Raw genomic sequence first — 144,179 nt, forward strand, 5'->3', positions numbered from 1 at the left:
GCTACCTCCATGTTAAGAAACACCAGCTTTTAATAGAAGACTGAAGAAATAAGGCGCTTTATCAAATTGTTTTCATTTTCATGAGATGTTTAGGGGCATCAGGATCTTCCGCAAACAGCAATAGCAGAAGTCACCACTCACTCTTTTGCCATAGAAGACAATGCAGTATTGAGTTCATAGGCTGCTGCTCGAGTAAGCATTGGAGCAGTCCACTACAAGGAGAAAAAACCCAACCAAAACAGCCTGTGGAGGTCAGTAAAACACCAACACCTTCCCTTTATCTTCACAAAGGGTCAGCATCTCACTTCAAGTGAAAACTTGACGTTTCAGCAAGAACATAACTTCAGCTATTTTACAGCAAATGGTTCCAGGCACAAAGAGCTGGTGAAGTGTTTAGCTCTGCAAAAGCAGAAACTCAGCTCCAAGGACTCATTTACATTTGATTTCTCTCAGGGTAATAGGAGCAGAGCCTTGTTTAGTCAGGAGCTGCAGCTCAGTAGCTGTCTCTCTTGAAAGAGCACGAGTTATTTTGGATCCCTGGGTATAAAGATTCCTGTCAAATTTTGTCATAAACCTTTATTAAATCTAACTTATTTTAATTCCATAATTTTCAAGTACATCTTTAACTGAAAAGAGGAAGCTCCCATTAAGCCCATTCCCTAATTTACTATTTTCAGGAATGTCAACATTTCATCCTTTAATGCTTTCCCAGTGAGGAACCCCAAAAAGAAAACACAGCAAAGCAGCTTTATTTCTGCCCTCGGCTACAATTTCTAAGCATTTTTAAAAGCCAAGTTTGCCAGAGATGTTCTCTTGACTTACAGTGGTAGGGGAAGCCTGAAGACAAGGGTCAATGTACTGCAAAACTCATTGAGGATCTGAGGCTGCACATTTATCATCTTAGTGATATGTGCTTCAACACTAAATACCTTCAGTAATTTCCATTACCAAAGGGGTTTTTCTCCCCATTAAACAAATGTAGTTAACTTGGGCAAAAACTGCTGAGCTTGTGAAAACAGTTCTCAGACCCTTCAGCCAATTAGTCTTTATCATAAACTTAAAGTCAAAGATCCTCTGATTCTTGGTGTGCATTTACTCAGCCACACCAATACTGAGATTTTCGACATTGGTAACCTAGGAATCCTAGTACAAGTTAGGCCTTCTACAACAACTGGGAGCCTGCTGGAAAAATCCATCTATAATATTAAAATAGATAAAAGAGACTGCAAAGTTGTGTGGAGAAATCAAAGCAGAACCACTCGAGCAGATTTGATCCCATCACCAATAATTATATATGTATGTATTTTAAAGTTTAACACTGTATTTTGACCCTTAATCTTCAGTTTTCTTGCCCAGAAGAACAAAGTTCCAACTTGAAATGTATCCTTTGCAACATCATTTAGAAAGATATGTGACCTCAAGTTATTTCATACATTTATTATGTACCTAAATGTGGAGACATCCACATAGCAGGATAAGCAGTATTGGAAAGACTGTGATGTAGCTTGGAAAAATTCGTATGAAATAGCAGGCTCATTGCCTTAAGTACAGGTTTTGAGCAAGGACATGTCATGTAGAACTGGTATCACACAACAGAGCATCAGCACTACACGCACAGTGTAGGTTGAAGTCATCAATGACAGGACAGGCAGGATGCACATATATATATATACACACACACATGGTCTCTTGAAGTGAACGACCAAGTTATTCCAATTGGACCCAAGCTTCACTCAAAACACAATCACAAGAAATAAAAATCTCTACCTAGTGGCAATAAATCCCAGCAGAAATGAAATCCTGATTTCAAAGCATAGGAACAGTCAATCCTCAAAAGCTTTTAGTGAAATAAGCAAAGTACTTGCCTGAGAAACATGTGGAGAGTCTGCAGTCAACCCGCTTTGACTGGACCTTAACACATCCTGTGTTAGCCCACTCAGTAACCAGACAAGATCTCAGGAAAGCTATGAGATTTGCTGGATATTTCAGTGTGACTATAAGTCATACCACCAAAATCCTTAAGTATTGACAGTAAGGATCTCTGTTGTTCATGACTCCAGAGTGGAAGCCTTGATACTTCACTCCTTAAATAGTTCACAGCACTCCTCAAATGAGATTGTGTTGGTAATCCTGGTGTCCAGTCCAAATTACAGCAAGTGAAACTGCATTCTGCTTATCTCAATTCACCCCACAGTATCCAGATACAGTTTTATACTTGGCTAGCACCTAAAGTGTTAGCTGCAGTTCCACACCAGAGGTTCCTGCCTGTCAGCCTAATTATTATACATGTCTTGTACTTGTTCAAAGGTTTTGGATTTTGCTTTTACTTATTTTAATAATTACTGTGGAAAACACTGCAGAAATGCAGTTGAACACAGAGAGACCATGGCAGGGAAAAATCTTCCCAAATTGAGACTGACTTATAAAATGACATTAAATACCTGAAGGCTAAAAATACAGGCTTTTTTACTATTAGAAGCAATTCCTTACTCATGACACTCTGAACAGCACCAGGGTTAACAGCAATCTGCAATAGTCAGTGTATGGTATTAGAAGTTAGGAACATATGTCAAAGAAAAGGTGTAAAGCTATTCAGTGATATTGCTTATTTTCAAGGCAAAATAAACAAGACTGAACCAAACGATGCTTTTCTTGGGATTTTCTTTGAGATTCAGTGAATAAAAACCTCATTTCATGGAAACATCACTGAGAAATCGTTCACTGGTACTTTGCAAGCAGTATTTAGGAAAAAGAACACAAGAAATTAGATTATCAGAATTTTATTTCTGTTACAAATTATCACAATCACTGTTAATATAAAACAGCACTGAGGAAACGTGACCTTTAGATACAAGATTGGTCAGGGTGTAAAAGCCTCATCCAACACTACTACTAGAAAACCTGTGGCTGTGTATTAAAGAAAACATCTCTATGCAAACACCAAGTGAAAGAGAATAATCAGCAGAGTATAACTGACAGAGATTAAAACACCATGTTATGCAAGTTTCTGAAGGAAATGGAAGTTAAGAGTATCATTTCTAGCCAAGAGTCTTGTTTTAAGTAGACCTTTTTACAACTAGCTATTAAGAAAAGCTTCAGCGTAAGATACCGATCTTCGTTTTAACTTATCCATGTTGTTCACCCATTAGACAAGCTACTGCCCAAACCATTTCAATTCTAGTCACGAGACTTCACACGCTGTCTTACCCTTGCTGCGTAAGGCTAAAGAAGTCACTGGAGGAACATGAGGCTGCATTATTGCTTTGTAACAGGAACTTGGATGAAAAGTTTTTATTGAGCTCCAAATAAAACACTGCTGCATCACTCAACAATGAAGATTTTAAATATACAATTCTATTAGAAGTGTACACTTTTATACACTTTAAGGCTTTATACAAGAAATACAGGATTTTCATACTCTGCAGCCCATCTCAGTGTTGTCTGGGCACACAGGTAAGTTCAGTGCTCTAAGCAGTCCATAATTGTCATGGCAGAAGTTCCTGAAAAAGAGGAAAGCATCATTTATTTGTATAAATCCCAAGAACAGCACCTATGGATACTCTTTAAGATTGCCAGATTGTAAGCAGTAGGACCAGACAATTACATATATAATAAATGTTTGTAGATTTAGGGAAAATATTGCAGGAGCTAACACTGAAATTCAATGCAAATGGGATAAAGTGGTTCAATAAAGGCAAATTAATTATATGGTTAATTATAATCATTAACATTACTTGTTTGACCAGTTACATACAGCAATTGACCAGTGTAAGAATACAAAACCCCAGTGAAATGGCAAAACGCTTCAAGGTTAATTTGCCACAAAAGAAAGGCTGCCTTCCACACTGATGCATTTTAAGTCTTGAGACCTTATTATTTTTCCTTCTGTTCAACATCTGATGGGTTTTATTTGAGAACAAAACTCCTCCAACCCCCCAGAAATGCAACAGCAGAACACTACTGCATGTTGTTACAGGTACTGCCAAGAGAAGTTCTGTACTGCAAATACATAGTTTCTATCTAACACTGGTAGTTTGAACTGATGTAGTTTATTGTACACACACATATAGAACATAAGAATTGATACAACTGTTATTTTTTTAGGAGAAACAGAATGTGGAATGCTGGAAGAAATGATATTTATAGGATCAGAGAGTCATTTGGGTTGGAGAGATCTTAAAGCTCATCCAGTTCCAGCCCCCTGCCATGGGCAGGGACACCTTCTGCTGGAGCAGGTTGCTCCAAGACCTGTCCAACCTGGCCTTGAACACTGCCAGGGATGGGGCACCTAACAGATTTAAAATTAATACCACTATTATGCTCAATACATGGACACTTTTAGATACATCAAATTCAGATCTTGCAACTCATTAAAAGAACAAAATTGGACTCAAACTTTCACACCAACATAGGCCACCGCTACTTAACAGGAGCACCACATGCATAAAGGGATGCACATCTAGCATACAACCAAAACAACCACTTCAACCATAGGATGAGAGTGCTCTTAGGAAGGTGATTTTCATTTACACATGTGACCTGCAACATCCAGTCTTATGCATCCTGTAACACTATGGTGCACTCAAACAGCCTCTGCATGACCTGACAGGCACACACTTTTTCCCTCCAGAAACGGAGCTTGAAGTAATTTAGAGTTTATAGGACTTCAGGGCAGAGTAGCAGAGAAGCAGCGCAAATGCATTATGATACATCCATCCTCCATGTAGTAGACAGTAAGATGGCATATAAAACCCCTAGAGCTGGATAAATATTACAGGTGGTCAAATTCACACCTGATTCACTTATTTGCCTACTAGCCATCCTTGCTCCTAGGTATTTTAGTTTCAGCCCATGAAGTCTCATTGTATTTGGTTAATATTAAACCTCATATTTGCAAATAAAATCTTGTCATGTCTGAATGTAACTGATCATATGTGATTTAAGATGGGAGGTATTTACATACTCAGTTTTGTCCCAGCAGTCGGTATCAAATTTTTGCCATCTGAGCCCAAGAGAGCAGAAATCTCCAAGTTCTCCTAACCTCAAAAGGGTCCTATGCTAAAGAACCCATTTTGGATGGACATAAAGCTCCTTTAGTCTATAACAGCAGTCTCTTAAACTTACTGTGGCATGCAGAGGCAGTGCAATGTATGCAATATTTCAAAGTAGAGAACTTTTAAGTGATGTCAACTAAAGGCACTGAGATCATGAGGTTAGCAAGAAAAACTACCATCCCAAATAGGAAATAAAGAAAAAAACCTGTTCTATTTAAAAAACACAATCTGAGCATAAATACAATATTTCTTTATATATTGAATCCACTGGAAAATGTGGAGCTAGCTATTTCTTCAGCTAATGTTTCTCAATGGATTTGCTCTCCTTCCTCTGTGCCAAAAATCAGTCTGCTCCTTGTGCAGAAATGCTTGACTTAGAAACTAATTCTACAAAATGCTTTCTTCAGCTTTGGGAAACCCTATTAGAAGTATTTGCTGACCAGATTAGAGTTTCACATTCCCATCTGAACACTACCAGCACAAAATCACATCCGTTTTCATTCCTCGGTCCAATGAAATACTTATTTGGTTGACATGTTGTCAAAGCTACGTATACCTCTCAATAAACAGCCACAGGACATTGTCCACACACTGGGACAGTTTAATGTCCTATTTAATGATAGCTTTTCACATCGGAACCGAACAGAGCCAATGATTTCTGATGACCTACAACTTAGTACCTGCACTGATTACATAAATTAAAGGCTTGTGTATAAAGACTTAAGGACCTGATCAAATACTCCTTTACTCGTGTGATAATTTCACAGATGAGTGAAAATACCTACCAAAGCATCAGAAGATTCAGTTTTTTGTTCTTTTGGCTGTCCAAGGAGGTGGGTTTCCTGACAAGAGAAGAAAAAAAGATGTTTTTACTAAATTTAAAAGGTTTCCAACTAATAACTAAAGAAAACAATGTAAATAAAACTATAATTAATAGAAACTTAATAAACAAAAAGCTTTAGGTAACATCTGTAATGTTTAAGTTACTAGAATTTATGGGAAAAGAATATATTACAAGCTATTGGTTATGAGGTTTTACAGTTGTTTAATAGGGAATAGTTTGACCAAATTTAACTAGCTAAGCTAAGGCTTTTTAGACTACTGATACAAATTAAACCTTTTAAAAGGAGAATTTAGGGTCCTCATAGTCTTTCCTACATTCTAAAAGGAAACTTGCTAAGTTGCAGCCTCCCTGCTTTTATTGCTTATATTAAAGATAAATTAAGTGAGATTAAAATCTGATTTGATTTATTTACCTTTGCAAATGAAGACCGTTTTAAGGGTTACACATCCTCTGCCTCTGACGAAAGCGACCTCAATTAGTCAAGTCAGAAAGTCTTTAAAAGCTTTGTGTTTATTGCTTCCAGCACGGAACGAGGTGGTCATTAAGGTACCAAAATGCTCTTAAAAATTCCAAAGTTGCACTAGTGAAAAAATGCTCAACAAGATGAAAAACTAATCACAGCTTTCCAGAAAATTCAGCTATTTTAAACCATTTTTAACCAAAAAATAAAGATTTTGATTTAATGTGGCACTCAAGCAGATCCATACCATTTGGATACTTTAACCAGCATTTAATCTACTGTAAGTATATATAGATAACATTTAGGTTTATACCATTGTTTTAAAGAAGTGGTGCAATGTTTAAGATGAGCCTTTTATGGTGATCGCTGTTAAACACTTCTCCCTGTTTACTACTATTTATGGAGTTTTATTATCAGATAAAGCATAAAATTAATCTCACACACACTGATTTTCTTTCAAAAGTTTATTTAGTATCAAGCAAGGGCAAAACTTTGCTTAACACTACAGAACATTTCAAGACTTGAGTTACAAAATACCACATTATTTGCATTTGGAATTGGCTTCCCTTTTTACGCATGTTTGCAAAGAGAGAATCTAGCAAATGACTGAAAAGAAAAGCTAAAAACTAAACTGCTGAAAACCTTTAAAATAAAAGGTTACGCTTCTGTTAAAAGAATGGACTAACAGATTTAGTAAACCTATTTTTCTGTTTAACACTAGTTAATCAAAGGTTATTTTTTTGATCACCTATTTTGTCTCAAATACAGTTTGGAAATAACAAAGTTCCTCGGTTTACATTTCTTTCTGTCCAGGTTGTTCTTTCAACAAAAGATTTTAAGGTTCAGTCCATCCATTCAGGGGTTTTTTATGCGCTTTGAGTTAATAAAAAGGGATTGTTCATAGAAAAAATTACTTTGAACAGTATACAGGACTGGTGGAGATTGGATATTTCACAACATCAGACAGTACAATCAGTATCTGGCATATGGCTGGTCTCTGTAGACTCCTTTTGTTGTCCTTGCAGGAGGTGCCTTGTGTCGTGAGTTGGTCCATTCTTCTTGACCTACAAGAAGGGAAACAATAGTTAGAGCCCTTTCAGTGTTCTCAGGTGATGTATTTATTTTGTCCTTATTGAATTGTGAATTAAGTAGCAATATTTTATTTACAAAGTCTAACAACTGACCCCCAAAAAATCTGTGTACAACACATAAGCTATCCCACAATGCACATAACAGCAGGGAGCGAGACAGGCTAACAGCAAAAACATATAGGGCTCTGGCATTCAGGTGGACCTGCTTGTTGCAGAAACACAGGAATGTCAGCTACAGTAGGAGACCTACAAATAATTATGCTGGGATTAAATGAATGGAGGATATAAATTCCACATAAGCAAATAAGCTACGCTAAGTTCCTTGGCATCAGTACCAACTTAAGCTTAATTCAGATATGCGATCCAATAGAGAAAAGCCTCCAGTATCACCACAAACACATGTAGCTTCCAATAATCTAGGGGTAATGTCCAGCCTCACTATAAGCATACACTTCTCCTCTAAAATGTAAGATATACAAAGGCAGATTATAAAAGTATTGAGAGCAAGGAAAATTGCTTCTTTGAACTGACAATGAAAGAAGTTTTTAAACAAACTATATTTAACACTTCAGTGGTAATAAATATTAACAGAAAGTAGCAAAGTGTTGTCTTAATTTAGGGTCATACTGTGCCAGGTATTCACAGCAAGAGGGAGAGCATAATGAAACAGCACTTGGGTAAACTTCAGTCAAGTAAACACTAGAGTACTAAATCATCCCTGAAAGGCAAAAGCCAAAGCACACACACAATAAAACACCAAAATAACAAGAAAACCCCAATGAAAATAAAAGCCACCCACAAACACCACCCCTCCCCAAATACAAAGCAAATACATCTGAAAACAGTGCTATGTATTTCCTTGTCTACTTTGGGAAAATTGCCCTGCCCTGAGCAGAGAGGTGTGAACCCAATACAATCTGGAAGCTAAGGCTGGAATCCAAATGTACTGTAATCTAACACACAGGCATCATTTTGTCTTTCTAGCCCATTAGAATAAATAAATCAAAGTTAACATTCAAAGAGCCCTGCACTTTGAATGATAACTTGCTTAGATGATAGTTGGCTGAAATTTGGTGACAAGAACCTTGTAAATCAAGGGTCCAATTTCACAATTTCTTCATAGAAATCTCATCCTAACTACTTTAGTTTTTAAACTGTAGGTGTTTGCCTGCACAGCCCAAGTTATACATCATAGCTCTGTGGCCAGAACATTTGCCCAAGAGGTAAAAGTTCAAACTTGGTATAAAAACTGGAGGCTTCTGCGTCAGGCAAGTTGCACAGGAATCTGATAACAGCAACATACTTGAGAAGCAACCTCTTGCGCTGCTTAATCACACAGAAAGCAAGGCTTGTATTAAGCAAGGAGAACCCTAGCCTAGCAATAAAAGCTAGGGGTAAGAATTAAAGATATCCCAGCTTTTAAGCACCACTGCAAGGAACTGTTTAAGCGCAAAGTTGGTTACAGTTTAAGGGGAATGTTTGCTCCTTTTCAAGCAATTGGTCCTATCTCTGTATGATAAAGTCACCTTTTTATCAGCTTTCATTTTGGTGCCGTTCAGGGATCCGAATCCTAAAAATGCTGATATTCATCTCTCTGGACTGGCAAGTGAGCTTCTCAGGAGGAAAACTTTAGGTACTTCCTGGGAATCTGTGTTTCCTCATGGCCAGCACTAGGCAGCTCTCTGCTCACTATGCAGCCTCATGAATTTCTAGCTCGAGGCACCTAATGTTCTTTACGTACTGTAAGGATGGTTGTTAGCATCTAACTCTGCATTTAAGGATGCACTTGAAGGTCAGCTATTTAAATAAAGTGGATAACTATTTGTATTTGCAAGAACATGGCTGTAACCCATAATCATTCTTCAAGGTATTTATAAGTCTTCCTCTCAATTTGAGTAAATACAACACTTAATATTCTGAGTGGCTGTGCTTTGATAAATACAAAAACAACTTTAAATGCAAAAGCAATGAAAAAAATCCATATTTTCAACCTTAAATACCACAGCCCACATAGGCTGATGGGGAAACCATCTACATTAATCAATTTCTTATATTTCCTCCCCATCAAATTTACATTCACAAAATAGTCTTACAAGTCTTACACTTATAATGGAAAACAGTTTAATGCTGAAATAAAGATTTAAGATATATATATATATAAATCAACACCAGTTGAAAGTGCTGGGGGATAGAGGAATTTCAAGTGACCTCTTTTGATGAAGAAACTTTCCCTTTAAAGCAAAATAATTACATTAAGCAGACAACACCGAGTAAACTTCCGTATGAGTTGCATTTATCACAACTTAGTTGAGGTCATTTTAGTTCCCAGCAGGAAGCATTTTAAATGGAGGTCAAGAAATACACCATAGAAGACTAAGTAGAGCTCTAAAATCACTGAGGCATCCATAAACCAGAATCACAGCTCCTTCACACTAGTTCCTAACAGTCCTCCAGTGTTTGAGATTTGAGAGATCTAGATTAGATTTCTCTGATCTCTAGCCAGAGATTTAACATTTATCCCTTAGGCAAAGGTGCCTTTCAACATGCTTTATGCTCCTAATCCATAACAGATTTCGCTTAATTAAGGTGTCACTACCACACTTCTAGGTTTAAAAAATGTGATCTTTAGCACTGGCATATGTTTTTTGCTTCATTATGTATTGTTTTGTCTCCATATGAGTAACCCACTGCCCTCATGTCTATTAGCTACCTAAAGTGCCTCCATAACCTTTACATAATGACTCCCTGCTCGATTTCCCAACACTGATGCATGAAAGTTAACTAATACAAAAAGACCATACGAGTCTAAAATGCACTCAATTAGGCCCTGACTCAACTGAGAACTTCAGCATGTCCTTACCTGGTACTAAGGTTCTTAGCAAGTGTGGCCAGTTGTGCCATACTAGCAGCATTTGCTTTCAGCTGCAAACAGCTCCTGAAAAAAGGTCCTATGCCCCATGTTTTTGCCTTAAATCTCACTGAACATGACAGGAAAAGGATACTTGATTTAGATTCTGATATTCTATTTCCTTGATTTTAGTTTCACACAACTATGTTCGCTGAGAGACCACAGACAATCCCCTTCAGTATTTTTCTCAATAACCACACAAAGATCAATGTGGCGATGCAGGGATCACTGAACAGCTGTTACCCAGGGCAGAGCTGAAGCTTGTCTTATAGGAGTTCTTTGATTATATCTTTCCAAGAGTGTACTACTGTAGTCATTCAGCTTACAAAGCTACTCACCATAAGATTCGTATGTTTCTTCACTCAGTCCATGGCCATAGTCATAGTAATCTGCTCCACTGTATGAGAGGAGGGAAACAGAACAAGAAAAGCAGTTACATTTTAAGCAGTGCTTATCATTACACATTCTACCTTTGAAAAGAAGAAAGCTTAAAGGATTATAGACATGTCTTAAGACAAGACAGGTAAGCATTCATATGACAGTGAGAATGTAGGTGCTGTTTGGTCATTTATTAGAAGAGAAACTACATTTACTTTCATTAGGATATTTTCCATCACTGAGCACCTGATCCACAGTGTTAATGTGGATGTGGGATTTTTATGTTTAAAATCATATCGTTGGGAAGGTTGAAGATCTTACAATTGCCAGCAAAGGAAGAGTAGGAGGTGTAGGTGGCGAACCAATTCATTTGTCAAACTTCTTTTCATAACCTACTGTTGCCACGTGTTTTGCCTTTGCATCTTTGAATTCACTGATAGAAATGCAATAAAGGACATAGCAACTATATAAATCTCTGATCAGCAAGTTACTTAAGTGTCTTCAAGACAAATGTACCTCTATGCAAATGCTATCATTTTAACAGGCAAATAAGTAACAACAGGAACCGAGTTAAAAACAGGAATTTAGGATTGTTAGGATCCAAAAGTATGAATACCATTAACCATAAAAGAAAAGTCTTTAGTTTCATGACAGCATTTGTATGTGTATTAAGACCATTGAATGGAAGCTGAAGAACAAGTCCTGTTACATACTGCCTTCCCATAATGCTTTCATATTTCAGGTAAGTATAGCTATGTGTAATTTTTTTTTACACAGTTGACAGAAGTCTGTTAGACATGTTTGTAGGGCATCAAAAGCAAGTCTGTTTCTTTCCTCTTCTTTCTAACCACAGCCAGACCCAGGGCTGATAATATTTGGAAGACACTCTAAACTGATGATATAAAGTCATTACCTTGTGAGTGAGAAGGAAATAGCTAATATATGATCACTTGCAGGTAATTACTAATATTGACAAAATGTTTCTATCATTAGATTGACTGCTAACAAATTAAAAACCTGAGAGAAAAAGCAATTTACAGCCTGAACAGGAATTAGCAATAGTTTGTTGCATTTGGGTTGTTGGTGTTTTAGTTTCTTTTATTTTAATTACAAGGTTTCAAATCCCACAATATAATCAAGGCCAGAATCATAGGATTGTTTGAGTTGGAAAGGACTTTAAGATCATCCAGGTCCAACACCCCATGCCATGGGCGGGGAAGCCTCACACTAGACCATGTCACGCAAGACTCTGTCCAACCTGGCCTTGAACAGTGCCAGGGATGGAGCATTTACCATATTTCTGGTGTGTATCTAATGTGTGTGCAAATGTATATCTGAAAAGTGTGGCTGAGTATTCATTATTGCTACTATAAGGCTTCCTAAACAAAAACTTAACCAGAATGCCCTATGAAGTGCATATAAAAGGTATCTGTATAAGCCTTTATGTTATCTGTGGTTTGTCAGGCCTGTGCTGGGGACCCCAGAATAACAAGGTCAAAGTTTGAAGTGTTAAGCAATAACAATTTTGCCCTGCAGCAGCTTTATTCTGACCACCAAATTAAAACCGACATTCACTATCCTTCCACACAGCACTTGATTATTTAAGGCTGTCAACAAGTTTAGAAGTCTACAGCAGCTGAGCCCTATCCCTGTATCTGTCAACCCTGTCAGAATGACTTTTGTAGAGTTTCATTCTATAGAAAATGACTACTAAACAACAAAAAAGTGTCATTTTACAGAATATAAACTGCAAAATGAATAAATATTAGAAAGAAAAAACCTCTTTTACACTGGAAGTCTATCATCTCATGACCCATCTCTGTTAACAAACCCTTCAGAATAAATAATCTGTCCAAAAAGCATGTTAAAATGGGAAGACAAGTTGCCTAGTGCAATTCAATACATTGACTGCTTTCATTTGTGCTCTATGAAAAAAGCCAATGTTCTCAGCCCAACTGTATGTTAAACAAATGCAAAAGTTCAGATAAGACAACTTAAAGACTATGACCCAAAGAAAAGGGTGCATGCACATGGGTGTAAGGAGTTCTGGGTAAAAAGGAAACCTTGAAGATCGCTTTATCTCTGACAGTCTGAATAGCTCATGGAGTTCATAACCAAGACCAAAGATAATTGTGCTTTTAGAGGAATTACAGGAAAGTCTGGTATTGTATAGGAAGTTACAGCTTACAAAACTTGTTTCCTCTCCAAAGCAATCACCTGCTAAAGGGAAACCCAGTCAAAGGAACCCGCAATATCAAGCTTGTTCGCAGACTGTACATTTGAACTCATTAACTGAGATAGCCAAGGTCAATTCTGTTGTGAGGAATTAAGTAGTTATATTATTTAATTCTTCCTCTGGACAGAAGGCATGATGTCAATGTGCAAAAGAATCCTTGACTAGGGGTTTTATATAGGTTCTCCGGCAGCTTAGCATTCTGACTGACTATTCAAACTACCTCCCTTTAATTGATTTATTCTGCAAGGAAAGCCCTTTTCTTCCTATTCTTTTCATTTTGGCTCATATAAAAAGAGACCAAAACATTTTCTTTACCTCATGTGCCTCCCTCCTTTCAGAACGGAAAGGAAAAGCATTCCATGGATCCTATCCTTTTTAACTCAGTAAGACTAAACCTGGAGTCTGCTTTGAATTCCTGTGTTTTCTTATGTGAAATGTCTTGAGGCCACTTTCTTCAATTATCTTAATTTTTACTTCTGCAGTTACTTACTTTGTAGATGGATAACTGCGTTACATGCTATAGTCAGTTAAGTTTTCAAGCATCTTCCTAACCATCAAGTAAACAGTACAAGTGCAGTCAACACTGGAGTACTGGCTGCAATTCACATCATTTGTACATAGAGCCCTTGCTTTTATCTGCTCGTATTTAACTTCTTTTGAATCCCCATTCCAGCACAATGTCTTTGGGCTGACACAAGAGAAGACAAGAGATGGCAAAGTAAAACACACTTGGATATTCCATGTCAATATAGAAACTTGGAACCACCTGATGATATAGAATGATTGGCAAACAACAATAAACTTAGGTCTAACTGCTGAGGGCTGGCCATTAATCCTACAGTGTTTAGAGGAAGGTTGAAGTAAGGCTTGAGTAGTTTAAAGCCAGGGGGAAGCACCTCTTCTGTGCTCAGGAAACAGCCTAAGAGCAGCCTCAGATTTTAACACTGCATCACTGATAAAGTAAAGCCTTAGAAGAGCTTTTTTATCTAGTAACACAGAGGACAGGGAAGCTTCCTGCCATTTCTCTAGAACCCCTGTGCTGTGAGAAGTGTCTTAAAATACTTTAATTTAGAAGTATTCAACATAAGCCTTCAAAGGTCTTATGGAATGACCTGAATTTCTCAGGCTTTCCTGCTAAGCTGATTGTTTCTGAAAATATCTTGACAAACCATAATAAAACCCCCCATATCTTCATGAAAAAACAACCCCAATAGCAGTAACTCCTCTTGACATGATGGTTAAGTCTTAGGAACTCTCACCTTTTATACTGTATTAACTATTAGCTTGTTCTTTCTAGACAAGTTAGAATATTCTCTTGGGACAGATAACAATGGTAGAGTTTTGACCTAACACTCACAAAGGTATCAGAATAGGTCACTGGGCTACTTCTGGGACAATTGTAGAACAAGCATGTCAAAAACACAGTGCAAGTGGTCAGTGGTATTTCCAAAGAAAGGATAACGGTAGTCAAAACATAAGGCGATTAATAAATGCAATTGTCATGGCTCTTTAGATCTGATACAGGCATCTTTTAGCATCAGGATTAGGCCATTGCTGTGTTTGAAATAGAAGTTGCAGTCAGGCTCCCTGCCATACTAAGGGGAGACTAAAAGGTCTCTGAAAGCTTTGAGTTTACTGGATAAGCCCAGACTTAAGCACTGACAAGCCTGATTACTGGATTTAAGCACTGAGGGAACTGAAAGTTTCTTCATCTTCAGGAATGAAAAACAGGCTTTGCAACCAAGTTCAGCTTCTTGTGATGATTTGTAGGGAAAACCAGAAAACAACATCTGCTCTCTTTCGCACATGGGCATCACTTTGTGACTGATCCCTCGATACAGAAGCCAGAGCAGTTTCAGAAAGCGATGAAAACCCCCTTCCAAACACCAAGGTTTCCTTTTGTGCTATGAGGAGCTCCACAAGCATCACCTTTGTCTTTCTACACACTGGTCACATAGAACAGGAAAGCAGAAAGTACAAATGAGGATCGCTAGCAAGAGGTAGACCCTGACTGATATGATCAGTTCTGAATAGAACCCTCCCACAAGGACAAGCTTCTTTCTATCAGCGCTTCATGCTCACCTGCTTCTGGTACCACAAAGCATCCATCAACAACAAACCGGAAGAATGTCCCAAATGTTATTGCCAAGACAACAATCACTGTAGTGAAGCTTCTTACAATGCCATAATTGTCTTGAACACAGTTAATTACATTCTCAATGCTTTTGTGGATCACTAGAACAGCTTATTCTATAACCCAGCACATAGCAGGATAGCATAAAACCAGGTTATCAAGAGGAGATCCACATCTTTCATCTTGCAGATAGACTTTTATTTAATGCCCAGTTCTGCTACTTCCTAGCACGAGGTTTTGGTACATACTCTAATCCCTCCATCTCAGCTTACATCTGTAAAAAGAATGATCTCAATGCACCTGACATATATGAAAGCTTTATAAAATAGAGAAAAATGATGCAATCTTCCTTAACTTACATCCCAGTGTACTCATACAGATAATACTCGTAACAAATCTATTACCTATTAAAGATGGCCGGAGTGCCCCCTCAAGGATTTCCTTAGCCATCACTATCTGGAAATTACTTTTTATGGCGTAAGTTGTAATAAAATTCACTTCTAAATAGCGAAATGCCCTCAGGCATCTGCATTCTGGTGCTCCCTACCCAGCACAGAACTGGATCTACACATTTCTAGCAGAACTCTACACAGCTCCTTAGAGCTACCAGCTTTACCATCTGAAATGTCATTACTGCTGTCTAAACTCATTCAGTCTTTTTCCACTACTCCACCCATCTCTCATCACTCAAAACAGGAAAGGTAAATGGCAAGTAGCAGAGGTGACTGAAGCACAAGGCACAAATAAGGCTTTTCAGGAACAGCAGCACCAGGGACATAGAGCTTTACGCTGAAACTGTGAATGGAATCAGACATACAGCAACAATCCATTCCTAGAGATCAGACATGCTAAATGTCAACATTTTGCCATAAAAGCAAAAGGAAAGAAAAGCACCAGCAGAAATGAAAGAAAAAAATAAAGCAAGCACCAGCAGAAAGCCTAAAAATTTCAGGCTGTGTAAACATCAGCATTTTGGTTTGGTCTGTGAATTAGACCTGAACCCCAGCCACCCTACATCACATTTGCCTGGTTTGCAAAGCAGTTGGGGAAGTGAACTACACTGCTATCAGGAAACTAAACTGGAAATGTTAAACTGTCCAGGTGTGTACCAAATGTGTTCCTACCGCTAAACTGAGAACAGAAATGTGAGGCAACATTAACATTAGAAAAAAAACACATTTTCTCTCCTTTCTTTCCATGCATCAACTGTGCCACATGTTCTTCTCCGTAAATAACTTACATTCTAACTTAGATTCATCATAGAATCATAGAATAGTTAGGGTTTGAAAAGACCTTAAGATCATCCAGTTCTAACCCCCTGCCATGGGCAGTTAGTCAAGGAAACTTTAGACAATCCACTGCAATACTGCAAAGAGTTGTGGGTACTGTTCCATTTAATTCTTGGTTATCCCTCGAGTCCTGCCTAAGATGCTGTTAAGAGATCAGAGATGTTCCTTGTCACAGACTGGAATACACAACAACACTGCCTCTAATACCTCATCATCCACAAAAACTGCACAGATGGTAAATCACCATTCTGTCATTAGAAGTACTACTAAGACATACATCAACCTACTTGTCTTTCTAATTTATTGAAGGGACAGCACAACTTTCAGCAGTTTCCCATAAATTTGATACCTTACTCATCAGCCAAAATTGAGGAGCATTTAAGAGAAAAAAGTATCATTCCGTCCCAGTTTTTATCATAACCAAAAATATATGTGCACCATCAAGAAATGTATTTGGTTAAAGAAAAGATTATATTTGATTGTTTCCAGGGCTGTATAAATCAGAAGAATCTGTCAGATCTTAAAAGCAGTGCACTACCACACTGAGATCTTTCCTAAAGCACCTTACGTCAGCATGGTCCAAGCTTTGTCTCTGCAAGTGCAGTAAGTCAGATTTCTCTTGTGTTGAGGACAAATTCAATCCATTTTGACCTGTCTCTTATGTGGGCGCTACTACTTCTACCAGTGGGCTTCCAGTGCATTACATACAATTATCACCTGACAGTTACACCATGATAAACCTCAAATTCTGGCTGTTACTAAACCATGCTTCTCACATCACTTGAACAATACCAAAACTGTGCTTAAAAACACAATTTACAGCTCTTTTTACTACAAAAGGAGGAGAGACAAGACCATTTTAAGACTTCCCTGCAGCCATCTCCCTTTCCTAATGTTGCCCAATTAAATAGATTATTTCCTTACCAAAGAAGCAATACTTTTATTCTCTTGAAAGCAAGCCAAATACCACAGGACAGTTTTAGAGAGAAAACCACAATTTTCATACTGTTAGTAAGCCAACATAGCATGTTAACTGTTTCCTAAACATTTAGGCATAGGTACAATTACATTTAATAGGAAAGCCATGAGGAAAACCATGTATTTTTTTTGTATCTAAAAAGCATTTTACCAGGGCTAATTAGTACAAATGAAAAGGAATACTAGCATTTCTGAAAGGGATATAATCTACTATTGTCAATGTGATGAGGATTCTTAAAGTCTTTTCCAAAACTGAGTACACCGTGGCATACAATACTCGTTATGTTTTTTTCCATCACTCCAATTGCCTTAATCTTATTCCTGCTTACTGAGGTTTCAAACCAGATTTTTGTAAAGAAATTTAAGGAATTTAAACATCTGCACTTGGCACACAATTAAACCTGTATGTGCTATTGAGGCACTTCTAAATCATAGAATGGTTTGGGTGGGAAAGGGCCTTAAGATCATCCAGTTCCAACCCCTGGCCATGGGCGGGACACTCTACACCATTTCACCTGAGGCTCTGTCCAGCCTGGCCTTGAACATTGCCAGGGATGAAGCATTCATCACTTCCCTTGAGTAACCTGTTTCAGTGTCTCACCACCCTCACAGTAAAGAACTTCTTCCTTATATCTAACCTGAACTTCACCTGTTTCAGTTTAAACCCATTATCTTGTCACATTTTAACAGGTAAAAAAAGGAAAAAAGAAAACATTTATCTGAACATGAAGAACTAGTTCTGAAAACACTGCAGAAAATCTCTTCCTACAGTATAAGCTTTAAAATGAAGCAGGAAACCACATGGCAGGGGTTTTCAGAGCAAAGATACATTAGCTTGCTTATGCTAATTTTTTTTAGGTTTTATTGGCACAGAATTATAACCTCCGATAAGCTTGTACACACCAGGTGTGCACAAGCAACAATTACAGAGTACTGGCCATGTGCACTACCTCCAGGAATCAAACTGCTGTGGATTGATTTGATTTACAAGTCAGAGCACAAAATACAGACACAGCTACTAGCAGTAAAATTGAGAGAATTACATCTTGAAAAGCTACAGTAACAGACACTGCTTTGCATATAATGCATATTTATACATCCTGGAAATGCATGATTGCTGACAAACCTAACAATGTAAATTTAAAACACTGAGGATCACAAACAAAGTGTTAGCAATTAGCTTTCGAATACCAATAGTAACATCTCCATATGCCAATTTCAAAACCATACACTCAGCTCTTTATGAAAATACTCCTCCTATAAACAGCAATGTCACCATCTTTTGTACGGCTGCTAAGCAGTTTCAGAACACACCTGAAAATTTGAGTTCCCAATGGAAAATGAAGGTTTTGCAAGAACTAAATACTGGGAATCAACTTCCCTCAAAACTGAAGGGCACAAAACCAGGGATTTAAAGATTTGAAGGATTTTAGCAAACCAATTTAGTTCTATTATTTAGGCATCAGTTGAACAACAGCCACTGCCAGATTTCAAGGTGTTTTAGTTCTCTTTGCAACCTGATACCCAGTTACTTAGTTCTTATGTATCACAAGCTACAAAACTCAACCTTGCAAACCATGGGGTCTTCGTGCATAGTCTTTGAAGAAATTTAATGGCTTAAATCAGTCACTGTTAAACAGTAAAGAATGCAGCCTCACAGCTTGGTGTACACAACACTGAATCTTCAACATGCCTAGGACTTACCATGTAGGCAGTTATCTTTTTATGCTTTTAGATAAATGAGCTGAAATAAAGTCGCAGCATGTACTTCTCACTCCCAGGCATATTAAGCAATAAACAGAATAAATTAGAGGCACCGAATAAACATAGGTATACTAAAGAGAAGTTGCCAATTCCCTCAGCTCAGACTAGCTTGACCAGGTGGCTCTAAGGCTCATAGGCTACTTGCAGTCATTTGGTATGATATGAGATGGTAGCAATTATTGTTAGATATAGAAGAGCAGCAACTGAGAAACAGTGTTAAAGCCAGTGGCACAGTGGTGGTTGCCAAGAGAAATCTATAGCATTAACAGGCAAATGTGGACAACAGAAAACATTGCAGGAAGCTTTAGACAAAGCCAGCAGTTGCCTTGAGTACCCATCTTTCCCCTTTTATATCACTGTTTAGATTAAATTCTGCAACAGAATATAGGTGAGATCGCCCTGACTGAAGAGGTAAAACAGTTTTACAGTTATAATTTAACACAAATGACATTACTATATGAAGGACTTGCCCCTACACAGACCCAGGCATATAGTTGTATGTACTATTCCTCTTACAGTCAGGACTGCTGATGTATGCTGTACGTAAAAAAACAACATAGCTAGACAAAAGCTTTTCGTCTCTCTCTAGGAAAGATAGCAAGTTTTAAATGCTCACAGTCAAGCTTAAAGAAGTTACGTGAAACTTCTCAGTGCTATGAAGCAGCCAGATGGGACCCTCTCCACTTATTTTTTTGTACTACAGTAACTGTGTTAGCCTCTTTTGATAGCAAACTTAAAAGCACACAGTAAACCTTCAGTGCTGTTGGAGAGGTAACAAACCCAGCCCCCTTTCTCAGCAACCTTGTCACATAATCTGAATTTCAGTAACAAACCTCATTCTCTGGCATGTTAACTCTCTGCAGCATCTGTCACTGCTATGAATGGTTGATCATAAGTACCTCTGTAGTCATCTCAATGCTATTAAGCAGATGGCAGCGCTAAATCCGAATGATGTAGTACATCTCCCTGGTGGACTTTGTTTCCATACACTATCATTATTCTACAATTTCTCAGTGATAAATCTTGTGTATTCTAGAGAACATTAAACACTGAACTGACAGTGACGATTTATTAGCATCCATTTCCCTTCGCTGTATTACTGTCTTCGCAAACACTTGTGTGGATCACGTGTGGAGCCAGTAAGGGACAAAACCACTTTTGCTCAATTGGAAACACATATCAGAGACTTAAAATAAATAGATTTTTTTCTTCATGCTGAAAATGCTTAAACTTGTCTATAAATTGAAATGAAGACCCAACCAAATGCTCCTGATTCCTCCACAATACTCATCTTTGAACTTTCATAGTAGAATTGATCTAGCATTAACATCAGGCCATTAACACTACTTTCCTGCAGTAAATCCAAGTAAAGAATTACAGGTCTAGACAGACTTGGGGAAGTCCTTTAATAAGAGTCAGCTAGGTTGTGAAAGGATGCATACATGCTGGTGAGGGACGCTGACAAGTCTACATGCATCTGACACAGGCAGTTATCCCCCCTAGGAATCACAAGTATGGTCTTTCACACTTAGGTTAGACCATGAACTGCAGAATTCCAAGAAAGTCTGTTGTACAACTGCCCATGTTAAAGTATTACATGTGTATATGGAAGAAGTTTTATGAAAGAATTGCTGACTGCATGTGAAATCTGCCCTGTACAACTATAACATTCAGTCTAATCGTGCTGCTCCCCTTAGCTAGGCATTGAGTACCAACCATAAATGATCACAGCTTTTGACAGCTCTATTACAGTAAAACTTCCTCAGCTACTTTAGAATCATAGAATACCAGGTTGAAAGGGAGCTCACGGATCATCTGGTCCAATCTACCTTGGCAAAGCATGACCTACACTAGGTGCCCCAGCACCCTGTCTAGCTCAATCTTCAGTGTCCGACACTGGGGAACCCACCATTTCCCTGGGAAGGTAATTCCAATGGCTGATTGTTCTCATTGTGAGAATTTTCCAGTGCCCAAACCAGAATCTCCGGAGGAGTAACTTGTGCTCATCACCCCTTGTCTTTTCCATGTGACTCCATATGAAAAAGGAGTCTCCATCTCCTCTGTAGCCACCATTTAAATACTGGAACATGGCGATCAGGTCTCCACCAAGTATTTGCTACCCTTGGGTTTTTAGAATTTGAGAATTGTTTTGTTTTGTGCTATTATAACAATTTTGAAAGCCCAGCTGATGAACCATCCTACTGTACACTGGTATAAATATCTAACAATCCTCTGCAAAACACTATACACAATTTAATTACATCTCTTCTAAAAATAAATCAGTTAAGATGTTTAGTCAAGCTTAGTACAGCTCCAAGGGATATTTTGAAGTCTTTTTGTCCATGAAAAATAATTCTGTTAAAAGACATCCTCTCTTTGAGGCTTTGTTCCACAAAAACAACTGCGGACAAGAAAATGTTTTAGAGGAAAAACAATTTTATAGGATTACAGGGCATTAAGATAAATGAGAACTTGGAGAACACTCTGATGTTTCTCTCCCTATTAGTGCTGTGATAAGTTTTATCTGAAGCGTCAGATTGCCACGCTTAAGCAAGAATAATGTCTCGCACAACATCAAATAAAATACCATTAAACTTTTAAGTAAACATTACTTGGTAGCAGCAAGCAGTTGGGTTGTGCAAAGGAAGTTTTTGTAGAGGCATGCGAAGTCCCAGCTACCGCAATGCACACAGAAGTAAGAGTTTGCTGGGTTTTGTATCTGAACGTATCACCCATCCTAGTGAATCAGATTCAGTTGTTTCTGGGAAATATTCTAGAAATGGCAAAATTACAAACAATAAAGGAGGGTCTATTGTACTGAACAGTCAAAGTTGAACGTATTCCCGTATTCCCACAGACAGGTATCATAGATGTACTGTAAAGCAGTCTCATCTTATACATTTAGAAGACTACGAGAGGTATTTCCTGAAATTTCCTTGAAATTTTCCACCTTTAACAGAAGAATCAGTATCAGCAAAAGCTTTTAAACAAAATTGAGTATTTCAACTGTCTTTACTGTATGACACATACTTTGTGCATAATGCACATGTGTGAACATTAACAGATTTGATGAAGTGCAGGAAAAGGGTTCACATACTGAAAAGCTATTGCAAATTTGATGAGCAAACCCTCTTTTCAGTTTACTAGTTCTCAAATTTCCTCTTTAATACACAATATCAATATCTTCTCGATTAATAGTATTTCTAGTATGTCTTGATATTAATTTCTTAGGATTACTACTTTCAACTTACAAATAAAATAAGTTATTTTTCGCACGCTAGTCACACAAATGATGTATTTTAAACATGTGAATGCCCTCTATGTGCAAATGCCTTTTCCTTCCATGCCTTATGAGGCAAAATATTCTGAAAGATGTAAAGCTAAATGATAAAAAAGCTTTTCCCTAATTTCCTTCATAGTAGTAAGGGCATTGCAATGCACCTACATGATAAATCTTAGTGGTTACAGAACGGCATTTTGCAATATGGGCTATTTCCTATTCAGATTCAAGACAGGAATGCTGTTCTAGGTAGCTCAGATGGCTGTTTATAGTTATTACTTTCTTCCTGCCAATACAATCCCAAAAATTTTTGCCAAGCCAGAAATTATGCCAGAAAAATCAATGTCAATACCCCATGAGAAACATACAAGTGAATCATTTCTTGTTTTGTTTTAACATGCAACACTCTGTAAAGTTGGGGGAATGGAAGGATGAAGTAATTGTTCAGAAGCTCATGAATTCAACACAATCTAACAGTATATGTATTGTGGTACAATACATATATAGGGAATTATACAGGTAAAACACAAACAGAGATAACTTTATGAAGCATCTCCTTCCAGATGGCTAAGTATGTGTACATAGTATATCTAAGATTACACATATCCTTATGTACTAGTCCTTCACAAGAGCAATTTCAATTTTCAGGAGATGTACTTTTTGCCAATTTCAGTTCAAAGGAAAATTAGTGAAAACCTTAACATGGAAAAAAATCAGATCCAAGTAATGTTTAGTTTTGGCTCAGACAAATGACTTTGTAATGAAGTCCAAATGTTTGTGTGCAATAAACCCATTTACCAACACTAGAAGCAGTAAAACAGAACAGAATTGCCAACATAAAAGTTGAGGACTATTCTGGTAATTTTCTTTCTGGAAAAAGTCCATTGCCAACATCTGCTCTCTAAATGTAACATTCTACAGAGCCTCATGTTTTGCAGGTCCTACACTGCTGCTTTCTTAAGTCACATTACTCTTATTTGGTAGCTTGCACGACTGTTAGGAGCCAAATATCAGACACAAAGGTATTTTCATTCTGTTAGTTCTCAGCAATAATGACACTTGAACTTTCCACTAAGCTTTTTCACATTACATTATTGTATACAGGAAAATACTCATTTATAGAGCAAAATTTAAGCTGGTATATCAACACTATAGCAAAGCAGATGTCAGGTGTAAACAGCTTTGTTCTCAACTTTGCTGTGAACAGTTCTGCACCATTTCAGATAAAAGTACACTGTAGAAGTCTTAAATAATTAGCAGAAGGTAAAACACTAAGTATCTATTTATCAATATCACAATAGCCACCAGTATCGCAGAACCATAGAATGGTTTGGGTTGGAAAGGACCTTAAGATCATCCAGTTCCAACCCCTCTGCCGTGGGCAAGGACACCTCACACTAAACCATGTCACCCAAGGCTCTGTCCAACCTGGCCTCGAACACTGCCAGGGATGGAGCATTCACAGCTTCCTTGGGCAACCCATTCCAGTGCCTCACCACCCTCACAGTAAAGAGCTTCCTCCTTGTATCTAACCTGAACTTCATTTCCCATTTCAGTTTAAACCCATTCTCCCTTGTCCTATCACCTTTTCCTACTCTCATTTTCCCAGTGGGCAAGGTTTGAAGCTCCAATCACCCCAAACCACCAAAGCAGTAATGCAGAGCTGTAGCATTTCAACCATTTGCCATACAAGTTTCAAGAAGTTCTCAAAGAATCTGCTACTGATCAAACTAGGAATGCTGGGTCTAAGCAAAAAAGAGTGAGGCTAAATTATAACTCAGTAATAGGTGCACAAAGTTCCCTTTCCAGACATGCACATTATAAGGACCCAACAGTGGGGAAGCCAAGCTTCTAAATGTGTCATGTGATATTTCCCATTATGTTCAAACTATCACCTAACACAAGTAATTTGTGCTACACAGCATTTCCCCATAACTGGAACACAGTGCTCTTTGTAATCCACAGAGTTTCCAAATAGCAACTCTCTTTAAGGAAATAAAATGTGAAGAAAATAAATCATAAGTGCTTAAAAACACTGCTGAGAATGAAATGGGAGAAGGAACACACAGAGAAAGATTCAGATCTGTCACAAAGACAACTCCACAGCGGAGAAAAACAAAAGGATGCACTTTGTTTTTTACCACCAAGTAAAGGCAAAATACTAGAATACAGCCATGTTTAAGCAGCAAGAAAAATGCAATCAGCTCTTGTGTTTCAGATTTATGATTTAGCATCACTAAAGCTGATTCAAGTTCTCATTTCTGTTTCTTTCTGATCACTCAGTAACTTGACTGATACGTGATACTAGAGAGAAATCTTATAAAAAGGGTTGTTAAAAGATAACATCTAGTGATTTTTTGCCAGTAAAGATGAAATTGAAAGTAAAACTTCCCAACTGTAGAATATTTCAAACGTAGATAAAGCAGATTAAGACTTACCTTTGTGCTTGAGTGCTATAGCTGTTATCATAGGAATCATAGGTTTGTTCGTCGTAAGCAGTTCCATAGCCATCATCATACTCCTGAAATGATATAAAAGAAAGGTAGTATTAACCATAAGCACAGTCCCAAAGCATAGTAACCTAGATCTAAATAGGAATACTCTTCTGAAATGTATGAGACACATACACCATGAAGTGGCAAAATGTTGGTAACAGAAACTACTCCCATTTAGGAGGTCACACACATCTAAGACTAAAGGTTTTAATTACTGGCAGTGTGCTTTGAAAAGATTTTGTTTTAACACTACCTTGTGCAGAGACTGCAAAATTACTTCACATCTCCATATACTTGAATTTAAGCTGTGTGAGCCACCAACCTTCAAGAAAGCTCAGGGGAGCATCTCAAGAATCAAAACATCTGAATAGATATTGTGCAACTGACATTTCTGGTCAATAAATGCAAAGCTCTTTATAGATAACAGATGGGAAAGAAATTCCTTAGAGGTAACACTAGTAAGAACGATTGTTTTACTTCTCTGAATGCCCTCTATATATTTTTCAACCTGTGGGAGTTTAGTATGCATTAACAAAATAAAAGCAAGCATTTCTTACTCCTCCCACATTATCCACAGTATTTAAGTATCCCCTGTAGTAACACTCATCCCAGAATAGCACTGGATTTAAATGAAGTTGAACAAGCCACTAACGCCAGCTACAAGCTGCACAAGTTTCAGATAAAAAACAAGTGACAATGATACCAGGTTTTTCCCAGAGAAAGATGTACTATGGAAACCCAGAAACTGTCAGCAGTATGTTCCATCCAGTAACAGAGATAAACATACAGAAAGTAGAAACAATGCTTCCTTTGTACTAATTCCTAGGAAATCCTAATATCCAAATCCTATCCAAATATACCAAAGACCCCTAAATATCCAGTAAATGGTCTTGTCTGGTTTTGCCTGATGAGGAGATACTTTGAAGATATAAGGACCAAGAAAAATTAAAATCAGGTATTATCATAAATCAGGTGTTTTGAAAATAAGTGTATGCCAAATCCTAACAAAGTAGATAGTCTCAGGAAAGAAAAAGCTCTTTACCAGGAAAGGGAAGCTTCAAGAACCTTTCAGTGATGACAGAAAACAAAAGGTGACTAGCAGCATCAATTAGGTAGGGATGACAAATGATGCATTGTTTGACCCCAGCAAAACACAGCTCCAACATCTGTAATTGAAGGCTTTCTAAACATTGGAAGGAAAGCCTCCTAGAGCAGAAGCCAATGACATCCTCAAAACAACTGACAGGAAACTGAATTTGCAAAGAGTTTTTAGCATTTTTTTCCAGGAAAACCAGGCCATCTGCCCATCAGCACTGTTCCACCACCGCTAGATCAGTGAGCATTATTGTTTCCAGGCAGTGCTTAGTAGATGGGTGTCTATGAATGTTTGCCAGTACAAATGAGTGACAGCGTGTTCACAGAGCTGGAAGAAGAAATGAGGATCCTTTCAATTGTCTGTTGTAAACTGATCCATGGATAAACAGTCCCACTTCAAAAGGAAATGCATTATCTTTCAGTAATTCACTGTCCTGAAACTAAAAATTAAAACACAGTCCTAGTATTATCTTTGACCATCTGATATATATATTTTTATTGATAAGCCATACACTGAACCCACAAAACTATTGCCTCCTGGCAATTATTACAAGCAAGCACTTTATTACTTACTGATGCAATGCACAGACATCTGTTAACAATACAGACACTGATTAACAGCAGAAGCTGTCTGAGCCAACTTACTTCCTCTGCTCCAGAACATTTACATGACATTTTCTCTCCTTTCATAGACTCTCCCAGCTGTGAACCAGCCATCCCTAAGAGGAGCTCCCAAACTTCAAACCATGCACACCCAGCAGTGGCAACAAATCATGGAATCATAGAACAGTTAGGGTTGGAAAGAACTTAAGATCATCCAGTTCCAACCCCCTTGTCATGGGCAGGGACACCTCACACTAAACCATGTCACCCAAGGCTTCCTCCAACCTACCCTTGAACACTGCCAGGGATGGAGCATTCACAACCTCCCTGGGCAACCCATTCCAGTGCCTCACGACCCTAACAGGAAAGAACTTCCTCCTTATATCCAATCCAAACTTCCCCTGTTTAAGTTTTAACCCATTACCCCTTGTCCTATCACTACAGTCCCTAATGAAGAGTCCCTCCCCAGCATCCCTATAGGCCCCCTTCAGATACTGGGAGGCTGCTATGAGGTCTCCACGCAGCCTTCTCTTCTCCAGGCTGAACAGCCCCAACTTTCTCAGCCTATCTTCACACAGGAGGTGCTCCAGTCCCCTGATCATCCTCATGGCCCTTCTCTGCACTTGTTCCAACAGTTCCATGTCCTTTTTATGTTGAGGACACCAGAACTGCACACAATACTCCAAGTGAGGTCTCACAAGAGCAGAGTAGAGGGGCAGGATCACCTCCTTCAACCTGCTGGTCACACTCCTTTTGATGCAGCCCAGGATACAGTTGGCTTTCTGGGCTGCAAGCGCACACTGAAGCCGGCTCATGTTCATTTTCTAATCAACCAACACCCCCAAGTCCTTCTGCACAGGGCTGCTCTGAATCTCTTCTCTGCCCAACCTGTAGCTGTGCCTGGGATTGCTCCCACCCAGGTGTAGGGCCTTGCACTTGGCATGGTTAAACTTCATGAGGTTGGCATCAGCCCACCTCACAAGCATGTTGAGGTCCCTCTGGATGGCATTCCTTCCCTCCAGGGTATCAACCGAACCACACAGCTTGGTGTCATCGGCAAACTTGCTGTGGGCGCACTCAATCCCACTGTCCATGTCAGCAACGAAGATGTTGAACAAGATTGGTCCCAACACCGATCCCTGAGGGACACCACTCGTTACTGGTCTCCAGCTGGACATTGAGCCATTGACCACAACTCTTTGCGTGCAGCCATCCAGCTAGTTCTTTATCCACCGAGTGGTCCATCCATCAAAAAAGGCCACCAAATTGGTCAGGCAGGATTTCCCCCTAGTGAAGCCATGCTGGCTGTCACCAAGCACCTTGTTGTTTTTCATGTGCCTTAGCATGCCTTCCAGGAGAATCTGCTCCAAGATTTTGCCAGGCACAGAGGTGAGACTGACTGGTCTGTAATTCCCTGGGTCATCCATTTTCCCCTTCTTGAAAATGGGGGTTATATTTCCCTTTTTCCAGTAAGGGAAGCAGAGAACTGAAATTAACCTTTTCACATGGTAGAAGAGCTTTGCCATGAAAGAATCATTGCTTAAGCAATCAGTTCTATTCACATTTACTAAGAACTGATCATGAAAGAAAAGGGGAAGACACTATTCTGAAGTTACAGTGTATCTATAACTTCTTGAAGACAAATGAACAAAGTAAATGTGAAATAGGAAGACCCTTAATAAGACAACCAGCAGAATAAAATAGGTTTTCATGAGGTCCATGCTGTATCAGACTTGAGTGTTTCTAGTATCAGCATTTCTCTTCCAAAGAGATGTTGCCCAGAACTCATTACTGTTTGCCATTTGGTGTTAATAAATTGACTACTGCAAAAATTAAGCCCTGCATTATTACATTGTTGAAGGTGGCTTTGATTGCCTTGAAGGATAAGATGTCTGGTTTGTAGTTTATACGTGGGACTCCTGTCACTTGGCATTAAAAAGATCAACTTCTGCTGTTGCAATTACTATAATCTGCTTAAACAGATCAACTCTTCCTTTTTATTGCTGTATTTACATTTATAAAACCAAAAAAATGCATTAAAGCCACAATAAATATGGGGAACATGCTGCAAAAAATCAAACAGGCTTAAAGTGCTGCTCTCAATGGCTTGTTCTATTAAGAGATAAGAGATTTTAATTCCAAAACACTTGTTTATTGTGCACTGTTCCCTCGAAGTAGCAATTAGGGAGGGACAGCTGAAGTATGTTTCAGAGCTTTCCTTGTATTATATCTGACACTGTTTTCTTAGGGTATTTGAAACCTCTCTTTCAGGTTACAAATAAGGGTGGTCAAGGCAGAATGTTTTACATTTTAGATTAAGTCCACACCACCTGAGTATTTTCTTTCTGAAACAGGCCTCTTGTGACTTCAATAAATGATTTAGTACCTGCGTGAAATATCCTTGGCCATCTTGCCTGCTTCTGTACTGTAAGACATCATGCTAACTTAAAAATACCATGTTTACACATATATAATGAAAATGGACAAGCCAGAGCCTAAATATGGATATCCTGTACTAAAGTACATCACAGCTTCACTGACAAGTGTTGTTACACAGACTTCAGGGTATAATACAAGAATGACATCTTAAGAGTATTTTAACTGCATCTTTTCTGCTGATTTTTTAGGATGTTTCAGGTATTTATAAAGGAATTCATTTTTGTATTTAAAGCTGTAGTCTTTTATCTGGATGACATCATTTGTGTTCCTACTACCACAAAATGCGTATGATGGACTTCCCTCTCTATTCCAATTACAGATGTCTACAAATAGCTCTTCTTAAAAGTACTTCATACACAAAGTTTACTTGTGAAGCTGTATTTCCTCTCCTGCTCAAAAAAAAAACCACCCCAAAGCCCAAGCAAGATCATGTTCTCATCCCATGAATGGGAGCATTTTTTTATTCATTATTCTACTTTTCAGACTAACCTATAAAACTAAGTCTCATTAGATTTAGTCTGATCAAGAGCCAAGTGTGCTGTAGTTTGTGCTTACAACAACAACACAGAAAAAAGTGAGCTGAAAATGCTGAAGTCCTCTTAAACTACAGATATGTTCCACACAACATATAAAACATCAGCAAGGAAGATAAAGAGCCATTGTCCTGACCTTTTCATTTCAGTCTTAGAATCTTCCTCCAAAGTAACAGAAGAGGTAGAATTACAAGACATCCTCTGAAAATATTAAACTATTCTGTAAAACCTCAAACCTTATTAACACTGATATTAAGCCAGCTTGTAAGCCAGAATTCTACATTTCCTCTTAAAGAGAGCTTCTGCCTGCAGTGGTATCATTGATAATGCTTGCAGTTGATATAAATCCACAGAGCAGCACTGGTAACAGCAATTGTTCAGTGGGAAGTGCAGAAATTTTTCATGAACAGAACCAAAGGCAATGTGTAAATATGCACCCTTCAAATATATTAAATACTAAGTTACTAGCACTGGTCAGAAGGTGATAAAAGCAAGCAATCTTTGCTAAAACCTCTGCAACAGCCAAACCATTATAAATCATGCTAAGCCTTGCTCATCAATGTTTCTTTCCAATTATTAAGTACTCTAAACATAGCCTTGTTCATGGGGAATAGGAAGTAGTGGCTTTAAATTATAATCTCCTGACAGTGACAATGACAGATTGGTGTTCGGGCCCTCTTTAGGGGAAATTAGCAATGTTCTAAAGAGAACAAGCTAGAATCAGAAAGAAAGAAGAGGGTAAAAAGTTCATTTTAACAAAAAGGCCATTTGTAGTGCTGGAAAACAAATCCTGAAAGCTATAAGAAATCAATTTTCCAGCTCTCCCCAACTAAACAAATCCATCCAAGGGAAAAAAAAAGGCTGTTATCACTACAACTAAAAGGTTGTTTCTTTTCCTCATCATTCTCTGAAATTAATACTTACACCAGTACTTTATCACAAAATACTAGACAAATGACTTCTTTTTAGACAGACTACTACAGTCAAAATGCTTGTGTAGAGATTAGCTTGGAGAAAGAACATGAGATGACATCAAAGCAGTGCAATGAAGTGGGCTTTTTTTTGGTAAATTACAATTGTAAAGGGAACAGCCATTTTGTTGTGTAGGAATAACATCCCCTATCATTTAATCAACGGGGAATATGGGGCAATCAAAACAAATATGGGCAGCTAAATGAGTGATAACATTAAGGACATTAGCAGGAAACACGCACAGACTGTAAGCTCTCATTTTGTACATTTTCATCTGTTTTCATCTAGAAGGAGCCTACTGCATATTGAAGCAGAACAAATAAGGTGCTCCTGGAATGAGAGATGTACTTTTACATCTTTCATGTACCTCAAAAAACAACCCAAAAGAGCTGCTAATGAACACAGGCAACAACATTTAAACCAAGTTACAAGCAAGCCAAAACAATTCTGTCTTTCAATATACAGCAGAGAGCAGTGCCAGTATCAGGAGGACAAATCATGCTCATTCAAAAATAAAGTCAGAATGTGGTCAACTTAGATGAGCAGCTTAAACTAAGATTTAATATGCACATTTTAAATGCACATTGTAGGTGAACTTTCAACTCTGAGACAGCCAGCTGGAAAAGCTTTTCAGCCTTCCCTCCAAAGTATTCTACTGTTTCCACAGCCAAAGTCACCCGACCTCGCACAAAAATGTAAGTTTTCCATGTTTCTTTCCACCTCATCTTGAAAACTCAGGAGAAAGCCAACGTAAAAGACTCAAAATAAACACCCCAAATTAAGGACCTAAAGCTTTTCTACATTTTCTTCTTGCTTGTCCTATTCAGCAGGAAAAACAACATTGGAATTGGCAAATAAGCCAAGAAATAATGGCTTGATAATAGCTTGCTTTCCAGAAGTCTTACCTGAATTCACCCTGACTTTAGGAATAGTCTTCACAGTCCTGAAAAGCTAGAACACAGTAACTACATTGTTTAAAAGGGGTAATACCTAAGTGGAAACCACAACATTATCTACAAATGGGAACAGAGACAGAATAAACAGAAGACTATCTCTTGTTCTTAGAGAATGAAGCTACCTTAAACCCTTTTCCAAACCCTCAGTTATTGTGAGTCACATTCGAAATAACTAAGCAAATAAAAGCATTTGAAATCAGTGTTGCCTGTTATGAGGGATCCATCAATATTCAGAAGACCAAGGCAAATTAAAACATGGTGTGACTCCTGCACAGTGAATTACAATTATACTTGAGCTTTATGCAGGGAGAACTCAGATTATTTTCAAAGCCTTTTGTCATCTGGACTGGCATTGCTTAATATTCTGCCACTTCAAGAAGCATTAGGGGTTTTCTATTAAGAAGTTCGGGCATATTTTATATAGTATACAAGGATTTTTGCTCTTTTTCCCCAACAGATCATTCCTTCAACATGAACAGCAAGTAAGCAAATGAACATTGAGAAAAATGTCTGCTTTAAAACCAGTTCACCATGTCAAATGAGCATTGTATTAACAGCTCCAAGCAATTGCTTTCACAGAATCCTGATTTTCAGTTTTTCAAAATCTAAACTAAATATGATTTCAACAAGGGGACAGAGGATTCAAACTCAGTGCTGTCAATCAAATCAGAGCACTAGCTTTCTAAGAAGGTACACTAAGTAATAGGCTATAGGTTATTCAGCTGAATTGGCTCTCACCTCTAACTAGTAAGACTCTTGTCCTGGGTTCAGCAGTAGCTGAACCCAGGACAACTCTACATTCATTCCTTTCACTAATGGATACATACAAGCATCTTTTATAATGACTGCACCATGTAGTTTTGTTTTTAGCCATCCAGCCAAAAGTTACAGGTGAACAAAATTCCCTAAAGTCTACACACAGATTTGTAAGGATTTCTTGCAAAATCGAAAGGAGAGAAACCACTGCCCCTGCCCCTGTATCCTAGGATAGTCAGTGTGCTGGTTGTCAGCACACCAGATCCAGAGAAAACCAAGGGAACGTCAATACCTGTGATAAGTATTTGGACCAAGGGCCTTCCACTATACAGGAAAAATACTCAGCTTTCAGTTACAAAGATGACAGCATGTTATGGTAATGTCCTTTGGGTCTTCCCCATTTCTCACGGGAAATGGTACGAGCATGGTCTCATACTGTTGTAATACCTATAACATATGTATCCTACAGTATACATAGCAAAGTATAATCTTATACAGACATAACATGAGAACTACAAACAATCTGAATTAAGTACTGCTTTGTCCATCAGTGAAACAATATATTTCAGGAAATATCCAGAAGTATATGCTTCAGGAACTATAAATCTTAGTAAGTTAGCAATCCCTAAGCTTTAGGATCTTCCAGAATCAGTCAATAATTAAAGCTAGATATTAAAGAGTAGAGTTTCAGTGTATTTTTTGCATCCCAATGTTCTGTATGACTTTCTGTATCTTTAAGTTAACACATTCCTGGCTTGTCATTCTAAATGTTTCATAATGTTCTTATTCAAGTTACAATTTACTTAACATTAGAAAGGCTCCGTAAATCTCTTACTGGTAGACATTCCATCTGAATTCAATTTATTACACAAAACAATCTCACTGAAGCATTAATTGCTAGAAATTTATACACGTGGTCACTGCTTTAGAAAACTCTAGCACTGAGGTAACCCTTGTCTGAATACAAGAAAATGTAAATGAAACCACCAGAAACAGAACTAAAGCTCTGCCACAACTACCCCCCCCCATGGAGGAACATTTAGATCACAATGCTTTCTCCAAAGCAGTGTTGAAGGAAGTCTTGGCCATAACTTACTAGATTGACAAGCTTTGTTTTTCAGTGCAGACATTCCATGATGCCACAACAATGGTTACAAACCCATGTTTTAAGTCCAATTCTTAATACCTAAACACCTGATTATGAGCTCACATAAACCTCACTTCACATTTAACACTTCTGAGCAGCCAAAACAAGACTTGACATGGCATCATCACAAGTATATTTACAGAATATTTACAAAAAGTTTTCCTTTGTAAAACAAAAATAGCAGCAAATGAAAATCTAACCTAAAAAAGCTTCAGTCCCATTGCTGGGTTACCGATTTGGAAAAAGCTGCAAGTGTTTGAAGCTGATAAGAGAAGGACAACAGGAAGAGGCAGAGAACAGCAAACTAGACAGCAACCAAGACTGAACAGTTGTGAACCAAGCAAACTAGACAGCAACCAAGACTGAACAGTGACGGAACATTCCTTAAGTAATTGATGCTACTGAAGAGTACTGAATTGCTACCATACTGTTAATAAGCAGGAAAATATGTGAACGCTTAAACTCTCCAGCTAGCAGCTTAATACAATTCCTATTTCTTATCTTAATGGACTAAGCTGTCAACCTACAAGTTCTCTACTTAGAATAATAAGTAGAGAAAAACTCTCAATTAAGAGAATGATGTCCCTGAAACTATCTGGAAGTGCTTCCATAAATCTAGCAAGACTAGCATGATCTCCCTTATCCAAGCATTGTAAAAATAATCCTGGCCATGCTTCACATGTCACTCTAGGCTTTCTCCTGACGTGACTGGTTGAGGAGATAAAAACGGGAGATGTGTTAGCCTTCAGACAAAGTTTATCACACCAAATAGCAGTGATGTTAGAACTGTGATTATAAAGCTGGCTGGTTGTAGAGACCGGAATTTTTCCTATCATCTAAGCTGATGCTACAGCTATTAAAGGGGCAATGATCAGAGAAAATAAGGAACTGTCATTTCCTGGGTTTAAAAACATCATGGTACTAAGAATATGGTGAGGTCCCAGGAGGAGTGGGTCTTAGGGCTGAGATACACGAGTGAGATCGACAACAGTGAAGTGGGAAAACTAGTTATACTGAACTGGAAAAAGGTCACAACATATCAGAGTAGCAGGAAAATCCTCACTTCTGCAGTGAAGGGCAAATCAAGCATCCAGAGTCAGCAGTACAAGTATCCCAGAAAGATGTACCTCTGTGTACAGCCTTCTGCAACAGTAAGTTCCTGATAGCCTCCCTATGGGATTCAAGCACAGGACAGCAATGGTCACCTTGTTCTGTTGATCACAAGCCCAACTTAAGTTGAAATTAATGATTTCTAGCCTGTGACATGATTTTCCCTATGTGAGATACTGCCTACAGAATTAACCCTTCCAAATTTTCAGAATGATATGTTTTCCATTCTGATATATTTTAGAAAACAGCTTAATCCAGAAGAGGAAAGAGAGAGATTATTATAGGCATGAGGCAGAATTAAGTTCCTCATAGATGTTAAAGAGTTACTGGTCCCAAAGATTATAGAAAAAAGCAAAGGGAGTGAAGGAAAAAAGAGGCTGTTTGTGAGTCATCTGCTGTCACAAATACAGTACACTACAGAGGAAGCGGGCAAGAAGTTTATGTATTGAAAGCCCTGCATCATCTTTGAGATATTTAAAGCATTACAGAAGCAAATGGTTGAAGACTTCCATCCAGAATGTATTTTGCTTCTTTCTCAACTTGCATGGTTTCACATTATTTCAATGAGTACAAAGCAGAGCAGAGGCTTGTAAGCCCAAGAGCATGAAAAGGTTGACCCTGGCCATACACAGGTGCCCACCAAAGCTACTCTATCACTCCTATCCTCAGCTTCCCATGGCTGCAGTTCTTTATGAACTGCTCCAGCATGGGTTCCTTCCCTGGAGTGCATCCATCAGGAAGAGACTGCTCCAGCATGGGTCCCTTCCATGGGGTTTATCCTTCAGGAACAGACTGCTCCACCATGGGTCCCCCATGGGGTCACAAATCCTGCAGCAAGCCTGCTCCAGTGCAGGTTCCTCTCTCCATGGGACCACAGGTCCTGCCAGGAGCCTGGTCCAGTACAGGTTTCCCACAGGGTCCCAGTGTCCTTTTGGCATCCTCTTGCTCCAGCATGGGGTCCTCCATGGGCTGCAGGTGGAACCTGCTCCACCATGGAGCTCCATGGGCTGCAGGGCACAGTCTGCCTCACCATGGGCTGCAGAGGAATCTCTGCTCCAGTGCCTGGAGCATCTCCAGCTCTTTCTGCACTGACCTTGGGGTCTGCAAAGATGTTTCTCTCAGATTTTCATTCCCCTTTCTGGTTGCTATTGCACAGGTTCTTTCCCCTACTCCTTCAATCTGTTATCCCAGAGGTGTACCACCATCACAGATGGGCTCAGCCTTGGCCATCAGTGTGTCCATCTTGGAGCCAGCTGGCATTGGCCACAGGGAAGACTTCTGGAAGCTTCTCACAAAAAACACCCCTGTGGCCCCCAAAACTTGGCCCACACAAACCCAATACAGTTCTAAAGGCTGCTCTGTAACCTCTGTGGAGGCTCAAAAACTTTATGCTGCTTAAAATATCCACAATCTCACTCATGTCCTCATTCTTTAGACACTTATCAGCAAAGAGTGAAACCCGCTCAGATATTCAGGTTGGCAAACCAGCACTTTACACCAGATATGGCTAAACAGCAGTTAGGAAGTAAAGGACAGAAACAGTACTGACTCCTACCATATTACCTTAACCCATAATAGATACAGTTAAATCACTGATAATGTACTACAAGCAGGCAGTTAAAATACAATGGATTAAATTTAGCCTTTAACATACAATCACAGAATCAACTAGGTTGGAAAAGACCTTTCAGATCATCAAGTCCAACCGTTACTAATGGTTCCTAGTGATTCCTAATGGTTCCTACTAATTCCAGTGAATCTCAATTATGGTAATTTTAAACCAGACCAGCTTTATCAATTTCACCTCTAAGTGTGTCTTTATCTGTTAGCATATCTTGTTTTGAAGATAAGTGATTCAGTTCTACAGAACATTTTTAGAAGTTATTTAGCACAGCACCATGTTTCCTTACAGAGCTATTTTCTAATTACTCTCTCTCAGAAGTAAAACCTACATCAGGATACTGATCCAACAGCTGTCATCTTCACACCACTTTGACATACACATGCTATAAACAGCAGATATATCTATAAATACGAAGTTACTCAAATGTTTTTTCCTACCATATCACCATGTGTTCGACAGTGTATGCCCTAGAAACAGACTCTTTAATGAAGACTAAAGCCTTGTGAAATAATCACTTTCTCGCAACACCCACCTTAACCAGCCAAATCAGGCATATCCAGGGGACATTCACATACACTGGTCAAGTACTAGTTCTCAAATATTTAGTTTCTTCTGAACTGTTCAAGTATGTGTATAAACATTTGTACAAGCATTAAACTTCTTTCTGCATAAACTTTTAAGTGTTGTATAGAAAATCAGGTTTCTGATCGAAAGGACAAAGGTTGAGATTTCGAGGATGGGCTTTTTTTTTGGTGGGGGAGCAGTGAAAGAGGAGGGGAAGACAGTAAGTAGAAGGTTGAAAGTAGAACACCTAAATAGCAAAACCATTTTCTGGAAGTCAGGAACTCCTTTTTCACTAGTCTGAAAAACAGAGACAAAGTCCAGACAGAGCTGGCTGTAAAGAGGGCACACTAAAACCTTTAAGATGTATAAAACATTAAAAGCATTGTCCTTGAAAGTGTTACTTTTCTGTACAAGTGAATCCATTTTTATGATGCTGGTTTTGATTTAACGAGCTTTTCCTTTATCTCACTGCTCTGCAACTTAAGGTAAGTTTACCTTAACAATTCAGAACTGTCTATAATTTTCAGTCATGTAAAACAAAGTATTTTGATACTGTTTTAATTTTTAATACAATAAACATGTATGGCTTACTGAGATACACTCTACACTTAAAACTTGAGGATCAGCTCTAAAACGTTCATAAAAATAGTTTCATTGTCTATCCATTGAACAGTTCCATGACCACAAAGATAGGCTGGGAAGAAGAGTAGGATATTATTCTGAGAATTAAAAAAATCCATTGACATGATTTTTCAGATTTCTGTAAAGCAGAAACTAACATATGTTTAAGAGGTACATAAATACTTTGCCAAATGCACTGTAAATACCTTTATGATAGTATATATAAACTGAAGTTGCATTAATATAAAGCAGATAGAGTCTGAAAGCGTACCGAGAGACGACCACATTTGCCATAGATTAATTAGGTGCTAATTAAAGAGATTCTACTAGTTGTAAAGTGACAGTTTGGATCATCCCAGCAGAGTTATACACTTTATGCACAACAGCATCTCAACTTACATATTCACCATAGGTCTCCTGTGCTGGAGGCGGCGGAAGGGGCCGGTAGCCTGCAGGTGGAGGTACTCCTCTTGCTCTGGGTGCTAGAAGCCCACGGCTCCGACTGACTGGTCCTCTACTGGGAGGCACTCCTCTGGGTGCTGGTGCCCCTCTCGGTACTCCTGCTGGTGGTGGAGGCACTCCTCCACGGCCCCTGTGAATACATGGACCACTCACCATTAACTACTTCACCCTTGGCCTTCCCTTCAACAGATCCCTCCCCCACTTCACAATAATTCTGCTTTGCTACAGCCAGAAAATGTTTAAAAGATTTACAGTTTGTCATTCTTTCTGTATGCTTTAATCCAATTACACACATTATGCAAAAAAAATGATAAAAGACACAAACTAGACATGATTCAGTGATGAGCCTCTCACTAGCTTGAGCCATCCTGGCATACACAGAAATACCCAAACCAATTCACTGGAGCAGTCAACTTCCCTAGAATTTGACTTTTAGTATGTAGAATCACAGTCACAGAGTAACAGGTTAATTTGAAGCTGTCAGGCTACATCATACTCAAACCCTGCACAGCGGAATCAGCTGCAACTGCCTTCTGATCATCCTGTGTAAGCTTCTAAATGCAATCCAAAGATCATGCTGCATGCAAGAGACTGGGTCAGAAAACACTGAATTTTCCTCTGGTTCTAAAGCACAGAGTTCCAGCTGTTGCAGGAAACATTCAAACCTGTAACAAGTGTGCAGGGTGATTATACAATATAACCTGATGCTTTAGATATCTTTAGGAACAAGAAGTAACAGTATTTTTGGTCTTAAAGCTCTGACAGAATAAGCATTAAAATGCATTCCACTGATTTGGACACTTAACATGAAAAAAACCCAAGGCCTAAACCAAAACACTTTTGATCTTTAAGGTCTCTTCTAACCCAAGCCATTCTATGATTTAGAGGTGGTGTTTCCCCCCTCCTCCCTGTAGTAAAGGGAGAGACTTAGAGGTACAACCTGTGAAAAATTTGCACCATTTATTGTCTCTTAAGCAGAATGTTTAAAGCATTGCTAATAGGCACCTCCTTTTTAAAGGAGATCATTTCACCCCATGGACTATAATTGAGTTTAAATGACTGCTCTGTAGGCATACAGACACGTTCCAAGGAAATCACACCCTTACTGAATATTGTAACAGATACAAAGAAGAAAACAAGCACAAGCTCTACACCACCTTTCTACCTATGAAGCCATCTAATTAATCTGAAGAGTAGTAACTGAGTAGAAATACACAGATTTCAGTAGAAATGTCCAATTTATAATAAACTAAGATCCAGATTTGGCCTTAAGACTTCCTACCCCATTTCAAATAAATCCTGTAATCTCATTGGTAAACTGAGAAAAATATAATCATTTAATCACAATTAGTATCTGAAAAACTGCATCACTAAATGATGAATGCAGAGATGCAAACACTTGATACAATCAGGATAGATTTTATTAATTCTAATTACTGATAAAACACAGTCACAAAGTATTTTACACAAGCCTAGAGAGTAAGTGATTTAAAACTGTGTTTATTACTTGGTTTTGGCTAATCTGTAGAATGCCTCCTCAGGACAGGGTACCAGCTGCTTATTTGACTTCATTGCAGTGGGGGCAGGGGTGAGCAGTGAAGTTCCCAGACACAGCCTGCTGAAGTAATATAAAGAAATAGCAAATGTGACACTTTCCAAGTGAAGCCAAAGAAAGGGAAATGAACCTGTTGGCATAGACAATAGTCAATACCAAGTAAAATAGTAAAAAGATTCAAGAATCACTAGCTATAATCTTCACAGCATCCTTCAGACAGGGTGCAAGTGAAAGCAGCAGGAAATGGGACATAATGAAAACCATGGAAAAACATTTGGGGGGAAGGAAAGAAATAGTACAGTTTTTACAACCAGCATAGATTTATTCTTGAAGAGTAATCGGAGCACCAGATCCACATAAGGTTTTTTCTGCACTTCAAAACCAGTTAATAGGGCTGAAGTGGTGATGGGTGGAAAGTAACTTCTCCCATATTAGGGGGCCATTTAAAGAGTTACTGTAAGAAGAGTAAATCTGTGATATATTGCTCTGTATTAGCCATTATGGTTAATTATTAACCATTATTAACTATTCATGGTTACTGCACCAGGCTGGAGGAGACTAGGAAGGTCCAGATATAGGAAACCCAGTAACAAGACAGTTCAAGTACCACCATGCAGATTTGAGTCATAGCAGAGTATGATGCTAGACCAAAGTTTTAGAAACTGTAAATTATTATTTCATTAAGTTACCAGGGAGCTAAAGATGCTCAATTGACATGAACAATGAACAGAAGCCGACTCAAAATGTCAGGGAACCACTTGAACAGGCACCTTCGCATACCTTCACAGAAACAGATCAGTTCTGGTATTGCTTAATTTGGAACAGGGCAGTTATATAAATTGAGTTTGAAAAGATTTAAAAGTAAAATGGATATACACAATATGGAAAGCCATTTAGAGAAATACTATGGGAAGTCAGAGCAAATAAAGAGCAATACCAAGAAAACAAAAAGCTTGAGAAAGGGCAAAAGGACCTCAGAGTAAGGCCAGAACAGCAGGGTAACAAAGTATTAAAGGAGATACCACTTGAAAAGCTGAACCCATCTCTAACCTCAAAGGAGAAATGCTAATAAAACAAGTGTAAAATACTCAGAAAAGCAGGTCAGGGGTAATCTAAAGAATCTGTGAAAAGCCTAAACCAAAAAAAAACAAATACTTCAAACATTCTGGAATCAGGAAACCTGACAGAGCGAGGCCAAATCACCAGTGAAAGAACAGCAAGATATGCATATATGCATATTTATATGCATATATTACAGGTTTTGATACGTAATCAAGACACACTGGCTAAAGTTCTCATGGCAGAACCTTTCCTGATAGGGAATGCATTGGATGGTGCTGCCAACCATCTTTGACTAAAATGATAGAGTAAAAGGATCTTCCAGTTCATAGTCCCCTGCAAACTTGTCAATGGAACACTCAGCCGCATCTCCCAGATTACTAATGAAGTTAAACAGGACTGGGCCCAGTACTGACCCCTGGGGTACACTGCTTGTCAGTGACCTGCAGCTGACTTTGTACCACTCAGCTGCACTCTCTGGGACTAGAGATTTGGCCCAATTTCAATGCACTTAGCTCCTTATCCAGCCCACACATCAACAGCTTCTCTATGAGGATCTTAGGGAGACAGCCTCCCTTGAAGGCACAGCAGACAGTACTCACTACTCTCCCCTACCTACCACACCAGTCACTTCATTACAGAACACTGTCATATTGATCAAGTATGACTACATCTTTGTGAATCCATAGTTATTCCTCCTGATGACCTTTATGTACCTGGAAATGGTGTCTAGGATTACTCGCTCCATCACCTTCCCAGAGATCATACAATACCAGGTTGGAAGGGACCTCAAGGATCATCTGGCCCAACCTTTCTTGGCAAAGATCAAGGTGAGGCTGAGCAGCCTATATACTCAACAGGTCCTCCCTGCCATTTCTGAAGGTAGGTGTGACATTTACTTTTCCTTAGATCCTGACCTGGCTTTGCCAAACTTTTCATGCTACACAATCTTTTGCAGTACACTACCTACATGTTCTCAACAGTAAGTTAATTCAAAAAGAAACCAGTTGATTCCATACGTATGACAGGAGAATATCCGGAAGTTGTGAACACACTGCAGCACTGATCTACATGGCCTTGTGTTACTTCTGACACACCAGACAGCATATTCTAACCTAAAACTCCTTTAAGTTTAATTTTTCCATAGCTGGCCTGACAGTCATTCAACCATTATGGTCCCATCCATGCACACACTGAAGTATGAATTAAAAATAAATGGCAAAAATCAAAGACCTACACTCTTTACAAGCATTCTGCTGTTTCTTCAATTAGACTACTCCTACATGTTGGCTTTGAGAAATTACTTTTGCCTCCCCTCATCTTAGTGAAATCAAAATACCTGCTTTCAAACAGTCAACCCAACCAGCTCTCCCTTACTGCAGCCTTTCAATACTTAAAGGGGGTGGGGTGGGGTGTGTGCTTATAAGATAGATGATTTTAAACTGTATCTTCTAGTCAAAGAACAAAGGGCAACAGTTTTAAACTGGAAGAGCATAGATTTAGACTTGATACAAGAAACTCTTTAATGAGACTGTGCTGAGGCACTGGCACAAGGTGCCTGGAGAAGCTGTGGCTGCCCCATCCCTGGCAGTGTTCAAAGGCCAGGTTGGACAGGGCTTGGAGCAACCCGGTCTAATGGAAGGTGGCCCTACCTGTCACATGGGGCTGGAACTGGATGAGCTTTAAGGTCCCTTCCAACACAAACCATTCTGATTCTAACAATGACACAAATTGGTTTCCCCTACCCCACGCCTTATCATCATCCTCTAAAATTTCACTTTTCCAATATATCTTAGTTTGAGTCAGAATTCAGTGATCCTTAAAGCTTATTCCTAAAATAGGAATGTGACATTTTAGAGAAGAAACTACTCAGGTGTATATTAACATATATGTTAACATGTTTATTTGCAGACTTTAATCAGTAACTGGTATGATTCTTTATTTTATAAAGTCACCTCTCAAACATTTAATAAGTGATGAGAAAAGAGCAGTCCTAAAGGTAAAGCTGAAACCAGCAAATTCCATCTGCTCATCCCCCAAAAATCTTACTTGGCTCTAGACTCAAAAATTTAGTCAAGTCTGGAACAAGCCAGAAACATGAGGATAGGAAATTACCAAGCCACAATCATTAGGAAATTACTTACCATGTACAGATATACCTGTGCACAAGCTAAAACTGTGTATGCAAGCACAACAAATGTATTGTTTTCTACAAAGTAAAATTTTAGTATGGAGCTACACATGTAACAAGTCTTAAAAGAGGACTTGAAAAGATGCATTATCTTCAGTGTTAACATGTCTAATAAGGAGTAAACAAAGGTATAAATTAGTACTTTTAAGTCCAACTATTTAGGAATAAAGGCTTAAAAACTGGGAATTTAAACACTCAGATATTGCATCCTCAACAGGATGTTTCCTGTTATCAAGACTGATCTTGAAAATATTTCGATAGATTATAAAGGGATGTTAGGATTGAGGTTCAACTTCATTTTACAAGTTCTCAGGCTTTGCTTCAACCTCTACTGGATCTCTCAGGGATGCTTGGTATAAGAACTGTTTCATTTAACACTAAAACAAAGCCTTTAACAAAGCTCTCCTTCAATGAAAGTATTACTGAAATCAATTTCTGCTGAAAAAGAATCAGAGCATTACAACTGAGATATTTAACTCAATGGCTGTGGTATCTCAGCAGTAATAGCACTGAATTGCACTTACAGAATATGCAAACAGGGGAAATTCAGTTTGAGGGGAAGTTGTCTTGGAGTTGAAGACAAGTCAAACCAAGAACTTTTCAGCTTTCTTTAGAACATATTAGAAATGGAGATGACAAAACAGCTTTTAGCTGTCATCTCCAAATCAAATATTAACATTTAAGTTTAACCTAAAGACACTTCAATAGCTGCAGGCCAACTACAAAGGATTCTGAGCTATGTAACAGTATAAGTGTTGCATAAAATAAAACAAAATACCAAAATCCAGAGGATGGAGCTATTCATGTTAGAAATTCAGTACTAAAAATTGATTATGGATGCACTAGCTAATAGTAGGTATCAAGTTCTGGCAGTAAGATCAGAACAATGATTCCTGTATTGCAGAAGCATTAGCTTGACATGAAAAATGAAGAAAATACACAACTGCATCTGTACTGAGCATCTGTAGCAGAGCTGTTATAGGTATCTATGGTGAAGTTAAAACAGGTATTTAAGAACTGAAGTAAAATTAGCAAATAAAGTTTCAAAAATGGAGATCTCCAATTTGTAAGGACTTTTGTATGGCTGATTTCAGTGCTAAAGAAGTGACCCTCAGTATACATTTATCACTACTCTGAACAATATTAAAATCACAGAACAGATATTACACAATATAAGAACAAAAAACTGCTGATTTAGAGAAAATTACATTGTTACAGGACACAACTGGAAGTGCAAATTCTCCAAGATTCATTTTGCATTTCATTTGCAGCTGTTACCAGGATACACTTTACTGTACAACTGCAGACCTGTATAAATGCATTAATTCCTCAGTACTTTTTCTTCTAACACCTGAGTTAAAACACTTCAAAATATTATTCTGAAGTTTTAAAAGCTGATATGTAAGTTTCAAGCTTGCATTAATAAGAACTATAACCACAACTAAAGGAAAATTATTTACCACAGGAAACAGTTAAACTTGGCTGCTGCAGCCACAATTTCTCTGTACTGTAACAAACAGTTAAACACTTTATTTAGGTTTTGTTTTCACACTTCAGGACTCAAAGGAGCTGAAGCTGTCATCTCAGTATTGCAAGGAAGATGGGGGCTGCTAGGGTAAAAATAAAACATCTCCTGCACCAAAGAAAAATAGAGCAAAAGCAATAGACTTGCCTATTCCTGCAAACACAAGCTGCTTTTTGATGAAGTAATGCCACTCAGATAAGACTAAAACCATATTCTACCTCCAAAGCACTTCCGTAACATTTCATTATGACTGTGAAACTTAAGACAGTAAAAAAAGAATATGCATTTTCTGTGCATCTGAGAAACTGCTCTGAAATGCCTATGTCACTCAAGGCAAGACAGATTTATCAGTTTTCAAAGCTGTGAGCTCCAGAGGGCCCATACACAGACCCTGCATGCACCTAAGGGACAACTTTAAAATTCAAGGCAAGCAGTTGCTCACAGTAAGATTAAACACCTTGCCTGATGTACATTGTTTAACACAGGTATCATTTAAGTTTCATTAAAAAAAAATCAGTACCATTGCTAATTCACTCTAAATTATTCTATCTTCAATGAATGAAGATCGGTCCTGTTGTACTCTGAGGGGTGAGGTGGGAGGGGGTGTTGAAGGAAGAAGCTTAAAATGTACCTCCAAGTGAAATTCCACTACAGCTGACATACTTACCTGGACAAAGCAGGAACTGGTACTCCTCTTGCTCGAAGTGATGCTTTTCCACGGACCACTGGAACTTCTGCATTTTCTGAGCCACCATTTAAATATGTTAATTCCTGAAGCTGTGCCTGTCTGATTTCATCATTGTAGTCCTAAAACAGGGGAGCCAGAGAGGAAAAGTATCAGGCATGTTCTTTCCCACTGCATTTTGCCCCCCCCCATAGCTTTACCAATTAAAATGTGAATGTTAAAATGCTGTAGATAGAGGTAACAAAGAATAAAGGTCCCATATTCTAAGTGGAGATCTAGTTTGTAGTTCCAACTGTACAATGACAGTGTGTTAAAAGCAGCAAAAATACCATTGCCTGGTGTTGCAAAGCAGTAAAAAATATGCTCATGAGGACAGTGCCTCATGAAGGAACAGGTGATAGGATCTACACTTAGAATCAAGAGTTAAAGTATAAACAAGTGAACTCATTCAATAAGCACATGCACTATTATCTCATAAAAAGAGCTAAACCAATCAGTTCTAGAATATACAGCAGTAAAGAGACTGAGGACACATGGCTTGTTTCTTACTCTGCACAAACCTTCTCAAGGTCTATCAAAAAGAAAGCTGAAGTGATTTACATGGAATTTACACAGTAATTCTCAAATGCACAAGAGTTTTCAGGGACCTTGAACCAAACTCCAAAACAAGCACATCACAGGAATAAGAGGCATGCAATGAACTCTTGAGCTACATGTTTTTCTATCATTTTTCCTACATTTAAAGTGAGCCAAAGAATGCACCTGTAAAGCTGAATCAAGAAGTATTCTATGCAACATGTATACATACAGAGAATCAAAATATTACTAGGTCCTCTAATAAGAACGAAGTGATGCTTCTGACACAGCAGCTCTGATCTTCTGTAAATCCCCTCATTTCAAAGAGCGGAGATTTTTTAAAATACCACCCATTTTACAATTCAATTACAAATTAAAACATCTGCATCTCTCACAGGAAATCTGTGCTTATTATGTTTATGTACTAGACAGATACCAAACGATCATCAGGTAGCCTTGCAGACAACTGAATAACTGCATAGAAAGAAGTTTAAAACTTCTGTGAGTTCAAAGATCTCAATTATCCTTGAAACTAGACTTGTAAGAACAGAACAAAGCAATTTTTCCATTACATCACATTACTAAAAATAGTTACTACTATTAGGAAGAAATGTCACTATACAAGTATTTTGTCTGATCTACCTTGACTATGCTTTGAAATTTAACTCAAAACTGCCCATCTGAGATCATCCTCTATTTAGCAGCAGAAATCAACCAGCAAACAAAGTGAAGGAGAGTCTTCAAGACCAAATTAACTGCTTTAAACTCCATAATTGAAGCTTTTGAGAAAGAGTTTACATTACAGAACAGCTTAGACCCAATACACAACCGAGCCATCCTAGGGAGAGTAGAAACAGGCAACTGAACACTACTCTGGCCAGCAACACAGAGGAGTATAGCAACACAGAGGAGTATAGCAACACAGAGGAGTATAGCAACACAGAGGAGTCAACACAGATATCAACATACAGAGGAGTATAGCAACACAGAGGAGTATAGCAACACAGAGGAGTATAGCAACACAGAGGAGTATAGCAACACAGAGGAGTATAGCAACACAGAGGAGTATAGCAACACAGAGGAGTATAGCAACACAGAGGAGTATAGCAACACAGAGGAGTATAGCAACACAGAGGAGTATAGCAACACAGAGGAGTATAGCAACACAGAGGAGTATAGCAACACAGAGGAGTATAGCAACACAGAGGAGTATAGCAACATAGAGGAGTATAGCAACATAGAGGAGTATAGCAACATAGAGGAGTATAGCAACATAGAGGAGTATAGCAACATAGAGGAGTATAGCAACATAGAGCTTAAAATATACATTAATAATATACAGTACAAATACTTTGTATTTGTAAATTGTTGCTGGACCAGAACTGGCTACAAACAAATTTCTATACAATATATGAAATAAAACTTCACTCTTTAAACAAAATGCTAAGGAACTGTACCACAAACACACAGGTCCCAGTTCTGACATGGTATTTATCAAATGTCCTTTGTAACTTCTCTACAAGACATTCTCCTCAAAAGGGCTTCTGAAAAATACCTATATAATCTAATACTAATTTAATTTCTTCAAAGACGTGCTTAGGTTGCTACTGTTCATGTTGGATCCTTTTTTTCCTCCCTGATGCTTTCTCATTTTCCTGTAGCAAACTATTAGACATACCAGCAGTCTTAGGTCACAGACAAGGACTCCACTGTGCAAAGGCAAAGAACAGAAATAGGGTCCTTATCACATGCACCAGAGGCAGGAGGAGGATACAGAGTGAAGGAGCAGTACAAGGAAGCCACGATAAGCAGCAGTGTTAATTGAAGAATCCATTTCAGAGTCTAATGGATTAACAGATGGTCAATTTATGAATACCCACTGCTAGAAAGCAGCACACTTCAAGTCAAATTGAGGAAACAATCTCTTCCTCACCTAGAACAGAAGATGGACACAGAAACCCTTTAGATTATGCTCTTCCCCTGTACAGTTTCAGCAGAGGTGGCACTTATTTCAGTCAAACACTGCTGCTGAATTCCAAGGGAACAGATGTACTTTCATTTTAGGAGTACTGCCCATCCTGACTACTCTTCTCAGAGCAGAGAGGATGTTTTCTACTCTAAGAATGACTACACCATGAAGATACATTCAAGGTAGTTTCTCCCTACACAGAATTGCTTACATGATCCAACTAAGCAACAGTTTATTTGCAATTTTCACCCAGCCCTGATCAATACACTTAAGACCTTATTTTGATTTATTAAACTATTAGTAAAAAGTTAACATTCACACAGACCCATGCAAGACCCTATGCAGTTCTGCAAAACCTCCAAGCAGATCTTTATCCTGGCAGTGTGCAACAGCTATCAGCTTTCCAGCACCCTTTTGGCACACACACCCACCCCTTAGATTTATTTTCCTTAAGTAAGCTGCAAACCAAATGAGTTTCCAAAGCCTATCAAGCTCTTTCAAATGCCATTAAACACTTTCATCACCACAGCTTACAAACTGAGCAAGCAGGAGGCAAGGCAGACTATGGGAAAAACTCAATTTTGCTCACGCTGCAAACTGTCTGCTACAGATTCTCTCTAATATTTCTATACCTGTCTTTAAAGCAAAGGAAAACAAGTAACTGGTACCCAACAGCAAAGCATAATTAATGCTGCAGCTGTCAGAAGAATGATTGTCACTACTCAAAAATTAAGCAGAATGAAGTCCTATTGGCCAAAACTGCAGTAATCATGGTATAATACAGGAGCCAGGGGGAGGTGATGGTCTTTTCATCCTAACTGGCAGAAGTAATACTAACATAATATTGGATTGCTGACCAGAAGCTCTGGCCAAACAAGAGGGACTGGCTAATTTAAAGGATAATAAATTACACTCTAATTCTGAAGCCACAATTCTACCCACAGAAAACAGGTGAGAGTTAAAGCAACATAAGGACAGCCAAAAACCCTCAAGTCAAGGTTCTGTGTCTTGGTTTGAGTTATATCAATAGCTTAAAGGGAAGTACACTACTGCAGCTGACTGAGGCTGAACTTAAAGGTGCACATTATGGATCTATAAAGATAGGAGAAGAGAGACTAAGGCATTTTTGGTATAGTCAGCAACTACAAGAATATTTTGTACCCTACATTCTAGGACCAATTGTTATGCTCTGCAAACTGCACCAGGACCATATTCATAAATCATCTTAAGCAAAGGTTGTTGGAAGGCATGGTTAGTTTACATTGTAAGGAGAACAAATTATGACCATAATCTTGCATACTGATAGCAGGACTTATTTCTTAAAATAGTGATAATTTTAAGAAAGTCACAACAGATATTATAGAAAGTTAACCTACCAGTAGTTCTATGGGAAGTGGGGGCAGAAGAGATAAAGGCATTGAGAACAAATCTCATAAAATTACATTTGAGAAGCCACAGGAAAATTAAGACGGCACTGGCTTGATCCCATAGCTCAGAAAAATTTATATAGTGTCAGTTCTGCTCAGTACAAAATGCAATGATCAAAAATTGAGATGAAAAGTGCACAACCAATGAATGGAATTGCTCATTATAAGTCTGTAATTCTACTGACTTGGCAGTAGAGTCATGGCTAGGTTTTGATATACTTCATTTATTATGGTATTAGGTGAATCAAGCTCAATGAAGAAAAATAAAACCTCTGATGAAGGGGCAGCAGGATCAGATTTATCCTCGCTTCCAGTGCTTGCAAAAAACATTTATCAAAAATGAGCATATTTCCATCTCAAAAGAGAGCAGCTGTTTGCTCACTAGAATACTGAAGTTAATTCTCCCTTATCTCTTCACACACTCAAACTATAAGTCATGTAAATAACAGTAACCTTTGACATTATGACAGCCCAGCATTCCTACAGATATTCTCTGGAGTATCCCAGCATTACTACAAATACGCTCTAGAGTATCACCAACCTAATCAGTTAGGATGTGCAAGCAGTAGTATATTTATTTGCCTCTTCTTATGCATTTGGAACCTGCAAAGTTATAACGTGATGCTTGCTTCTTTATAACACACAAAGTGTTATTTCACATCATCATGTATTCCTAAATGAGCTTCTTAGTGATCATTACTTATCAGGCTTTGGTTCCTGTCAGGGGGTAGTGTTAGAGCATATGAAATAACTTTCAGACAAAAACATCAGATTAAACACTAAGGAGCACACAATCAATTTTAGACACTTGGGGACTTAATTTCATGGATCTAGGCTAGGTTTAGAATAAACTAAAATCCTCAAAATGCATACAGCAGCACTGCCACCTAATCTGTACCAACTGATTCACCCCGGAGTACAGCCAGCAGCGCTACCCACAACAAACTATAGCAGCGTACAACAGACATCCCTGACTGGTCCTGAATACAGCCACACTGACTATACTCTCAAACACTTACATGATGCTATCAGACATACACCTTAGCAAAGTCTCCTCAGCTTGGTCTCCCACATTTCCACTATCTGACATGAATCAAAACTAACACTTGGATAACCTTTTCAGCAGTAAAGATAAACAGAAGTCAGGGTACCTTCAGAATGCTTTGCTTTTTCCATTCATTTCATATCCAATAAAAATAGAATACCTACTGAAAACTTAATAGAGATAGGAGCTTCACACACAATAACACCTTCTCAAATGCCCCATCATGAGTTTACTATCACAAAACAATCAAGTCTCATCCTTACATGAGACGCAAATAAGAATCTTCTCTAGAAAGACACTGGAAACCCTGCAACACCATTGTCTGTGCATATCCCAAAGCTGGAGTACAAGCTTACACTGGAAATCACATCTCATTTTATATATCCATACATTGCAAGTTGAAGTATACATAAAACAAGTATAACCCATGTGTCACTAGCTACATGATAAAATTGTATTGATTCTCAGCACTGAATGCCAAACCAGGATTATGGGTGGGAGCAATACTACAACACCAAATTTATTCTTAGTGAAACAGAACCCTATGCTGATGCTTCAGATTTAGCAAAAACACAGAAAAGCTCTACCTTAAGCAAAGTTATTTTTCCATATTTAAGATGTTCATTATTTGTACAGTTATCATAAGCATATGTGGACAGTTATCCATTCACCCGATCGCTGCCTATATCAAGAAGTATTTGTAAGCATCACTTCTTTCACAGGTGAAGGAAATTATGTAACATGACCTGACCAATATTGTTCACTAAGTCAGTTTTAGAGACAGTTTCTCAGTCAAGACTACCAGAATTCCCATAAAAAAGTTACAATACTAACAGGGATGAGGAACTTCTTGATTTCTTCCAATGCATGTCCCATTCTGGCATATGCTTCTGCAGGCGGAGCAAATACTTCAATTAAAACATGCAGGTCATCATTCAGGTGGAAGTACTTTGCCTCTCCACTTTTTCTCAATTCTTCCTCCTAAGAGATAAGAAAAATGTTGGGGTTTTTACCACCTTCTTTAAGCATATTATAGTCCAAGTATTAAAGTTGCTTCAGAGGCATTTGCACATACTTTTTACTCATGTTCTGATGTCAACTAAAGAGGATAAAAATCACATACTTCCGATACACTTAAAACCAATCTTGTTGCTAAAATAGAGTAGTATCAGTTTGCTTATCAACCATAAGCAATAACCCAACACAAAATAGGACCCATCGACTTCTGCTGACATACAGAAACTGTAGCACAAGGGAGAACGTGCATCTGTTTCATCTAGAAGACACAGAAGTAAGTGAATTTGAAGCCTCTCCTCTCAAAATTCAAGTCTTCAGAAACAGGTCTGTTCTAATATTCCATAACAAGATTCTTTTACTGATATTATTTCAACCATAGTCTTATTGCACTACTCCTAGTTTAAATTTTCTGTTCTCACTGGTATTTCTACCCCATGAGTACATCCTTCACAGAACTGTGCTACTTGAATATGAAGCTAACAGCATTATGAGAAGGGAATAGGATAGTAGAGTAAAAGAGTTCACTAGCTATTTCAGAAGAGTTTATTTCTTTTATTCTGCTTCACCCAACCCATTTCAATACAACTGAAAAACTATTTCCAGGTAGTGGAGCTGAGCTCACTTCCCAAATACTTGCATTCACATGTGAACTGTTCACACACTTAACAGCCATATGTTACTCTCAGGCTGCTTCTCATCCCCAGTCTGAAGGGTGCTTTCCAAGAAGCTAAGCCATCATTTAATTTCACTGCATTATCAAATAACAGAACTACTAAGAATTTGATACAATGCTGTCTTTAAAAGAAAGCCCTAAGAAATCTCTCCCATGGCTTAACACATATGGGATGCACTGGTAAGTATTTAATTCTATAGATACCTAAACTTATTGGTTCAAAGATAGTGGAAATCTCCTCCCATGCACACTCCTTAATTATGGGTTAAGGTGTGCAAGTGACAAACCATTTCTGCTTCTCATAAATATCATTCATGTCATTATACTTGATGTTTGACTATGGGGATGTTTTAAGCCTGACAGAATATAGTTAGCTGTTAGAGCATCCACAACAGGAATATGAAAAGGTCAGTCAGCAAGATTAGACTTTGCCATCAAAACTGTTTTCTTTTCAATACAAACAACAAATAACAGAATAAGAAGCAGCAGTAAACTAATAAAAGCTACTACAGATCCTAATTATTTAGTTTTAATTGGCAGTTTCTCACTTAAATATATAATTAAACCACAGTTATTGAAGATACATGAACCAACATCTAGCACCAGAAGCTATATGCTTTCATTAGTGAAGCTCTCCATATACTTTGTGGTTTAGTATATATGCTACCAACCATTCCCTACCCTTAGAAGAATCACTGTACAGTTGGATGTGCAGAGAATTGAGAATTCAGAAAGTTTCTGTGGTTATCACTCAGCTTGCCAGCTAACAGCAACACGCAACAAAAAAGTCACCATTTCATGTGCAGTGCTTGGTGGAAAAGGATTTCAATCAGCAATTTCTACAAAAAGGAATTTCAGTGCAGGTTGTTCCAAAAATCATCCCCATGAAAGCTTTTAAGGTAACAATCTTCTTTTGCTTCACTTGCAAAGTTCACTTTGATTCCCCCAACAGTTCTGTAACATGGCTTGGCAACCCACTACTCTCCGCAGCAAACCACCATACAAAAGAGAATGAGTTCACCCACTGGCCTACATCTCCCAACCTTGGGCATACATTTAGTATTTCAGGATCTTTTTATTCCCCACAGTGACCAACAGAAAAGCCACAGCTTATTCCCATTCCAGCTTCCTTCACTGACACTATTTTTAACTCCCACAAAATACTCTGCCTTCCATTATTTGACAGTACATACACCAGCTAGGCTGCGCCATGTGCATGCGGATGCTACTTGGCTGGCTAAAACACACTACTTTGGTTTTTTTTCCTCACTGCAATGGAGATTTGAGGCTGCTGAAAGGATGAAAGCAAACCAGATGTGGAACAAGGGAGCTAAGGGACAGCAAGGTCACCACTTTTAAGACAATCTGTCCTTTAAATCTTCATTTTCTCATGTAACATTTAGCACACCAAATGGTCATGGTTTGGGCAATCTGGTTTAACTTCGTGTTTTCAATAGACATCCCTCCAGTACTGCACACCATAAGCTTTATGAGAAAGCTTACCCTATTTGCTTTGTACCTTGGTCCTGTATTTCATCCCCTCGTGGTCCAGAACAAAGCAGAGTACTAGCACAGCTTATGATGCATAGCAGCACAAGGCATCTGGCAATATGCCTAAAGACAGTAAATATACTTCACCTTGTAGTAGTTTATTGTTCCTATACAGCCTTTTGCTTTTCATCCTACTTGTCAAGCTATCAAGAAGCAGCTACCAACCCCTGAAGTCTACTGCTTTAAATCAGAAGCTGAGCAGCAGTATTTATCAGAACCTGCTCATAGCGCCATCCATTTCCATCTTTACTACATCACCAAAGAGCTGTGAAGTTTCTTCTCATTGTATTTTACCTCCTTCCATCAGCTCTTTTCCTTTGCCTAGAAATGTTATTACATGTTAAGTTTAAATGTTATGTGAACATGTCTGGAGGAATTTAGAAGTGGGGTTCCTTCAAAAATGGTAATTATTTGGGCATTACTCATTATAAGCTATACAAGACCAATCTAGAATGAGCCACTGGTAATGCCCCACTTAAATGCCCAAGGACTGTATTTTGGGATCCTACATACAACTCATGGTAGCTTCAAAAATACTCAGTGAGAACAGACTCAAAAGAAAGCAGCATCCATCTGAATCTAACCAACATGAGGGGTATGGCTTTTTCTTTGCTCCCATTTTTGGCAAGATGTTTGTTCACCTCTGCAAAAGTTTTAGGTAAGCTATAAAATTCAGGTATCAAACACTAACATACTCAGGTCTTACCTTTGTCTTGTCCCTCATAGAACCTTTGCCCAAAATAGACATTTTTGTCAGTGTTTCTTCCTGTAAACGCTTTAGAGAATTGCCACGTGGACCCAAAAGCTTCCCCACAAAGTTGAACTGTAAGAAAACAAAGCACCATTAAGCTCATTGCATTTTTAAGTCTAAATGAATTAGCATAATGGAATATTTTGCTGAAATAACTTTTTTAGGTGCAAAAAAGTATTAGATCATAAATTACAGTCATTAACTACAACTCTGTAGGACATTTAACATCATGAAAGTGACTCCACCAGGTGTCAAGAGGAATATCAAAGCACCTGAATTCAAAGAAATCAGGTACTTGAAAAGAGAGCTTTGTGTTTACCCCACTCAAGACTGAGAACAGATGTGCTCAAACTGCAATTCAGTTTTTCCAACAATTGTTACCAGGTACATAACCATAAAAACAAGGCTGGCAGCAATCTTACAGATATAATACCAAAGCTCTCAAGAAAAAGAATACTTTGATTGCCTTATCCTCCCTTGAAGATTTATGAAGTAATCCATATAACATACCCTGCTCTAAAACCCAGGAACAATCAAGGGGCTAAAGCCACAGAACATAAGCATATAAATTCAGTCCCAAACCAGAATCAACACTTACCTTCTCAACTGCCACTCAACCCCCCATTATGACTGAAGTTTACCAAAGCTAATTGGGATTCATAACCATGGCATTACATCACTAAGATAACTAGGGAGAAGGGAGTGGCGAGCCTCAAAAACCAAGGAAGACAAAGAAAACAAGGAAAGCATAACCCTTGGCATTGATAGAAAGTACCAAAACATACAGGTGGTGCCCTTTCAGCCCAGAAGATGCTTCAAAAGGAAAGCTGGCTAAAGAAAACAGGTATCAAATCCGTTTTTTGAAAACAAAGGGAGAATTTGTCTATTGCCATTTCAAGGATGCTTAGGAAAGCCAGGAAATGTGAAAGTTCTCATAAGCACTGCTCCATACAGCATGTATTCCCAGTCACACATGGTTGGAGGGGGGAAAGCTGTGTGGTCAGCAGTCTCCTTCTGTATATCACTGCACTGTGGTCTGGAATGTATATGAAATTTGAAGGATTGTTACAGAGAACTTGAGGATTCCATTTAACTATTCAGAGAACAAAAAACATCTGTGTGGTACTTCGTTGATGGTTGGGCTTAAACCACAGCAGTCTGTGACCCTCTGGGGGATCCACACTGGAGCAGTTCCAACTGTATCCTGCAGGAGGGATCCCAGGCTGAAGCAGAAGATCATGAGGAGGATGGAACTGAGGTGCTGAGCCAACAACCCCCCACATTCCCTATCCCCCTGTGCCACTTGAGGGACTTGCGTAAAAAAATCAGAGTGAAGTTGAGCCTGTGAAAGGGGGGGGGGGGGGTGTAGGGAAGTTATTTTTAGTTTAATTTTATTTCACTCTATCCTTCTGTTACAATTAATTAGCAATAAATTAATCTCCAAGTCAAGTCTGTTTTGTCTGTGACTAATAGGTTAGTGATCTCCCACAAGCTTTTTATCTTTCTCCCCATCACCCTGCTGAGGAAGGGAAGTGATAGAACAGCTTGGTAGGCACCTGGCAGCCAGCAAAAATCAACCCACCACAGCTCCTGTCCAAATAATAAGGCAATAGAGATTATTTATCAACAAAGTACTGTTCAGAAATATTTATTACCCCCAATGAAACTGGAAAACCAGAGTATTCATACTATGGAATCTAAACTGACACAATCATGTTAAAAAGATAGTTAAGGCACAAGTAAAACAGTGATGCTAAAGAACAAACAGACTTAAGCTACTTCTTTGTGGCCTCGCATTTATGAATCAGTTTGTAAGTTTTGACTGTTGCTCTACTACTGTGTCACTGAAGGGCCTACATGGGCTTCTCCTATAAGGATCTCCCTATTCCCCTGAAGGGATTTCAAAACACTCGGCAATGGGATAGTGCAGCTCAAAATCCTTTGCTGCAACATCAGAAGTGCTGATGGAAAAAATGCCCAGCTACAACACAGTCTACAGCTCCAGTTCACCTAAGTCAGCTTTAGACAGAAAAATAAATGCAAGCATTAAAAGCCTGCCAAGTATGAAAACAAGACTTTTACCTCCCTTAGTACCTCCAAGTTCAATCACCAATGTATACCAGAGTTGGAACCAAGATATCATTGACCAAATTACTTATGCATCACTAGTCATAGAATCATAGAAGAATCACAGAACAGTTAGGGTTGGAAAGGACCTTAAGATCATGCAGTTCCAAGCCCCCTGCCATGCCCAGGGACACCTCACACTAAACCATGTCACCCAAGGCTCTGTCCAGCCTGGCCTTTAACACTGCCAGGGACGGAGCATCCACAGCTTCCTTGGGCAACCCATTCCAGTGCCTCACCACCCTCACAGTAAAGAACTTCCTCCTTATATCTAACCTGAACTTGGCCTGTTTAAGTTTTAACCCATTACCCCTTGTCCTATCACTACAGTCCCTAATGAAGATTCCCTCCCCAGCATCCCTATAGGCCCCCTTCAGATACTGGAAGGCTGCTACGAGGTCTCCACACAGCCTTCTATCAAATTGATGTCTCTCCAATGTAGAGACAAGGATGTCATAAGGGACAGTGTCGAATGCTTTGCACGAGTCCAGGTAGATGACATCAACTGCTCTACCCCTGTCCATCAGCTCTACCCCAATCATAGAAGGCCACCAAATTGGTGAGGCAGGATTTTCCCTTAGTTGAAGCCATGCTGGCTGTCACCAAGCACCTCATTTTTCATGTGTCTTAGCATGCCTTCATGAAGTCCACAGAAGCCACTAAATTTAAGGCCTTGGTGTTCTGAAGTTAACAGGCAAATTCTTATTAAATCTGTAGGTAATTCTAAGTTCGTTTTATTGGGTATATTTTTTTCCTTATAGGTCCTAAGATACAGCCAAGGAAAATATTCACCAGAACCAGGCTCCCCAGAAAAATGTTAGAAATGTCCCTCGCTGAGAACATTCACTCAGCAATTGACAGGGCATTGTGTAACCTAATTTACAACCATAATCTCAACAGAAGGTTGGACCAGATATTCCCTAGAGGTCCCTTACACCTTGGACTTGTGATTTTATTATTTCTGGAGGTATAACTGCAAGGAAAGCAAACAAATTGGAACAATACATAACAAGACTGAGCTTCTAAAAGTCAGTAACTCCTTGTCAACAGTTTCCTTAAATAAAGGATCATAAGTATGAACTCCTTTCATAAGCAAAGCTCAAATGAAAGCTTTCATATAGTGGAATATCATATCATTTTCCCATGCATTACTCAAGATTACTTATGTTTACTTTAAAATAGCCTTGTTAAGTTCTTAGGAACAAAACCCAAACACTGCATACATTTAAAATGAGAGATTTTTCCATTTACAGTGAAGTATACTGAAATTACTTCAGAATGTTGAATACCTGCAGTGTGATACAGTCTAAATTTCCAGTGGTAATCTTAAAAGAAAGGTAAAATTTTCATGTTTTGACCGTAATTTAATAGCAGGCAAGCATATATTTAACTACACAATGCATAGCTTTAAATCCTTCCTAACTGGAACAAAAACTACCTGACAATTAAAATATGAACTATAAATCATGACAAATGGAAATGCATACCTGCAACAAAAGTGAAATCCACTCTGAATGTAATCAAAGTTACTAAACGGCTTCAGTGCTCAGAAGACAGCTTGGGCGTTCCAAAACATTTGTTTACTCCAGCTCTAGTGTTTCAATTAAAGCCAAATGTTTAATGTGTTGTGCATATCTAAAATATGACCTATAAAACTAATAGCACCAAGAGCTGTCGTCTCAAAACCAACACAATATTTAGCATTGAAGCTGGATGTTGTGGTAGCTACACAAGTACACAAGTAGATACACAAGCCACACAGATGTGGTCTAGAAAACATATAATGAACATGATTAGCTGTATTCTGAGATCCACTGAATTACTCCGTGCATTGAGGCTCCAAATATTAGATCTGATAGATCCAAAGTCTGAGAAACCTGGTTTTCAGTTGCAAGTCAAATTCTGCTGATTTGAAAACACAGTAACTCCAGGGGTAGCTTAAGAACGCAATGAACTTAGGGGTTACTACCGAACAGCTTACAGCGCAGTTCCAAAGCCTTTTTGCTCCAACATAAGAAAGCGAAAAAGCTCTGGAACATTTCACTTGATTATTCCATAAACAAAGCTCATTTATGATATTGAATGAATCATTTCAGTAGAAATCATTTACTTTTACCAGGTATTGTTTTAGTTCAAACTATTGGGTTTTCCCCCTTCTACATAAAACTGGAAACATCTGATCAAAAGGATAATTTTGAAATATTTCATAAACACTCAAAAGGTATCAGCCACTAAGTTACTATCATTACTGATACACTTTACCCCAACAATCAAGGAGTAGGAGTCATCCCTAAAGGTATAAGGTCACCATAAAGACAAGTTTTCATTATCAACAAATCCAGCCTACCTACTGGTGAAACGAGCAAATAAGCCTGGTAGAACCAGGTTAGCTCTTACACAAGATAGCTAATATACACATTCCATGGGTTCCATTTAGAGTTTGTTTGCCAAAAAAAAAACTTCCATTTGTCATGATTTATAGTTTATATTTTAATTGTCAGGTAGTTTTTGTCCCAGTTAGGAAGTGATGTTCAAAACTATGCATTGTAGAGTTAAACATATAGCTTGCCTTCTCCTAAATTACAGTAAAAGCATGAATAAAATTTTACCTTTCTTTTCTGCTGGAAATTCAGAGTTTATTTGCCCAAAAGCACCAAAAAAAAATTCAGGTGCAGTATTTAACTCAAGCTTGTAAATTGTCTGAATTAGATGCACTGGATCCTACTAACATGATGACATCTAAGCAGTTCTGTACAAGCCTGATCAGTCACATTCATTAGGTCTGGCTCAGAATCAGACATGCCAGAACCCCCACTGCACTCACCCTTCTCCCTAGTACAGCACAATCATATCCAAACTGCTGTAAATACCTAAAACTGTCCTCAAGTTCACCAGCATCACCTTAGTTTTATAACAGTATCAAAGCAGTCACACTGCTTTCCAGCATAAGCTAGTCTGGAAGGTGCTGCAATATTCACAGTTCTACAGGATAGCTGAACTCTGAAGAGCCAGCCATGAATGTTATTCTACACTGGATGAATCACCTATGTTAAATCCAAGATTGTTTCTACATTAAGACAGATTCTGATATCTTAAGAATCAGTATGTTATAGATAATGATATATAAAACAGAAGATGAAAGTCCACAACACAGAGTTGCTTCTAGACCAGCTCTGAAGCATATGCCATATCCAGTACATTAAGTGAATCACATAATTTTGGGGGGTTGAAGAGACCTTAAAGCTCATCCAGTTCCAACCCCCTGCCATGGGCAGGGACACCTTTGACTCGACCAGGTTGTTCCAAGACCCATCCAACCTGGCCTTGAACACTGCAACGGATGGGGCAGCCACAGCTTCTCTGGGCAACCTGTTCCAGGGCCTCACTATCCTCACAGTAAGGATTTTTTTTCCTAATATGTTAATAATGAATGCTAAAACATCTAAATTATCAGAATCCTTGCAAAAGGAGCATCAAGATTCAGATTAACAGACCCGGGAGGAGACAAGTGAAGATTGGAAAAACTGCTACCTCAGCTGAAGCTCAAGCCAAGTAACACTGCAGCAGTGATAAACTGTTCCCTCTATAGTCTTATTATAAAGTATCACCAAATTTGCATTAGCTTGAGCAAAAGAATGCAAGATTTTAGGATGGGTAATTCCCCAAACCCTCTGATCACTGAAAGCACATACTCCTGCATCTATCTACATCTCTGGCTTTGGAGGTAAAAATACACCATGAAGTGCTACAGCTCCTTATTAAAATCCTCAAATATGAGATTATATCCCTTGGCCATGGAATCTGTCTTGCCCACAAATATTAGTTAACTATACAGAAAGCATGCATTGGTTTCCTTTTTTAGAGTGCTGTATAACTAGAAAACATCCAATTTAAGGTATATTTTAAAGGAAAAAATCTATCCCAATAGAAACAAAAATAAATCAATATATTTTACTTGAAAATTGTTTCCCCCAGATATTCATAAATCCTCATTTTAAGAAGCAATTTTGCAGATATAGTATAATGGAGATTATGGACATCACTGCTTAACACCCATTTCTTCAGAATCCCCACATCAAAACATAATTAATACTTATCTAGAGATTTATGTCCTTACCAGATCACTGTCTGAACCTATTCCCTGAAAACAGTTTGGAGAAAACACAGCTAAAAAAGTACACAAGCAAGCACAAGCATTTGATCTACAGTACGAATTTCAGCAAAAAAGGAATTAATGCCAATGCTACAGCATTTTTAAATGTATATATAGCAGAAAGGAGGATATAATAGAAGTAATCCTCCTTTATCCCCACCAGGGCAACTCTGCTGAGAATGGTTCATCCAGCTTAAAATACTTAGTGAAAGTATAAATGCTTGACCAAACGCTTCCTTGTAACACTCTTAAACAAGCCATTGTCATTAAAGTCACAGAAAGCTTTCTTGGCATTATTACTTTTCTGCAAGGATTCCTCTGTGATAGGGTCACAGGAAAAAACAGTTACCTTAAGATTCGGAGCACTTTCTTACGATGAAAGGGAAAACCAGGAAACTTTTTCAGGGAAAACAGGAAAACAAACATTTTTCATACTTTAAGAAAATACAGTTTCTATAGAAAGCTAAGTACTCCAAGCATCTACATTCTACCATTTCAAACTACTCCCCTTCACAAACAGGAACAGAATCATAGAATGGTTAGGGTTGGAAAGGACCTTAAGATCATCTAGTTCCAGCCCCCCTGCCATGGGCAGGGACACCTCACACTAAACCATGTCACCCAAGGCTCTGCCCAACCCACCCTTGAACACTACCAGGGATGGAGCATTCACAGCTTCCTTGGGCAACCCATTCCAGTGCCTCACCACTCTCACAATAAAGAGCTTCCTTATATCTAATCTAAATTTCCTCTGTTTAAGTTTGAGCCCGTTACTCTTTTTTTTTGCTTTAAACATTTATGCACAACAAATCTTGGTCAATAAATTTGCTCAAAAGTTATCCCTGGTATTACATTCCATGCCTGTTGTTCCATGTAACTAATGGTTATACAACCATTCTTATTTTTACTTGAAGAAATTCCACAGAGCTAAGCTATGATGACAAATTCTTTCCTAGCTACTCACGTGATTAAAATAGTAGTCTTTCAATGACTTTACATAACAACTGCAGATCTATTATATATACCAATGACATTTTGAAATAGGTCTTTTCTCTTTAAATGTTGAGCTAAAAGGCTTATATTGATACCAGCTCCTTAAAAGTCGGCAACTTTTGAGAGCATGTATCTCAAGTATTACTTCAGGGAACACTATACAGACCATTTCTCACTGATTTCTGAGATTTATCCAGTATTTAAGTGTAGATCCAGAGCAAATTATAAATGGTAGGCTGTCACAAAACATAGTTTTGATCCATCTCATGGAAAACCATCATCATTCCATTTATCATCCATGGAAGCTATTTCCCTCCAGAACTGGAACATCTGAGCTCCCTAAACTGTCAAAGCAAAATCAGATCTGAGACAAAAACACTTCGCAAAGCATTAGATGTGTTGTACGGGAATAACACCCTCCTTACTCACTCGTATGTAACTAAGCTATGAAACACCTTTTTACACAGGCTGACACTTCATAGCAGTGTCAGGACTGATGCAGAGTCCCTTCAAGACAACCACATCATGACCTTCCATGGTCAGCTCACTTTCTGCCTTCAAGTCTGTGCGAGTTTGAAGATTTTCAAGCATGAAATACAACAGAAGCATGGGTTTAAGGGTCACATTTTCACACCTGACAGAGTCAGTTGAGGTATTCAGCTGATCAAATAGCAAGGTACATTAAATCACCCTGAACTCCATTGCCTGAACAGACAAGATCTCATTCCACTAACCACAATTTAGACATCCAACATCCACATGAATTCCTACCTATAGAAAGTTTGATTTTGAACTGAATCATGCCTCAGAAAGTTGGCCCTTTTCCTATAAGCTTACCTAAAAGCCCTAACCTCTCTAATCCTTGCTTGTAGCACATGTCCCAGTTACAGTAAGACTGCAGCATTACCAAAGCATGTTCAAACCTCACCTAAATACCTCAGATTAATTTCCATATCGCAGCAATCCAGACTTCTGAGGTATGTGTAGAGCCGACCAACCTGAAAAATTCATGATTGGATACAACTGGATTTTGTAGGCTTGATTAGACCTGCAATGCACAGAGCAGCTTGCACAAGATTTAGTCTTAACAAGGAAAACTGTCACCATATCAAGACAAACTTAGGGTTTTTAATGTACAGGAGTCTAAAGAACACAAATGAAATTAATTCAAATGCATAACCAGTCTCAAAGAGAAACTGAACAAAACTCCTGGGACTATCAAATTATTTCATTAAGCAGACAAAATTCAGGCTGTCTTGGTTATTCTGTCAAGGTCCAGACACAAAAGTAGATGTAGGCAAACTGCCTCTAGCATGAGCTATTAGGCCTCTGAACACTGCTAAGGTTTGAGCAAGACAAAAGGTCCCAGCTGAAGGATATTATATATACAGCACCATAGTAGCAATCAAGAGCTGTTAGGTACAAGGTGAGTTAAGCACATCACCACACATTCACCTGTTTCCACATTAAGCAGAAAACCAGAAACTCAGTTTATTTCAGGGAAAGCAAAGACACCCAGAAAAGTGAAATCCCTGCTTCTGAATGAGGTCTGCCAGGTTCTTTTCCAGTAAGAAACCCAGCTGCTCTGAACTCCACTTTGAAAACTTTCTGCTGCAGTTAACCTGTCACCTTCCAGGGCTGTCAGAGGTAATGAAGCTGAATCTGCACAGGGCTCAGCTATGAGCCCATGAGAATGTATCTGACAGGACATGTAATGTGAGCAGGCATTACAATGCCTGCTGATCAGATCAGAGCTAGGACCGCCTGACCCTTCTTGATACTGTTATGATTTATTCAAGGAGTCAGAATCAGACAGAAGTTTTAAACAGAGAAAGGACAATGCAATACTTAAAGGAAACTTGATTAACCCTGTGTCAGATCTTGTAAACTGTCTGAATGGGAGTAGTGCTCTTGTGGTCTATTTTGGTCCAGAAACATTTATCACAAAAAATTGGTTGATATTTCATTAATCCTATCTATACACCTAAACAGGAGAGGCATCTCTGCTTGCCAGTTATCACTGGCAACTATAAAGGAAGGAATAGTTTCTGCTAGCAAAGTCACCTATATTCATAGCTAGATTTATTTTCAGATAAAGTTGTCTTTAACAGGGTTTAATAATTTACTTTCTTGATCCTGTTTAAAAGCAGAATTATGGATATGAATAGAATAGTGCTTCCCAAAAAAGGGAAACAAACTTTTTCCTCATTACTTTATGGAAACCCAAGTTTGCCAGATTCAACCCAAACTGGCACTAGTTTGCCCAATTAATTACTGTAGTGACTTGGTCAGCTTCACATAGCTGATTCTCAGTTTGTTAACACAAAATAGACTATCTCCTGAAACACTGGAGGTATCTTTTTGTTCAAGATCTTGCACAATAGCTAGCAGCATTAGTGTGGACTGCAGGCACACAGAAACAGATGTCAGCTTGCTAGGTGAGCTTCTCTAAATTCACTATTCACATGCAGAAGGGCGTTTTGCAGAGATTTCATCCATATTTAAGTCTTAAATTACATTCCTCTGAAGCATCTGTCACCAATCAGTGATCAGCAGGAAGGAGAAAATTGCTCATAAATCAGAACCAAATCTTTTAACTATTTTTTCTGAGGAAGTATCACTTGGCACCTTCTACAGAAGACACATTCACACTAATACTAACACCTCTTACAGGCAAAATGGTCTAGGAAACCACACATTCACAGGAAAGAGCTGCACAGAAGCATAAAGCATTTACATAAAGCATCATTTCAGGTTTTATAAGCACCACATAATACTTTCTCCTTAAGTTCCACAAAATCTGAATAGACAATGCATGCATTCTAAATACAGCTCAGTGAAACCAAGATGACTGGAATAATTCTGTATCTACCCCAAAAGACTTGACAAAGCATCTCTAATTTCTAAGCCCACACCTAAACACACCTAAAAGGAAGGAGATTAGCCTTTAGCACAAACATTAGGATGCAAAAGACTTGTTCCCTTGTGCACAGGCTTTCAAAATTCATGTCACCCACTGCAGACTACAGTATGCCAGGATAAAGCTCTGCTTGTCATGCTGAAGCAATGTCACTTCATACAATGCATTTAAATTTATTACATTTAGGAAGTACAAGCCTGGTCTAGTAAACAAGTGATGCTAAACTGCAGTGACTGCTGATGGCTTAGGGTAGGTGTTTCAAAGATCTAGAGTACCTGTCATAAGTCTGACTTCATACTCCCAGACCACTCTTCAATTCCTTTGGACTATATCAAATCTTTAAGAAGCTTTACACATACATACACATATTTACATTACATCTATGTGTAATAAAAGGGAAATTTCTAAGAAAATTGAGCCCTGTTATATTGAGGTAAAAAATATTCTTAGATAATCCCTAGGATTTTTGTTCACCCTGGCAGAAGGGAGATACATGAGTAGAGATACCAGTATTCTGCTCCCCATGGAAAAAGTCCTAGACACAGAAACTGACACATCAGTTGTATTCTGTGCCCCCTGGATCCTGGTGGTCTAAACAGAGGCATACTGGATTATACCAAAGCTCTATCTGGATATAAGATCAGGTTTCTTTCCATAGCACACACCAGGCTTTATTCTAACTCAAAGACTTCTCCATGGACCAGAACTACTGAGCACACAGCAGAGCACTCATGCCCATTCAAAAGACAGCAAGGACTTTTCTACTTGTTATCCTCAAGAATAATTTCACTGTTTCATTCCATGAAGTTGAAACAAGCTTCTTTCAAAAGGCACCACTTGGCTTTAGCACCTGTTTTGCCCTTCTTCCCACTGAATGCAAGTACCTACATTTCAGTACCTGTAAGAAGCATCCTGATTATAAACACTGACCATGTAAGCTTCCCTTACCTTTTACCATCTCATCATTACATTTCTATAATGTTTTTCTATAGCTCTTCCTAGTCAAAAATGACTTTTAAGCCAGAGTTCCAAAGAAGTGCCTGCATGTAAGCAATATGCAGTCTTGAATTCACTGAAGCAGTCTTTCATGAAACTTCAAACAGCAATAAAGCAATCCTTGCAAATTACCCAGCACAGTCTTGTGAGGAAAAACACTGATAGTGTAGGTGGGGGGAAAAACTGAGAAAAAGTATTCCTAAACAAATGGAGAAATTAAAGAATTCCTTTCCTCCACGAGCAGAAATAGAAGCAGTCTTGAACTCAGTAATAGGAAAAAGCCATTTCAAGCAAATAAAAAATGTTAATCTTATTTTCATAGAACTGATTTTAAATTAAAGAGGGACCAAAAGAATGCAGTTCCACAGCTTACTGGATATTAAATAAATGCTTCCAGGTAGCAATATTTTAGTGCAAGAAAATACTTGGCAGTAAAAGTTAAGAATTCATGGTGGTCAAATATTAACAGAACAGTCCCTACCCCTCCAGAATAGATTGCATCATTTACTAGTGTAGATCCAACTAATTCAAGCCTAACAAGGGCTGAATTCTAAGATGATGAAAATTAAAAGTTTACACAGCAAGTTCCATAATGGTGCATTTCAAGCTCCACTGCTACCTACAATAAGAAAGCTTCAAAGCCTTTCACTGGAGTCAATTGAAATATATCTTATTCCTTTTAATATTCTGAAGAGAATGATTTTGCTATCCTGAAAACAGGATTCATTTATCAATAGTTCTCAGCATAGTATTTCATGTGACCGGCACAACTTTCCTGTGTTTTTATTAGGAAAAGAACCATTCTTATCTTAGAACTCTCATAGAACAGACTGTAGGATAGCAACTATAGAGGAATTTTAAATCACAGAATCATTTAGGTTGGAAAAGACCTTTAAGATCACCGAGTCCAACCATAAACCCAAAACTGCCAAGTCCAGCACTAAATCTTGTCCTTAAATGTCCATACATGGCCTTAAATTACCCTCAGAATAGCTTAAAGGAATTCATTACTTTCATATTTCACTATTCATTAACAGTATTCATTCACCATGATAATCACTTAAGCATTAGACCAAGGCAATTTAAAGTTGACACAGCTTCAGCTTCATATCACTCCTGAATATTAATAGTTGTCAGATGTCAAAATGTTTTAAAAAGTTATATCCAAATATAGTTTCATCAAGTCTTTACTTAACCCTATACACTGAAAGTAAACCACACTAACTGCACCTCTGGATAAACCTATATTACACCTTAAGGCTTCAATCTAGAAATAAAATCACAGCCATAACAACCAGCAAGGCATCAGAAGACAAAGGATTAGAGTACTATAATGCAAAACTGTAACATTTAAAATAGTTAAAATAGTGCAATAACTTTTACAAGCACTTAGATTCGGCAAGTATGAAAATGGGGCTTACCTTTGGGAACTGTTTTACTGGAATCAAAACTTTTTGTCCCAGCTTCATATTCTTATTAATGACTACATCAATATACTTTTCTTCTTCCTTTCCTTCCCCTTTCTGGTATTTTTCAATTTCTGTTAAAGGGAAAAAGTTAGTTATTTTCTCAGTTTAATGCAACAATATAAGAACTGAGGATCTTCAAAGTCTGTATAAATTGAAAACTTTAAAGCCTAACACTATGGCATAATAAAATGTCCTGGGTTCAGCAGTAGCAGTCATTTTTCTCCTTCTTAGTAGAAGGTGCAGTGCTGTGGTTTTGACTTTCAGCTTGGGAACAGTGCTGATAACACCGATGGTTTTAGTTGCTGCTCAGTAATGCTTACTCTAACCAAGGACTTTCTGAGTCTCATGCTCTGCCAGGGAGGAGGGGAAACCAGGAGGAAGCAGAGACAGGACACCTGACCCAAACTATACCATACCACAGCACGTCATGCCCAGCATATAAACTGGGGGCAGTTACCCAGAAGGGCTAGATCACTGCTCGGTCAGGCTGGGTATCAGTCAGTGGGTTGTGAACAGTTGTATTCTCTTCCCTTGTTATTTCCCTTATCATTATTATTATTGGTGGTAGCAGCAGTGATTTGTGTTATACCTTGGTTACCGGACTGCTCTTATCTCAACCCATGGGAGTTACATTCCTTCGAGTCTCCTCCCCATCCCTCCAGGAGTGGGGGGAAGGGAAGGGGGTGTGTGAGAGAGCAGGCTACATAGGTTTTTCTGGGTTGCCAACTGGGCTTAAATCATGACATACACATCACAAATTATGTAATTAATGCATATAACTGGTTAGGTAGGTCAATGGGCTGGATTGTGTTTCACTTTTTCAAACTTTTATATTCATGTTCATATCAACACCTCTCAAATCATAATTCCAAGCATTTTAAACATTAACTTTTAACTTAAAACTTATGATATATTAATATTTTATATGGCTCAAGCAGTAAAAACTCAGATACCTCTGTTCACTTTTGAGTTCAAAACCTTACAACTAGGTTAGTACTTAACTATTATTTCCTCTATATGGTAAACTGAGTCTAGAGTTTTAATGAGCAAATGTCTATCTTTTGACATTTCAGGGACCTAGTCAAGACATAGATCATACCCAAAAATCTGATGAGTTATACAAATGACAAAATAATTAGCAATGAGATTTAGAAGCTCAAACCCAGGCTTCATGACCAGGTTTGTCAATCCAGAGATACATACAAAACTGATTCTTGATTATAATTCTGTCCAAATACTGAGTCTCCAATGTGCTAAATGAAAAATTGCAGGTTACAGTTCATTAGTGGGAAAACATGACAAGCATACAAGGAAACTAAAAATGAAGTACTGCCTGAAGCCTTTGCTGGATCACATCCAGCATGCTGTGGGTTAAGCATGTTAGCCCAAGATATACCAAAATCCAGTCAATTTCAGAAGTGGAACAGAAGTTACTCTAACTAGTTAACATTTGTCCTCAACAATCATTTTCAAATCTCAGTTTTTCACAAGAAACATGCTTCTACTCTACCATTGGAAGTTAATGTCATTTATCCTTGACTTTTTTCAGTAGGAATGCAAACTTGCAACAACAGGAGACAGTAACAAGAACCTGTGTTCAAAGGAAGCCAATCAAAAATATAGGAGAAAGCATCCTTTAGGTATACTTTAAAAGACAACTTAGTTTCAAATAATTTCCAGTGACAAACAGAAGTAGTAAACCAGCACATTTCTTACTACTGGAAAATCCACTCAGCTTTAAAGAGCACCACTCCATTCCCATTTACCACAACAGAAGTGAAGATAACATCTTTCCCTATAACAAACTCCAGCCTTCCATGCAAGCTTTCACCTCCCTAGCACAGAACAGGAAATAAATACCATGGCATTTATTCAAGTTAGTGCTAAGTAACTGAAGATCCAAAAGCCAAACTAGCCTCACACTAACCTGAGGGCTTCCCCAGCTATACTGCCATATCTTGGCAAGTCCCTAGGATGTTTTTGATTCATACACATTCTAGTAATGTAAGCATTTTGGAGAAGCCCTGTCAAAGCAAACTTCCTGTAAGCACCCTTCACATTGCAGCATGCTCAGAGAAAACTCCAAACCCCTCAGCCCACAGGCTGACAACTACCAACAAACATACTAACAGCTGAATCCAGGTAAAAACAGAATTTACATGGGTTTTGTAGATGCCACTTTATAGACTAGATAACTATGGCAATAAAACAGATTTAAAATAACACTGAAGTCTATTTCCAGATGAAATTAAGACTGAAGCTTTACAGGGCATGATGTTCCCACCCAGAAAGCAGGTGACTGGTATTTTTTAGACATCCAAGTTCTGAATGTCCTGTTCAAAATGTAAGTGTAGTACTATCACAGCACTCAAACAAATAAACTACTTTTAATGTCCTTGTTTCCTGATATAACAAGAGCAGTTATAGAATCATAGAATCGTTAGGGTTGGAAAGGACCTTAAGATCATCTAGTTCCAACCCCCCTGCTGTGGGCAGAGACACCTTACACTAAATCGTATCACCCAAGGCCTCCTCCAACCTGGCCTTGAACACTGCCAGGGATGGAGCATTCACAACCTCCCTGGGCAACCTATTCCAGTGCCTCACCAACCTTACAGGAAAGCATTTCCTTCTTATATCCAATCTAAACTTCCCCTGTTTAAGTTTGAACCCGTTACCCCTTGTCCTATCACTACAGTCCCTAATGAAGAGTCCCTCCCCAGCATCCCTACAGGACCCCTTCAGACACTGGAAGGCTGCTATGAGGTCTCCACACAGCCTTTTCTCCAGGCTGAACAGCCCCAACCTCAGCCTATCTTCATACGGGAGGTGCTCCAGTCCCCTGATCATCCTCGTGGCCCTCCTCTGGACTTGTTCCAACAGTTCCATGTCCTTTTTATGTTGAGGACACCAAAACTGCACACAATACTCCAGGGGAGGTCTCACAAGAGCAGAGTAGAGGGGCAGGATCACCTTCAACCTGCTGGTCATGATCCTCTTGATGCAGCCCAGGATACGGTTGGCTTTCTGGGCTCTGAGTGCACACTGAAGCCGGCTCATGTTCATTTTCTCAACGACCAACACCCCCAAGTCCTTCTCCACAGGGCTGCTCTGAATCTCTTCTCTGCCCAACCTGTAGCTGTGCCTGGGACTGCCCCAACCCAGGTGTAGGGCCCTGCCCTTGGCATGGTTAAACTTCATGAGGTTGTGATGAACCTCTCTGATTCTCTTGGAGACCAAGACACTGAAAGGTTTCTGTGTTTTTCAACACTGCTGTTGGTTTACACTATTGACAGTATAAGCGCTCAAAGCTCAAAACTGATCATAAATATGATGTTCTTCAGAAATGTTTTACACCAAGAAATACCACATGTTAAAACTGTAATACATACATTATTATGACTAAAGCAAATGCAGTTACAATAAACTGTAATATAACATAATTTAGTACTGACTTTAAATGTTAAGACTAGAATTTGTTTGGAAAATTAATGCACTGTGCTATTATTCTGGGAGAGATCAGTGCACCAAAGACTCCTGGTGGGCAGACTGATGCAAAAGCCTTAGTTTGTAGCAGCTGTAATTACTGTTACAGTGAAGGACCCTTTTCCTGAAGTAATCTAACCTTATGAAATAAAAGTACCTTTAACAGGAAAGCCCACCATGGTTTTCTCAGCTGGTGAAGTTAATCAGTTTTATACACATGCACAGCAACCGCCCTGCCCACCTGCAAATTTATTACCATAAAAATCTTACCTCCAGAAGTAGTAAGGAATTTTGAACTCAAACCACAAGCTTATGAATGAACAGTGGTTTAGGGACCTTCCTCAATACTACCAAGAAATTACATCTAAAAGTGATGTTTGCTTCAGGAATATTCAGATGTCTGACTTGTCAAGGTTAAAATGTGTCTGAAGAGTTAAGAGCCAGCCATAGAAGCCTTATAACATCAATCGGCCATTACTTGTATTTCCTAAATATTTTAGCTTACAGAATGTATTCAAGTACAGTTTTTGAAGGACTCAACTGCAACAACTTTATTAATGCTGGATACACTCAATTCTATAGTATTTTGAATAAATTAAAAAAGTTGTAGAAAGAACATTCCCTTCTTGTCCTAAAAAATATTAAAAGAACTCCATTCATTATTCTGAAGAATGGTTTCCCTACCCCAAACAGCTATATAATTTTTATTGACCATTTTAAGAATAATCATTTCTTTATTCTTTAATTGACTTTCTACTGCCTGAAGCTACTGAGACCCATAGGAAGCCACCAGTAAATGCTCAGTAAGATGGATTGCAATTTTCCCCATTGAAGTCAGATGACTTTTTTCTTACCAGCTCATTGTCAAAACACTACAGAATAAGATAAAAGATTTTTCCTATCATGATCTAAAGTTAATTACATTGACTTTAGGCATATTCACTATCACTATGACTTCAATTTTGAATTAAAGTCAAGGACACTGAATTACTGAAAGTTTACCCCATATTGAGACCACTTTTTGTCTCCGATTTTTGGGTGGGCTTTTTGTCATTTCTTTGCACTCAAATCTAAGATGAAATAAAGTTAAGCAACAGAATGTTATCCTACCTGTGCAGCTCATTCAATACCTATCATTCATATCTAGCTTTAGATAATTAGAGAAAAAACATGCCAGATTACAAAGGAAATCCAATCAGATTTTCAAGGTCAGATGAATAGGGAGATTTGCCTTTTCCTAATCCTTAGATTACATTCTGTACTGCTTAGCTACGTGAAGCAATGACATTTCCTAGATCACAAATAGAAAAACATGTGATTAAAGCTTTTCATAATGCTAAAGATTAAAATCCCATTTTCTGAGACCAAGGATGCAGCTAATGCAATAGTCCAGGAATTTAACTGGATGAAGTAATAACTGCATGACTTTTGTCTTTACATTTAATCATAGCAGAGAGCTCTAAGAAATGATTACTCCTCAGTTCACCAAATAATGTTGCTAGATACGTCAGATAATGACAAAGTAGAATTGTTCCATGTTAATCTGTAGGTAGAATTAATCTTCCTGTGGCAGAACTACAAGCCAGGATTCCAGCTCCCTCTCCTAAGACAATATAAATACTTGCATTTAATGTAAAACAAAGAGATGCTCTATTTGTCTGTGGTAAATCAATATAATCAACATAAGATCAAATGTCAAACTCAAACACAAATGTTTACTGCATTTGCCCTTAATAGAGTGTTCCCAGAAGAAAAAAAAAAGAATCAGGTAAATTTGTCTGCAAATCCTTAAATACTCTATTTTTCTTTAGGTTCAGAACTCTTATCAGACACCACAGAAAATCCAAGTCATGGAATGGTTTGGGTTGGAAAGGACCTTAAGATCATCTAGCTCCAAACACTGCCATGGGCAGGGACACATCACACTCAACCACTACAGATTCCATCCAACCTGGCATTGAACACACTGCCAGGAATGGAGCATTCACAACTTCCTTGGGCAACCCGTTCCAGTGCCTCAGCGCCCTCACAGTGAAGAACTTCCTCCTTATATCTAACCTGAACTTCCCCTGTTTTAGTTTGACTCCAAATATCATTTCATACCATTTTTTTTACTTCAGATGGAAGAAAAAGTGAAGAACCCAAGGGTCAAATTCTAAGACATCCAAATTACGTCCATCCAAACTGCCTTGCCATTCACTAGAAATAATTTCTACTTTAATTTTGAAACCTAAAGTACTTGAAGAACAACATTATGCTTTTTGAATACTCTTAACACTTGAAACACTATAGTGGCTTTGGAAGCTGCTAACACTATACAATAGCAACAATATGTTTAGCTCAATTTGGACAACTTCAATTTTGGCAGCTCGTAACTAAGAGAAAGATATCAAAAGTTAGACCAAGTCAACCAAACAAGTTTGAGCTACTGAACCATGTCCCAATAACAATAGTATTTCTCAGTAAATTCTCAAGACTTCATAGTTTACTTGGAAAAACACACCATGTTCAATTCAAAAAGCTCCTAAGTGAAGGCTGTGGAAGTATCTTTATATACTTCCTTGTTCTTTTACTTCTTGGGAAATATCACTGCTATTGGCTGAAAACAGCACTGAGCTAGACTGATACCTGGTCTGATAGCATGATTCCTTTGGGTTCCACATGAAAAAGTGACAGCACTACAAAAACACTTTAGCTAATTAATTATAAAGATCTCCTTTAACAAACACATCTAAGCCTTGATAACAGAAAAGCTTCCAGGAGGGCAGGGACTCCAAGCCAGTTGTAGACTAATTTCAGAGAAGTTTTTCCTTAATGGAAAAAAAAAAGTCAGTGTCAGTTTTTTCAGACTTTGTATAATCCTAATTCAGAGTATCAGAAGGACTTCTGAATCACTCTTCAGGATTAAAGTATTACTTCTCCAGCATTCTATACTGTTTCTTATTTGAAGATTTTCATTGTGGCAAAATCCAAACTCTACCTCAAAGCACAATTTACATTTACCTACTCTGAAAATACTGGCAGTTACCACTTCTCTATGGGTTAGCTTTGTTTACTATGGTAGATATTGATTTAATGCTCACAGTCCTTCCACGACTTGTTCTGGTAAATCCAAAGTGCACCAACATAGGACAATGAGCATAACAATAGTTCTAGTTTTGATGACATTGATGAGAACTTAATCTCATTATAGTCACAGTAAAATGGTCTCAACTGTGCTTCAGATTATACATCTCTTACACCGACTCCTCTAATCACTGACCCACTAATTGAGTGATTAAAATTTATCTGAAATAGCACCTTTCCAACAAATGCCTGTCTTTTCAGATGAAAACAGTACTGCACAATATGAACTAGAATCAACACACTGAGGCTTTAATACATTGCAAAAGGCTTTCTGAAATAAACACCACAGATTTCCTGAAAGCAGCCTCTAAGAGACCTGCTACTCACTACCCCTGCCTTCTTGATTAGCATGAAACCAGACAATATTCAGCATAAAGTTGAGTTCTTAGTGATACAAGGCAATAGGATGCGAGGCAACAGGCATGAAATAAAACACAGGACATTCCACCTGAACATGAGCAAGAACTTTACTGTAAGTGTTGCAACAGGTTGCTCAGAGAGGCTGCGAAGTCTCCTTCCCTGAAGATACATTCAAGAGGCATCTGGACACAATCCTGAGTAATGTGCTCTGCCTGAGCAAGGAGGTTGGACTAGATCCCTCGTGGTCTCCTCCAACCTCAACCATTCTGTGATTGTGACCCTCCTAATTCTGGCCCTGAACAGAAGAGCCAAGTTTAGCCTCCTGCTTTTCAGTATTTTAAAAGATGTTTAGCATGCCTAGTTAGCTTTAAAGCAGTTTTTGTGTATACATTCACAAAACGTAAGCAATCCCTCATTTTGAATTGCATGTAGCATCTCAATGTCCTAGGAAAACAAAACAAAATCCACAACTGAGAGCAGCAACTAAACTTTTTCTGATGTAAGGAAATGCTTGGACAAATATCCCTTTTTCCACCCACAAGATATTTCCAAAGCAAATACTAATTAATTTATCTTCATGAAAGAGACAAATTAAGGAGTTAAATATATGTGGAATGGCTACATCTAGATCCATCCTGAATGGGTCTGAAAGACTGAATCAGAAACACAATGAAATACACTATATTTAATGCATCTGTTCTATTTCTAAATGCATCCCCACTCCTCTGTGAACTTCAGAGAAGTTCACTTAGCCCCCTTAGCCATCACCATGATACCTTAAAAAAATCACCTCCACAGCAGGTCCTAATTCTGAGCTGGCATAAAAAGTGATTATTAAGAACATGAACTGCGCATAAGAAACATAGGAGTGTTTCAACAAATGTACATTATGACAATAATTTAATTCAGAATAACTGTCTTTCATATGCCACCTTAATTTTGTGGAAGCAACTGACAATGACTCTTAATTTGAATTTACAATAAAATGAGTGGTTCATGCTACAATGATGTCTACAACATTCAGCATCCTCAAATTAATAATATCCCTGTTGAAGTACTCAAACCAATCTTTATTTAAATTGCATTCACAGGCATTGTAAGTTCTATTTTACAGTCTAAGTACTACTGTCTGCACTGATCTGAAAATACATTTCAGTCACCAATATGACAAATATTTTGAATAGGCCTTTTCATTTAAGCAATTCAAAACCTATTACCTTCACATCAAAAATTACTCCACTTAAATCTATTTAGACTGATTAATATTAGCAATAAAGTAGGAAGTACCAGAGTAGAAACTGTCAAAAATAACATGTAAGATATTAACAGATGTTCAGTCAGTTTTGCTCAGGAAAAACCCAGGATGTCAACATAGGCTTCAGTCCCATTTATCCACCCTGCTTTACTGGAAATTACTATTTATCTCATTGTGAGGGGAGTTTCTGAACTTATAACAAAGTGCTAAAGTTTCCTATATGGTTTACCTACTCCTAAGGTCAGGAATCCATTAACTGCAAATAATGTCAACTCATCAGGAATTCAACAAATCCAAATGCAATTTAAGCATATACGTGGAAAACCAGCACCAAATAGCCTACACTCAGTTACTAACTTGACTGCTACACCCTGTCAGGACTAACACACTTGACTGCCATGTTCCTCCCTCTTCAGGGACACCTAATGCTGCTGCTTAAATGGGAAGAGCATAGGAGCATTGACTTTTCCCCTGCATTGAGCAGGGGACTGAACCTTCAGGGGTTTCTTAAAGCCTCAGACACCTTATGATCCTTTCCATAAGCAGAAGGTGTCTGGAAAGGGATCCTTACTGTCTTCATTTTACCTACCACATGTACTGTGCAATAGCCTGTAGATAGATTCCCTTTCTGCAAATCCTTTTTATGTGCTTCTATATGACAACACAAGTAGCCCAACAAGCTCCAACGGCAAAGCTCTAAAGCCCTCTGAACCATTCAAATGGTACGGTAGGAACAAGATAGAGGAGTTGGTGCTAAGTGATCTTTATTTTTAGCAGACATTTCTTACGGAGTTTCAAACATGAGCCTAAAGTAGTTCCCTCAAAAGCAGCATGTGCAAACGTGACAACTGACAGAATAGGTATAAACCTACTTCGGATTCAGATTTCAAAAGTAAATAAAGCCACGACTTCATTTCAGGAGGGGATCCAACATACAGACCATCTTGTACTATTCAGGGCACAGACAAAATGAAGTTATTTTTTTGTGTCAAGAGCCCTTATAAAAAGCTGTGCCATCTTTCACTATAGGAACACAATCAGGTAGCCTTTACACAAGATTTAACTTGTCATCTTGGTGAGTCATCAAGAATGGTCTATATCCATTCTTATTAAGTACATAGTACTACTCAAACTTTGTGAGTCCTTTGACAATTTTCACAAGAAGGAAAAGCATAATTCAGATCCTATTTGAAAAATGATACAACCTGCAGCTCTTAATCTGCATATATCACATTTAAAACTACTGCCAAGATGAAATACTAGCCATAGCACACCCAGCTATTGAACCCTGAAGCATATTTGAGCAATATTAGAGACCACACGTAAAGCATTAGGGCACTACCAGTGTAGCCTAAAAATCTGTCACTAGATTTAAACAAGCCACACTTCATACTGGAAGATACCTGCACTACCAAAGCTCATCTTAATAGGGAATCTTCCATCCCTGTATTTTGTACAATAATTACACAACAGTGTACAACTGCTTACAAAGCATTATGAAAGCTTTATGTAGCTATCAGCTAGACAAAGCTGAGTTATCTTCCACGGCTTATCTAAAAGTCACTTTGAGCAACTCTGGAGCTTTGCCAGTACTCTCCATCCCACATGATGGAGCCAGGGTATATCCTCGCACTGGCAACCCCGTAATTCAGTCATGTGTCACATCCTGTTGATAAATCCTAAAACACAATTCACACCTAAGCCACAATTTACTCGAAATCATCACTAAACCAGAAACTTCAGCAAACACCCACAAGTGCTGAGGGAGCTGGTTGATGTCAATGGCAAGGCCACTGTTTCTGAGGGGTCATGGTGACTGGGGGGAACACTGACTGTAGGAAAGCAACTATCAGTCCTATGTTCAAGATCAAGGAGGGAGATCTGAAGAACAACAGGATGGTAAGACTACCCTTGACTCTTTGGAAGATGAGGCAGCAAGCAGCCCTTGGAAGGCCATTTCCAAGCATAAAGGACAAGGTGATTGTGAATAGTCTGCGTGAATATACAATAGGGAAGTCGACATACGAAACTTAGAGCCTTCAATAACAAAACATGACTGCCTCTCCAGATGAGACAAAAGCAGACAATGCTGTCCTTCTCATCTGTAGTAGGGCTTTTGATACTATTTCCCATAGCATCCTAACAAACTGATGAGGTAAAGGCAGAAGAAATGGACAGTGAGGTGGACTGACAACTGACCTGCCTGGCTCAAAAGGTCATGTTTAGTGGCATCACCACCAGTCCAGCTAGGGACCAGACACTAGTGGTGTGCTTCAAGGGTCAATGCTGTGCAGCATCTCCATTGTTGACATGGATGATGGGTCAGAGCACAGCTTCCACTATTTTACAGGTAGTAGAAACACAAGAGAAGCAATTCAAACACTTGAGGGTTGCACTGGCACTCAAAAGTACCTTCAAGAACTGGGAAAATGGGCAGACAGCAATCTCATGATGTTCAAAGGGAAGTGCAAAGTCCTGTACCTGTGAATGTTCAACCCCATGCATGAGAACAGACTTGCAAACAGCCAGGAGGCAGCTTTGCAGAAAAAGACCTGGGAGTCCCAACAAGCTGAACACTAGCCATAAATACATGCCTGCAAATCCCACCATCATCCTGGGCTACACTAGAACAGCACTGCCAGCAATGTGAAAGTGATCCTTCCTCTCTACTCAGCACTGATTGAGGTGTTACCAAGCCCACTGTTTGATTTCTGCTGTTTTGCAGAAGTCTCAAAAAGATTTTTTTGAGGCAAAGACTTATTCTATATTTATTTTTAAAAACACTAGTTCTGGTGAATCCTGCCTCTACTCCAAGATTTGCTTCTCATGAAATACTGTAGCCCAGAAGAGATTTCTTACCTGAAAGCATGCTAGAAACTCACATTGCAGCATAGGATTTGGCACACTTAAATAATGCAGAGGAACAGATTCAGACAGATGCAATGTACAGCAGTCCATTTTTTCCCCTCTCCATATCACCATCATTATTCTCTGCACAGCTGGAAGTGTATACACATTCTTCCAAAGTTACACATCTCTTCCCACTGCTTCCAGAACACCATGCCCTCAAAAATACATTTTCTGTCCAGTAAAAATCTATCACTGCTCCTGTTTTACAGCATTAGAGAAAGAAACCAACATGAGGCTACCAGAAGTATTTGTCTAAATCCTTATATTGAATTCAGTAAAACTCAAGAGTTAGCACCAGACACTGTTAGGACTTATTAAAACTCATAGCTGCAACATAACCACAACCTCTCTTACTGAAGGAATTAAAGAGTCTGTATGTTCTGTGATACTGCACTGGTCAAATGAACCATGAAAATAACCCCACCACTGCTTTGGAGCCTGTAAAAGATTAACTATTGTAAACAGCTAATTCAACCCACTGTTCATAAAATTATCAGCCTGCTGATTCTAACACAAGTTTTCCAGTATAAATTGCTCAGACTCCCAAGACTTCATGTCTGCAGCTTTGTTTACTAGAGCACATACTATTGATGTGCAAGTAAGCTGTATGGAAAAGTAAACTCATACAGAAAGAACATGAAAGCACAGGCGAACATGAAGCAACATAACACTATTGATGGGCTGTATTTTAATGCCTAAGCCAAAAACATAGCTCTAGAAGTTCGAAAAATGCTTTCAGAATACTTATGAAAAAGGCAGCAGCCCAAAGATCCTAAAGTATTTGTGTATTCTGGTCCAGAGACATACGAAACAAAACCTGCAGAGTTTATCTGGTGCATGCAGAAGGGACTACTTCCAGCACACCATTCTGGATTACTTTAACACTCCTCTAACCCTTCAGAAGGCCATCACTCCTACTGCCAGCAGACAGAGGCAAAACACTTTATACAATTACTGTAGGCAGCACTTTTAGTATTTGTCATCCATTACAGTCCTTGGCTGCAGTAACATAGCTTGGCAGGAAAAACACACCAAGGCAGCTTGTACATCTACCACCCCATGGGAAAGTGCAGCCTAAAAAAACTCATGTGGAAATTATGTATGAGCTTCAACAAATTGGATGTTAAACTCTCAGCTTCCAAGTTATTTTTTAATTAGCAGAGGGATAACATTACTATCCCTTCCACATGCTCAATAGCAGGTGAATCCAATCTCTTTACTGTTTATGAAGATACCTATTACCCAGAGTTAAGTAGATTACTTCCACATTGTTGTTCCCAAATATTATTCTATTACACTAGATGGAACTAGATGATCTTAAGGTCTTTTCCAACCCTAACAATTCTATGATTCTATGATTCTACACTTATTCTCAAAGTCAGTTGAATCATTTCATGTAATTTTAACTCTAGATCATGCTTCACTACAACTGTGATAAACCCTGAAAGATCGCCTTATGGACTCATTCCAGATGCAACTCAAGGGAAAGGAACCAACATCTCTTGCCAGCAGACCAGTTTCTGTAGGAAAGGAGTGAGATCAAAGTCTGCAGTAAGCCTGTGTCTTCTGCAGGACCTCTGTGCTTTATCGAGGTAGCACCTTCACTGAGGAAAGTAATATTCCAACTTGTGTGGCATCTGTCAAAGAAAGGGTTGGATTTTTTCCTTAAACTAGTATTTCTAGCATTCACCTAGTAGAATATTATTCAAGTTTCCAGCTTTAAGGAAAACAAAACAGACCATGATTTATACCTGCATAAGTATCCGGAATAACTACCCAGTTAACTTTAAGGTACGTTTCAGTAAAAGCTAAAATATACAAGTTTTAGTAGCACTTATAGTATGGTTTTACTTGCCATAGGAAACAGTTACAAATTATATTTTTATCTAAAGGTGTTTTCATGTTTAGCTTAAAACTAAACACTTCCTTCTAAGTCACATATTTCATGTTTGTAAATGCGTTTCCAAGAAGCATCTTCAATAAAAAGTCTTTTAAAAAGCCCAAGGTCATGTTTCTCTCCAACAGACATAGTTGTATTATAGCTGCAAGAAGCGGAACACCTGCATGATGTTCTATGCAACAGCAGTCAAGATATTACAAATTCATTTGTCTTACAGATTTGTTTTGAAGACAGCTTAAAATTGAATGCTTATATGGAAGTGGAAAATGTGACGCCTCTGTTTTCCTGCAGTTTCAGAAGCCACGTCCTCATGTAGTCATGTGATGAATTCATTTTAGACGTGTTACTGGTTTAGTTTTAACATAGCCAATTTCAAACACCCAGCTTTAACTGAAAACTACTATTTTTTCCCCAATGATGCCTGTGTGTGATGAACTTCATGGGAGTAATTCCTATATTTAATAGCTTAAGTAGCAGATTGCAGTACATTTCTATGGATTTTGTACAGAATAGTCAACTACTAGAAAGTACATGCACAAGGCAGTTGGCATACTGCATCTACAAGCACAGAACAATTCATGGCCAGGAAACTACAACTACATTCAAGGTGAAACAGCAAAGACAAATCTGAACTGTTCACTGAGATCAGTAGTGCTGGCAAAATGCAGAAGCTGCTGCTACTACTTATGCCTTCAGAAGCCCATATATTCAAGTTTCTGCTCCATCACTTCTGTCTGCCAAGAAACAGTAAGAAGAGTGCCAACACCAAGAACCCGAGGTGTCATTACTCCTTGGTTCAGTGACATTTGAATTGCTTCTCTATGGGAAAAGAAATTGATGCTCCATTTTCCAAAAGTACTGAATCAAGTTACCTTCTAGATGCAGCAGAGGACAAAAGAGATGCATTTAAAAAAAATGCAGCTGCATAAGAAATTTAGGGTCTGGGTGCCCAAACCAAGGACAGCTGAGTCAGCAATAACGACTTAATATGGTACACTGTTTTTATCACTCCTTGCTACTAGAGAGAAGCAAAGAATAAGTGTATGTGGGAAGAACAAAAGACCGAACCAGTAATAATCGGTACTTATGTTCCCACAAATAAGCCTTCCTATAGGATCACAGAATCATAGACTGGTTAGAGCTGGAAAGGTCTTTAAGATCATCTAGTTTCAATCCCCCTGCCATAGGCAGAGACATCTCACCCTAGACCATGCCACCCAAGGCTCCTGCCCAACCAACATAATGAATGTATATTAGTTTCAATTCTTACTTTCCCTTCTTGATCCATTCATTTTTTAAGTGCAGGAATTAATTACCTAGTTCCAAACAGAGCCCCTCAAAATGCTGGAATGTGATACTTTCACATAAACCCCCAAAATAGAGGCGCTTAACTGACTTGAAAAAGATCTGTCTGTCCATTAATAATAAATCTGTAAAGAACATTTAACAAGGGAAAAGTTAAACTCTTCTTCGAGCCACCAAAAGGACTAATTTAACATATTATATTCCAAATTATTATAGCTGTATTTTAAAAATACAAAGATAATACTAAATTATCACAGAGAGCTGGAAATGAGGAAAAAACCCACCCCCCACCCCCCCCCCAATAAACTCATACAGCTTTTATTTTACCCTTGCATAATAACTATCTATTGGCAGTACCTCTTGACAAGAGGCAAGGGATTAACTATGTAGCTGGCCAGGAGCATCTATTCTTTTTAATCTGTTTTTCTTAAGGGGCCATCTGTTCTTATTTCTTCATTTCATGGCTAACTTAAAAACACATTCACTATTCTGTTAGCATTTCAATTAGTTACCTGTAAAAGTTTCAGGGCAGGATAGCTGCCTTGATAAAGTACAGTAAGGCAAAGAGGGAAAAGAGGTTATTAGCAGAAGCCGATTGACTACAACTGACAGAGCTCAAATAGCTGATTAGTCATCAATAAAATGAAGGGAAAAATAATGCTCTAACATTTTTTTTATTACAACACAGCTTGACATCCATTACTGCAAGCACACACAACCATGTCTTAGGGTGCCAAACCTGGTTTGCTTTCTGCATTCCCTGCACTCAGCTTTTTCAGATGACTCTGCAGAAAAGCTTCAAATCTCAGCTTCGATAACAGTACTAAAACCTTCCAAATGAGGCAGCCAAAAATACCTCATGCAAATGACAAGACATGAGTAGCATCATTTGCAGACTTACAAATAATGAGTAGTTAGTGCTGAAAAATTTACTACAAACTACAGGTTTGAGCTGTACCCAGCTATTACTCCAATACAACTAGGCAAAGGATTCTGAAAGAACTGTACAGAATGAAACCGACAGCTTTACATCCTACTTCAACCAAATGGGAAGGAAAAGTATTTCTGATTTAAGTTTTTCCTGTCTATTCCACTGTTTTCTCCAGCAGAAAGACCAAGCAGGAGGCTATCCAGCAAGCTGAGTGTTTTTTTTTTAGTGCCTAGAGTACTCAACTTCCCAGCATCATGCTCATGCAAGCTATCATAATAGGTAGCCTTCTAGGCTAGACAACCAGTCATGGAAAGCTTTGCTCATTGCCATTGACAAACATAAGAGATCAGTGCCTTGAGGACCTACTCAGAGGCAGAAAACACATTATGTTAGCATAATGCACAGCATATCACTGAAGTCTAAAGAAACTGTGATCTACAGGTTAAGCAAATCACATTTTCCTCTATCAGGGTATCAATTTAAAAAGGGTAATTTGTCTAGAGCTCTTCATAGAGCTGATTTCACAGCCAGCTACTTGCCACTTATGTGATAATGAAATACACACTGGCATTTTTAATTAACCTTATATTGAACTATGTGAACTATTACTTTGCGTTCTAAATGAGGCCCATTATTTCTGGAGATTTGTAAATTCTGTAAATGCATCTCTGAACAAATGATTGAGAAATAACACTAAATGGAGAGTACAGGGAAATTACCATAATCAGCTGTACATGATCTTCTAAGAGGTTCAGATGTAAAAGCCTAGCAAAGGAATTGCTTTAAAACTTCACTGAGGACTTCTCAAATTGGACAGACTGACAGCTGTCAAGTTGAGGTATACCTCAAGAATACATCAAGAGAACAGCACAGGCCAAAGCTGTTTCAGGTCCCACCTGCATCCCAGTTGTATCTGGAAATCCTGGGTCCAAACAGTCACAGCAATTCCATCTATATTTGAGCTTGTGGCCAAGGTATGAGCCGTAAAGACAAATACCTTTGAGATGGCCGAGCAGAAAGATGCAACCAATGCTAATTTCAAACTGGACAGTTACCAATTAAAGCCTTCATGCCTTGAGCATCAATTTTACACGCACACAGTGAAACTATGAAAGTAACACTGACAAAATGATTCTCTAAGCTGAAGCCACGGTGATCTGTATATTGGCTTTTGGAAGGGACCTTCATTTTGAGCTGCAGAACACATCTGGCTGCAAGCGAAAACCGCTGGCTGCCCAACAACAGCTTTCCTCAGGGGTCTGGCACCCCTTCCCTAAGACCCCGCTCCCCGGCAGGGCTGGATGGGCTGACCGCCGGCTCCCCCTCCTGCCACAGCGCCCGAACTGCAGCACCGCAACGTGCCGAACGATTCCAAACCATGGTCTGTCTGCAAAGCCCTTCGGAAAAAGCTCAGCCCAGAATGCGTGATACACTAGTGACCCGTCTCTAATACAGAGTTCCCTGAAACATACAGAGCATCCAAAAGCCTTCCTGGGGAAATTATACCTTCAAAAATCTCAGCATCACTGTATTTAAGATACTCTATAGCTACATTACAGGAAGATCCATTGTGCAACACTTCAGCTTTTTCCACAGTGTGCTCATATTAATATTTAATTGCTTGAAATCCCCAAATTCATCAAAAATAAAGCTGGAAGAAATCTTCAAAGGTCCTTAATTCCTTCACAAGCACTTCATAGACTACACTTAGGTTATTCCCAGCATTTTTTTTTCACATGGCTTAACAAGTTTCTGTGAAGACTTCAAGCATCTGCAGAAAAAAATGCCTAAGCAGATACAGTAAGCTTTAAAAGCATGATAAATCTTCGTTGTATGCTTTTATACAGTAGGACGATAAAAACCTAATCATTTTTCCAGACCATGGATGCATGGTGTAATAAAAAGGTCACGGCTGTAAGATAAGTGAAAAGAATCTTTAAGCCCAATTTGTTGCACAAGACAAACTGGACCAAGGTAGTCCTCTCCAGACTGAAGATCTAGTACTAAGGCGCCACATTCCACCCTGCAGACCAGTCAGCCTAGGATATCATTAGAATAGCTCTAGAAAAGCAGCAGTGATTAACTAGAGCTCAAGATAAAGCTGCAACCCATCTGCTGTGAAGCAGGAAAGGAAGCAGATTAGCTCTCCCATGCACATCAGGATTTAAATGGAGAAACTGAGTCAAATCATTAGTAATAAACTTTTACTTTGAGAAACTCTTCCACATGCCATGGAAGCTTGGGGGAAACCCAGTAAGGAAGGTAGAACCTTCAGCAGTGACACTACCTTTCTCACTGGAATTAGGACTTGTTGATCCTGGAAAAAGCAGGCTGGAAGTGGTCATGAAACGAAGTGAAAATCCAAGTTTCTGAACTTCCATGAGTGTACAAATTGACCAAAGCATTGAACTTGAACTGTGTGAAAAGAAGTCTAGAAGAAAAACACTTCCTGCAAACTCAGGAAGGGGTATAGGGTTTAGTTAAGCATAACAAAGCTCCATGAAATAAAATAGATGTGATGGACTTCACGCTTTTCACTTTTGCAAAAGGTAAGTTTACCATGTAGGATTAGTTTGGAGGTGGGCAGAAAAGGGCAATTTCACTTTACTAGTTTAACTCATAGAGCTGTATCACTCTAGTCTACATACAGGGTATCACATCATTTCCTCTTGGTAGCAGGAGAAAAGCAACAGAAAGCTCCTTAGCCCTCAGATACTGAGGATGTGATCTCACGGAGCAGAAACTCTGCTGCTGACCAGAGGCACACCGGGACTGGCTCTTCATCACAGCCTCTAGTTAATTAGGACATTATGAACTAATAATGAAAAACTTTGTCCATTATCAGTAACCAGAAAAGCAGACACATGAAAGGAAAAACAGGTGCATTAAAAGCAGTCCTTCCATTTCTACATCTTTTAAAAACATCATTATCCTAAAGTAGCAGGAAAACATGGCTGAAAATATCTAAAACCTTTTGCTTTCAAACACATGTGCTATCCAGAGTACTGTTACTGGATAATCACAGGCAGTAAGAGACCACAAATGCATTTATGCTCCAAGCACTTAGTAAGTGCAGAAGCAGCATCAGAGCAACAGAAGGAATTTTTACTTCTCACTAGATTTTTTCATCTACAAAAAGGCACTTTCCTCTATTCCTTTTATACAATGCAAATGCATTAATAAAGTTGAAGAAAAATAATCAGCAAATCCTCAAAGGATTTGGAACCTGTCACTACATTATACCAAGATCAGCACAAGCAGTTGTAGCAACTTTTTTTTTTGGATTAAGCACAAAAACAATAGGTTTACTGAAATGATTTCTAATCTTTTCGGTTTCAAATTATTTTGTCAAGAAATTCTTCCTAGGAAATCAAGATCTATAGAAGAACACCTATAAAGGCCAAAAAAAAAGTGAAAGATTTACCAACTACAAGAATTAAACTGACATTTGTTTACTGCCTTGCAGCTTTGTTGTTGTTTGTCTGCTACCTGAAGCCAAAAGCCGGATAAACACATCAAAATAAGAAATGGAAGGCAGCCAGCAAAACAGCAACTGGAAATGGAGACCAGGAAGGAAGGAAAACCATCTTACTTTCTAGTTTCTTATTATAATTTGACAATACAGTAAAATAATGAAAAATGACAACACAAAAGCGATAAATTTCTATTAATAAGTGGAGTTCCAGCAAAGATATATTTTGAAATAGGATAAGCACACGAAGAATAAAGCATGCACTGCTCATCTGTTGAAATACTCAAAAAATACAGCTTGCTTCATTCCACCCCTCCAGTTACTACTCCAATTTATTCCTTGTCATAAATAGCCAGCTTATATCTGTCATGTATCCCAAGTCATTGACAGATCTGTAAAGAGCCTAACAATTTAGCTGAGGTCAAATACCCAGAATTGCATCCTGTTTTGAATCAAAGATGGGAAGAGAAAATCTACCAGCGCTTAGACTGCAGAGTTAATCATCTGTTGCTAAAGCAGCATGCTTTATTTTTCATTTGCATTTTTTTGCCAGACATTTCATCATCAGTTTAAAGGGCCTATTAGCCCCCTTATTGACCTCTGTGACAGTAGTAGGGCACTCAAACCACCGGTTAATGATCATGGTCACAAACCAATCAGACCAGCAAGAGGCACACAGACCTCCAAGTTTGCAAAGCACTGTGTTGTTAATATGATCTTCTCAAAGGTTAAGATACATGGACTTTTATAGCCAGAGGTCAGGAAAATGAAATTCCCTAGTCTGTATGCCCTCACAGCTTTAGCTTAAGGCCACAAAGATATTCATTTTCTACCCGGTGTTGTACCTGGAAGTCACTTACCTAGCAGTACGTGGCTCTAAAGTAACTCCCAGAACTACCATCCCCACCATGCAGCTCCCATTGAGCTCTGGCTTCCCAGGACTCAGGGATAGATAACCCCACTTTATCAAGATATTCCACTTGCCCAGTATGAACGTCCTGTCCTTTACCTCTTCTTTGCCAAACAGTATTAATAATGTAAGCATTAAGCTTGCAAGATTTCTGAAGAGCTCAGCTAAGAACAGTTTGTTAATTCACCAGAAAATATTAGGTGTGTCAGTTACCAGTTAATCCATTTAAACATGCTTTTTACTGACACTGCTAAATACTAATTAAAAAGTCATGCAGTACCACACTGAATACTTTCAGAGGCTACCCTGAATGTTGATATCCAGTTCTTTCAAATCAAAGCACATCTTAAATCCTTTTGTTTTTTAACTATACATGAAGTTGGTGAGGAAACTCAGAGGGCAGAAAGGTCACATACATAGATTTTAAGTACATGTAAGCCAAGCCAAACAAGCCACAGGCTACCAGTGCTGTGACCTTCTGATTTCTCCAGTAAATACGTACTCAGAAGGTTACAATTTTAATTTGCACAGCTGGTGTCGAAAAGGATTGAAAGTGACAAACCATGCCAGTCTAAATTTGAAACCTTTAAATTCGATCTCTCTCATTGACTGCCAAAGTAAGTGTGCAAGTGAATTAGAAGTCAGCTTCCGACTAAATGTGATCATCAGTGAGTGGCTGCAGGCTAGAGTCATGCTTCAGAGCAGATGAGCCTAGGGTGAAGTATGTATGATTATCTTCAGCTGCATTTCACAGCAGCCCTGTTAACATGACCAGAATATCTGATAAATCACTTCCCCAGCCTTTTAAGAGAGCAAGACTGGAATCTAATTGTTAATAAATCTCATGACTCTCCCAATGCAGTTTCACTGCAGTAAAAGCAAAGCACAACCATCACAAAAACATGAACTTCTGAAGCATTACTGAACAAGGAAAGCTGAGACATCAGGAACAATCTCTGAAATACTCCATTTTCACTCCAAGTCTTATTACTTCTCATGCTCTTTCAAGAAAAGAGCAATAGAACCAAAGTCAGCCTTCCCTGTTTTTATGGTGCTGCCACACCATACCATTCCTACCACTGTCACTTCAATTTCGCATCACACTGAGCCTGATGAATGACCAACTGCACCCACACATTTTCACAGACTTCTGTTTTGAAGTCTGATTACTGGAAGACAACAGAAGATTTTTATTCCTTCTAGTTAACCTCTAAAAAAGACAACCTAGTGACCTGCTGTCCAACAAAATCCATCTGAAGAGAACATCACAAAATTCACTATTTTATTCAAATTTATAACCTTAAAAGTAATCTTAAAACTCTGTAAGTTTTCTTCGGCTATATTTGCTTTACAAAATACCTGTGACCTTCATAAAGCATTTTGCCAGCCTCCAAGAGCAGGACACTTGGAGCAAGCACTGCTCACATGGCTGAGACTACAATGAGAAGGAGAGTTTGAGGTGACACAGCAAGGGAGTACACATTACACCATTAGAGACTTGAAATACATGGCATCACACATCTGTTTCATGTCACAAAGCACCTGTCCTCGGAGGAAAGTGGACGATTCAGTAACAAACTGATTAATATCATAGCATATGCATGTCACTTTACTACATATAATCAAATACATCTTTTAGATTTGTGAAAAACTAGAATTCCATTTGTGACAAATTAAAGGAAATCCTTCCTCAGTGCCCAGGTGTGCTTGCATACCAAGAGAGATTTATTAAAAATTAATAACATCTATGGAGCCATAATTCACTAAGCTCCTACTTCAAGCATTTTCACTAAGCTATCCCTTAGCTGCTATAAAAAACGCACAGTTAATACCCTACACAATGCAGAAAGTCAGTACACTTTTCCTTAAACACCATTCTCCTTGATATTTAGGGAGGTACTAGGCTATTTTGATTTCTGAGCTACTCAATGTGACAAGAAACAGCAACCTTCTACCAATCACTACTAGACACATAGCTCAGTAAAGTCAGTCAGTATACAGTTAGCGTATACAGCCATCTACTGATAAGAAGGCTTCCTATTCCTGTACATCTTGTTGACAATTTAAAGGACACCTCACCAATTTAAGATATTACCTCAAATCTCCAAGTAGCTAAAATGATCCTGTAAGGAAGAATTCCACAGGTACAGTCCACACAAGTAAGAACTGTCATTCAGCAGTGGCACCAGGACTCATTGTCTTCTGACTTGAGGACTTTAGCTGTGCTAACACTGATTACAGGGCTCTCCTCACCCATGTATTTAACATTACACAAACCAAACGAGTGCCAGGCATCCGCTTTAATGTCTCCCCTGTATCAACATGTTTTATTTACAGTTAGCTTCTTCAATCTGCAGTTTCACATACTTCACCCAGCATTCACAAAATACTTGTCATCAATCAGTACTATGCATAGATGTGAAAAGAAACTCTTCTTGCAGGTCTTTCAATATTTTTACAGCATCACTCATGAACCAAGTCACGACAATCAATATTACACTTGCACATTTATCAGTATTTACATACCAGCCCATGTGCAAAGTCAGCCTTCAAAATAAAGCTCTCAAAGGTTGAAAAGCAAAGCTGCTCAGTGCCTCACATTGATAAACACAAAGAACCACCCTGCCTTGAGAACAAGCATCACTTGCACATACAAAAACATTTTTCAGATTTTTGCATAAAGATGAATACCCGAGAGATGCAAACAGGTAAAACACAAATACACATGGACTAAGCTCTTACTTCCCAGATCCTCATCTTCCCCAAGGGTCTTCAACAACAGAACTTAAGATATTAATTGGACATTGCATTCCACTCCCCATTGTCTGGTACCAGCTGCAAATTAATCCTATTTGCACAGTCACCTTACCACACATGCAAAAATAAGTATACTTCCAATCTATAACATTTGTAAAGGCTTACAGGTAGAAATAACCCCTTTTTAGAATGGCTTAGTGTTCAAGTATACCAGTAAATCATCTTAATTAGAACAAAGGATATACTCTGGTCTCCTAGAAAAGGTTCCTATTGTTTTGAATTTTAAGCAGCACCTGAATGTTCCAATGACTATTTAAAGCAAAACTTAAGCAGTCTTGCAGTTGTGTCCCAAAGAGAGAAGTTGTCAAATACCTGAACGATTTACAACAGGAAGCATCAGCACTTTATGTGCTGTGCAGGAACAATGAAAGACAGAGATTTGAATGTTTTCAAAACGCTTAAAACAAGGTTTTATTAGAGCAAAAGAAGATGCTGACATCTCTTAATTCTGAGATACATTAATAATACTGCCCACAGAAGTATTCTTGCATCATCTTATCACCACATTCTTTCTCAGCTGAAAGGCTGCCCTGAGCTCAAAGCATGTCAAGCTCCACTTTTCCCCGTATCATTTAGAATTATGCCATAAAATTACATCATATCCAAATGATAATTTGTAATTACAAGTATAATATGCAGATGTGTCCACTTCCATATGAGAACTACAATTAACAGATTTTGGAAGTCAAACACAGGACTTTTCCTTAGAAGCCAAATTTCAGCATGGATAAAAATTTACTGGTGATTTGGCTCTTGTCTAAGCAGTACACACACTGCAACTCCTTCAGCATCTCTGAAGGATTTACCAATTCAACCATACAATTCTTACAAATCAATCCTGAGTTTCTACAGAAAGCTGGCTGATCTATAGCCTTTTGGTTCGAGTAAATACAGACAGTAAATGTAATGCTACTAAGACATCAAAATGCTGTTACATAATTAAGCTGGTTATTTTAAGCACTTAAAAACCTTTGCTAAGACATTCTCACACATACCTGGAAGAAGCCAAACTTTGACACACATTTCATTCTCACGGGAAAAGCTAAACAAACCCTGTTTAAAACATGATAAAAGCCTTTTCCTTTGCTTGCTCACTGAACTACCATAGAAAGAGCTCAGTGGACCTGACAGATGAAGTACAAGCCACAGCTATTACATATACATTTCCACTAATAGTTGCCTTCATCTAACTGGACAGAATTATCAGTAACTGTTTTTATGTCTGAACTGTAGTCAAGTCAGTGCCATGACAGGATGGGTTTGTAAAGTGTCTCCTCCTGAAGCCACGCAATTCCCACTTGTATTACAGTCACTTCACCTTACTTGGTTCCTTGGTGACTCAACTGCTAAATCATCTATTTTACATGGATATTATAGAAATTTACATTTTAAGCTGCATTTTGACAGTCACCCTGCCTAATCTTTTTTTAACCTCTCTCCAACATGTGAAATACTTAAGATTTAATGCAAGACTTGATTTTTCAAAGTAAGCAAAAAAAAATCTAGAGTCATACTAGAGAAAAAGAGGTTGGATCCCTGTCCATTACACTCTTTCACTAGCAATGTAATTTATCATTGGAACTGAAAGTATGCATGCAAATACCAAATATTACATGATAAAAGCAGGCAGAAGTTTTGCCTGTCCTCTAATTTCTCATTTCAGTAAGCACCTCAGAAGTATCATACATAGTCCTCAGAAGTCACAATTTTGGTAGCAACCATATAACCACATCTAATTCCATAAATGCTGGGTTTAAAACAGTAAATCAGATCTGTAACACCCTAAGGTAATTTACATATGCAATAAAGATTCTACACAATGTGGAGAATAACTTCACAAATTTGCAGCCTTAAGTTCTCAGCCATCAAACTGAATTTTAACAAATTTACAGCAAACAAGAGAAATCTCTAAATACGATTCTCCTCCTACCATCAATACCAGCACTATTACAAATTCAAAGGTAGGAAAAATATGCAAAATACTAACAATCCAAGGACATGCAGCTACAGATTGCAAGGCATTCCACAACCAAAACTGACAGCTACCCCTAATTCCAGAATATGTCAGACAACACTTGATTCTCCTGATTTAGAGATGGGCATTCACAGTCAATTACACATCAAAAACTACAACAATGCATTAGAAGAAGCCACATTGATCTAGCCCTATTCTTGTTATGGAAAGTAAAGTACACTCGCACAGCTTTTCAATCATGTCAGTTGAAGCCAAAATTATCTTAGGTGTCATTAAGTTATATTACAAGATTAGTTTATAACTTATTTTGCTTAACCATCCCAAGCACTGCACCAAGTGTTCACCTATTTAGAGCTATACTTGAAAGTCACCTGCCAATTATACAACAGTTCCAAATGTATAATCATATTTTAAATCACACAGAATTACTTTTCTGTTCAGTACAGCATCACTGAAACAAAGCTAGCACTTTAAAGCACATCTGACATGTCAGATGCAAAAGGATGGAGATCACTTGTTATCTGGAGTTACATAAATTCAAAAAGAAATATGTTTTGGGGTTTTTAAAATATTCACCAAATGCATCGTTGGCTCCTTAATACATTAGTTAGAGCCAAAAGTTTCTAGGAAAGGACATAGGTTGTAAGCTCCTTTTTATACATACGTTAGGTAATAAGCGATTTATTGTTCAGAAATGTGTTAGCAGGTTTAAAAAGAAAAACCTTTCCGGGTTTTAACGGACTCTAAGCCCAGACAGAATACATAAGACCCCTGCTGTTCTACACCAGGATATCACTTAGTATCAGTTATAACTCGGGCGGGGAGCGGCCATCCCTTCGCTATTGTAAAACACCTCTATGGAAGCGGAGCAATTGGGGAAGGCGGCTTAGCCTTTGTTCCGGTTCGGTTTGATGCTGGAGCCGCACCCGGGAAGACTCCGGGACCGCCGTGGGCAGCACAGACCCCCCCAGCTCCTCCTCGGCGCACAGCGCGGGGAGCGAAGCAGCAGCTACGGACACTACCCAACCCCACCAAGCGGTGCGGAGCGAACAGCATCCCCTTCGCGGAGCATCCTCGCTAACTCGGGCTCGTCCCTCACCTTGGTTGACCAGCCGCAGGGCGTGAGTGAAGGATGGGTCCAGAGAGTCCTTCTCGGCCATCAGCTCAGGCAGATACTTCTCATCCATGGCAGCGGCGGCCTGCAGCGGAGGGGCGCAGGGTGCCCCCACAGGAAAGGGAGCAGCGGCGGCGGCGGGAGTCCGAGTCCCAAGCGGTGTCAGCGGTAAATCCTCGGAGGCAGCGCTTCCCCCCGGCCGCCTCCCGCCCGGGGCTGCGGGGACGCATCCAGAAGGAAGCGCCGCAAGCCCCCGGCAGGGAGCGGGGAGGGAAGGGACGCGGACTGGGGGGACACCCCCAAAACAACCGGACAAGGGGTGCGGAGAAATCCCTCAGCAGAGGCGCAAGGGGCTGGGAAAGGGGAAAAGACGCGGCCCGGGAGCCGCTGGCCCAGACGGGACGGGCTGCTCGCAGAAACGAGCGTAAAACAAGCATAAACCGACAGCTCAGCCACCGGCGCTGCGCGGACTGAGCAGGCGAGCCCCTCGGCGCTAGGTTTAAATAGTCTCGCCGAGGCCACGCCCCCAACAGCCCCCGAGCACCGCCCCGGGCCTTTGTCCCGCCTCCCAGCTCCTCCCAATGGGAGGTATCTTCCCGCCTACTCAAAGGACGGCTTCTATTGGGCGGTATGTCTTGTCAGTCAGAGGCCGGCCGCAGCTTCGGATTGGTGGATCCGTGCCCCTTCCCACCTGCCTGCGTCTGTCGCGCGCCCGCCGGTTGCCGGCGCGGAGGCGGTGTTGAGGTAATGGTGGCACGGGGTCGGGAGCCGGGAGGGTGTGAGGCACTGCGCGGAGCCGCGTCTCCATTAAACTCCGTTAAACAGCGGACCGTCCCCTGGGAGGAGAGCCGGTGCTGTTGCCAACGGCGCCGGCGGACCTGCGGGCATTCGTTCCCTGAGCTGCTTCGAGGCCACGGGAAACGGGATCAAGGAGCCACTCCAGGTGTCCCTCCTTCGGTAGAACGTACTCAGCGGCTGAGGACTCGCTCCCCGGGGCAACGGCGCGTGAGAGGAACCAGGGCAGCCAGGGCGGTGCCTTACAAAGCTCATTGGGGGGGGGGGGGGGGGGGGAGGGACGACCACAAGGAAGGGCAGGGTTTGTTTTTAAAGAGGAGAAAACCCCCCATCTTCTTTTTTTCCAACCAAAACAGCGGTACTCTTTATTTACGCAGCATTTTATACTTGACCCCTCCAGTAACACAAAGCACTTCATAAACACTAGCCAGAAAAATCTTACTTCCGATGATTACACCGGTGGGCCGTTATAAGTGGGTTTGTGATTCAGCAACAGCCTGTGTTACAGGCAAAAAAAGTTTTAAAAGACCTTGTGCAAGCCTATTTTCCTTTTTTTTTTCCTAGTAGATAATACGTTAGATTATTATTCACTTTGATCTTCGGCTTTGAGGTTTTACATAGCTTCCCTATTAGACCTCAGGTTTTTCATCAGTGAATCTTTGGTGACAAAAGCCTGAAGGAAGCAAGACCAGTGATGCACTTTAACACAGCACAAGGGCAAACCAGAGGAAAGTCACTCAATCACTGAAGCCAAAACTGTGATGTTAAGTAATATTTTAAACCAACATTCACTGGAAAAGACAATAATAAAATTTAAGTGAAAGCTACAGTTAAAAAAAAACACTGAAAAGACTCTTTTATCTATGTGAATCAAAATAAGCACACATTTACTTTTTTCTATTTAATGGAAAATAAAAAGAGGTCTGCAGTGTATCTTGGTCATATGCCTGCAAGATGGGGATAAAGAAGCTCTGGAAACAAAAAGCACCAGGAATCACTCAGAGCTTGGAAGCAGAGGTTAAGGCTTCCTTCTCAGAATTACATGTGCTCTTTCACCTTTAAGACAGAAGGACTGTATATTAAGGTATCTTATTTCTTCTCATGTTTTACAGGCTGGAATATCTCATAAAACAATGTCTGATATGTTACAGTGTGGAATAAACTTGATTTACATTCTCTCTACTACCTTTCCAAATAAATCTTGACCCAGGATGAATAGAAACAAATTTACAAATTTATATATTAATTCTCCTGCATGACATCAAGTTTGAGGGATACAACTAAAACATACAAGCAACAGGAAGAATTTGGATTACGATGAGTGTTTTATTTCAACCTTCCATATACATTTTCTCTATAAAAGTACTGAAATGCGGCCATCTGTTGTGAAATAGGCAGACACATACAACTTTCACACACAACAATACGTAGGAGTGTGATGTTTATTGGATGACCTGGAGCAAAATAATCCCTGTCTTTGTCAGTAAAGCAAGAAAATGTATTTAAAGCCCTTCTACAGCATACAGGACCTCAGAGAGAAAAGTAGCTATACTATTACAAATGCAGTAAAACACAATGAACCTTTCTTGGAAAGAGTCATATTCTCACTGGTAACTGATTAAATAAACATTTAGTGTTTTAAAATACTACTGTATTTCTACCCAAATTATACCATTTCCCTCTGGCTTGCAACAGTGAAAGGCTTACTGGAAGTCTGAAGACTTCTTTTCTCACCAGATCTATAATAGTAAAGGAATTACAAAATTCTCCACATTTTACCCTGTTGTTCAAACTCAAGCCTGCACATAACAAGCACAATATATTGTTTTCTCCAATGAAATTCACTAGGATGTAATAAAACAAGAGGAGGACAGAAAAGATGGGAAATCATGAGCCTCGGGCCATAGAAAGCAGCCTAGGATGTGGTTAGCTGGGAAAAGCCTGCTGAGCATGAATCTTCCTGTCAAGGAAAGGCAGGAAACACCAACTTCTTAAGCACTGATTCACAGAATCATAGAATCACAGAATGGTTTGGGTTGGAAAGTACCTTGAGATCATCCAGTTCCAGCTCCCCTGCTATGTGCAGGAACACCTTCCACTAGAGCAGGTTGCTCCAAGCCCTGTCCAACCTGGCCTTGAACACTGCCAGGGATGGGGCATTTACCACTTCCCAGGGTCCTACCTTCTATCCTTTCTAAAAATGACAGCAATGTTTCCCTTTTTCCAGTCACCAGGGACTTCACCTGACTGCCATTACTTCTCAGATGTTACGGAGAGCAGCTTGGCAAGTACATCAGCCAATTCCCTCAGGACTCCAGGATGCACTTCATCTGATTCCCATAGACTTAGATATGTTCAGGTTCCTCAGGTGGTCTTGAACCTGATTTCTCACAGTAGGAGGGACTTTGCTCCCCCAGTCCTTGCCTAGTAAACCATCCACTCAAGAAGTGTGGGAAGAAGGGTAGCCAGTGAAGACTGAGGCAAAAACATTGTTGAGTACCTCAGCCTTATCATCATCAGTTATTACCAGTTTGCCAGTCTTGCTCATCAGGGGGCATACGCTTTCTTTGACTTTCCTTTTCTGACTGATGTACCTGTAGAAGCCCTTCTTGTTATTCTTTGCATCCCTTGCCAAGTTCAGCTCCAGCCTTGGCCTATCTGACTCTATCTCTGCACAACTGGGCAGTGTCCCTATACTCTTCCCAGGTTACCTGTCCCTGCTTCTACTGCCTGTTCTTTCCTTCTTGCCCTAGGGTTTGACCAGCAGGTCTCAACACAACCATGCTGGCCTCTTGCCTGGTTTCTTACACCTGGGGATCAAGAGCTCTTGTGCTGTATAGAAAGTGTCCTTAAAGGTTTGCCAGCTCTCTTCTGCTCGCTGGTCCCTGAGGGCAGTTTCCCAGGGGGTCCTGTTGACTGATTTCTTGAATAGCTGGAAGTTTGCTTTCCTAAAATTCAGGTTCCTGACTACTCTTCACCTGCCCCTTACCCCTCAGGATTGTGATCTCCACCAGTGCATGATCACTGCAGCCTCCCATCTTTGTCACTGATTAGCTCACTTGTGTTAGTGACCATCAAGATCAGTATTGTATCTGCTCTGGTAGGGCTATTACCTGGCTTAAGGCAATATTATTACCAGGAGTCTCCTGGATTGCCTACAGCTCACCATGCTACTTCTCCATCAGACGTTGTGGTGGTTTAAGTCCCCAGGACAATTATAGCCTGCAAGCATGATGCCTCCTGTAGCTGAAGTAACAGGGCTTCATCAATAGAATCATAGAATAGTTAGGCTTGGAAAAGACCTTAGCATCATCAAGTTCCAACCCACCCTGCCATGTCACCCAAGGCTCTGTCCAGCCCAACCTTGAGAACCATCAGGAATGGAGCATTCACAACTTCCTTGAGCAACCCATTCCAGTGCCTCACCACCCTTGCATCAAAGAATTTCCTCCTTATATCCAGTAGGCTCCTCTTGATCACATGGCCTATAGTAGACGCCAATCACAAGGGTGATTTTACCTAAATTACTGCCCATTCTTATTTATTTTTTTCATATGGCGAGTGTTATTCCATTTATTCAATGATCCTATCAAGCTGCTGCTGAGCATGGCAGACTTTCATGCCTCTAATGTAGTTCTTGACTCTGATTTAGCTCTGGGACCCTGATTTAAAGCTCAGACCACAACAGACTGTTAGAGAATCATTAGTTATTTGAGACTTAAGCTCATTAAAATGCACACAGCTGAAGACCTATAGAAGCAGGGTCTATTTTGGGAAACAGTTTGTCACAAATACCACATCTAGTGAATATGTCCTTGATGTGACTCACCACAGTTCTGATTAGCATGTTGCTAAGTAGGTTCTGGCTGCCTTAGTATTCCAATATATCACTTGCCAATTTTTATTGGGTATATTGAAATTACAGTCACACTCCTTTCTCTGATATACCTGTGGCCATTTCTTTTTTCTTTCCAAACTTGCATGTGTGTGAAAGTATGAAAAAAATACCTGTAAGTAGTATAAAAAGAGTATACTGTCATATCAAGGCATCTATCATGAGCCACTTTCAAAAGCTCTGGATGCTTCCAATATTTCATACCTTTCTCTTTTATACCTTTTGCCCCATAGTTCAAAGGTTAGGCTAATTTTTGTCCCTAATGAAACATTTCATTACCAGCTATGTTAAGTTTGTTTATTTTAAAAGGTTTGTTCTCTAATTTTCATATTGTACTCACTCTTTCTCTACATTTGTTTCTTAAAAAAAAAAAAAAAAAAAAAAAGGTTTGTAGGAAGAAAGTATTTTGTGCTAGGAAAAAAAAAAGGCTTTCAGGCATGTAAGTTCTTTGCCACCATATTTTTAGTCATTATAGAGTGCCATACCATCACATGCAGCTGTTCATCCATTTGTTTTATAACTTGATTTATGGTGTTAAATATCAGAAATGGGCTTGCAGGAGCCTCATGAAGTTTAATAAGGGGAAGTGGAAAGTCCTGCACCCGGGTAAGAATAACACAAGGCATCAGTACGTGCTGGGGGCCACCCAGCTGAACCGCAGGTTGTCAGGAAAGGACGCGGTGGTGTTAGTGAGCACTAAGTTGAACATTAGCCAGCAGCGCACCCTTGCTGCAAAGAGGGCTAATTGTGTCCTAGACTGCATTAGGAGGAGAGCTGCTCACACGTTGAGAGAGATGATCCTTATCCTCTTGATTCATACTGGTGAGCTGTATCCATGTATCCAGTTATGGGCTCCCCAGCACAAGACACAAAGAGACAGTAGTAGATAGAGTGCAGCAGAGGGCCACGAAGATGATGAAGGGACTGGGGCATCTCTCCTATGAGGAAAGGCTGAGAGAGCTGGGACTGTTCAGCCAAAAGAAGAGAAGGCTGAGGGGAGGCCTTATTAACATAAATAAGTATCTGAAGGGAGGATACAGAGAGGACAGAGACAGGCTCTTTTCAGTGGTGCCCTGTGAGAGCACCAGTGGCAATGGGCACAGACTGAAACACAGGAGGTTCCCGCTTAACAGCAGGGCACCTTTTTTTACTGTGAGGGTGACTGAGCACTGGCACAGGTTGCCAAGGAGGTTGTAGAACCTCCAATCCCTGGAGAAGTTAAAAAGACATCTGGACATGGTCCCAGGCAACTGACTTTAGTTGATCCTGCTTGAGAGGTGGGGTTGGACCAGATAACCTCCAGAAGTCCTATCCAACTTCAGAGATTCTGTATTGTAAAAAGATATGCAAAAATATTGTTTTAAGTGCTCTGTGCCTTATTCAAGTTGTGCATTTGTTTTTTTTTATAGTGTTATAGTGCTATCACTGAAAGAGTCAAGGGTTTCTGAATCTGAACTGCTTACGTTTAGATTCTGCTGTCCCTCTGAACACGTATCTGTGATGAAAATAAGGAATAGTATCCACATATAACTACTATTATGATTTTACATTATTGGAGGGCTACTCAACTTCTGCTTGTTATGTATCAGCCTACAGTGTGTTTCCTTGAATGAGCTAAGATACTACAGTAGAACAAGGAAATGATTAAATCTTTCATGTTATGGGAAACATCATCTGTGAAATCATTCAGACTGTATCCCAATACCATTTTCATCCTTCCCAACTGGTCTAGACTTACGCCTTAGTCATCCTCTTCATTATGTTCTTCAGCTCTTGTAAGAAGAAAATATTTTTACTTGTTTGAAGCACTAACTGTGGAGAGTTACATGCATATCTATTCCTAGACATAACCAAAATGATTAACACCAGTTTTCCTTCTAGTGTAGTAGAATTTTAGATGGCATCTCCTTGTATCTTTTCCCTGTGACATTAGGATTTTGCCATAATATTTTGTTGCTGTTGTTTCAGTATCGGTATTGAAAACAGCTAATTCCAAACAGTCCTTTTTGTATATCATTGCACCTTCCTTCAAAATCTCATATGCAGCAGCTGTGATAAAAACTATTTTCTTGAACTGCCACCTTCCAGAGAACTGAAGTGGGTTGCTAGAGTTTGCCTGGCCTGAACTGTTGGTATCCAGGTAGAATACATAGTACATAGAATGTATGAGAGCTGCAGAGCAAAAATATTACATCATCTGTAGCAGGTAAATTTAGCATTCCACCTTATTGTTCTTTTTAGGTCTGAAAAGCTAATGCACTGTGTCAGCACAGTCTCTCCAGTTTCTAGTGCAGTAATTGAGAGAATACATTGCAGTGAGTTCACCACCGTTTTCATTATATTCATGCATGCCATGATCTAAAGGGCTTTTTGCTTTCCTTAAGGCATTTTGCTAATGGCAGTTGTAGCAGTGCACATAGTCATGGAACTGCATGCACATATACCTTGATCATATGAGGTGCCTGTAGGCATCAAGATGAACTTTATTTTCTCTGCTTAAAGTATTTTGTGAGATTAGAAAATCTTTTCTAATTTTGTTTTTGTCGTGGTTTAAACCCAGCTAGCAATTCAGCCACACAGTCTCTCTCTCACTCCTCCTGCTTTCTCCCCCCAGCTCCCAGAGGGATGGGGAGGAGAATCAAAAGAATGTAACTCCCACGGGTTGAGATTCTTATCTCAAGCCCAGTAACTAAGGTATAACACAAACCACTGCTGCTACCACCAATAATAATAATTATAAGGGAAACAACAAGGGAAGAGAATACAACCGCTCACCACCCGCCGACTGACACCCAGCCCAACACGAGCAGCGATCTAGCCCCTCCAGGGTAACTGCCCCCAGTTTATATACTGGGCATGACATGCTGTGGTATGGAATACCTCATTGGCTAGTTTGGGTCAGGTGTCCTGTCTCTGCTTCCTCCTGGTTTCCCCTCCTCCCTGGCAGAGCATGGGACTCAGAAAGTCCTTGGTCAGAGTAAACATTACTGAGCAGCCACTAAAAACATCGGTGTTATCAGCACTGTTCCCAAGCTGAAAGTCAAAAACACAGCACTGCACCAGCTACTAAGAAGGAGAAAAATGACTGCTACTGCTGAACCCAGGACAGTTTTAAATAAGGTGCAATATTTTTACAACTCCCTTCCCCAGTATTGGCTTTGTTTCTGCATTTATTTAAAACCTAGATTTTGACATTTTTGCATATATACTTGCTAATAATTCATATAGCTCTAATGATGCAAAAGATCAATGCTATCATGATGGAAAGACTTTATTTGTGTATTCTTATTCTCCTGGGTCATATTTGGATATAAACACTTCTTTATTACTCCTTTCTTGATCCTCTAATGTACCTATAAAGGAATGTTATACTATTGCTAAATTCCTCTGCTAGGAGCTTTTGCAAAACTGTATGCTCTTTACTTTCCTGTTTTCCTGAGTAGTATGCTTATAGTGATTTGCTTTGTGCCCTTTGTGACTGTCTTCTGTAATGCTGAACAATCAACATATATTACAAACCTTGATGCATCTGGTAGTCCCACATACCTCTTTCATTTCTCTCAACATGGATGATGCGAAATCCAGTACACCCTTATCTTTGTTATACCTGTCTTCCTGGTTGCATCTTTTTTAGCACATTGTGTTATGTGCTAATGAATGCTCTCTTTTGTTCTTAGGACATCTTTTTCCAGTGTGAAATTGTTTGTTACTCGTTTTTTACTCTTAAATTCAATCCCGTAAAAGCCTGTCTTTCACAGACTGTCTTTTCTAGCTACCAAGGCCTCATTAGCCATAACTTACCAGTTGTCTTAGTAAGACCTTGATGTTTCTCATGACATTTATCTGTTTATGATGATGTGTTCTTTAAAAAGAAAGAGATATGATAATGTGTGTTTTCCTGTCTGCTCCTATGAGATTACTGGATACCTGAGCTTTGAAAACACCCCTGCCTTTTTCCTAGTTACCTAGTGGAATGAGTGGCTATTCAGGATGAAGAATATTATCTACTCCATCCCTGAAAAAAAATTAATTGCATTAATATCTTCTGTATCCCACTATTTTCTGCCATGCTTTTATGATCTACCCATGGCCCATTTCCTTCATTATTCTGCATGAAACCTAGAGATGGGTTGTTTTTTTTTTCTGAGATGATATCAGAAAATACAGTTGTTCAGGCTGCTCAGATCCTCAGAGAACTAGGGTAAACTAAAGTTGCTATATAATAGAGGCCACTTGGTTATAGTAGTTATTGCATTTGCTTTTAAACAGAGTTAACTCACACATAGTAATCATTAAGCTGTCTTAGAAAAAGCATTTCTTAAGCCTTTCTTAAGGGAGAGAAGGGTTAACAGTAAAATGTCCAGTTAAATTTAGTTCTAATGGAACATCTTATCATTGTGGTTTTGTCTTATATTCTGAAATAAAATGTTTCCTCACTTAAACTTAATTTTCTTTTTTTTTTTTTTGCAATAAACAAGCTAACTATTACAGCTCTAAGTTCAGTATTTCTTGCTCTAGATAGTAAATAGAGTAATTTCTATTTCAGTAACAGTCTGATTGCATTTTTAAGTTTTCTTTTGTATCAGAATGAACTGAGATTTAAACTGCCTGCTCTGCAATATGGTACCACATTGAACAGTAATCCTGAGTTCTTTATAATAATTCTATGGTTTAGAATGATTATGTGAAATACATAGCCATATATGTATTTCTCTATTTGAGATAAAGTAGCCGGGATGGAAGTATCAATTAAAATTGTTTATCAAGATTCATCCTCCCATTAATTGTCTCACTGTAGGAAGAAAACAATATCTGTATCATCCATTGTTTAAATGCTGAGTACTCACAGCATCAAGTAGAATTACATGGAGATGATGAGAGAGATATTACAACAGTAGTCCCAACCCCTCATGTTAGCTTTGCAGTTATAAGGTGATATCTTGTTAGCTGTCTTACAGCCTTCTTTATTGCATGCAGTATTAGGAGTGTTTAAAGAGATTAGATAATTTCACCATTTCACCTTAAGAGATGAAAATCAGTTTCACCTGCCCTATTAAAAGGAAATAAACTCCAGAAAGACAGGTTATAATCACAGATAATGCGTTGGAATTTTTAGGGTGTAACAAGAAGGAAAAAAACCTTACAACAGTATTCATTCTAATTACATTTTTAATAAATACCTGAGCACTGATAAGTCCCAGGGGAAAGTGCTCTGGAAACACAGTCTGGCCACTGTATATTAGGAGATTGGCTTTTGAGACTTCAAAAGCAATTTTAAAGGTTATCTCAGATTTGTGAGTCCTAAACGTGTTGTGGAAACAAGACAAGAACACACAAAAATAGAGCAATATAAGAACTGTTAGGAGAGCTGTTGCTTTGCAGAGTGCTAAAAGAAATGTGGCTATGAGAGGAGAAAAAGAAGTCACTGGCAGAAAGAAAAATAACCTGTTTCTACAAAGTGTGCCTGAGAATTCAGTGGGTGAAAATGACCCGATTCCAGAGTTTTAATTTAGAACTCAGTTGGAAAACAATAGTCCTGATATGTTCACAAATATCACAGCACTCTTTTCCACATATTAAGTTTTAGCAAAATGAGGGAAAATAAGAAGCAGGACTATCCCATTGTAGCTCAGTGCATAAACTGGAATGTTAAGACAAAAATACATCTTTGCTTTACTGGTACAAGATTTTAATTAAATGTAGTTTCCCTCCCCCAATCATTTTCCTTAATAATTTGGGATATTGACTCAATGCAGTTCTGTGATTCAAATTGAGAAATACATTTTTGTCAAAACCAAGTTGCTAAAAATCAATAGTTTGAATTTTATTGATGCACTGTCTTATTTTGGCAGTGTACAGCCATGAATGTACTCTCAGGCAAGAAACGCTTAGTAAGGTGCAAAATGTATCCAAGCACATATTTCCTTAAAAATAATACATCGATAGGCTAGAACCTCAATTCTGGGTCTTATTCACAGGCCTTTAGATAGTTGTTTGTTTGTTGGTGGTTTCTTTTTTGTTTAATTACTGGAGAATTAGAAACAATGCTTCCCAAGGAAACCACTTCTGTTTTCTTAAGGAAACAGTTAATGTTGTCATAGAATCACAGAATGGTTTGCGTTGGAAGGGACCTTAAAGCCCATCAAGTTCCGACTCCCTGCCACAGGCAGGAACACTTTCTACTAGAGCAGGTTGCTCCAAGCCCCATCCAACCAGGACTTGAACACTGCCAGGGATGCAGCCACAGCTTCTCTGGGCAACCTGTGCCAGTGCCTCAGCACCCTCACAGGGAAGAATTTCTTCCTAATGTCTAGTCTAATTTACCCTATTTCAGTTTAAAGCCATTATTGACTTTTGAAGAGTTTACCTCTTCCAGAGTTGAAGTAAAAGTGCATTGCTTGAAAAGCAGGATATGAATCATAGAACCATAGAATCATAGAATCATTAGGGTTGGAAAGGACCTTAAGATCATCTAGTTCCAACCCCCCTGCCATGGACAGGGACACCTTACACTAAATCATATCACCCAAGGCCTTGTCCAACCTGGTCTTGAACACTGCCAAGGATAGAGCATTCACAACCTCCCTGGGCAACCTATTCCAGTGCCTCACCACCCTAACAGGAAAGAATTTCCTTCTTTTATCCAAACTAAACTTCCCCTGTTTAAGTTTTAATTTGTTACCCCTTGTCCTATCATGTCTTTTAAATTACCTTGAGAACCTAAAGATATCTTTATAGCATTAGTAGTTAGTAATTGATGCATTTATCCTAAATCTCAACTTTGCTGCTGCAGCAAGTCCTGAACATTAGCATAACAATCCCAAAGAACAAATGGGTCCCTAGCTGTAAGCTTCTCAGCTAGTGATTTTTTCATTTATTACTGTGATTTTGTTTTATTCTGGTGTTTTGCCGCAGATCTTTTTTTTCCTATGGTACAATATGCACTTAAAATGATCTCATTTTGTATTTGTTTTTCAATAAACAATGTGTTACACAAATGTGCCATATTCTTGATTGTATTGTAAAACAAAGACAATGTTCTAAATAATTAGATTTTTAATATTCATTATTGTATATGTGTTATTTTTATTCATGATGGCCTATCTTATAGCTATAAGGATAATAACGTGATCTCTTATATTCTATATTGCATTAGGTTTCCACAGCAAGATTAGGAAGCAATCCTAAAAATATCCAATCCTAAGTATAACCAGATACATTTCTATTTCATTTTTGTTGTATCGCATAAATAGAACGGCTATAATTTTATACTAGTAACAGATCTAATTTGAGTACAAACACTTCAGGTAGGCTGGGACAAATTAAAGCATAAAAGTGGGAATGTGTGAAGGAAACATATGCTTCCATTTCAAGATTTATGGTATTTAGCTGTGGCAATTTTAAAGTCTTGCCGGATTTTCATATGGAAGAAAATACTAATATTCAAATGTCCTTAACACAACAGGCCAGTGGTCAACTGGAGATTGCTTTGGCACAAGCTGTTGTCCTCTACATGCAGGAGAAAAATCAAGAAGATATCTTCTCCTTGACAATGCATTCTTACGGTGAGCTGCATGATACAGAGCTGAAGAAAAACAGAGTGGAACAGACCCTACAAAGTCATCTAATCCAACAGTTTGCTGAAGGAAAGAATCCAGGGGACATTAATACCTGCTGAACTGCCTTGCCAGAAAATTGGAAACAGTGCCCCCAGTAATGGCCTTTTCTTATTCCTACAGACATCTCCTTTGATGTAAAGCATTACGGGATGCAAGTGCACCAGGGCAGAGCTCACTGTAGGACTTCAGCTTTTGCCCTAGAGCTGTAAGACAATGTATATAATGTTATCCCACTTCAGGTTATGCAGGTTGCTTTTACTCATCCTGCATCTTGTTTGTTAATATTTACCCACCCTAAAGAATATTAATAATGATGTTATGCTTTTAGAATCTAAGTCTCTATACAAATGCCTAGTTACCCTTTCTTATATTAAAAACATGAGATAAAAACTAACTTTACCACCCACTATACTATTTTCTGTGGTATTGATTCTTTTTCAAGTTAATTCAGTCCTCATAGAAGATGCTGAGTTGACACCACTGTATCTGTTATCTTTTTTAGATGTGGAGTGAGTAAATCACATGTAAAGGAGTCCATGTGTTTTCCAAACTGCTGTTCTAACATGTTTCAGTCTTCAACAGTTATGAAAATAATATTATCAATATTATCTCCCAATTAACCCCTTTTTAACTAAAAAGGTTAATGAGTAGTCTATTGTTTATTTAAAACCTCGTGCAATGAAGATGCTGCAGGCTAATGGTCTTCTGTGTCTCACTAAATGTAAAGGCCAGAGGAAGGCACTTGTGAAAGGTTAACATAAAAGTTATGGGCTTTTGAAGAATAAACTCAGAATAAAATCTTCGTAGTTAAAATGTTAATGCTTCAGTCATTTTAGTGAGATTGCCATGCACTGCAGTCTGCGGTGGGTGAAGTTCAGAAAACAATATTCAATCTCGAAATTGCTCCAAATGGAAAGCACTTCAAAAACAGATGTGGAGAGTATTATTACTACAGGTGGTATGATAAAAGATCTTAATTCAATATAAAAAAAGGAAGTCAAAAGAGGTGCCTAATTTTTCTTTTCTATTGTAAGCTTACAAAACCTTAAAGGAATTTAATATCAGATGAGAAAAGCAAAGACTATAATTTGAGAAACAAGTTATTTTCTTCTTAAAGAATGAAACTGAAGTCTGTGGGCTATTTGGGGAACTAATCTTACAGGCTGGTTCATCCATATCAAGGAGCTTTAAAGATCTGGATTTATGGCATTTCATTGTTTTGGTTGTCCTGAGATTGAGAGGACTAATATTCATGTGAGGACTAATATTCCACAACATAAGCTATTGTTAATAAAACTAAGAAAATTTAGCCCACATATTCATTTAAAAGACATAAAATTACATTGAATATGTCATTTCAAAAACAGATGAGACATGGGAAGAAAAAATAATAAATATAAGCTAATTTAGTGTTCATTTAATCTTTGATGCAGCAAACTGTTACTTATTGAGCTCTTAACTTTTATTTTCATGGAGGGTTTCTTGGTTTTGTTTCTGTTTTGGTTTGGGGTTTTCTTATTAAAGAATAGAAACCCATACATCATTTTATACTGATTACTTTTATCCAGATCTGCTGATGCAGCAGGAGTCTTTCCTGGAGTAATTTCTAACCTTATTTAAAAAACCCAGCATCAACCTCCATCCTTAAAAACCACAAACCCCTGTAGCCTCATGCACAGCTAGTGATGTTTGTAATGTGTTTCTTTATCCTAATAGAGAAAGGAGCAGCCCAGGAATTCGGGATCCATTTCTGATTTTCCAGAGTCTTAGGACCAACTCTTCAAAAAGGCTCTAATATTAGAAATTTTGAAACAAATTAAGGGTTATCATGCATTAAAAATGTGGAAAATTGTATTATATTAACAAATCCTTTGTGGTTTCGAAGATGTTTTAGGGCCCCCAAAATTGAAGCTTTTGATATAGCCCCGGATGTTTCCTGTGCTACGTCATTGAACACTTCCCGTGTTACAGAATTTCATAGTAACTTTTGTTCCTCCAATAAGTTTTGTTGTAAGGAAATCAGTTATAATGTACAGCAGTGTGCAGATGCTACAGTAAAACATGCTGAGAAAAGCTAAGGTCCCTACAAAAGAGTAATCATTTGCCTTTGTTTACAAGTACCTGCAAACCCTGAGCTGAATACAGCTCTACAATACCAAGTTGTAGTGGCTGCAACAACTAGGTCTTAAAATCCAGCCCCTGACAAAAGTTTAAGAAGGAAATTTAGGGTAATTTTATTAGCACACTGGCAGAAAGGGATGAAGAACTGGTAGTGTTGGATAAAACTGTATCTTACTATTAAAGACAACATGGCAGTAGCAGGAGACTGTTAGGATGTAGTAAGGATCCACAACCTTATTAGTGCCATATTAGGTCTAGGCTGTCTGGTGAGTTTAGAGCCTGTTGTTTTGATTTCTTTCTGTGAAGAAGACAAATGCTTTTTATGAACAGAGGGTAGGACAGTTTGGTTTGGCTTTTAGTGCTTGCTTCATAATGGGGTCTGTGAGCAACACGCAATAATCATCCATTAGAATCTGCTAAGAGAGGTTTTCTTTTTCATGTCTTGATAGCATTTATTGACATTATGGTGCTTTGGTAATAGCTATGACTCCATTGCGCCAAAGGTTGTGCAGGCGTTCAACTTCAAACATATGTGCAGACCTCTTATGATGGCCTCTAGCAAGCACATTGATAATGGGGACAGAACAATGCGGAAACCTTCACCAGAATGAGTCTTCTGCAACTTCTTACTTTGTCAAGACTGTGAGTCTGTGGAGTTGCTTCAGTGAGCAAAGATATCCTCCAAGAACAGCTTCTCTGTCCAGATATTTTCTATGGCAGTGCTTCATTTAAGTAGGACTCCTTCAGTTCTAGCAAATCAGAGTAAAACTGTCTCACACCAGCACTAAAGACAGATGGATAAAGAACTGCAGAGATTTTCTGCGATGGTTATTTTTTTAGGCGGCTGGTCCCAAGAAATCAAAGCCAAAGCCGACCATATGCTTTCTGTGCAGTGCTGTGTGGAGAACTACTTCCCTTGATGAGATGCTCCAAAGACCTGCAGATTCACTAGGGCACTGTTAGTACCTCTGATCATGGGAGAAGTCCAGTTTTTGTGTCCTCTCTGCAGTTTAGGCACCACAGTCAGTTCTGTAAAGGAGCTGCTTACACACAGCCTCCTCAGAGCCCAGAGTCAAAACCAGTTCATAAGGGAAGATGCCTAATCTGAAAGAATGGAAAAAACCTTGTGCTAAAAACATGGTGATGCCCTCCTTGTACAAAATAACTTGCTGATTTTAACAATCACAAATGCTTTTACACTAGTGCCTCGAGTGTGGAGTCCTGGAGTCCTGACTTGCCCTCAAGATTCTTATTTATATCCATTGACTATCGAATGCAAAACAGTAGCCTGTAGGTACAAAGTATTCCCCTGTGTTGAAAAGGAGGGAAGATTCATATGGCAGGAGGAGAAAGGATGTGAAAGAGTGAACTGCTGACTAGAGTAGCTTTCTAAGAGGGGAATATCTTCACAAACAAGTCAGTTTTCAGCAGGTTCTGGGTACATGCTGCAACTGCTGGACTAGTATAATGATAGATAACTGCTGCAGCTTGGTTTTTATAAAGAAAGAAGCTACAGGTGCATTTGGGCAGCATTTGACCTTTTGTGGATGTGTCCCCACTGTTCTTAGAAGGCAACTTCCAGAGCAGATGTCTGGAATACTGGGCATTGCCCTATGTGTTTACTGGATCCTAACAGAGCTCATGCTTCAGGCTTTTGGGGGAAGAAGGCAGAACCACACCTGCTTGGATAAAAACCCACCGTATTTGTGTACAGGATGTGTACCATAAAAATATCCACAGTTTGGTTTTTATACATACTTTTCTTTTTAATTGTTCTATGAGTCTATGACGCTATGACTATTTCTAAATCCTACAGCTAATTTAGTTATAAAATTAACTTAAACACCTAGTGAATCCATTTTCTATGCATATAAGGAATGCAAAACATCTCACAATCGATCCTGCGGGAATGGAGACTTTCCCATTCCATTTGTTCTGCTGATGGAAAGATGCAGAGAAGCAGCAACTTGTGACATATCTCAGCATCTCCATGTTTATAATGTTTCTGTATTTTTTGGGGGGAGGGGGATAAAGTGTTGGGGTTCAGATAAGCATTTTATTGATAAAGCCCTCATAAATCAACAGGAAAAGGATTTACAGAGAAGTCCTCAGAGCCTTGTTTATTACAACAGGAACACCACAGCATGCCAACTGACAATAAACAATCTGTGTGCATAATTCATTTTATTTGAGGGAAGATGTGAGGAAAACTCAATGTGCTGAAAAGTACTTTTGTTTTTGTTAAACTAAGGGAACCCCTTGGGATGCCTTCCCCCATTTATCACTTCCCTTTGAGAAGTAAGCAAAGCTGTGTATGCCTCGGTGTACGTGTGAGTTTCTAATGTCTACAACAACAGAATAGAATCACATTAGGCTTTCGAAGCAGCTACATTTCTTCATTGTTCTCGTGTCACCTTTCCCCAGTTAAAAATACTCATCGGCATGATTTATAGCACATAACTAGGTACATGGTCTATTTATGCATTCTGGTTTTCACCATCGTTTTTGTTTTGCCCTTTTCCATAAAAATGCATATAAATCCAATAACTCTCCGAAGAATAAATTAGAAAAAGATGAAAAAAAAGTGTCCTTTGAGCCTATCTTTTAGCTTTACAGCTACTACATTATCAAAATGGGAGAAATGACAGCAACTTCCAGACAGTAAAGGTAAGAAAGTGCATATTTTCTCATCTAATTTCTTGCATGGAAAAAAAGAATCTATTTCTGTATCTTGGTAAAAGCAGACAGAGCTGTAGTTAGTTTTAAGGTAATTTTCAGGAATAATGCAGCTGATTTTGTTTTGATTGGTGCAAATCAAAACCCAAATTACGCTGTGAATGGAATTAGGCTCATGTTAGCAGTTGAATACATCAGGACAAATACTGTTATTCTTATTTCTAAAACAAAAAATCTATTCAAACTGAAGAGTATAATTAATTTTAGATGAGAGCTTCTACCAGGTCATGACATTGTACAGAATATTGCTGAGTTATTAATTATGATGATTACTCTGTTCAGTTGCAAGAGGATTGTAGTTCGCAAGCAATCAACAGTTGTTTATAGGTTTCTACTCCCACCAACTTGTAGAAACAATATTTTTCCTTAGAGCAAAAAAGAGAACGAACTAAAAATACTCAGCCCTGTAAAAGTTCATGTTCCAAACAGTGAAGGTAGGTGAGCTTCGTTTGGTCCAGACCTCTCTGGAGCTGTCTGCCCTGAATGGCTTCATTTATAGTAACAACACTGGAAATACAACCTGCTGCATGCTCTCTGATGAGCTACTAGGTGCAACTGGTTCAAGAAACCTGTTCTGCTTGCCCATAACCCCAGAAGTCTGAGGATAAGTGAACAACTGAGTTGTTTAATAAAATCAATTGAACTACTTCCTAGCTGCAGGTTAGCTCTGGCACCAAGACTGGAAATGGCAGCTTAAAAAAATGAACTTTCTCTGTAATATTATTAACCCTCATGAGTACAGACATGAAAACACATTTGCATTATTGTGGCCTTTCAGTACTTAAAAGGAGCCTGTAAGAAAGATGGGGAGAGACTTTTTAGCAGGGCCTTCTGTGATAGGATGAGGGGTGATGGTTTTAAACTAAAAGAGGGGAGATTCAGGCTGGATGTGAGTAAGAAATTTTGTACAGTCTACACAAAGTATGTGAGGGAGGACCCAGGGACCTACAGCCCTGTTAATCTAACCTCAGTGCATGCAAAAATTAGGGAGAAGATTACACTGGGTACCACTGAAAGGCATTTAAAGAACAATACAGTCATCAGGCACAGTTAACATTGTCATCAGGTTCCTGAGTAGACTCTGGGACTTAGCATTTCTTGCCTTCTAGGAAGACATTAGGCACTGTGGGGCACAGCTGCTTTGTAATCCCTGACTGTGTGAGTCACTATAGAATAGAATAGACTATTTCAGCTGAAAAGGACCTACAACAATCACCTAGTCCAACTGTCTGACTACTTTAGGACTGACCAAAGGGTAAAGCATGTTAAGGGCATTGTCCAAATGTCTCTTAAACACTGACAGGCATTTGGACTTGTTAAATTTCACCCCATTAATCATAGCACAATGCTCCAATCTATCTAGACCCCTCTGCAAGGCCTCCTGTCCCTCAAGAGAGTCAACAGCATCTTCCAGTTCTGTATCATCAGCAAACTTTCTCATGGTGCTTTCGACTCCTGCGTTCACATTGTTGATAAATGTGTTGAACAGGACTGGTCCTAGAGTTGAACCTTGAGGAGCAGCACTAGTGACTGGTGAGGAACAGCCAGCCAGATGTAGCCCCTTTCACTATTAACCTTTAAGCTTTGTGCTTCAGCCAAGTCTTCACCCACCACACTGTGACCCTGCTCATCCCTCAGCTGAACAACTTATCCAGAAGGATGCTGTGAGGGACAGTATTACAAACCTGACTAAGATCTAGAAACACTTCATCTACCACCTTCCCCACATCCACTGAGTGGGTGACCTTATCATAGAAGGGTAGCAGATTAGTTACACAGGACTTTTATGAACTCTTGTTGACTGTGACTGATGACTGTATTATTCTTTAAATGTTGTTCAATAGCACCCAGTGTAATCTTCTGCATAATCTTTGCAGGAACTGAGGTTAGACTTGCAGAGCTGTAGGTCCCTGGGTCTTCTCTCATATCCAGCCTGAATCTCCTCTCTTTTAGTTTAAAACCGTAACCCCAGGTCCTATCACAACAGGCCCTGCTAAAAAGTCTCTCCCATCTTTCATATAGGCCCCTTTTAAGTACTGAAAGGCCACAATAAGGTCTCCCAGAGCCTTCTCTTCTCCAGGCTGAACAACCCCAACTCTCTCACGTTCCTCATAGGAGAGGTGCTTCATCCCTCTGACCATTTTTGTGGCCCTCCTCTGGACCCTCTCCAACAGATCCATAGCTTTGCTGTTCTGAGGACTCCAGAGCTGGACTTCTCTAAAGCATCTTACAAGAGCTTCATTACAACAGTACTGAAATGCATGACACTCATACATCGATTTATCTCTACGATACTGTGATAATTTGAGAATTAATCTTTTGTGGATGAAGATCCAAAGCACAGAAAATTGCCCAAAGATAAAACGTGACAGAGCAGTGGATTAAATTCCAGCTAGCACCACGCAGAGCAAACCATCTTTCTCTGGTGTCCCGGTGTATCTCCATGATGTGACCTACCCTAACTCGGCCAACATTGGAGCATGGCAGAGAGCGAGCCAGTTGTAGAAGCAGAACTATTTAATGTCATTGACTCGGGTTTCAGCTCCTATCCATTGTCTCAGGTGACCTGTTCTTAGGAGCACAGCTATCAATCATGGAGCTGATTTGCATTTCCTAACTTTGAGTGGAAGCGAAGTTAAAGCCAGATGTTTCCAAGCACACGCTCTGGGCACAGACAGCTATGTCAGGTGATATCAGAGAGTCCCATGGATTAGCCAACAAGACTCACTAACATTAAAACTTCTGCACTAAAGAGGAGTTTCAATTCAGATGTGTATTGTGTTTCTCTCAGAGTGTTCTGTGTAGTGAGCTAAATAATTCAATGCATAGTGTACCTTAAAATTGTTCCCATTGGGTTCTTTGCATTAGAAATGCTTCTATGCTTCATGCTATCAGCAGGTCGTTCTGTGTTAAAGGGGATGGTGTGACATTTATCTGTAATTGGGGGGGGGGGGGGGGGGGGTATTTCTATCTTCAGGTGAAAAAAGGCAAATAACCCGCATGTGAAATACTGTGGGTAACAGCAGAAATGGAAAATATCATAATATTATATGCATGATCAGCTTCAGGAATTAAACTCTCATATGTATGGACCAATAGAGATTATAAAGCATTTATTAAAATACATTTTTCATATGCTGCTTTTATTAGAAAAATAACAAAAATCCTAAATAAATCTGTATTTTCCAAGTTTATGGCAGCTTTTACAAATCTACTGCATTAGACAAGAATATTAAGTAAAGCCTTCTCTGACTCTGATACTGTATGAGTGAGAGTCAAATTTTTGCATGAGGTTCCTTCAGAATCATAGAATCCATGGGCGGAAACGACCTACAATGTTCTTCAAATTGAAAAAGAATTGTTAAACCCATGAATAAAAATTAGTTAGGTGCATCTGGAAGAAAATAAGGTTGGCTTTTATGGACTTTTATTATGATGACAGACAATATAAGAGCAGGATGTCTCTTGTGTGATTTCTGCTTTTCATCCATGTTGCACATAGCTTCGTTTCTGCTTGTGAGGTTGTAATCAAATGGCTTGATGCTGGGGAAAATTAATAAATCACAAAATCTAATAGGAAACAAATTGAAGGGGTTTGGTCAAAAGAAAAGAGTCATATTTTATCACCACTTTCAGTTTCTTCTTTTTCATAGCAGTTTGCAGTTTTGAAAGATAAGACATTCCTTAATTTCTAATTTACAAAGAAGCTCCTGCATCATCACATACAATTTGTTTTGTTCATAATAGCTCTCATTTTGCTATAGCATGGATAAAGACAGATGATGCTATACCAAAAAAAACCTCCAAAACAACAAACCAAACCACTTCACTCTTGAGTTACCAGCAAAACTCTTGCATCACTTTTAGTGAGAACAATTTCATTGCTATTCTTGGTAGGTACAAATGCATCAGCCTCTAAACATAAAGTTATAACTATAACGTGCTGTATTTTCTGTGTTGACATGTTCTTGTCTAGGAGTTGACCTGCACACAACGCTGTTAAGGGAAGTTTCCCAGGGTGATGGTGATCGAGGCCTCCAGAAGCAAGCAAGCCTTTGCTCATGCGCTTGCTAAGTTACAACACTGCCTCCCGGTGGCTTCCTCTGTCATTCATTCCTGACTGACATTTTAAACCTGTTTTTTGGCTGAAGCAAATCGTGTTGTTTCTGTTGTATTTTGAATGCTTAATGCACACGAGTAAGCCCACTCCTTTCTTACATCCCACAAGATATAACTACATCCGTGCGTGAATTTGCAGGATGCTTTTTCTGGCTTTTTCACATGATTATTCTACTACAATTGCAGTGATTGAGGCTCAAACTGAAACCCCCAACACGTTGTTTTCTTCATACTGTGCCTTAGCAACATTATTTAGGAAGATGCAAAAAGCATTATATTCCTTAAGACAAATTTTGGTCCAGAGCAATTTCTCTTGCAGCACACTGAGCAATCAAGCTGCTAGAAACTCCTCATCCTTCTGCAGAGGTGATTTAATGAGTCTGTATCCTTCAACTTAAATACATGTATTTACTTTTTTTTGTGTGGCTTCTGACATCCACATCCACTTGACCTGTCTGCACAAAGACTACAGACCTCAGAGATGACTAGGTTTTCAAAAGTGGAAAGTCACTGTTAAAAGAAGGGGTATAGAGGCTTGCTGTATTAATTCAAACAAAGGTATGAAATGACTTGAGATGGATATGCCCTTTTCCATGTATTTTATCCAATTATATGTAAATCACAAAGCCTAATTAAATGTCTGCTTTACTCAATATATTTTTAAAGGTGAAATAAACAAGAAAACCAAATGAACTGTGTGAATCTAATATTATGTCTGTACAGTTAATGTTGCATTTTTATAATAATATTTCATTTCCTGTTAAAATCACAATGTATTTCAGTTTGGGGGGTTGCTTTATGGTTTTTTTTCATTCTCACCTTAGGACTGTGCATAGGATCTTGTTTGGCCATGTGAAAGCAACTGCACCAGATGGTCCAGGCCCCCTAAAAGTTACAACTTACATTTTTTAATTGCTATTCTTAATTACTTACTTTAAGTAACTATTTTAAGCATGGAAGCCTAAAACTCAAGGCTGCCCATGCATCCATACACTCTTGGCTACATCTTTTTCTGGGTGGAATTCTGTCCAAAAGGAAAAAGAGGAACGTGACCAAGCCTTTTTTTTCTCCAGTTAGCAGAGAGCTGCAGAGGCAAGTAGAGATGTTGTAGGTTGGTTGGCATGGGTCATGTTGGGTGACTTTCATATATATGTCTCATGAGTACACATCAACTGGTACTTGTGGATTTAGATATAGCATTAAAGACAGAAAACAAGTGTGAGCTGGAGTGAATCTGCATCAGGAGCAGTCTTAATGGACGATGGAGTTACTGGCATAGAAACGTAGGAGTCCTGAACTGTTTGCACTGTTTTGTCTCCACAGACATTGCAGGTGTTGATATGATGAATCTGTGGGATAGTGAAGCTGGACACAGGCTGATTTTGACCCCTCTCTGTCAAGACATATCTATAAATGTCAGGACATCTATACTGTGCAATGAAGATGTGTTAATATTGCCATGGGAAAACCTTTTGTTGCATCTTCTTTCTCTGGAGCAATCCCAATGATGGCTATGGGTGTTAAATACCCATAGGTGTATAATGATATGTATTTTATGTTCTGAAGTGTGCACAAAGCCGCAAGACCTCATTCTCAGCTACTTTCTGTTCTGTGTGCTGTGTTTGTGCAGTGGTGGTGCAAAGTGTGACAGCAAGAGTTGCGTTTTCCAACTCCCCTTTGCAGAAAAAGAGGAAGGGAGAGACAGGTTGATCATGAGCCAAATAATCAAAGCAGTTTAAATTTATTATTGAAGTAATATTTACAAAAATGTCACAAATTTCATGTCCACCGTTCTCATTCTACATCTTTATTTGTGTGATTTTCTATTACCCCATCTGCTGTCATAGGATTCCTTTGTTTTGTACTCCATGAGCAGTTTTCTTGCTAGTCAGGTTGCTTGGGAGAGAAGAAGCGATCCTTTTCATGCAGCAAGTTTTCCTTTATTAGACACTTTGCCTCTCTTACACATTCAATTCACTATTGCCCTCCGGAAAAGAACATATTGCCTGACAAGATAGTGCTGTTTAAAAAGTGGTTAAATCTTTCTATGTTCCTGATAACTTGGCTTTGAGGGAGATGGAAGGAGGATATTAAAAGCTTTCAGTTAACAGACGCGTAACGCCAAAGGACAATCTTGACACTGTACTTTGGTAGCACATAAAGGTTAAGTGCAAGAGGGATGTTATGCATTAGTGAATACATGATTCTGTTTGTGCAGGAAAGCATTCTGTATCTGCTAATAATCTTTCTCAAGTGCCCCTGCCTAACTTTTCATTTTTGGCAAGCTCTTAATTAGAGCAAATGACTTCTGTTCGCAAGACTGGTCAACACAGGTAAATGATGAGTTTTCCCCCTTTTTTTCTTTAGAATACCTGAGCCTTCAGGGCAGTATTTGGTTGCAGTCCTCCTCTTCTCCTGGTTCAAAAGCTTTGGAGAATTGCTGTTATCAGTTTTCTGTCCTGTGCCAGTGTATTTGAACAGCAGGGATGCTGCAGCCCAGAATCCGACACCTCTAATGGCTCTGCAGGCTCATGATGTTTATGACATATTGTGGGGAGTACAGCAGAATTCTGGTAAGCGCCTTAGAATAAGAAAGATACATGTTGTAACTAAAGCAATATTGTGTTGAAGAGACTGCTGTTAGACTCCTGAGTGCTAAATTTCTCCTTTCTAAGGAGTTCCAAATTAATGTATGATGCTAGGATGGTCTGTGAGTGTTTCTATGGCGTTCAGAGAGCTGGTTGGTCCGATGATTTAATCTAGGCTCCCTTTTCTTTATCCACTGTTCCATGTGTCTCTATTCTTTTTTGCAAATGACAGCTCTGAGATGTGCAAAAAGTGCCTTAACGGCAAGAAGAGAATCTAGCTGCTGATGGCAAGAAGAGGCACTGTATTGGAGCAAGGAAGAGCTACTCTCAAGGTGCTGCTTCCAGAGCTGACGTTTTCCAGAGAAAAGTCATAGCCCATGCAGGCAGACAGCAGTGTATGGAGAGGATGATGGTGAAGAGGGATTCAGGGGAATGGGCAGTATTTCCAGAGAGAAAGATATCATTTAACATGGCAGCCTGGCTTAGACAACATGAGTAAACATCAGGAAAGAACAAGCGTAGAAAAAGGGATAAGGATCGTGGTGTGAAGAAGCGTATTCAGAAGAGCAGGGAAAGAGGGATGAACAGATGGATGCAGTGTCAATTTTTAGATTAAAAAGGAAAGGCAAATTTTAGTATTACATTGAATTCAACTATGATGGCATATATATGTGTAAATACTTATACATATAGATACATATATATAAAATGCACACATGTTCTTAACACAGTATATGAACAACTGCTGCTGGTATAAAATGATTCTTATGGTCTTAGTGCATAGTTTGAAAAAGCTTATGCACACCTTTGCTGGGAGAGATAAGAGAGCTTCTGTACTTCACAGCAGAGGAAATATTCTGTAGCATTTTGATACCATTACTTTACACTAGTTCCTCTGTAATTCTGTGAAGTGGATGTGGAGACCTGGATAATTTAAATGTATGAGTTAATAAATTACAGTTAGAGTATATCCAGTTACCATAATGGCTCTTAAATAATTAAACAAAGCAATCTTAAATAGGATACTGCTACACCACACTAACTAGAAAGGTGTCATCAGAGTTACTAAAACCTATCCCTTAAGGTCCCATTCCACTGTGTATGCAGAGTACAATTAGTGGCTGCTTTGTGGTTCTAAAGGAATTGAGTATAAATCAAAGGCACAGAGTGCTTGTGTGGGAGTCGAGTGGAATTTAATGATGAGAATGGTGTGGGCTGTGGAATTGAAGCTCGGTCACTGCTAAGGATGTGTTGGATGAACCACCGAGCCTTGCTGAGGCTCAGTTGACCTGCCTGTAGGATGGCTGTAGCCCTGTTCCAGGTCACTGCAGGAATTAATGCTCATAAAGTTCTTTCACGCTCTTCAAAGAGGACACTACTTTATAAACCAACATCTGGAATAAAGATGCTATTGGAAGACAGTGGTGTGTATTGACCATGTTTCAATCAGGCCTTGAAGTCCTGATGAAAGTGGAAAGCAATGCTCTCGTAATTAGTTCCACTGACATCTGACAATTTACTTGCATAAGTGAAGGATACAAGATTAGTCCTTTGTGAGGACTCTTGCAGGAGCTAAATTTGTACTTGCTGGCAATGAGGTAATAATGGGCTGATTAATTCTTTGTGCAGACCTAAATGAAAATTAAAACAAACAAACCCAGAAGCCTAAAACAAAAGGAAAAGGAAAGTTTATTTTATCAGATTTTCTCATCAAATTCTCATGCACATAGAGAAAATCAACATTCTTTTTCATGGAAAACTAGAGATACTGTCTGCAAACTGAGTAAGGGCTATGGAGCATATCAGCAAAAGACTCTCTGAAAGAACTTTACTCCAAGGCTTTTTACTGTCTGTGGTATTCAGATGTTCTCACAGCAGGTGGGCCATATATTGTGTTACTTTCTTTGAGAAACTGCAGAAAAGCAGCTGATGAAATACAAGGTGTCATCCAGCACTTGTTTCATATATAGTAAAGCAGACCAGTAATGCAGGTTTGTAAGATTCATCAGTAAAGAGCCAAACCACATACTGGAGTTGCCTCTAGACAGCTCACTCTGTGCTTTTTTAATAGTAATAACTGAGATTTATATAGTGCCTTTCATCTCCCAAGGATCCCAAAGCATTTTATGAACTCCTTTAAACACCCTTTTTTGGAGGAAGACCCATGAAGAAAATGTGACCACTGCTTGGGCAAGGAGCAATTATACAATAGACTGGGGAAGGAACAGAAGGACAAAGGTGTCAGAACAGAATGGCAGATAGTATATAATTAGATACATTATAAATTAATGTAATTTTCCTAAGTGTCCTGGTACTAGGAGCTAGCCATTATACCGCAGGACTTCCCTTAGGAGAGACATCTGTGGTTTTTTTTAACCTATAATGTGAATGCAATACAACCCTGAATGTTGAAATACCTTCCTATATGTGTGCAAGGCAACAAGAATGTATTTTTGTCACTTGTAATTACATTATCATGGTGTCCCAAATGTATCAGATGCTGTTCAGTTGCTGTAGATATAGTTCTGGTGCTAAAAAACAATCACAGGGTAAGAAAAAAGGCAAGCGAGGGACGTATAAGAAATTATGAGAAGTGAAATTGCAGCTTGTTCTTCTTTCCCACTTTGGATTTGTCTTGATCATTAACCCTGATTTGCTATTCTCATTTTAAAAAGCCACAGCTTTTCTGCTTCGTATCAACTGGGGTGTTGTTTTCTCAATCAATGGCAGTACAAGGCGTGCATTGCTACAGTCGGACTGGGTCCAAATCTGATTTAACTTGCACACCATGTAAATCAATGAGGCTTTGTGCAGTACCAAGCAGCCTTTGAGGTGCTGGTTGGTTTGTTTGTTTGTTTTTAATAAGTGCTATGAATGTGTTGGAGCAGGCTGTGATATTTTTTAATTCCTTTCCTTGCCCTTTGGAGCTTCCAGAAGCCCTGGAGGGGATGCCTCTGGGAATCATTTATTTACAGACAAGGGAGGAGAGGTTTACTGAGTAGTGAAAATATCATCTAGTTTTGTTGCTGTGTTTTCCACTTTTATTCTGAGAGATTAACCTGTACAAGAAAAGCACTTTAATGCAATGCAACTGCTCTATGAAGAGGGCCTGAAGAGATATCCATGCAGTATTTATATGCTGTCTCAATTACCCCTGCAAAATAGTTTGATGATTCAGCAAGGAGCCCTAACAGTATCTTCAATAATTCTTTCCCATTTAGATCTCTGAAGAAGAACCAAATCTATACTATTGCTTGGTCTTTTATTGCCTGTAGGTTACACGTTTCAGTACAGAAAGTGCATATGCATTCTTCTGTGAGCTGGAAATGTGGATGAATCAGGCAGCAAGGCTGAGCTGAATGGAAAGCCAAGAGTTTGTAACAATGCAACTTGCTCTCCACAAGGTACCTTGAGGTAAACATGCGTGATTTCCAGTGACATTAAAAACAAAGCATTGGGGGATATATACAAGAACACACACAGCACTGTCAACAGAAACGTTGTGCATTGAAACAAATGTTTTACTTCCATTTTTTGGTGTACTGTGCAAAGCAGGCGTATAAATTTTCACTGCTTTCAAAGACAAAAGCCCAGGAGCTAAGACAAGTGAAGAAACCGAGAGCACAAGTCAGAAAGAACCAGTGCACAGCACTGTGTGGGAGATGCTGTAAGGAAGAATACTTGTTAGCAGTGTCAGGAAGCACATCAGGGGAGTTGGTAGCAAGCATCGGGACGAGCTGTTGTTAAGAATGTTGTGACAAGTTATATGGAGAACCAAGGGATGCTCCAGACTTTATCAAGAGTGAGGCAATCATTCCCACCGCCATAAAAGTATCCTGGCAGGCAAAGACTATAAATGTAATAAAAGAGGGAGGTGGGGGGAAATGCTGTCTGCGCCCATAAAAGAGGACAGTGATTGTGTAGTTATAGTGCTTCATAAAATCCTTCAAGTTAGCAGGAAGGGAAGAAATTGGGTGAAAAGATGAGTACAAAACAACCCATTATATTCTGGTTGGAAGCTGGTAGGGTGGATGAGGGAAAATACTGGATCCTTAGTCTGATTTTATACCTTTGTATGAAGAACAGCTGCTGGCCACTGTCGCAGACAGGACTCAGCAAGCAACATTTCTCTAACACAGTCTGAATATGTTTTATATTTCTAGCTAAAATAAAAGCAGCAAGACTGAGAGAAGTGCAAGTATTTCATTAATTGAGTACATACAGTGTTTTTACACAGTCTTAGACAAAGACCCATACAAAGGGCAGGGTGGAAGCTGTGAATCAGGTGACAACTCATTTCTGGATTTATTTCTTTCCCCTCTGGAATGCTGTGGCAAAAAGGAACAAGCAACAGCAGCTGCTTTTCTTGATAGGATTCAATAAGTGTCCAAACCAGTTTTGCATAAAAGCCTTCTCATTACAGGATTCTCTTCTGACCTAAATCATCGCATTCGTAGCGAAAATTAATTATATAAATTAGATCACCAACAATTGGTGGGAAAATCCAGTTCTGCCAGTTCAGAAGAAATACTCTATGACAGACATTTACTTTCTCATTTTCTTGAAGAAGTCTTTGAGGCTGAGCTATTAAGTTCAGCATCTCTTGTATATATCCTAAACACTGTTTTACCCTCATTTAGTCAGTCTTTATTCTGCTTCTATAAGAAAGGACGTGGTAATGGGTAAGGATTCAGAATTGAAAATACATGCCACTGAAACAGGAGGTTTCAACTGTTTAGCTCTAGCAGTTAATGAGAGCTGTGATAGCTCTCTGGAGATACATAAAAGACTACTAATGACTGGTTCATTTATAAGTGATGAAGATCTCTCAAGATCAAAGTCCTTCAAAAAATACAATAAATAGAGAGCCATGAACTTGTGGGAGTCTTGGTGGTGGTGCACTGTCATTGCCACCCCAGTGGTGAGACTTCCTTAATACTCAACTTTTAATAGAATTATATTTCATTTGCAACATCTTGCAACACAATTTACCTTTCTTTGTCTGCTTCATATCTCCACTTTGCAGAGTGCAGTGGTTTATGGCTACCCGTGTTGGCATTTTACCAGTTACATCTTTTTCCTCCCTGAAACACTAGTTTGAGTGGTGGTAGAAGATTTTGCACAATTATGTGCAACTGCAGTGCGTTCAGTGTCCCTTCAGATATTGTTGTGCTGAACAACATGTGTGCAGCAGGTCTTACACTTGCTGAAATGTCAGACCAACTCTGCATTTCTGCCTAGGAAATACTTATCAGAAATACTATAGACCCCAGAGGTGAGTATCTGAAATAACTTATATGAAACAAAACCCAAACTTGATATTTTTATGGCTAGTTTTGCTAGATAAATAAACTAAATAATAATTTCCAGATGTGTTTTATTCTGTTTTTTTTTGATAAACAAATATTTTGGTGATTACCTGGAGCCTTAAACTTGAGGCAAAGGCCAACCCAGCCTTACTACAAGAGTTTATCTGAATCTCTGAGTTGCACATGAAGCGTAGGATTATGCTATTTTTAAACTTTTATGACCTGTGTATAAAATCTGGTTTATAAATACAGCTTTACTATCACTTGGTTTGCTCACAGAATACTCAATGCAATCATGAGAAATAAATCTCTTTTATTCTTTGCATGTAGCTCTCTCTTGCCCATGTGTGATGAATGGCAAGGCAGCCATTAACTACAGCAATTGACAATCAAATCCTTGATTTGAAAGTGAACTCCGATTACAGTGGACAGCATCAGTGTTTCAGTAGCTGGGGAAGCAGACTTTGATTCATGACCTGAAAAGTATCAACATCTGTAACTTTCACTGAAGCCAAACTATAAATGCTTGACACCTCCCAGCTCTTGTCCTGTCCGAAGTGTAGATTGAGACTAGAGGGGAGAAAACATCAGTTTAGTAGGAATATTTCTTCAGGATTAAGTAATCAGAAATTTCAGCAGGGGCTGAACTAAAGCTTTAATATGCCACTCACGGATGGAAAGGATTTTGACCATTATGTCACTATGAAAATTAATATAGCTGTTAATAATAATGGAAATCCATTCCAATCACATGAATATTTATGTAATATTGCGATCTGATAATGGTTAGGTCAGTAAGGATTTGTAATTACCACTATTGATTAAATTATGCATTTTGATGACTAATGCTGAAATAATAAGTTGTTTTCAAAATCCCCTCTTTCACTTTATAATACTGCTTCTTTATCTCATTCAGCTCTACAGTCTTTTCCATTAGCTTGTGAGGGCACAGACACTCACCTCTACTGCTTGTCAATTAGGAATTGCTTTCATGAGAGCAGCAACTACCACTGAATATATATTAAATGCATTAATTTAATGCATATTAAAAATGTGTTAATTTTGATAGATAAAAATAATGTACATTTAATAAATATTAAAAAATGGAATTCCTGTCTGACTAAATCCTACTGACACAGAAGTAAATAAGATCCTGGGTTAATAATGGTGGAAGCATTAATAACACGAATAAAAAAGGTGAATAACTGAGTTAGTAATGTGTTAAATTACCCATTGTAATATCTCTCTTTATGAAGTCAGGCACCAGTTTGTTTATTGCAGATATACACAAGGGCCTGTTTTAAAAATGATGGTGCGAATAGTTTTCACTTGTACAACAAAATACCCATTTCTTGGGGGATACCCACAGTGTTTTGCACATGCCAGAATACATCACTTTCTCTGTATTACTCACCAGCTCTGAGCAATGAAGAAGAAGAAAATTTAATTCAGCCAGAGGGTCATTAGAGAAGTGCAACAGAGCTCAGCTCTGTTTGACCCGTGGTTACTGGGCCTTGAGACTTTTTTAGCGGCAGCCTATTGATTGTTCTTGAATTAAGTCAGTACAAATTTAAGTACCTATAGCTGGAGTTCCTTGATGGATCAGGATCTCAGAAATTTGACTTTCTATCTGGGGTACAGGAAGATTTAGGCAGAGAAAGCAAGTTAAGAATGTGCACTCTGAAGGTGAGGTTTCATGGAGAAGGCAAAACTCAGACCGAAGCTTTACTCTCCCTCCTCTCTCTTTCCTCTCTCTTTGTTCACTCCCTTGTGCTAGAAGAAAACCTCCCTAGGAAGAACAAGTGAACAGTTTCCTCCTGGCTTAGCGAGGAGCAAGGCCTCTCATGAATGTGAAATGCAACAAGAGCATATAACCATTAAGTAGACCACTCCTCTGATTATTCTGAGCTATTAGATCAACTCAACCATTTCAGCAGTCAGGTTGACCTCTCTCCATGCAGTCTGCTGAATCTGCTAAGCATGTGGATGCATTTTAAACCCTGACAGATACAAGAAGTCTCAACAAAAGTCTTCCAGGGATATTTATGTAGCCATTTGGAAGCTAGAGCCCAAAGTCCTTTCTTTAGAGTAAGCCCCTATTGTTGTCCTCTCAAACATCGTATGATGTTTGATTTACGTATGATGATTTACGTATGATTGATTTACGTTTGATTTGTCGTATGATGATGATTTACTTTTGTCTTTTTAAAGAAGAAGGAGAAGCAGTGGTAGTATCACTCCTTTACCTTCAAGAAAAGTGGGTAGAGGGTCTTACCCACGAAGTGAGACTGGTCCAAGGCCTGTCTCAGACATAATCGCTTTGAAGAAGCTGCATCTATCTGTTCAAACATCATCCTAGCCACCAAAAGGGACAGAAATCCTCTTCCTGAGCTAGCATACTGTGCTGCCTGGGAGGAACGTACTAAGTGATATGACGTATAGAAGATACTGGTAGTGCCATCCGGTATCACTGAAAACATACACATCATCTGCACCTCCCAGCTATCTGTTGCTATGCCAGTTATGTCACCCTGAGCAGAGCAGATGGGCTTGTCAAGGCACTGTGGATCTACTTTGCTTACTCTTATTATGCTGTTCCAGCCCAGATAGAAAGCGTGAGGTAGGGCCCTATCTGATTAACCAGGATGATTCTGGGTATGCACAGTGAGTTCAAAGCCAGGAGAAACCTGCTTTGCCTAAAGTGCTTCAGTGGAAGGTATCAGCTGAGCTGATCCCCATGTTGGATTTACTCCTTCCACTCCTGTTTTACTTGGCAACACCTTTTCCCTTCTCTCCATCATTATCTGGCTTCAATTCCTCTTACACCAGTCATTTAATAAGCATGTGAAGCCATGGCCCGTTTTTGGTGGTAAGAACTGTTGCTGTCCCTAGTATCATCCATTGCTCCAGTGTCCAATGTATAGATTCCTAAAAGTGATGAAATATATATTTTACTAATAAGGTCAAAATCTTTCTACTTAGTAACCATAGGATTGTTAGGGTTTGAAGGGACCTCTGGAGATCATCTTAGATAGGTAGGGCCACCTAGAGCAAGTCACACAGGAATGTGCCCAGGTGGGATTTGAATGTCTCCAGCGAGGGAGACTCCACAACCCCCCTGTAAAAAAAAATGTGTCAAAAACTCATAGCGGCCTTCCAGTATCTGAAGGGGGTATAAGGATGCTGGGGAGGGACTCTTCATTGGGGACTGTAGTGACAGGACATGGGGTAACAGGTTAAAACTTGAACAGGGGAAGTTTGGATTGGATATAAGGAAGAAGTTCTTTACTGTAAGGGTGGTGAGGCACTGGAATGGGTTGCCCAGGGAAGCTGTGAATGCTCCATCCCTGGCAGTGCTCAAGGCCAGGTTGGACAGAGCCTTGAGTGACATGGTCTAGTGTGAGGTGTCCCTGCCTATTGCAGGGGGGTTGAAACTGGATGATCTTAAGGTCCTTTCTAACCCAAACCAGTCTATGATTCTATGATTCCATGATGAATCTCAGTCAGAATGTAAGTTATTTAGAGAGAAGAACATGTGATGCAGTTGATGTGAGAAGGAGATGTTACAGGCATGCCTTTCAAAATCTCAGCCCTCTGTAAAGTGGGACTTAAGGGGGCAATAGCCCTCTTCAAGCTGTGAATTATTAAAGACACATTTGAAATGTTTCATTTGTAGATTTTTTCCTGAAAGTTGATTTATTGATAAGCCCGATGAATTAAGGGATGTGGGACATTTCATGCTGCAACCTGTGGTCAAAAGTGAGTGCAATGATCTCAGCCCTGTTTCTAGTGGTCAGATGTCCACATCCACTCTATTTGTTGGCCTCTGGAGTTCTTTCAGATGACAGGATGACAGCTTACTTCTTCTGGAGCCATATTTGTAGAATAAATAGCCTTAATAACATGCTTGTCAGTTCATGACAATGAAGGTTTTTTTTCCCTGTGTTTTTGTATGTTGTGCAGCAAATGGACAATTCATTACCTTTTGTGAGAAATACATTCTGCCTTTCAAGGAAGAAGCTGAATTCCATCTTGAGTTAGTCAGTTCTAGGGCTTGGTGTTTTATGACTACAAGGGAAAGGGTGGCATAGATATTTCTTCTTCTTTGTTCAGCTCTCTTAGCTCCCATGTACACCAGTCTCCCACTTTCCTCCATAGGGGCATATCCAATAGCAGAGTATTTTCGTGGGTGATTTCAATCACAGACTAGTTCAGGTTAGAAGGGACCCCTGGATGTAGCAGGGATACCTACAGCCAGTTGCCCAGTACTGTGTCCAGACAGCTTTTGAGTATCTCCAAGGATAGAGACTGCACAACCTCATGAGCAATCTGTTTCAGTGCTCTGTCACCCTCACAGTGCATTGTACCTGTTGGATCCATCATGTCTGGAATTGTCTTCATCTGCTATATCCACTGTTTGCATAACCTGCCTTAATAATGTGCACTGCTGGCTACTACAATGGAAATGTGATTTTTATGATTTGTGATGGCTATAAATTTCACCTTTTTGTAAGCATCTTTTTCTTCATATGTACATTTTCACACATCAAAATTATAGACTACTATTATTCTAACAAGACAAAAGTAACTAAGCCCCTGAATCTAATAGCTAATGTCCATACTACTGAGGCTTTGTAGCTTCCAAAACAGGGTGGCTACACCCAAATACCTCTTAGGAGTGATTCCTTTCCCGTGCTAACTCCCAAACTGTCCTTGCATATTAGGGGAGTGCTGGTTGGCATGGACCAAAACAGCACCAGGGACCATCTGAATTACTGAACAGTATCCAGGAATGCTCCCTGCACTGTTTAATGTACTAGATATACATAGCCATAAATCCTACGCAAAAAGTGACACTAATGTGGCTGTTAGGTGTATAGGAAGAAATTTTTGACCTTAATAAAAACACTTTCTGTGCCACCCCGTCACTGGAAGTGCGGATCTTTTAAGTGGTTGTGAGAAATCAGTACTTGGGTAGCCAACATGCTGCTGCATTTGCTGTGAGTATTACTGGGGGATTATAGGGAAGGGGGAGAAGTGCCAATGCAAACCTTCCACCTAAATTTAACTCACAGCTGAGTTAACTCGATTGAAGGCAGAATTTCAGACGAATTAAACGCAGAATTACAGCACAGAGGAATACTTCCCGATTTCACACTGTCTTGTTATTTCCCTCACAGGGCTTCTAAAGGGAAATAAGGCATTCCTGCACACTGAGCTTTGAAGGTGAGCTGCTGTGTGAAAACTCCCTGCAGTGCTGCATTGCTGAAGCCAACAGTCTGAAAATGTAAGCTATGCTTTGTTATAACCTATATTTTAAGTGGCCGTAGAGGCTAAACACAAATCAAGCAGTTTCTGGAGATGTATCGAGAACAAAAAACAAAACTCCAAACAAAACCAAACCCAGCAATCTGAGTTGCATTTCCCAGGTCCTGTATCCACTTTCAGGCCCTACTCACATTTGACTTCATGTCCCAATGAGATCCAGATACCCTCTGCTTCTTCCCTTTATCCATGAACCTCACCTGAAGTATTGTGTGCAGTTCTGGTGTCCTCAGCATAAAAAGGACATGGAACTGTTGGAACAATTCCAGAGGAGGCCACAAGGATGATCAGGGGACTGGAGCACCTCCCGTATGAAGATAGGCTGAGAAAGTTGGGGCTGTTCAGCCTGGAGAAGAGAAGGCTGCGTGGAGACCTCAGAGCAGCCTTCCAGTATCTGAAGGGGGCCTATAGGGATGCTGGGGAGGGACTCTTCATTAGGGACTGCAGTGATGGGACAAGGGGTCATGGGTTCAAACTTAAACAGGGGAAGTTTAGATTGGATCTAAGGAGGAAGTTCTTTACTGTGAGGGTGGTGAGGCACTGGAATGGGTTGCCCAGGAAAGTTGTGAATGCTCCATCCCTGGTAGTGTTCAAGGCCAGGTTGGACAGAGCCTTGGGTGACATGGTTTAGTGTAAGGTGTCCCTGGGCATGGCAGGGGGGTTGGAACTGGTTGATCTTAAGGTCCTTTTCAACCCTAACTATTCTATGATTTTATGATTCTATGATTCTATGATTTTATGAACTGGGAAAGCAAAGAAGCCCCAAGCAGTAAAGTGGGTGAGCAATAGGATTCACAGCCCGGAAGATGAAGGTCATAGTCCTGGATGAGGCCTTAGAGGCTGGACAGTGATGCCTAGGGATAAACATAACAGCCTTGCTAGGATTACATACAGGGAACTGTCTTTCATTGCTTATTCTGCTTGGCCAGTTTTCAGTCCTTCAGTTCAACAAGGGCATCAGGCTATGTTTAATGCTTTCAGAAACGTATGAATAGAAGTTCTGTTGCAGGGGAGGATGGCTGTGCAGGTTTTACTCCTCTGGCGTGTCAGTGCAGAACTGATCTCACATACAACATGCAAAGCAGTTGCATTTCTTTTCAATGTAAGGCCCGGCGCAATGGCATCTCTATATGTTAGTAATGCAATTACTAAATTTGTGTTAGAAAAAACTCTTTGCTGAATTAAAGGAATTATGTAAAACTGATTTGGTATAAATTGTTTCATAGAATTCCTAACTTGTATTGTCTCCAATGACCAGTATTAAAACTAGCTACTATTTGTCTTCATTCCCTTTAGAAAATTGCTTTGAACTCATAAAGGTTTATCCAATGTCCATTCAAATCAATGGGATATAAAAGGTCTTTTAACTGCGAATTAATTTTTCTGATGGATTTAATAGCTTTAGGTAAATGGCAAATTAAATAATGTAAATGATCTAAAGTGTTATTCTAATATTATTAATTCTATTATTAATATTATTATTCTAATAATACTATTCTAATAGTATTAGTTTTATTACGATTTCCAGGCTAGGGTCTAATCTCAATTACATTGGCATGAATGCAGATAACTGTTGACTTAGGGCAACTAAACTTTTTCTGAGCATTTACTAATGTAAATACTATATTAACATTACTAATGTAATAGATAGAAATCCAGACCCTTTGTCCTTCTTGGTGGGACTTACAGTGCTGTTTTCAATTGCTCGTTTTCCTGCTGGTGTTTCTGGTGCACTCATACAATAGTCAAACACGTTATTCTCTATTAGAGTCAGCCTGTTGCAAGAAACATTTCCCCCCCCACTTCTGCCCTCTTTGTTTGGAAAAGAAAAAGTGATGCAGTTGCACAAATAATAGCTTTAACCTTACTACTAAATTAACCTTACTACTAATTTAAATCCTCACTTTCTTTAGGAAGTTATTTAAAAAGAAAAACCCAGCAACTAAAACCTGAGCTTTTTCTCCAGCTTCTATTGAAAAGGGACAAAAAAAAATGTAAATTCTACCACTATGGAATAACGTCTCCCTAACAAAATCTAGGGGAAGTTTATTTTCCCTAGGTAGTCTTATACATGCATAAATAGCAGGGTTTATAAACAAGTGTCCCTCTCCATATGGTCACCCATCTGGTGGTGAAGAATCCCAAGAGAGATACCAATTAGTGGGAGCACAAATATAAAGTTAGGAAAAGCTATCAGGGCTGTTATTTGTACAGTTTGCAAATGATAAATCCCAATATCACAATGATAACTGATGCTTTTCTAATGTGCCTTTTATCTTGAACAACCCTGCTGGTGTTTTCCGAAGTGGAATTATTGTGAACTTAATTGTATGTGGAATCTTTCATATACAGGGGAATTAAAAGAGCTTTCTGGGGGAAATGATGCAGATTAAGGGATGAGCACTTACATGATCCTGTTAAAGACCTATCTCACACTGCTTAAAATGAGAGCCTTCCCATGGACACGTATGTTTCCAGTGCAATAGAAAGGAGAAACTAAACTTGTGGGAACACTGAATTTGTGTTTCACATTAAAGCAGCAAGTTCCAGAGCCCCCTTTTTGATTATTTCTTATCCAGTTGCCTTTCTACCCTTCATCAGACAACTTGAGTTCATCATGAACAGTCTCTGCAAACATACATATGCACCTTCATCCCATATTCTTGGGTTGAATTTCTCAAGTTGTTTGGAGTATGTCTGTGCTAATTGCCCATGTGCTTTGGAGACTTAGTGGATATAGCTGAACAGCCCTGTCTTAAACCTGTCTGCTCTTATATTTGGATTATCTTTGGGATCTCAGTATGCCTGAAAAGAAACGAGGTTGTGTAACCAGCCGGAGCAGAGGTGTTTTTAAACTGGTTTAAAGCTGTGTCCAGAGTTATCTGAACAATGCTTTTCTTATTGACAACACCAAGGTGGCTGCACTCTGAGCATAAATGCTCTTGTCAGCTTTCTGCTCAGCACAGTAGCTGCCCTGAGTCTTGTTTTGTCACATGTTATTCTCTATGTCTCATACCCAGAGCCCAGACACTCAGCAAAGTGTTCTGGATTCTGCCTAGGGGGAATCAGACCTCTAAATGTCATATGTTAGCTTCCAGGCAAAGGAGTCTCTTACTGGATCTAGCTTAGGAAGCAAAAAGTACACTTTGGGGAATTAATATCCTTGGTGACGAAGTATTCGTGTCCTTTTCAATGGCAAATGTAGGATACTGCCACTAATAATTTCTGCCAATTTTTACTGCTTAGACACTATTCAAATGAGATTTGAGGAAATTAACTAACTAAAAGACTCTCAACTGAATATTTTGGAACTCAGAATGATTAATCTTCCAGCAAGATCTGAAAGAATTTCTGATACAGAGTTTTGATTGGCAGTCATGGGGAAGATTTCCAAAGGTCAAAACAGAGTAGGGATGCAGAATTTATCCAGGGGAAGAGTGGAGTTTGCTATATATGCAAGCTGAATTTACATCAAAACTAAAGAAAAGTTAACATTATTTAAATGTTCAGTGCTGAAAAACAGATGACTATACTGTATACTATTCTATCACACCGATGCACTAAAAACAGATGACTGTAATGTATACTATTCTACCACACTGGTGCACTACACATGCAATAAAGATTAGGGAGCTCAAGCTACTCTTGTAGGCATGTACGGTTATTGCAAAGCTTTGGATCAGAATTCCAGGGTTTGTAAGATTTTCTGGGTGCAGTTTGCTTATATCATCCAGATGTCTGCATTAAAAGAAGTTACAGCAAATCACACTTCTCTGATTAGTGACTATAAAAGCGGTAACGCATCATTTCAAGCGCACAGCGTTTCAGGGGCTTTGAGTCAGATGTGATCACTTTACCATCAAAAAGATATGTACTCATTGCCTCTTCCTAGCTGTCAAAGCTGGTAACTCAGTTTGGAATATGGCAGTCACACTGTTCTTTTCCCTGCTGGCACCCTATTGCCAGCAGTAACAATTCAATAACACCTCCCTAACCCTATTGCCGTTTGCTTGCCCCTGAAGTTACGCCAAGAGAAAAGTGCTCTGCAGAAAATGCCCTTGTACGGATGGAAATTAGCATTATGTGGAAACAGTGAAACATAACCTGAAGGCAGTGTGGAGAAAAATATGGCCCCAAAACACAGTCTCCAGACCCTTGGTGGGTATGTCCATGTGGCACTAGCTGTGGAAAACCCCAGCTCTGGTTATCACAGTGTGGACACAAGCTTGACTTGCAGTGCTGGAAGCAGTGAAGGAAAAAATCCTCAAATTTTAAACCAAACTTATTTGGTATGAACATTACTGATGCGCAATGGTTACGGAGCTCTACAGTCCCTTTGAAGAGCAGAATAACAATGTAAATAGCTATCAGAGGAATTTATAGGACTAAAATTATCTACAGCAAAATAGGCATAATGAGACACTGAACAAAAGAGAAAAGAAATCTGTGCTTTCATTGTTAAGATGGATGAAGTGTATGGATCTGTCTCTCTGAATAACATGTTATTACTTATCAACCTGAAAGACATCTAGAGATAGCTCAGCTGTTATGATACCCATATTTCATACTGTACTTAATATGAATTCTTATCTAAATGTGTTGCTGATTGTGATAATACATTTCATTTGAGATTTAGATTCTGTTGACTTTAGTGTGACTATTTCATGTTTGTTTGCAATAGTTGCACATGTGGGCTGTGCTATGCATGTTGTATTCTCCCTCAGAATTTACCCAAAGATGTGAGGTAAGAAATGTGGAGTTTAAATCTTCAGAGAATTAAGGGGTAGTTGGTAGATGAAGAGAAATGCTTATGAGAAATACAGATGAAGAAATCTTTGTAGAGCAAGAAGACACGGAGCAGTTGGAGCAAGTCCAGAGGAGGCCATGAGGATGATCTGGGGCTGGAGCACCTCCTGTATGAAGATAGGCTGAGAAAGCTGGAGAAGAGAAGGCTGGTGGAGACCTTATAGCAGCTTCCAGTGTCTGAAGGATGCTGGAGAGGGACTCATCATGAGGGACTGTAGTGATAGGACAAGGGGTGATGGCTTCAAACTTAAACAGGTGAAGTTCAGGCTACATGTAAGGAAGAAGTACAGAGCCTTGGGTGATGTGGTCTGGTGTAAATTGTCCATGCCCATGGCAGGGGGTTGGAACTAGATGGTCTTAAGGTCCTTTCCAACCCAAATCATTCTATGATTCTAAGAACATACAGAGCTGGATGTTTTTTGCCTGTCATGTGTGTTGATATTTGAGGTATTTGTGTTTAATAATAAAGAATCCATCATTGCAATCTTCTGAGGAAATGGCAAAAGAATCATGTCAGATCTGGGGAGGAGGTGAGGAACAGTAACGTGTATTGCTGGAATAAAGGACTCTTCTCTCTAAGAGCTAGAAACAAGCATTTTTTGCTGCTCAAAGGGCTTATTTGTGGGCAAGACAACAATGCGATTCTTCGTAATATCGATTTTTCTATGGAAGCTGAGACAGTGAGGAGGATACTAGCTGATGCATTGATAAGGACCTCACATTACTGGAGTGTTGACATTAGCAGCCTAATTGAAGGAGCCCAGTGCAGTGCTCCTTTATGATCAGAGAAGAGAGACATAGGAGAGCACTTGAACTGCAATTTCCTGAAAAGAAACAGAGAGGTAGGTTCAAAATGCAATCTCCAAGCCTGAATAGCCAACTGTGAGCAGGTATACAAAGGGAGAAGTGGTCAGTTAACTCATAAGCTCTTCACAGCTGTAAGGGTCATGGTAGTTCTCAATGCCTGAGAAGGAAGCAGGGAGCATCTTCTGAATTACTGGATTATAACATACTCACTGTCTCATTCTGTCCTATTTCCCCTGAAATGTGCTGCTTATTTGTAATACTTACTACCGAAAGGATGAAAGGGAACCCCCACTGCTGACTCCTGAGAAGTTTCATCAGCTTCAGTCCAAACACTTGAATTAGAGATTCTCTTGGCAACTTGGTTTCTCTATCAATGTCAATGGAATATTACCAAACGCACCTTTAAAAATCCAAATGCATAATTGGATTACTGAATCCAATAAAACTGACTGCATTTGTAAAACAGGACTTCCCTTGAGATAAACTCTGGCAACTTTTATCCAACACATTGTGTTTATCCATGAACAAAGTGATCTTACTTTTTGTTACAGCTTCAACCATCATGCAATTGATGGAAGCAAGACCTGCTGATGTGTATTTCCCAGGACAAATGACCTAAAGGGTCTGTTACTGCTTCTGCACTTGCTTTTCTACAATCATATCACTTGAACTGGTGTCATAATCTGCCTACCTAGGGACAAAAATGTCAAGAGGTGCACTGCAGAGTGGCATCAGCTATTGCTTGACATCCTTATGTGAAGAATACTTTGGATATGCAGTAGATTGTTAATCAGACAGATCTTCCACTTTCAGAATGATTGAAGTAGGCTGCCTTAGGTTTCGTGAGTCTGAGATTACATTTTCAGGGTGCAACAACTCTCCACCAGGTTGGAGAATGGATTGAGTAGAAGTCTTTCACCTTCCCGCGGGACCCTGGCTCTCTTGTCTGAGGATTCCTACTCATGACGGAGGACAGAAGGAAATTAATACCTTGTTTTATTTGACTATTTATTATTTAAATAATAACTTTATTTATAATTTATTTATTAATACCTTGTACATTTGACTTCGGAGCCACTCTTCTGAGCAAGAAATTGACTGGGCTTTTAACAAAACCCAACTTTAGAGTCTTAAGGAGAAGCAGTGGGTTGGCACTGCCATGAGGTCTGAGTGTCGGAGCTAGGGGCCAGCTCAGAACCAGAATGTTCCTTGTGAGACAAGTCTTTAACAGCATAAATCAATGTGACATCTTTTAATCCATGGAGTCATATTAGTGTGTCAGAAACTGATTTGACCACTGCATATCATCTTTTCATATCTATATAAGGCCTATCTTGGTCACATGAAAATCTCATTTAAGGCCTCATTTCACTTAGGTATTTTAATAGTTGCCAATATTTAAGCATGTCATTCGATTGATTGCAAAATGATTTGTCTTGTATTTAAGCAACCTGCTGAATCATGATAAGGAAAGTAAGTGAGGGATAGAAAGGATAGTTTAAAATAGTGGAATATGCCTGCCAGCACACTGGAATGCTCTGAAACGTATATGCCCTTTTTTTCCCCAAAAAACAAAGAGACAAGCAAAAAAAGTGTAACTTCTCTGCAGGGTCTTTCGTGAAGGATTTGTAAAGGCAGCAAATTTCTTTACTGTTTGCTTTGCAGGGCAGTACCTTCACTTTTCAGTTGGTTTCCCCGTAACATAAGACCTGTTCTTTGCCGCTTGACCTCCTCCGTTTCTCCCTTTACAAAATGCTCTTTTCTTTAAAAAGCCCTTCTGCTCAAAAGATTGTCAAGTGCTGTGGTTCCTATTTTCAACTTGCAGTTAAAAGCTTTTTGTTATTTTTACAGTCCTCCCTTCTTGTGGTTTTACACTACAAAGACTATCTAATTCCTATCACAAGAATCCTGGCAAAAACACTCATCAAATTAGGCCAACTGAACATAAGAACAAATCCTATCATGTCTTAGATTGCATTTGGAGTAATGTGTTTGAGGAACTGAAAAGGGAAAATATGCAAGAGATACTCAAGAAATAAAATCAGGGAGAAGTTGTTAATGACAGTACAATATTGTCCTTCCACAGTCATTGTGGCACAGTTCCATTTGCTAATTAAAAAAGCACCAAGGGAGGATTTTAGTCTGATCCAACACCACCATTGGTAACTACAAGAGCAGCAACTTTGAGAAAGCCAGCTATAACAGGTCAAGAAACTTGTGTAAATGTGGACAGAGATATAATTAAATATATGGTAAATATCAGTTTATAAGAGCAGACGCACATGTACAAACAGATGAACTGAGCCTGCAATGCATGACATTACTCTGTAGGGTTTTGCTTCTGTTTGAAATGACTGACAGCTTACTAATAACTTTTGCATCCGAGAAAATGAATCAGTTGTGCTGGATCTCTATGTCCAGAAGCTTCACCAGTGCCCAGTGAGGCTTGCTCAGTCACCTTAGTCATTTGAATTTAACTTAATGAAGAGAATAGCAATTGTTGCTTTGTCAAAACTTCACACTCTGGATGTTTTACAGTTTCAGTTATTAAAGGACTATAACAATTTTATAGCTCATCCAAATTCTTTGTTGTTTTCTCTTCCCAACTATGCACTTCAATAAACAGGAGGCAAAGTTCCCAACTGATTGCCTATGATTCATCTTCCTTTCAAGCTGCTCTTTAGAGCGCACAGTATGCACAAATCCACAAAATCTTGTTTCCAGCATAGATTTGTTATGTATTATAGAAGACTGCACGAGCCAGTAACTGTGACATGGATGGGAATTTGGAAGCTCTAGATTCAGTTCTTGGTTATTCCCTAGAATCTATCACAAACCTTTAAGCCCTTTAATTTACCTCCACCTGAACTCCACCTCTGGGACATGTAATAATCAACCATTTTTGCTCCTCTTCTACTGTGTTTCTTGTTCCTATTCCTCTATTTTTCAGTAAATATATACAACAGCTCAAACAATGAGTCTCACTGTGTTAAAATACTTTGTTACAACACTGCCAATACTGTGTTATCACTTTCTTTTCATATAATGAGAAAAACATGTGGGGAAAAATTATCACTAATTTATCCCTTGAATCCAGACCACACTTTTAAGACTGTGCTTTCAGCAGAACTGTATTTTATATTATTCTTTCATATCTCAACTACATTTTTATCTCCTGACACTTCAGTGATATCAGCATTTCATCCACAAAGTGCAGAACAGTATTTGCTCTGTTTGCCACATCATCCTGCTCCCAGTTACAGCAGATGCGTTTGCATCACTTTTCAGTTCAGAGGTGTGTGAGAGTAGATTCGAGTTAGGCTAAAGGCTAGGCTCAGCTTTCTGCTGAACAAATTGCTCTGCTTGCTGACAATGGTACCTGCTTGTGAATGCATGTAAGGATAAATTGGTATTAAGATTACAAGAGTTATGGGGCAGTGAAGATGTCTTCTTCTTCTGCTAGAACATATGTCTGAATCAAATGGTTCCATTCATTCACAGGGCTGTAATAAGACTGGTGAGGAAGATCAATGAGTACTTAGTTGTATGATATAGTGATTGGAAAAGGTTCAAGGTGATTTTTTTTCCCTTGTTGCAAAGTAGGTTGAAGCAGGTTTTGTCTGAAATTGTGTCAACTGCAAAGAAAAAAAAATCTCACAGGGAAAATATTTTGGAATTAAAATATTTGGAAAAATATTTGGAACATATTTGGGAAAACCCACTTTGAAAATATGGTTTGGAATTTTCTGTTTTACTGTTTTGTGGGGTTTGTGCCATTGTTTTGTTGCTATTTCAAAATAAATGAGAAAAAAATAGTTTATGACAGCAGCATTTCTGCAATGAGCTGCGCTATTTCCGTGAGGCTGTTTATAATCTTCAGTGGTCCCATGAGTTCAGACTTACTAAAGATACTGACAGAAGAAATGTCCCTTGTCTCCTGTTACAATGAAACCAATGGGTGCCTTGTAAGTTGAACGTACTGTGATTCATGATGTAAGCTGACTCCAAAATGTACACATTTCTACAAGGCAAACATAAGGATTTTTGACTTGATTCAAAAGTCATGGAGTAAACTCCAGTCCATAAATATGCTCATCAACTAAATCACATTGCTTTAGTCTAATGGAGGTGGAACACTTCAATTCAGTGGGCATTTTGATAGCCAATGAACTGTCTTATGTGGGGCTTCATAATTCGAGGTGATGCTTCTGCAGGAGATACATGTCTGATGGAGAAAGAGTATTTCCCTGTTCAGAAAGAATTTAAACTTACCAAAATAAGACATCTGGCCACTCACCTTCTCGGCAAAAGCCTCTAGAAATGATTGATGGTTCGCAGTCCAGCACAAACACAAGGGTCTGCCAGTGCTGTAAATTCCTCTGTTGCCTGTTCACCCAGATTAAAACCTCAGTGCTGCTTCTACAGTCAGTGAACTAATAGCAGGCTCGGTACATTGGCAGGAACAGCAAACAAACTCATACAAACTAAATTTGCTTAACTAAATTAAATGCATGGCAATGCTAAGAGTTAAGGGCCTTCAGAAAACATAAAGAAGGGAAATAAGCATAGGCTTGTTTCCTGGGGCGGGGGGGAAAGGCAAGATTTAAAGGGACACATCAGGAAAGAAAAAAATCTTATAAATGTAATGTGAATGTGCACTGAATGCTTCATGTTTTTAACACATAATCTGGATTTGCTGTTGCTTGGAGGGTGGGCAGGGATAAGTCTGAGAGGGATCTGTGCTAGATGAAAATAGAAAGCTTTCAAAGATTTAACCATGCAGTAGAGGGGAGAAAATGCCCTTCAGTTTTGTTTTTTTTTTCCTTTCAATAACACAAGTCTGAGAAACACAAAGTGGCAGAGAAGCACTTGGAAGGAAAATGCACAGTAATTACTTTGGCTTCGAGGTCTATGGAGATCTTCTGCAGGGCTGAGGTCCCTGGTTTCACTGTTGTGACTCAAAGTGAGATTTATCCCCAGATATTAGTGATCCCAGTGTGGCAGCCACTGTTGGCTCTGATTTTTTACTTATGCTACCCTTAACCAGACAGAGGAAACAACCTTGGTACTGCTTCGGCTTGAATTGATCCTGCAAAATTCCTTAGGAAGGGAAATCCAAAGGGAACATAATTTTTTTCCACTGATCATAATATTTCTAACAGCTTCTGCAACTTTTTTTCCATCCCTGTAGAGTGGAAGGAGAAGTGGACCCTGCCCCAGCTCCTTCAGCTCCAAGAGAAGAGGTCCAGCTTTGTCTCTGGACTATGGGGTTCTCACTTCTCCTGCCCTCTCTTTGTCAGTCCTACAGCTGGAATTGCACTGCCTCCAACAGGACTTTTTCCAGCCACACAAAGTAACAATAGCAAAGCAATAGAAAATCTGACTTCACTAATAATATGCTCCATTTTGCCTAGGGCTGATGGCTTCCTTACATAACTTATCCCATCTCTTCCTCTCTGCTCACATTTCCTTTTTCGTCCTATCAACCTTGCCTTGACAGATTTAGCCATAGACTTGAACCACGGACAGGCAGAGAGATCAGCAACAGAAACCTAGAAATCTGTTCTTCCACCTCATTGTGAAAGTTGTGAGCTCCTCCAGGCTGTTCGCTCTGGAAACTGGCCAATTTTCCAACCCGGATGCATGAGATGTATTTATGAAATCATTCACATGTAGCTTGTTTGGAAGAGCATTCTGACACATAGCTCTGCTCCCAGCTCCGCAAAGTGGTGAAATGGAGAAAGATGAAATCTATATTTAATGAATTAAAGTTTCACCCAGTGTAAGCATTTCTGTGTCTAACACTGCCAGCTCTTGCCAAGTTTTCAATAAAACAGTTGCTTTCACCTGACATTTATTTCTTGAATAAAGCCATACTTGAGATCCGTGTGTTTTCATGCTGAGATTGTTAACAAACTGAAAATAGACAGAAAAGTTTGGCCTTTCCAGCAGGACAGCAACCCAGAATTTATTAGCAAGAGCAAAGCAGGACAAAAAGAAAGCGTACGTGTATTCCTTTAAATTAAGGGGATTACTGTAATGGGACATCTGGTACTTGAAAGTGCAGATTGCAAAGTCACTATACTGTATCATTTTAATCCCCATAAGTAAATGCTCCCTTCCAGCTTCCTTTCCTGTATTAGTTATTCTCCCGCTTTCTGCCCTTGTGTATGGGAAGAACAAATCCAAGGACAAAACACTGAGAAGCAATTTGATTTTGTAGACACTTTGTCAAGCTCTATCCCCCGAACTTCTGTGGATGGGGGAGAGGAGTGAGGCTATGCTGTATGGCTAAATCAGATGCTTTAACATCTCAGCTTCAGTTCAATGCGACATGACTTCAGGCAGACCCAGAATTTCATATGGGAACAGTTAAATAACTGAGAACATCTAAAGCAGAGCAGAACAAAATCAGGCAGTGAGGGGTAAATGCCTACAGGCAGGCCAAATCTACAGAAGAAAGAAAATTGCAAAGCTGTGTATTCTGCATGACAAAAGAAATGTACTTGTGATGAAGGCTGGCCAACTTATACCAGTTCTAGATAGTAGATAACAATTATTGCCATTGTAATCCTGGATAATTCCTTGCTATAATTATCAGCCTCACCAAAGTTTATTATATACGTGTTGGCTGGAGATTTGAGAAGTCTGGATAGTTGCTGGATCAGGACAGTGTTCCACTTTTTTTGCTTATTTTAATCTGTTCTTTCAAAGAGCAGATTATTTCCTATTTTGAATTTTAAAGAGGACTCTTCAGAACAGATAAATAATCTTCCTCCGGGCCGATAGTCCATATCTATGTTTTGAGGTTTTATTGCAAAAAAGACAGATTTATAATACTAATTACTGTGTTTATTTCTCAACATTGTTTCTGCTAAACATGCATTTGCTTTAGAAGAGAACAACCATCTGTGAATTTCTGAATTTCATTAAGCAGATGATAAGTGTTTAGTGATAATGATTTCATTAAACAAATGTTAGCATTTTGTTTTCCACAGGATTAATACATTTCATACACAAGAATTATCATAAACTAGTACAGACTTGAACAATTTGCAGAGTGGAAATAGTCCCGGAATCATATCGTTTGTTTAGTCGATTCATATTAATTAAGAAAAAAAGGTTGCACATCTTAATTGTTATTAAAAATCCCTCTGAAAATAAACAAGAGGCAAACAGAGCTTTTTTTTTTGGTAATTTTTGCAGTTTGTTTTGGAAATGACTGGCGCTGCTTCTAACATCACGTTGTGTGGCTATGAATTTATTGTGAACACAAGCTTTCTCTCACAGGTATTCAAAGGAATGGTTTCTTCATGTCTTCCAGTAAAAGATTTCAGCAGCCAGGCTTTTTCAGACCGCTGAAAGTCATTTTGATGCACAGCTAAAAAATAAACCCATTTTTGCCTTTACTGATCATAGCTGTTCGGGTGGCAGAGAAGGTCTAACTCAGACATCACATCAGAGATACTCACTGTGTGAGCAAAGCCAAGGTGGTCACCAACAGCTTGAAGTGCTGTAGTGGACTCCCAACGCACAGCAAATGCTGACAAAGGTCACCACCCAACACAGGGAAGAGGGAACCTTGAGGGCTACAATAGTTTTGTGTTGCCCACATTTGCAGAATCCATTTCTCCTGTCTGCCATGATGCAGCTGCTGACAGCGACAATGACAGTTTGAGGTGAACTTTGTGCCTTTCCTTTGACTTCCAGGCCTTCTTTCATATGCAAAAGCCTGAGTAGGAAGCATCTACATGCCTTCCTACTCCTCCTTCCACTGTCCCCTTGAGAGCACTTCTGTAAGGGGAACTGACCAATAAAATAGCTGAAACATATTTTTCCCCATCATTTACATCTTCCCAGGGTTTCCAGCTGATTCTGTCTTCATTCCCAGTTTATAGCACAATTGTTATTAGTAGTACACGACACTGCATTCAGTACAAGCATCACCCGGTTTCTAGTGTGGCAGGACTCAGACAAACTACTGCTCCTCTGTATCCACTCTTATCTGATCTGTGCTTATCACAGCTTTGGGTCAATGGAGAATTTCAACAGCATTTTTTATGCTGTGTTCATTAAGTAAAATATTAATGGTAAGTCTGGAGGAACTCTGGAGAACTTGCTCAATAGCTTTGCTTTAGTATGACACCTCCCTTCGGCAGTGCAGTTGGCCATCAGTTCCCCTTAGCTGTATCTCTTCCCACTTCACAGTTGTTACACTGATTCCCCATTTTTTTACCTCACTGGTGTTTTCCAGTGTGGCACCATGTCTGATGCCCTAGTTAAATTCAGACAGATTTCATCTACTGCATTTCCTTTGTCTGGGTAATCAGTTATGCTTTCAAATGGAGATACCTCATTATTTGAGCATTATCTACCCTTGGTAAAATATTTAGCATTTTATCTCTTTTTCTGTCTACCTCATGTGCCTAATGTTCCTCATTTAAAAAAAAAAGACTATTGAAATGTCGAAGCTGAAGCTTCCAATTATTTCCCTATTCCCTCACTTGAAGATGCAATATTCTCCAGGTATACTGACACAGAATCATAGAATGGTTTGGGTTGGAAAGGACTTAGGATCATCCAGTTTCAACCCCCCCCCCCTACGAATATAAACCCTTCCTTGTCATTTAGCACATCTTCATCTGACAGACCTGGCATCTGGAAAAGGGGATGGTCCAGCCTGCCCACTTGGCTTCTTCCCATCTCAGAGTTGGGGCTTTCGTTTTCCATAACTCCTTGCTGTCCCTTTGCCTGATGCCCAGTGCCATCTTCCCAATGGAAAATAAAGACAGTATATTCCCAGCTCAGAGAAAGGCTTTATCTAGTACTCACCAGGAGTAAGAAGAGTTCTTTACAGCTCTGTCTGTAGCTGTAGATGAAGGCTGTGCCATTTTTCTTTATGTAAACAGGCCATTCTTTACATCAAGTCAATTGCAAACAGCATTTTGACTGGGAAAGCACAGAGGACTTCCCAGACTTACTTAGATGAAAGTAGTTAGTTGAGGTTTATATAACTCTTGTTTGAATTCATTATACATGCATAGATACATGAATCTTGCAAGAACTTTTCTAACTGTGTATTTTGGTGTCTAAGGAATACCATTCTGCAGAGATAAAAGCCCAAGTCCAGCAGACCCTTGTATCAGAAATCCTTATCTAATTTTCAACATTTATAGAAGGATAATTACCTTCCTCCTCTCACCCCCCTGCTCTAACAAGGAGATGGATAAACTGCTTTTTCTTCCAGAGGATATAGCAAAAGTTTGAGACCATATAACCTGGGTAATCCCAGGTCCCTCATTGGCTCATATTTGGATTCTCATACCCCAACATTTCCAAGGGTCTTTGACAGGCTACTTGCCCTCACCTCTTATTTCTGAATGTCTGATGTAAGACACCAGTGGTCCAAAGTGGTCCAAAGCTGTTTTACTGTGAGGTCAAAGAGATGGAGTTTAAAGGATGCCAGGCTCCTGGCTGCCAGCTGATGCCCACTGTGGGGTGCACTGTTCAGAAGCCTTTGGTGTACACATGCACTAATAACAGTAATAGAAGTGATGTGATACACTGTTGTCTGGAGCATAACAATCCATTATATTTTCATGGACAGGATGAATGAAGGAAAGAGAGGAATGATTACTCTGCAGGAGCCTGAATCAATCCCTCCTCATTCTCTACCAGACCTGGAAACATTTGGCTCTTGGAAATAATCTTTAATCAGATAGGTCACACTATTAAAGTCAGTGGCTCCTTCTGTGAATAAGAGCTACTCAGCAGGCTAAACATTTGTGGGACTGATTTCTAAGTCTAAAACACTCAAAGAAAACACAGAATGCTTTTTATGAATTCTTGTCGCTGTACTTCACATTTTATTACAGAGTGAAATCTTATTGCTGGTTGTAATTTATTAGAAAAGAAAGAGAGAAATACAAGAAGGACCCAGATGGCATTGTGCTTTTTACATAATTGCAAAATGCTTATGTTGCAGGCAATTTTCATTATGTACTAATCAAACTTGTGTAATCCTGTCACTGCACTGTCAGTATGATTATCGCGTCTGTTTAACAAAAGGTTGAATAATAATCATAAAGAAAAATAGATAAGTTAATGGTTGTCTAACAGAGACACCAAAGGGAAAAAGGTCCTGCTACAGATGTAGCTCTCTGCATACAAGAAGTCAGGATGAATGCTAACACCGGTGTAAAATACTCCAGAGGAAAGCAAGTGGCGCGACAACAATCAGACAAGATCATAGAGGCAGTTAAGCCAGCTAGCAGAGATTTTACCATGTCCCTTGTGAGCAGCTGAAAGTAGCACTCGGAACCCACTGTTTCCTTTCTTTACCATGCAGAGAACAATAATAGCTGGGAACATCTTTGTTATATGCGGTTTGCTTGTGAAGAATTTCTGGGACATGAAGAAGAAAATCAAGACATAACAGGAGCAGTAAGAGGCAGGCAGAGTGTTCCTGCAGCATCCCAGACAAAGACATCACAAATTTGGCATCATGGGCTGCGCAGGAAGGAAAGGACACAATTCAAACCTCTCTGCACAAACAGGCTCTGAAACTGCTCTAGGATTACTGTGCCCCAGGCTGGAGACAGTGTTGATGGCTATAGAAGCAATAGTTATGACCACTACACAAAACCACTGCAGTCACCCTCAAATCAAGAGAAACAGTTATGACTGCAGCCTATAAAAGCCTGCATGAATATCTTGTCTTCAATCTTGTCGATGTGCTGTCTGCAGATTATAGTGACCAGTGTTGAAATCTGACATGTGGTACGGATGGCTGCTTGTGAGGAGGAATTATCGTCCCTTTACTTACACTAGAGGGCTTTGTGACAACTCATCATAACCGTGTCAAGCTTCAAGCTTTCAGTTTTCAACCAGTCTGCTGCAAAGCCCTGCAGTGGCCACCCTGGAGATACTCTATGTCTGTGTGGTTTTGTGGCCCTTGGTAGCTGGGGAAGAGCAAATCCTCAGAGCAATCTGTGCAGCTGGAGCAATGGCAGGCAGCTCTGGTGCCCTCAATTGCAGAATCAAAGAAGAAGCCTCCCCAGTTTCCTCCTGCTGTGCCTGGGATGACTACCTCCTCCAGGGTAGCGATTTTGGCTGGAACCAGTCTTAATCCTATCACTCCTTTGCATGCTGCTGTCTTTCAAATCCAGTCTGCCTAAACCATGCTAGCCTTCTAAACCACTGAAGCCCAAGGTGGCCTTAAACCAGCAGCCTATCTTTTTCAGCATTCAGGACCACATTCATCTCTTGTATAATCCACAAAGCATGTAATTTCTGCCTGTTGACATTGCTGCTCAGGTTCTTTGCTATAGAGGAAGACCTGAAGTAGAATTTTCAAAGGCTTTTTCTTCTGAGCACAGAGGAGATCTTACAGAAGAAACAGCCGGAGCCAAGGCAGTGCCTACTTCCCAGTGTGGCACTGATTTATCATGTGGGAGTCATGGATTCAGTCTTTTATTGTAAAGAGATCTTTGAACCCACACTCCAGGCAAGGAGCCAACCACAAGGCTAACTGGATGCTTTGGTGCTAGTTTCTTATCTTCTGTTTTGGTGCCATTCCAAACTTCTGGAATGAGTAATTTTACAGTGCAGAGAGGAGGTCTACTTGTTTGTGTATAGATCTGGGCTTTCTTTTTTCCTGGGCCATGAAAATTTGTTATTTTTGGTAAATGAAGAAAAAAGTGCAGGGAAATACATGGATATTGTATGGAGAGCTTTGGTAAGTTCCTCTTGAGGATTTCAGTAAGTTCATTCTCTGATTTTGGGGAGGGGGGCGGGGAGGTTTGAACAAGCCTATGCTTCATTGTCCACAGGCTTTTAAAAGAGTGCAAGAGCATGAAGATCTGTGCTGAAGACAATTATGTTTTATAAGATGATGAGGTGTTACCTGCTATCAGCAGTTCTTAAAATCTCCACATTCTCAGTGCTGCCTGAACTTGAAATTTGGGTTCAGGAGGAGACTTTAGCAATACAGAGATTTATATAAGAAAAATTCCAACCTGAGA

At 39.1% G+C, this 144,179-nt stretch overlaps 1 protein-coding gene across 3 annotated transcripts; it reads right to left on the reverse strand.

Annotated features, from left to right (window-relative positions):
• Positions 1-3,187: 3,187 nt before the first annotated feature.
• On the reverse strand, positions 3,188-92,444 carry KHDRBS3 (KH RNA binding domain containing, signal transduction associated 3). 3 transcript variants are annotated; one of them, XR_008974965.1, is made up of 12 exons: positions 92,022-92,444; positions 66,428-66,546; positions 53,773-53,889; positions 50,660-50,806; positions 44,791-44,930; positions 39,301-39,411; positions 37,731-37,923; positions 24,855-24,937; positions 10,696-10,754; positions 7,273-7,422; positions 5,840-5,896; positions 3,188-3,500 (listed from the first exon to the last, which is right to left on the reverse strand). XR_008974965.1 is itself a non-coding variant. In XM_057429771.1 (10 exons), exons 1-10 carry the CDS (start codon positions 92,107-92,109, stop codon positions 7,331-7,333), a joined length of 1,149 nt encoding a protein of 382 aa, XP_057285754.1. In that variant the 5' UTR covers positions 92,110-92,444; the 3' UTR covers positions 6,808-7,330. The 3 variants fall into 3 exon arrangements, 2 of the variants coding, with proteins under 2 accessions (XP_057285754.1, XP_057285755.1); XM_057429771.1 differs by lacking the exons at positions 3,188-3,500; positions 5,840-5,896 and having other exon boundaries at positions 6,808-7,422; XM_057429772.1 differs by lacking the exons at positions 3,188-3,500; positions 5,840-5,896; positions 39,301-39,411 and having other exon boundaries at positions 6,808-7,422.
• Between the last annotated feature and the right edge of the window lie 51,735 nt (positions 92,445-144,179).

This window comes from Pezoporus wallicus, unplaced genomic scaffold, assembly GCF_028554395.1.
Source record: "Pezoporus wallicus isolate ANWC-B61680 ecotype Strahan unplaced genomic scaffold, APGP_CSIRO_Pwel_v1 contig_7545, whole genome shotgun sequence".
Classification (NCBI taxonomy): Eukaryota; Metazoa; Chordata; class Aves; order Psittaciformes; family Psittacidae; genus Pezoporus; species Pezoporus wallicus.

Excerpts from the sequence above, each read along its gene's own strand:
- KHDRBS3 (XM_057429771.1), bottom strand. The coding sequence starts at position 92,109 with ATGGATGAGAAGTATCTGCCTGAGCTGATGGCCGAGAAGGACTCTCTG. Across the intron at positions 39,412-44,790 it reads CCAGTTCCTGCTTTGTCCAG|CAGGCTGTGTCTGGGAACTT; the intron begins GTAAGTATGTCA and ends ATATTACTTCAG. Across the intron at positions 24,938-37,730 it reads AGGAGACCTATGGTGAATAT|GAGTATGATGATGGCTATGG; the intron begins GTAAGTTGAGAT and ends ATATCATTTCAG.